The following is a 144,179-nucleotide window of genomic DNA, read 5'->3' as shown; positions in this document are numbered from 1 at the left end:
CAGTTCACCTATCAGGCTACAAATAAATACCAGAGACTGAATATGCACCAGGTGAAATGTAACATTCTGTAAAAAGTATGTGTGAATCTCATTTTGTTTAGTGCAAAAAATTAATATCTGTGAACCAAATAGATTATTTCAATTGCAAGATACAAAACATGTAGAAAGAGAACTTTACTAAACCCTTTGTGAAATTGCATGGAATTTATGAATATTCTTTTTAAAGTATATCTTTAGTAATTATATTACCTATTATCATATCTGTGAGGAGTGTAACATGAACTACTATCTGTTAACAGGTGTTTTTTCAATCGCAGACATTTTGACATGTGACAGTAGAAAAAGTGTAAATAATAAAATGAATAATCACTAAATTACACTTGCTTGCTTCAGTTCCAGGGTCCTGGTATTGGGCATGCTGGCTCATTGACAAACTCATGCTTTACTGCAATGCTTAGAACAGAGCCATTGAAAAAGGCCTATTTCTATTTATATATATATATATATATATATATATATAGGGTTCACCAATGAAGGCAGAACAGGTCACTGGACCATATTTTTCTGTAATAACAATTGATTGTGCTGACATTGGTAGAAATACAATAAAATAAAATAAAGTGTGTCTGTGACAAAAAGTAAAAAGCCACTGACAAAAATCGGAAAAGCTCTCAGTTTACATGCACTCTCGAGACAGTCCCTAACCTCAGTTAGAGCAAGGTTTTCAGTCTTAATAAAAATAAATCAGAAATGTTAAAAATAACATCTGAACAAAATCATTCAAGCTTTATCCTGCACTATGCAACTAATCTGTTGAAAATAATAAAAAGTATTTGAAAATGAAAATTCTGAATTAGCAGCTCCTCTTTGTTATAGGGCCAGCTCAGGTGTCATCACATGGCCTAACCATCAAATGTTAGTTATATCCGGTCTTCTGTCTTTTATACTTTAGTCATGTGATGACACATGAGCCACTGTATCATCTGAACATGAGATGTGGTTAAAAGCTCTGGAAAAAGCTATTAAGTGTACATGAACCATTATTTTTGTCAAATCAACCGGATTTGCTTTTGATACTAAAGAAAATGTCTGAATCTGCTGATTATGAGGCAAGATCTGGCGCCTATACCACAATGCAAGATTAGTGGGTTATCCAGAAATCGTTAGCTTATGCTGCACAGTTAACCTGCTTCAGAGCAGCTTAACTTCAGAGAATCAGATCAATCAGCCTATCTACTGAGCAATCAGATCACTGGAAACATTCCTGTAAACATTCCTAGTCTTTGTTTCTACAGTATCCTGACATAGACATGCTGTAATTGCTATGTTTAGGGAAAAGTGACAAGTAATAAAGAGCAACAGATATTTTTCTAGATCAGTGGAATCACTTTGCTTTTCCAGACTTTTCATGTGTACAATGGTTTTAAAACAGAACTTCTTACAAATGCAGGGAGAGTTTATGATGCTAAATACATGACAATTGTAGCTCCATTTTAATTGCAGTATTTTTTTTTTATTATTCCCTATGATTAGTTACACACTAAAATTAAAAATAACACACAGCTTCTTTACCATTTCAAGGCACTGCCTTTCACAATACCACACCTACGAACAAATTCATCAGACACGGCCATCAGGTGTGCAGACACTTAGGTGCTTAATTGTAAACTCACCTATTAAGCGTAAGAACTATGAAAAGGTAACGGATGAGTTTACCTGTCTTCAACAAAATGGAAGGCAACAGTTCAGTACAAGGAAAATGGAGTGTGAGAATGATGATGAAAGGGGGATCCCACGGAGGAAAAGGGGTAGGGAGAGGAAGAGGAAGAAGAAGAGGAAGTAAGTAGACCTGGAGGAGGACCTGGACAAAGAAGATGAGGACCACATTTATCAGATGAGATTCGAGCACCTCTGGTTGACAATGGTGTAAACCGTGGGTTGACATTGAGACCAGCTGGACAGAGAGTTCAGGCCAGCCTCAACAAATTTACTGTTGCAACATTACATCAGACATTTTGGTGAGAGCACAGGTGAAAAACAACTTTCTCTGCTCTCTACAGTAAAATCATTACAATGTAGCCTACTATATGCACATCAGTACTTTCTGGTACCCATTCCCTGCATTCCATATTGAAACAATGCCTTGTAAGCTGTCCTGTGACATTTTACATCAATTTTGATTGGTCCACTTAGGATTGATGGTTGAGAATGTCAAAAAGGAAGTGCCCCATATTTTTAGAGGAACAAGAGAGAGCGATCGTTAACATGGTTTTGGCCAGTAATGTGATACGCCTCATAGAAATTCAATCAAACATTCTCAATGACTACACAGTTTTCAGTAATGTCCATCAGGTTTCTCTATCAACACTGGGGCGACTCCTTAAAAAACATCAAATACATATGTAATAATTCAGCTGAGTGCCATTTGAAAGAATTTCTAAGAGAGTAAAAGACCTGCGGCATGAATATGTGGAGGTAAGTTATGTACACTTCGTACTGTGCACTCCATGCAGACCCTTTTTACATGTAAATTTAAAAAAGGCCTATGTTGAACTACATAATGTTGTCTTTTTTTCAAAGAGTTTTGCAAATGGATGCTGATGCACACCAGCATGAATTCATCTTCATAGATGAGGCTGGGTTTAACCTCACAAAAGTAAGAAGAGGGAGAAACACCATTGGCCACAGAGCTATTTTGAATGTCAAGGGCTAATGTGGTGGTAACATAACAATGTGCACTGCAAATATGCAGAATGGGCTCTTCCATCACCATGCCATCTTAGAACACAGCCCACATACTCACATTTTTAGACAGATTATACAGCATGATCACAGCAGAAGACCAAATGCATGCAGAGCAGATAAGATCCATTTTCATCTGGGACTATGTATCTTTCCACCAATCTGGTTTCATCAGCATCCCCAATTTTAACCCCAATACCTCCCACAATTATCTCCCTTCCTGAACGCCGTTGAGGAGTTTTTTCTGCATGGCGGTGGAAGATTTACAATCTTCAGCCCTTTGTCAGGACACCCCTATTTCAAGCCATGAAAAAGGGCCTGTGACCAAATTGATGCAGGGGCTGAGATTCTGTCCTAGCTGTCTTGCAAGAGAGGACAGCATATGATGTGGACAAAGTGTTAGGGTCAGCTTGGCGAAGAGATGGCGCTTAAGTTTTTTTTTTTTCTTTAAGCCATGCTTTCTTTTGTGTCTCCACAAATGTTTTTGTGTTTGTGTACTAAATGTGCTGTTCTGATTTTCAGTGCAGAATGCAACTTTTGGAAATGCACGGATGTATTGACTAATTTTACAATCTGGAGAGAAATAAAAATTTTCATCAGTGTGCAGTACTGAATTTGTGTGTTGTGTTTGGTCAATATATTCATGTACTTTACATCATTAGAAAAGTAGAAATGTTAAAAGTGTTTTAGATTGAGCACAGCTGTGTGTAACAGGTTCTGATGGAATCAGATTGTATGGACCATGTGCGGCCATGCGGTGACAAAATTGGGGTTTTATAAATTATTGCATAGTTTCAAATTAAATGTTTCATTTTGCTAAATCTCTAAGGTGGTTTTGTGAATTGTGTAAAGTGTTTTAATAAAATTAGCCCTGTTTTCAAAATTGTGCATGAGCGAATTTTTTCACTGTTGTGATGATGTCACCTGTATTTGACAACTCCTCCTTTTTCACAAGAGGAGTTAGAGGTGAATTGGAAACTGCATAGGTAACAGAGCCAATTGATAACCAGCTTTGTGATACCAGATATTCAGGATCACCATTGTGATAGCCAGATAACCCAAAGAGAAATTAAGACTAAGTTGAACTTGCTTCAAAGTACAGGCCCCAGAAGGAGAAGGAGTGTTTTTGTTTTCTCTATACATATCTATATACAGACATGGCCAAAAGTGATAGTACCCTTACACCTTATTGAAACAATGCTCCATTCTTCCTGTGACAAGTGTCTGAAATGAAAAGCTTTTTTGTCATACATACCTGCATTCCTTTGGGCTGCTATAGAATAAAACAAAGAAGCTGTGAAATGAGCTGAATTCTTGCTTATTCTACAAAGATCTTCTAAAATGGCCTGGGCAAAATGATTGGTACCCTTTAGAAAGGCTGATAAATAAGTGGATTGTAGTGATATTTCAAATATACTATTGTGTTTAATTAGTATCACAGGAGTCATCAATCTGACATTCAGCCTATTTAAATTGAGAAAAGTGCTCATTGTGCTGTTTGGTATCATTGTGTGAACCAAACTGAACAAGGACAAGAGGAAGAAAAGGAGAAAGTTGTCTGTGGAGATAAAGAAGGAAATAATTGCCAAGCATGGTCAAGGTAAAGGCTGCAAGACCATCTCCAAGCAACTTATTAAGAAGTGTAAGTTCCATGGGACCGTAACCAACCTCCCTGGATGTGGCCACTAGAGGAAAACTGATCCCAGATTCAACAGAAGTACAGTTCAAATGGTGGAAAAAGAACCAAGGAAAACTTCAAAACAGATACAAGCTGACCCCCAAGTTCAAGGTACAACAGTGTCCAGTGGCACCACATTTCATTTCTCAACGAAAGTGGGCTACATGGAAGACAACCAAAGAAGACCCACTTTTGAAAGAGGAACATAAAAAACTGACTGCTTCTGGTGAGTCACATCAGCTCTATGTTCAGAGAATAAAAAATTATGTTTTCAGAGAAAAGACGACAATCCCCACTGAGAAACATGGAGCAGGCTCAGTTATTTAATGGGGCTGCTTTGCTGTGTCTGGCACGGGATGACTTGAATCTGCGCAGGACACAATGAAATCAGAAGATTATCAAGGCGTTCTGGAGCGAAACATACTGCTCAGAGCTCTGTCTCGCACACGGGGTCATGGCTCCTCCAACAGGATAATGACCCAAAATATGCATCTAGAAGCACCCATGAATGGATGAAAAGAAAATATTGTTCTGAAGTGGCCTGATATGAGTCCTGATCTTAATCCAACTGAACATCTATGGAAAGAGCTGAAACACGCAGCTGGGAACAGGCATCCATCAAACCTGAGAGAACTGGAGCAGTTTGTTCAAGAAGAATTGGCCAAACTGTCAGCTGAGAAGTATAGAAGTCTCATTAAGCTACAAAAGCACTTGATTGCAGTGACTGCCTCGAAAGGGTGTGCCACCAAATCATGGTTAAGGGTCCCAATATTTTTGTCAATGACATTTTTATTTATTGTATTGTTAAAAATAATATGTTACATCAAAAATCAAAAGCTACATTTCTGTTCTATTAAATACGGATTAGAGAATAGTGGATGCCAGTTACTTCTGTAAGTTTTAACTTTTCAGTGTGATGTATGTATCCAAGTTGATGTGTGTAAGATAGGGAAAAAAAAAACTGGAAAATAATAGAACTACCATCAACACCAACAGTATTAACAATAACAACATTACAGATAATATAATGACCATAATAACCATATATATGATTATTTGATTTGAAAAATTAAAAGAATATACAAGTAAATTATAAGTGCACATAATAATAATAATAATGGTAGTTTGCAGGATCAATTCAGAAGGAAAGAGAGAGAGAAAAGAGAAGACGAGAGACCACACAGGTGGGAGGGTTAGATTAATAGATCAGATGGTTAATGATAGTTTGTGGGATCATTTCAGAGGGAAAGAGAGAGAGAAAAGAGAAGAAAAAAGAGCTTTTAATGGATGAGGTGTTGAGGGATGAAATGTAAGGCAGTCAGTTTGATAGTGAACTACTGAGTGTATGATGTGTATATCACCGCATATGTATGTATGGGTAAATCTGAGTAAATCTGGAGATGTGGCTGGTTTAGTGATTAGTTTGAGATTAGTGATAAATGAAAGTAAGTGTGACATATTCTTACTTAGAGTGGCAGTTATTATTTTCCATTAATTCCATATGATCTGTGAAAAGATTTAACCACTAATTGATGTTTATTATTTGTTTGATGTTCCACTTTCTAAGGATTACGTTCGTGGCGATAGCAAGGGCAACCATTGTAGGTTTTGTGTGTTTTGGTAGAAGTTCAGCTGAGGAAAAATTGCTAAGTATGCATAATAAGGGGGGGAGGGGAATGGTGCAGCCCAAGATTGTGGAGAGCTTCTGGGTTACCTTAACAAATAGAGCTGTAAAGGGGGACATAGCCAAAAAGTAAGGGAGATAGTTGGCATCCCTGTCTGGTACCGTCTGTGATGTGATCCCGTTAGTGGTGACAGTGGCCATGGGTGTATTTATATAGCACTTCTTACAGTGAATGAACGGCTCTCCAAACACTAGCTTTTGTAAAACAGTGAAAAGGGAAATCATAGGTATAGTCTGTGTTGCTATAGTTTTAACAGATGTCTGTGCTTGGGATTGGTGGGTTCTAATCGAGCTAGTTTAGCAGGATTTTTTGCCATTGAAGGAGGATTAATTGAATAGTCTTATTTTATACCGCTTTAAGTAGCCATGCTGTTGTTGTAGGGTTGCAACAACACCATATATGTATACCTGTATGTATATAAGTATACATATATATAAAAATTAGGGTCCAAAGGTCTGAGACCATTTTCCAGGAATGTTGTCTCAGACTTTTGGACCTCACTGTATATACACAGACATATAATTTGAATGACTCTCAGAAGAAGGGGTGCGACTTGAGACAAATTGCGTCAAAAGAGTGACAGGTCAGCTTGAGGAAAAAAAAAAAAAAAACTACTGAAGAATGGATGCAACTGACAACCAGTTTCATATGCAAATAATGCGTTCATAATGCATTCTCTGTCTTTGTTGATATCTATATATCTGTTCACTCTGCCCCCCCCCCCCGGCAGAGCTTGCAAGGTTACCAATTTTGTGCAAGACCTACCATTACATGTATGTATGTGTGTATATATGTCTGTGTGTGTGTGTGTGTTTGTGTGTGGTGGTATAAATAGACTCTCTTACCAAGCTGAATTGATTAATTGCATGTTGAGGCCCAAAGAATGGCGTTTTGAGAGGCCACTGCTGGAAGAGAAAAGAGCCATCACTTTCATGTTCATCGACTCACTAACACATACCCACGCACACACCTACACACATACACACACACACACACACAAACACACACACACACAACTTGCATGAAGACTCTTTCCACAACAGCAGATTCAGATTCAATATAAAAGGAGAATCACCGATAAAAGTGCACATTCACACACACACACACACACACACACACACACACACACACACACACACACACACACACACCATGTAATCGAGATGCCTGGCAACTGTAGCACTGAGAGGTTTGGAGAGAGAGAATGAAAGAAGCCACCTGCCTCAATTAGTTTGTGGAAGGAGGGGTATACAGAGAGAGGCCATGAGTGTGTAAGGAAGAGATGAAAAGAGAGAGAGTGGGTGGAGAGAGGCTGGAGGGAGACAGAGATTGTGGGAGAGTGCTCCAGCGGAACAGGGAGAGACAGGAGTGGAGGTAAAGAGAGATTTTTACGGGTGGGAGAGAACGCACACAGGGAGCAGCTGATTGGGGCTTTTGAAGGCCGATACTGATGCCTCCGATTTTGGAGCAAAGCTGCTGATTTCCAATAGTATGGTACTCAGACAGATGCAATATTGTTTCTTCTCTGTTATTCAGTCTGACAGAGAGGTATATTCAGACCGTAAAACAACATTCAAAATCACGTTGACATTTGTAACAACTAACTAAAACTGCCACTACAGCTATTTTTCTATCGTTTAATCGCCTGGCGAGTATTTTACTGATTAGTCGAGTAATCCAAACGATTGATTTTCTTCCGAAAAAAACTTTTTCTGGTGGTCCATCATGCAGATGGCACCTGTGTATTTTCTCTTCAGGGGCTCGTGCACAGTGCTTGTGCTGCTGTGGTATGCCGTCGAAACTTTGCACAGTGTAAAAAACACCTTTTTCTTTTTAGATAATAGTACTCCCATACTTTTGAAGCCGTCGGACTCTGCTGAAGTTGCCATTTACTAAAACTATAGCTTTAGGTTTTTTTTGGACGCTAATATTTAAAAAATATCACCAAGGGTTCAGATTCTAGTAGCATATGCTATAGTAGACACTAACTTATCTTGGGGGAGTGTTGGGGAGTATTTTTTTTTCCTTAATATAATTTTCAGTTAAGACTAAAGGTGCATCGCCCAGCATAGTGTTATTGTTTTTAAGGTATCAAAAACTTTAAGGTGTAATGGGAAGAAAAGTTCATGCAAAGACACTTTTCTTTTCTAAAATGCTGTATGTGATAAAGCACAATGAGGTGTCTTGTCACAAACTTTAGGCTGGGATTGGGGACTGTCGTCACCACAAGAACCACAGTACTGGCCAATTATTCAAATCCATAAAAACAGCCTATGTTTCCATTTTCCTGACAAGACAGAAGCAAAGGAAAAATTAGAACAATGTTGTTAGAGTGCTACCACCTGCGGCTCATGTGAATGCCAAACTGGACTGGAATAACGCATAAGTTACTCCCATCTTGTAGATAAGGTATGCTTATTACCATGCATAAAACCATTAAAACCAGAGTCTGCTGTGGGGAGATTAGGGTAACCTGTTTAACATTTATTTGATAAAGTTACAGGTTATTTACTGTTGAGGGTTACATTCCTTTTGATAAGGGGAAAATGGGTCAGACTTTGTTTTAATTGTTAAATATGTTTAACACATTTAGTCTGATATAATGTACAGTATGTTCTCCAATAAAGCCTGGAAGTTGAGCAGCATTGTTTGATGAATTTAATAATTTGGATTTTGTCTGGCCAATCACTGAATAGTAATTTACTCTGATTTTAGGTCATGTCAGTGGTTAACAGTTAGTGGTGTTATTATGTAAAAAGACCACTGTATTTCATAAATTGTTCACGATTAACCGACTACTGATTGTTGCCGTTGCCAACTATCAATTATGGAAGTTGCTTAAAAGTTGCATCTTTACTCGTCACACAGTTCTTTTTACATGATACTTGGCACAATAGTTAATCACACACCCAAAAGACAAGTGTGAGATTAAGCTCACTAATAGTGAGCCTTGAGTCCTGTCTTTTAAAAGACAAGGCTCACCAATAGTTGGGAGGTTACTGGTGAGCTAAACCCTTTCCAATCTCACTTCATCTCAGCTTTTCGTCAAGGCAGAGATTTGTGAATTCCACGTTCGGATGGGGTTGTTGCTGGGGTTCATTGTTACAGCTGGCAGTATCCAGATGGACCTCACTAAGGTCAGTGCAGTCACCGCGTGGCCTCAACCCACTACTGGAAGACAGATGAATAAAGAATTGAGAAATGATTTGGGTGGTGATTCAGAGGTTTATAACTAACTTATAACCAAGACGTTCAGTTGCCTAAACTTAAACAAACATACCATAGCACTGGGAGATCAGAAAACGCTCATGTGAATCATTGTTCTACCTCGTGTATGAGAAATTTGGAAGGGAATTTGTCAAAGAACTTGCCTGATTGGTCTGGCTTGATTCCCAAAGATGGGAAGAGGCCCAGAGTAGTTATTTACCAATTTGTTTATTGTTTATATACATTTATAAATCTATATAGATATATGTGTATGTATGTATGTATATGTGTGTATATATGTATATGTATATGCATATGCCGATGTCTCGTCAGGCTGTAAATGCCTGTTACTGTAGGCCACACGACACTCAATTTCTACAGCGAAATCAGACAAATGAAAACCTCAAGGTTAAAAGCTCTTTCAGGCAGGGTGATCTGCCAGACAAATTCAATGACAGATAAAATCCAGGTACATTAGGCCTTCAAAGGGCAAATCTGACCTTTAACACTCGATAAATTAACAGTTAATTTAAAAAATTGAAGGAAAATAAAATGTGGCGATGTGGCCAATTTTTTCATCAGTAGCTGCAGTTTCAGTATATGTTAAAGCTTAATTTAGGGAAACAGGGGAATCATAGATATTGTGTTGCTTTAGCCTCAGTAACATCTGTATTCCCCGCTGAATGTGAGACCTGACATTGTTTTCTTTTTTGTGCTGTCCCGCTTCTGACTTTGGACTTTTGGATTTTTGATTCAAAGAATTCAGCACCCATCTATCCGTACTGGACTTGAACATGTTGATTATTAGTGCCTTATTTTTTTTTTTTTCTATTACCGATTTCAAAGTTTTTTTATAACAGTTTTTTCTTTTTTATTATACATTTTGTAGACCTGTGAGTTTCAATACAACTCCATCAAAATTTCATGTACCGCAAAGAATATAATTTTTCTGTTAACAAGTCAATTAAAAAGGAAAATATTTTTCAAAAATCCATCAAAAAACAGCAAAACTAGATCCGAAACCTTTTTTAGAGTTCAATGTATTACATCTGCTTTCTGAAACCACTGGAACTGTTTGAGAATAACACAGATTTCTGTAAAAGGATGGATGTGTTAAAATCAACAGTAGATTTCTTGAGAAATTAATTAGGGCTCTCCGTAGGTGTTATGCTATTTGAAAAATATTTATGAAACTACTAAAGACTATAAATTAGGAATTTTTTGCTGAAAAACCGAGATTTGACCTTTTCATGAAATTACAAGTCAAGACAAAAAGAGTGTTGTAATATATGTATACTGTATCTTGTTATTATAGTTTCATAAAATATTGTGGCTCGAATTCCCATTAAACATGCTCGATGGATAGAACCCGGAAACAACTGTTGATACCACTCCGATGAATACAATATAACCAAACTGTTGTGGACTAAAGCACGGTATACTATATAAGTTTTAGACTATTATTTAACCATAACCAGAATCTTTCCCCTTGCCCTATCCAAATGCTTTTAGTTACCTCACTTTCACTAAGTAACTGTCAAAGCTCTATTTTTCAACATTTTTATATATTAAATGATTTATATAATAATGTTTTATTATACCTTGGGCTTAATTTTTTTTCTCAAAAGCAATTGGACAATTGACCGACAATCAGTTTCATGGCCAGATGTGGCCTGTTCCCTTGTTATTTCATGACAAATTAAGCAGATAAAAGGTCTGGAGCTGATTCCAAGTGTTGAATTTGACTTCAATAGTCTTTCATGGGAACTCTCAATATGTGGTCCAAAGAGGTGTCAATGCAAATGAAGGAGGCCATAATTGAAAAAAACAAAAAAAACTTATCAGACATATGGCTTAAACTTAAGGATAGGCCAAATCAGTTTGGTACATTCTTAAAAAGAAGAAATGCAGTGGTGAGCTCAACAACACAAAAAGGCCTGGAAGACCACAGAAGACAACTAAAGTGGATGATGACAGAATTATTTCATTGGTGAAGAGAAACCCTTCAAAACATCTGTCCAGGTCAAGAACACTCTTGAAGATTCAGGCGTATCATTGTCAAAGTCAACAGTCAAGAGATGCCTTCATTAATGTAAATACAGAGGGTTTTACCATACCGTGCAAACCACTGGTAACACTCAACACCAGAAAGGCCGTATTAGACTTTACCAGAAAACATCTAAAAAAGCCTGCACAATTCTGGAACAAAATTCTTTGGACAAATTAAACCAAGATAAACTTGTACCAGAATGATGGGAAGAGAAGAATATGGAGAAGGAAAGGAACAGCTATTGATCCAAAGCCACCACATCATCTGTCAAACATGATGGAAGCAGTGTTATGGCATGGGCATGTATGGCTGCCAATGGAACTGGGTCAGTGGGTTTTATTGATGATGTGACTGATGATAGAAGTAGTAGGATGAACTCTGAAGTGTATAGTTCTGTGCTATCTGCTCAGATTCAGCCAAATGCTGCCAAACTCTTAGGACAGTGCTTCACAGTACAGATGTTTAATGACCCAAAACATATTGTGAAAGCAACCCAAGAGCTCCTCAAGGCAAAGAAATGGAAATTTTCTTCAATGGACAAGTCAGTCATCTGACCTCAAGCCAATTGAGCATGTTTTTCACTAACTGGAGACAAAACTGAGGGCAAGAAGGCCCAGAGACAAGCAGCAACTGAAGGCGGCAGCAGTAAAGGCCTGGCAAAGCATCTCAAGGAGGGAAACTCGGCATTCGGTAATGTCCATGGGTTCCAGACGTAAGGCTGTCATTGAATGCAGATTATTTTCATCCAAGTATTATGAGTAATCCTTATATTTGTAATTATGTTGGTTTGTTTAATTGATTTTGAGCCCCTGAAAATGACTATGTATAAAAGTGTCTGTAATTCCTAAACGGTTAATGCAATTTTTTTTTTTTTCTTACCTGAGGAGTTGGCCCTCCTGGTTTTAGTCATGAATTTGTAAAATGGTTGTTTAGTTTCACTAATATATGAGTCAATGCATTCCTCACTGCATTGGACTGCATACACTAGATTGCTTTTCTTGTGTTTGGGTGTGCGGTCTTTTGGAAGGACCAGTTTCTGTCTGTTTTTGCTGGGTTTGAAAAACACAGGGATGCAGTACTTGTTGAAGATCCTCCTGAATTTCTCAGATACTCCAAACACTTATGGGATGATGATGTTTTCGCATTTATTCTTCTTTTCTTCACCACCGTCAGTGTTGGTGTTCTTCCTGGATCGTGTGGCTTTTTTCACAAAAGTCCAAAGTTGGCTTTTCTTTATGTGTTTGTTCCTGAGCATCTCTCAATTTGACCTGGAGACTATGACAATGAGGGAATTTTGTCAGTTCTCATATGTGGGAGAGTTGTAGAAAGGAGACCTTATCTTTTCCACCTTACAAGAAGCCATTTGCTGTCATTCTTTCTTGTACAGTGGGAAAACAGCTTCCACAGTGGTAGAATCCATTGCAGTAAACAAGCAGCTGGTGGTTCTTTTGTCAAGCTTTCTGTTTAATTCTGTCTTCATTGTGTCAGAGTTGAGTTTTCCATATCAGCGCAGACATTCAGGGACTTTTTTTATCAGACCACAGAACTGTTCAGGCTCTTTGATGAGTGAAGCCAGAAGGACTGCAATTTACAATGTAACTATTTAAAAATTCAATGTGCAACTTTGTATGCTCCAAAATGTTTTGGGAAATGTAAACTATATAGACATAACTTTACCTCTTACTTTAAGAAATAAACTTGCAGTGGCATGTATGTCCATTTGATTACAATTTATCACCAACTGACACCATACAATATTAACTCAACCTATATCTCTACAATCAGCCTGACAGTGACCAACCTATATCTCTACAATCAGCCTGACAGTGACCAACCCAACACATGCTGGTGTCCATAATGAAAATGAGCATTGTGTTCTATGGTGATCCCAACCACAAGTTTCCTAATAAAACATTTGGAATTACAGGAACGAAATTGTGGTGATCCCAACTGTAAGATGCATATTAATCATCCATATACACACGCTGCTTGCCCTTGTGTAGTTTTTTGGTGTTTTGGCACCCACCAGATTGCTTTAATGTGGCAGATTCAAGAGGTGTGCGTAAACTGCTGTAATGCGTGTAAGATAATGCAGTTTAACCCTTTGGTCAACTCAGTCAAACTCAGAAAGAAACTAAAAAGGATTGTGGAAACTCTGGAGTGGATAATTTCCTTGAGAGCTGGCTGTTTCTGCTGGATATAGTGGTGCTGACTGACTGACTGTGTGTATGTGCCTGATGCTCTCCACAGGCTGACTCCAATATAGTGACTAATAAACAGGTGGGTTAAATTAAATTATTTTGGTTTTATACTTCGCCTTAGAACATGAAATGAACTGAACTTGAAACATTTTCTCCTGCGGGATTGATTTTTTTTTTTTTTGTAGTAAGTAAACTGACTTGTTTGTGTTCTACATGGAGTGAGATATGGACTCTTAATCACACAGACATACAAAGACCCATGCAAGCACATTCCTTTGTTTTAAGTTTCTGTACATGGAACAAAGTGGATCATGTGTTGATAATGTTATATATTGCCTGCCTACAAAAGCAGTTTGTGTTGGTGTTTTGAAAAAGAAAAGACTTGAGAGTAATGTTGAGAATTCTATTTAGAGGGAATATGAACAATATAATACTTACACTCACTGAGCACCTTATTAAGAACACCATACTGATACAGGGTAGGGCCTCCCTTTGCCCTTGAAACATCCTCAATTCTTCATTGCATGCATTCCAAGATGTTGGAAACAATCCTTTGAGATTCTGGTCCATGTTGACATGATTGCATTACATCCTTTCTGCAGATTTGTCAGCTGCACATTCATTCTGCCAGTCTCCTGTTCTACCACTTCCCAAATGTGTTCTAATGAATTCAGATCTGGTGACTGAGGAGGTCACTAAAGTCAACTGAACTCATTGTCACGTTCATGAAAACAGTTTGAGATGACTTTTGCTTTGCTACATGGTGCGTTATCCTGCTAGGAGTACCCATTAGAAGATGTTAAAGTGTGGTCACAAAGGAATGCAAAATAATTTTATTAATCCTGGTTACAGTAACATTATCAACAATAACAGCCTTTTAATTACAATAATGAAAACACTACATCCCCTGAACTGCCAGTCACAAGTTGAAAATGTGATGGAATAAACACACTTCTGCTCCTCACAATTTTTCATCTGCCCTGCACTGCACTTTAACTCTGTCCGCTGCGTGCTGAGAGTGGGTGATGATGGGTACCGTTTGATGCACAATTGTGCATCACACAGCCCAATTCTGGGATGTAACACTGATGGACTGATGGCAAATTCTAGGAGAGATCAGCCTAAGGGACTCTTCCATTATTATTAGCTCAAATTATTTTATAATGAAAAGGTCCAATCATCCAGGTGCGCAAGGACGAAGCTAGCTAAGTAGCAATAAAGCTAATGCTAGATAATGATATTAAGATAGCTGCTTGACTCAGATACAGATTGAAAGATATGAATCTGAATGGCAAGCCAGCAGTGGTGGAAGAAGTATTTGGATCCTTTATATAAGTAAAAGTACCAATACAGCAATGTCAAAATACTCCATTACAAGTAAAAGTCCTGCATGAAAAATCCTACTTAAGTAAAAGAACATAAGCATTAGCAGCAAAATGTAGTTAAAGCATTAAAGTAAAAAGTGCTGGTTTGGTCTCTCTGACTGACATGTTATTATATATGGTGTCATTGGATGATTAATACTGAAGCATCAGAGTGTAGCAGCATGTTATTGTTGTAGATGCTGGAGGTGGAGCTAGTTTTAACTACTCTTATATAGTTATATAACCAGGGACACCAGACAAATCTGAGGGGACATCAGATGATTAATGGGAGAGAAAAGAAGAAAAAACTAAGTTCTGATACATTTATTTGATTTCATTATTTGGAGTTTTTCTCTAAACCCAATTTTTTTGTGAGATATTGGATAACTTGAACATTTATTGAAATGAACCCATGTGAGAAGTTTAGAGGGATAAATCACTTTATAGTGTGACTGTAAGACTCAGATATCTGAAATGTGACACCAACTACACACTTTTCGATGCTCTTTGTAAGTCGTCAGAAGCCAAAAAGGCTGGAAACCACTGGTTTAATATTTAACAATGTTTTGTATTTTAAAAGCTTCATCTTAAAAGTAATTAGTAACTAAAGCTGTCAAATAAATGTAGTGGAGTAGAAAGTACAATATTTCCCACTGAAATGTAGAGGACTAGAAGTATAAAGTGGCATACAATGGAAATACTCAAGTAGAGTACAAATACCTCAAATTTGTACTTAAGTACAGTACTTAATAAATAAATTTACTTAGTTATTGTCCACCACTGCAAGCCAGTAACTAGTTATCTGGATAACCACTCCTTCCTCGAGCGAAAGGCAGTGTGCTGAAATTTTACTGACCGACATCAGTGATAATGATAATGATAATGTTCAAATGATTGTAGGGTATTAAGGGGGTCAAAACATTCCCCACACCATTACACCACCACCACCCTGAACTGTTAACACAAAGCAGGTTTGGTCCATGGATTCGTGCTGTTGATGCCAAATTCTGAGCCTACCATGTGCTGCCTCGGCAGAAATCCAAATTCATCAGACCAGGCTATGTTTTTCCAGTCCTCAACTGTCCAGTTTGAGGTTGTGCCTATTGCAGCCTCAGTTTTCTGTTCTTGGCTGACAGGAGTGGAGCCCAACGTGGTCTTTTGCTGTTGTAGCCCATCTGCTTCAAGGTTGGACATGTTGTTCGTTCTGAGATGCTTTTCTGCTCACCACAGTTGTAAACAGTGGTTATCTGAGTTACTGTAGCCTTTCTGTCAACTCCAACCAGTCTGGCCATTCTCCTCTGACCTCTCGCGTCTCCAAGGTGTTTGCAGAACTGCTGCTCACTGGATTTTTTTGTTTTTGGCACCATTCTAGAACTCTAGAAACTGTTGTGCATGAAAATCCCAGGAGATCAGCAGCTTCAGACATATTCAAACCAGCCTGTCTGGTACAGTCACGCAACAGGGGGGGCAGGGGGTTGGCACTGTATGCATTCCTCACACTGGCATACAGAGGGTCAATTGTCTTTTTTTTTTCTGGTGGTGCAGTCTACATACTGGTAAAACACAGTAAGCATGGAATCGAGGGTAATATGATTAAAATCACCAGACATAGCAACAAAGGCCTCTTGGTGTTGCGTTCGCAGCAATGGCTTTGGAGAACTCCCTGGGCATGTGCTAGAGTTGAAGACTCACCACCAGCAGCTGATATCCCGACTGCAGATCATCTCCTTAACTGTCACATGCCCTGGATTACACCATCTGATGTTGAAAAAACCGTGTGAGTCCCCCACCTTTGCTTTTGCCGCTTAGTTTAGCGTCCCTGTCAGCTCTCAGGGTCATGAATCTGGGGATGACCGAGGAGTGTCACCAATAAGCTACGTTTCAGTGAGACATTGTACTGTGCACTCCCGATATGTCCTCTGATTTCTAACCAGAGTAGCTAGCTTGTTGTTTGTTGGCCAGCGAGTTCACATTCCCAGTCCCCAGCAAGAGAATAGACGGGCTATATCTCCTGCGTTTCTCCATTCACTTAGCCTTTAGCTTAGCGCCAGCTCTGCAGTTCTTCTGTATTGGGGTGCATTGTGCCGATGTGACCTTTTGTTTGAAGTGCGATTGGTAACAAAGTTTCTGCCACTCACTTGCAAAAAAGAAAACTCCATATCCATAAGATACACAAAATACACAATAAACATGCAGTTGAGTAGCCAGAAAAGTAAAAAGAATTTTAAAAAGAGTAGAAAAAAACAGCAACACAGATAGAGCTACTATGTACACCGCCACTCGCGTCAGTGCCGCCTTAAAGACTGTGTGATTTGTTTTGTGGAAGGCAACCGATACAACCCTTAACAGGTGCCTATCATGTGTCTGCAATGCTTCTCTGTCATGTCCTGGCAAAAAATATTGCTCTATGATTACCTAAAATACTATTACTACACAGCAAAAATACTGTGTAGTCTGATTTCAGCATTATTAACACTTTTTGTAACTGTTTCCTGGTGCTGTCAAGGTCTTTCAAGAAAACAAAAAGAAAATGATTTATTTTCTAATTTTTGTAGTAGTTAGTAATAGAAGCAAAAGCCACACTGACTTGACAAGAGGCCTTTCACAATGTGATCTGTACTGTGATTTTGTGGTCTTGTGAAGCATCATCAGTCCACATTGAAGTAAATATAGTTAAAATCCAAGGTGTTCTTGTTCCACCCATTTAATTGAGAATGCTTTGGGAGCTGACTTGTGTGAACTTATCCCAGCTTGGGGTAGGGAGGGTTGGGGTGCCATCCTCCCCTTTCTCAGTTTGGACATCTGAAGTCAACTCCCTCAGCAATAAACATGATTTAAAACATGGCATACTCTTTCTGAGTGAGGCCTAACAAAGGAGCACCACCTATAAAACCTGTGGGTGGGAAGGGTGAAAGACTGGAATATCAAGTTGATATAATGAAAGGTGAAGGACAGCAAACCATCTCAAATTACTGCTTTTACATGCTTTTTTTTTTTTTCTCTCTTAGGGAATGTGAAAGCTTCTGTCAGTCAGAAACCTCACTTAAGACTCTTCTTCAGTGGTGCTATTGTATTAGTCATCAGATGAATTTTAAAGCAATCACCTATTATAAACCACTGCAGGGCCACAGCTCAGAAACACAAGAATCTCACAAATGAAGTGGAATAAATGTTATCAACAGAAGGTCCCCACAAAAACGGTAAGAACAAAATTGTGTGTGTACATAAGTATTTGGCTCTGTTTTGACCTCTTTACACCACCACAATGGATTTGAAACAAAGCCATCAATAAGTGATTGAAGTGTAGACTTTAATTCAACGGGTTTAACAAAAATATCGCTTTAGCCGTTTAGGAATTAAAGCCATCTTTATAAATTGTCCCTCATTTTCAGAGGATCGAAAACTAACTGGACAATTAACTGACAACCAGTTTCATAGCCAGGTGTGGCTTGTTCCCTTATTATTTCATGACAAATGAAGCTGATAAAAGGTCTTGAGTTGATTCCAAGTGATGAATTTGCATTTGATAGTTGTTCATGGGAACTCTCAATATATGGTCCAAAGGGGTGTCTATGCAAATGCAGGAGCCATCATTAGGCTGAAATAACAAAACAAACTTGTCAGACAGATGGCAGAAACATTCGGAGTGGCCACATCACTTTGATACAGTCTTAAATAGAAGGAATGCACTGGTTAGCTCAGCAACACCAAAAGGCCTGGAAGACCACCGGAGACAACTGAAGTGGATGATGGCAGAATTATTTCATTCGAGAAGAAAAATCCCTCACAACATCTAGGCAGATCAAGAACTCTTTAAAGAAGGTTAGCATATCATTCTTAAAGTCAAAAATCAAGAGACGCCTTCATTAATGTAAATACAGAGGGTTTACCAAAACGTGCAAACCACTGCTAACACTCAAGAACAGAAAGGCTGGATTAGACTATGCCAGAAAACATCTAAAAAACCCCGCCAAGTTCTGGAACAAGATTCTTTGGACAGATGAAACCGGTGTTATGGCATGGGCATGTATGGCTGCCAATGGAACTGGGTCACTGGTGTTTATTAATGTGACTACTGTTAGAAGTAGTAGGATGAATTCTGAAGTGTAAAGGGCTATATTATCTGCTGCAAAACTGATGGATAATGACCCAAAACATACTGTGAAAGCAATACAGGAGCTTCTCAAGGCAAAGTAATGGAACATTCTTCAATGGCCAGAAATAAATATGCTACATTCTTCTTCTTCTGCTTCTTCTTCTACCGCTTCTTCTTCTTCTCATTATTATTATTATTATTATTATTATTATTAAACATTTGGATTCAGCCAAAACGAATGGGAACTGCACGTTTCCTGTCTTTATGGTCTTGATGTCATCAGTGATGTCCTGATATACCATGTATGGGGGGATTGTATTGGGTTGAGTATGTTGCTGATTTGAATTTGTTTCATTGGTTTAATATTTAAGTCTTGTTTTTAATGATGGTTTTTACTGATAGGAGTAGGTAATTTACCTGCTTCAGGTGTGAGACTGAGGCCACCTTGATATAAATATGGTTTTGCCTAAGATGATTCTTCAGGAGATTGAAGGGTCTATTTAAGGAAGTTGTGCTTTGTCAGTTGAAGAGGAAGGATGTCTGTGTAGCAGTGTGCACGTGATCTTACGTTAAATTGATGAGTTCGGTTTCCGACATTTAAGCCAGTTTAGCTGTTGAATTGTTTTGTTTTTTTTTTCATTTTTATTACACGTGTGATTTGGTTGCACTGTGTAAATAAAAATATTTTTAGAGACTGACAAAGTCTGCCTTCTACCACCTTGTTAGACACTCTGGCCAGGCTTTCTCCCCAATGCCCAAAATGAAGGCTTTCTGCAAAAATGTGACAAAGTCCCTGCGCAAGGTTATAGGTCATAATATCCCTGTAATACACTGACATGACAAGTCAAAAACTGAATTTGGCTCTGTACATTATTAGAGACTATTGTGATGGCGGACATCTCCAGGTTATTCAGAATTAGAATACACGGAAATATTTGCATATATGTCTTTAATGCTACTGCCTCATGACTCGACCAGACTTGGCATTGTCCTCATAGATTATCACACAAATGGCCTTTAGAAAGAGTAGCACTAGCCTGTATCATAGCTATTTAATGATTATTCCCTCCTTCTTTGTGTCCTATTTTAAAAGACTATGCTAGCTTTTTACTGACTTAAATTTCATACTGCATTTCATCATGAATTCTTTAAAACTTATTTTTAATTTCTGAACATCAGACATCGAACATCAAAATGTATTTCTTCTACAGTAGCTTAGCATGAGCCTTTTTTTGACAAGCAGCATGTAGGTCCAATAATGACTCATTCCTTGACAACATATTTTGAGAGCAGTAGGAGCAGACATTTTTTTCAATTTATAAAATCTTTTTGAAGCAGGAGTTGTTTAAACGCATTTGCTTCTTGAAGCAGTATGGCTGTCCAAACAGCTGTGTACATACAGTATATCTTCTGATGCCTGAAGAAGAGCTTCACCTCAGCACACAGCAGGGAGATGATGTAGAAGTGGTCTATCTGGTTGGAGTTTTCCTTGTTTGGGAACCACGACCCTTCAGCCACTATCCAATGTTCTGGGATCTTCCCTCTCTCCAGAAGACTCACAGGATCTTCCACAGATGCAGCAGGAGTTTTCTTGTACACTTTGTACAAGGTGCTTCTTGCAGGTGGGTCTACTAGGATGTTGCAACTCCTGCTCTTATTTCAGCATCACTGTATGTCTTGATGTTGGTCTATGTCTTCCTGCAAGCAGGCCTGTTTCTCACTGCGCTTCTGGCCCAGCGATTCCTTGGTGAACTTGTAGGGGTTGGTGATAAAGGCAGCATGTTTTCAGGCCTTACCAGAATGCCTCCTCCAATGCCAATCTCCCCAGCAGAGGACCGTGATCTTCTTTCGTAGGATGAGCATCAGCTGGGCCGAGCCAATGTGTTCCTCTTCTCCTGCCTCCTTCTACTGGGACTTCAGTGCTTTCATTTTCCTGTATGATGTTGTGGATTCTCAATGCTCTTTGGTTCTTCCAGTAAGATGTTCTGGATTCTTTCTTCTCTTCACCCCCTGCGTCTCACCAAGTTGGACACTTCTGCATTGTGCTGCTCCTGCTCCTGCCAGACACTTCATCCTAGATTGGTGAAGCTTCAAGCATAGAGGTGGATACTGGTGTATCTGTAGAGTCTTAACCACCTCCAGCTGTCTTGTTTTTTCATGCTGTGATTTCTTGGTTCTAGTCTGACTGTTTGTAGCAGGTAGGGTAAGCAGTGACAAAATCAGCAGCATGAGATATCAGTTTACCAAAGACTATGTTGGGTGCAAAAATTAACATAGCACAATTAGTGGAAGAGGGGACCATGTAAACAGACCATTTTGATAAGAGAATACAGGTTGATTGGCATGTGTTAATTTGTTAATTACCTAAACCCACAACTTACAACTTGCTGCAAATGACTTCTTACAGTGGGAAGAAAAACCCTTATGAACCCTTTGGAATTACCTATTTTTCTGTGTTAATTTGTTTGTTAACACAAACAATTTCAATCTTTCGTATCTTTACTGAACACATCCATTAAACATTCACAGTACTGGTTGAAAAAGGAAGTGAACAGTTGTAATTAATAACAGGTGAATTTCCTTTGTTAGCAATAACCTCAAACAAGTACGTCCGGTAGCTGTGGATCAGATCTGCACAATGTTTAAGCGGAATGTTGGACCATTCTTCCTTGCAGAACTGTTTCAGTTCAGCCTTATTCTTAGGATGTCTTCTGCAGCTCTCTCGAAGTCACTCCACAGCATATCTATTGGATTAACGTCTGGGCTCTGTCTGGTCACTCCAAAGGGTGGATTTTCTTAAGTTTGAAGTCATTCTGTAGTAGATTTACTTCAATCTTTAGGGTCATTGTCCTGCTGTATTACCCAAATTCTACTAGGCTTCAGTTGGTAGACAGCCACCCTGACATTATCCTGTAAGATACCTCAATAAACCTGAGAATCCCTTTTCTTCTTGAGTAATGGCGAGCGGTCTAGGCCCAGAGGTCCAGGTCCACTGTACTTCACTGTTGGGAAAATGTTTTCATGTTGATTTGCAGTGCCCTTTTTACACCGTACAAAGTGCTGCATGTTCTTCCCAAAATAATTTGACTTTAATTTCATCAGTCCACACACCATTTTCCAGTAGCATTGTGGAATGTCACGGTGCTCTTTGCCAAACTTTGGGCATGCTGTGATGGGTTTTTTTTGTAGAGCAGTGAATTCCTACATGATGTCCTGCCATGGACACCATACTCCTTGCAACCATGCACTGTGACTTGTGTATGGTAGAGTAAAGAACAGAGATGTTAAACAGCTCCAATGATTCCTTCAATTCCTTAGCTGTTGCTCTTGGCTTCTTTTTTTTTTTTTTTTTTTAGTTGCATTCTGTGTTGTGCCTTTGGATTCAGTTTAGTTGGGCACCCACTTCTAGGGAGAGTAACCACAGGACTAAATCATCTCCATTTATATACAGTTTGTCTGTCTATGGACTGATAAATATCTGAACTCTTTGAGATTAGTTTGTTACCCTTTCCAGCTTGATGCAAATCAGCAATCTGCAATTGTAAGCCTTCTGAGATCTCTTTTTTGTAAGGCGTAGTTCACAACAGCAGGTGCTTCCTGCGTATAGCAACCTCAAAATGGTTGAGTGTTTGTTATAAGTCAAAATAGCTCTAACCAACACCTCAAATCTTATATCATTGATTGGACTCCAGGTTTGATAATTCGTGATTCCAATTACCTTTTGTTGATGTCATTAACTGATGGGTTCACAAACCCAGATTTTTCTTTTCCAACCCACACAGTGACTGTTTGAATGATGTTTTCAATATGGACAAGAAAAATCATTCGTGTATTATTAGCCAAAATAGACTGTGATTGTTCACAAGTTTAACTTAGATGAAGATCTGACCTTATTGTAAGTCAAATTTATACATAAATTCAGATATTTCTAAAGGGTTCACCCTCTCATTTTTCTTGCCACTGCATATCAATGGGCTACAAAATAATTTCTGTCATTTATTAGCCCTTTGAAATTTGAGTTTCCCATTTAATGCAAGCGTGTCATTGAAGCTCAACTTCTTTTTTTGCCTTGATGATGGTATATCCTATTGGCTGCTGTTTCATTTGGTGTTACTATGTGTCTGTGGTGATTATGAAGCAGTCTTGGAGACTTGGAGTCAACTTGGAGGCCCCTTTCTGTGTGTTAATACTGTTTAATGAATGTTAACTATTGACAAAAATCAGTTAGTACTCAGAAGGAACTGGCACTTGACACCTAGCCCTACCCTTAAATGCCTTATTATGCTTCAAATGAACTATGTGTAGCCATGTCTGAAGACAAATGTGTTTATAGCTGTTCTGAACAGTCACATTTGAAAATGGTGCGAAAAGCCGATGGTTATCAGAAGGTAGTCAAGTAGTGGCACGGCCTTAGGGATAGTCTGTCAGTCAGTCCACCAGTTTGGTCTGTATTGAAATATCTTGATAACTACTGCATGGATTGCCATGGGATGTGTTTTAGACATCCATGGTCCCAAGAGGATGAATTCTAATAACTTTGTTGATCCCCTGATGTTTTCTCTAGCACCACCTGCAGGTTGACATATTTGGTTCAGAGTGAAAAGTCTGGACAAATATGGAATGTCTAAAATATATGATATTTATTTGCACATTCCTCATTTGAATCTTGAACTTGTCACCTTTGCATATTTTATCCATCTGGACTTTACATTGACCATTACTTTCCACCTCCACTGTTATACAATTTAATTATTGGTTGCTCAAGTCACATCTAACTTTTGCACTTGTCACTTTCACATATTCCATAAACCCCACTTCTTGCAGGAGGGACTCTGCAGCTCCAGAGGCAGGAAAACCTGCAGAAAGCGACAGGAGGAGAGAGGAGAGAGACGAGAAAGCACAACTACAAGAGAGAGAAAAAGCCAAGTTAGTGACAAGCATTAATGCGATATGAATGCGTACAGATGGAGAGGAAGAGGAGGAGAGAGGAGCTGGATGCGTCATAGGAAGTCCCCTACCATTCTAGGCCTATAGCAGCATAACTAGGGGATGGTTCAAGACAAGCCTGAATAGCCCTAACTGTAAGCTTTATCAAAAAGGAAGGTTTTAAGACTACTCTTAAATGTAGAGGGAGTGTTGGCCTCCCGGACCCAAACTGGGAGATGGTTCCACAGTAGAGGAGCCTGATTACTGAAGGCTCTGCCTCTCATTCTACTTTTCGAGACTATAGGAACCACAAGTAAGCCTACATTCTGGGAACACAGTGTTCTACTGGGGTAATAGACTAGTATGAGATCTTTGAGATAGTGCCTGATCATTAAGGCCTTTGTAGGTGAGGTGGAGGATTTTAAATTCTATTATGGATTTTACATTGAGCCAATGCATTTAAGCTAACACAGGAGAAATACGATCTCTTTTCCTACTTCCTGTCAGTACTCACGCTGCAGCATTCTGGATCAGCTGGAGAGTATTTAGGGATTTGTTGGGAGAGCATGATGATAAGGAGTTGCAGTATTACAGCCTAGAAGTAACAAAAGCATGGACAAGTTTTTCCACGTGTTTTTGAGACATGATGTGCCTGATTTTTACAATGTTACATAAGTGAAAAGGCAGTCCTTGAAGTTTGTTTTATGTGGGAGTTAAAAGATCCTGATCAAAGAGAAATCCAAGATTCGTAATGGTAGTGCTGGAGGCCACAGCAAAGCCATAATGTGTCTCTGAGGTGTTGCTGGCCAAGTACAATAGCTTCAGTTTTGTCTGAGTTTAACAGCAGAAAGTTGCTGGTCATCCAGGTCTTCATGTCCTTAAGGCAAGCTTGAAGTTTAGCTAACTGTTTCATTGGGCTTCATTGACAAGTACAACTGGGTATCATCTGCATAACAATGGAAGTTTATGGAGTGTTTCTTAACTTCGTGACTAACTTTTGATTATATGGAGGATTTAACATTAACATATAAAACTGAAATCGATCTGTTAAATAAGACATAAACAAGCTTAGAGTGGTTCCTTTAATGCCAATTAAATGTTCCAGTCTCTGTAATTGGATGTGATGGTCAATAGTGTCAAATGCAGCACTATGATCTAACAAGACAAGTATGGAGACAAGACCTTTGTCCAGTGCAATTAGAAGATAATTTGTAACTTTCACCAGTGCTGTCTCTGTGCTATGATGCACTCTAAATCCTGACTGAAAATCCTCATGTAAATGCTTATTATGTCGAAAATCACACAACTGGTTGGCAACAGCTTTCTCAAGGATCTTAGAGAGATACTAGGCTTTTTAAGAAGTTTAATTACAGCTGTTTTAAAGGACTGTGGTACATAGTCTGTTAATAAAGAAAGATTGATTATATCTTATAAAGAGGTGCTAACATAGGTTAAAACTTCCCTAAGCAGCCTAGTTGGGTTGGGGTCTAAGAGACAGCTTGATGTTTTAGATGAAGACATTGTTGAAGTTAGTTGATGAAAGTCGATGGGAGTAAAACTGTCTAAGTATATATCAAGTTTTACTGCTGTTTCTAAGGTTCCTGTGTTTAAAGATAAATCAGTGCCAGTTGATGGCAGGAGGTGATGAATTTTGTCTCTTATAGTTAAAATTTTATCAATAAAGAAGCTCATGAAATCGTCACTATCGCCTTCCTACTAGGAGGCATAGGAATACAAGGATCAATAGAGCTATGACTCTGTCAGCTTGGCTACATTGCTGAAAAGAAACCTAGGGTTGTTTTTATTTTCCTCTATTAAATATGAGTAATAAGCTGCTCTGGCATTGTAGAGGGCCTTCCTATATGTTTTAAGATTATCATGCCAGGCTAACCAGAATTCTTCCAGTTTGGTAGAACATCATATCCTTTCAAGTTTTCCCGTAGTTTACTTTAATATGCGAGTTTGCGAATTAAACTGTAGAGCTTTCCTCCTTTGTTTTATTATCTTCTTTTTTAGAGGCAGCTTTTGAGATCTCTGTTATATTGTGATATGGCAGTGAATTAAGTGCTGATGGAATCACTTCCTTAAATTTAGTCATAGCGCTATCAGAAAACGACAACTGGTATTGGTATTTTTGCCTAATGGTGTGTAGTCGCTAACAGGAATTCAAAAGTTACCAAACAATGGACTTAAACAATAGACTTGAGTTGAAAATGGCTACAACTCCACCTCCTTGGCCACTGCATCAGGGAATGTGAGTATTAATATGACTGGGGGGAGTGGATTCATTAAGGCTAACATACTCATCATGACACAGCCAGGTTTCAGTAAGACAATATATATCAATATGATGATCTTATATTAGACTGTTTACTAATACAGCTTTAAATGCGAGATCTAATGTTTAAGAGTCAACATTTAATTCTCCTATTCTGTTGTACTTCTGCAGTGGTTGTCTTAATTTTTATTAGTTTTGGGTGGGTGACTGCTGTAATGGAGTTTTGGGTGGGTGACTGCTGTAATGGACGCACAGAGAAGCATGTAAGAATGCAACTCTGCCTTCTGGTCTCAACTCTGGGTTGTCATGGTTTTGGTCTACTAATAAACTCAGTCAGATTTCTATATATAAGAGCTGCTCCATCCAAAGTGGGATGTATGCTGTATCTCCTAATTGCCAGTGTTCCCCAGAACACAGTGGCTCCAATAATTATTTGGAACCATCAGGACTCTACCTATAGTTGGCAATCTGGCCAAACTGAGTAACCAAGCAAGAAGGGCATTGGTCAGGGAGGTTACCAGGAATCCAACAGTTACTAACAGAGCTTCAGAAGTCCTCTGCAGAAATGGCAGAACCTGTTGGAAGGACGACCATCTCAGCAACACTCCATTAATCTGGCCTTTATGGTAGAGTGGCAAGACAGAAGCCACTTTTGAGTAAAAGGCATATGACAGCCCACTTGGAGTTTGCCAAATGACATTCAAAGGACTCTAGGACCATGAGGAAAAACATACTCATCACCTGGCTAATACTGGCTAATACCATCCCTATGGTGGAGCATGGTGGTGGCAGCATCATGCCATGCGACTGGTCAGAACTGAGAGAAGGATGAATGCAGTCAAATACAGGTCCTTGAAGAAAACCTGCTCCAGATTGCACTTGACTGGAGACTGGGTCATTAGTTCACCTTTCAGCATGACAATGACCCAAAGCACACAGCCAAGAGAACACTGGTGTAGCTTTGGGACAAGTCTCTGACTGTCCTTGAGTGGCCCAGCCAAAACCCAGACCTAAACCCCACAGAACGTCTGTGAAGTTACTAGAATGATGGCAGCTCACAGTTGCTTCCCATCCAATCTTACGGAGCTTGAGAGGATCTGCCAGGAAGAACGGGATAAACTGCCCAAATCCAGGTGTGCAAAGCTTGTAAAGACTTAAACAAGAAGACTCAAAGCTGTAATTGCTGCCAAAGGAGCTTCTACAAAGTACTGAATTAATGGTCTGGATACTTTTTTAAATGAGAGATTTCAGTTTTTGATTTATAATGAATTTGCAAAAATTTCTAAAAATATGTTTTCACTTTGTAATTATGGGTTTCAGAGTGTAGATGGATGGGCAAAAATTTCAATTTTATCCATTAAATCCATATTAAAATTAAATCTTCAACACAAAAAGTCGGCAAAAAGTGAAGGGGTATGAACACTTTCTGAAGCCACTCTGTTAGTAAACCTCACAAATCATGCATTCTGTTACAGTGTTTTTGATAACCCACATATCTCTATTCTCCATTTACTTTTTAACAACATTTTACACAGTTGTCTTTACTGACATGCATCTTGGGATAACAGTTGCATCAAAAATGCACTAATGCAACCAAAACAATTGCTACAAACTCTTGTACCAGAACACTTCTAATATTTGTCTTGCAGCAAGAAAACTATCAACAACACTAACAACAGGTAGCATTGCAATATGGATCACTATTGTCTTTGAAGTATCTTATTTTTTTTACATAAAACAAGATTCCAATAAAACAAACGGGCATTTGTTTACTGTGTGAATTGTGCTGCCTAACAGTAAATGTCAAGGAAAATATCCTGATACGCTGCAATTTGCTTCAATAAGATTGTTATGGCATTTTTGCATGGAGTAATGCCAAGTACACAAAATGAAACTAAAGTAATTCCAGTAACGCAATAAAAAAATATACATATTAACTTGACATACTTGAGTAGGACAGCTATAGCTATAGAAATACAGAGCTAGTTACCCTGTCTTGGGGAAAGGATCTTTTGTCATGTCTGATCCAGTCTTCTGCAGATACAGTATGTCCACACATCCAGCATTCATTGTGTCTAAGAGAGACATCTGATCATAAACTTTCCACCTCCACGAGGAAAAGAAACCACCATCCTGGGATGGGTTGTAAACTATTCTGCGGTTCTGAAGATAACGGTGATCATCACATACAATTTCGAAATCGTCTGGAATCAAAAGAGGAACTCAGTGTTGTGATATGTCAGGTTGAGAACTTCAATTTAACTGTTTTGATGTATGTAGACATGCCAAACACAGACTTTTTGGCGGTGGTTGAGTTTGAGTGAGAAAATGGTTCATGAATTTTGAAAGATGTGGTCACTAGCAATGCAAAGTTATCCATAGTTTAGTCCACACTGACAGCTGTTGTGCTGACTGTGTGAAGAGTTAAAAAGTGAACTCAGTATTGAGAAATGTTTTAGCAATTGTAAAAAGCTGTAAGTAGCAATACTTAAAACATACAAATAAACCAGCTTAAACTGCAAAAACCCCAAGCATAAAGGACAAACTATTAAGGTTATGAAAAATATTGTATTAAGCAAAAATGATTAGAATCTCCTCAAGTCACACAGTATTTTCCAGTCTAAGAAATCAAAATGTAATCTAAATTGAATCTAAAGTGTGACGCTGCTCAGTTCAGTTCACAAAAGAAAAAAAAATCCATACTGGATGTGATAGATAATTTAGGAAGTTTGTTAAACGCTCAAACGCTCAAACACAGTCCCTTTGGTCATCCTATCACTCTTCTTCTAGAACCATCATCAGTTCAAAATTTTAATTTGTCCAGTACTTGGTTAATGACCTCATACCTGCAAAACTAATCACATCCCCATATGCCCCATTTGTACTCTTTGTTTAGGGATAATTAGCAAATGTTAGAATACTAACTCACTAAATTAAGATGGTTAAAATGGTAAACATTATACATGTTAAATATCAACATGTGAGCATTGTCAGAGGGAGAATGTTAGCATATTGATACTATCATTTAGCTCAAAAACTGTTGTGCTTAAGTACAGCCTCACAGCGCAACTAGCATGGCTGTAGACGATATCGTTTATTCGTAAATAATAACACAGAGATACTAAACCTCTGTTGTGGAGCTTTGATCACCATTATTCTCACTTTACAGTGAAAATGTAATGACTGCATTTTTGCAGGGTTTCTACCATTGCAGTTGACCGTCTATTATCTCTGTCGGGAGCAGCAGGCTTTCATGTTGCTGTAAAAATGTTTATTCAGTAATTCTGAATTGTATTTGAATTCATCACATCTCTTTCATCAGCACTCTGATTTGGTTAACATGCTTTTTTGTCCATCTGCTAGACATTATTTTCATCAAATCTCGACACATCATTTCATGTGAGTGAGTATACATCACCTCCTCCACTGCACCAGCACTGCTATTACGGCATTTTCCTCCATCATATTCAATCATATTCCATTACATCCCATTGCTGACCCTGTGAAGCTGGGTGCCATGTTCCTCTTCGTGCCAGCTGAAATGTCACCCATGTTCCCCCATGGGTGCATTATCCCTCCAAGAATAAAACACAGTTTCTGGCACAGAAACTTCATTGTTTGAGTATATCTTTCAATCAGTCTTTCCCTTCTTTCCTTCTCACGTTCCTGTTTTTTCACTCTTATTTTGTTGACCTGCACTAGCAAGGTGCCAGCCACCATATTGTGCTGCTTTAAAACAATGACAGATACAGTATGTTACCTTGTTATCAGATTTGGTTCGTTCCTGAGAGATGAGACTGACGGGAAACGGGGAGGAAACACACACACATATAAACACAGCCACACACAGCCTCCACATAAAGATTCTGCTGCTGGACTTTGTGTGTGTCATGAAAAAAAGGCATTAATGTAGGCAATGCAGTATTCAGGAAACTGTAGCTCTAGCTCTTTGACGTTCTTCATAACATCATAATGTGCCCTCACTCGTGGCACCTTCAGAGCAAACATAATCAAGGACAACTTTGCATTGATTGGAGAAATGTGTATAACCCAACATATAAGGGGGATAGAGGAAAAAAGGAATAAAAGTCAACAGCAGAGTGAATGGCATTATATTATATAATTCTGTCAAACAGTTTAATAAAAAAAAAAAAAAAAGATAATTGGAGATCATTGTATCTGAAGTTCAGGAGCAGGACCACACCTTAAACACTCCTCTTCCTGTCTTACATTGATAAATGCCTCGCTGCCCTGCATCCCAATTAGTTGTGGTTTCCTTTCTCGTTTAATCTCAGAACATTTGATTCACTCTCAGTTTGGTTCTGCAACAAATTACACTACCCATAATAATTAGTTTGAAGACTAACTCACTTCTGTTAAGACGACCATCCCCCCTGACCTGCTAACAACCAGCCCAGGACATCAGCCCGACTCAAAAAGATCCACACTTCACCAAGTCTCTACAGCCTCTGCGATCAACAGGGAAAACATCCAGGATGCTCCTGGGAACAACCAGTGAGCCAAATCTGCTGCAGTTCAGCTACAGTCTCAGAAGACACACTCAAGGAAGAATGACCATCTCCTGTTTCCTCCTGAATTACTACCACACCCCTGTTTACAGGGACGAGTTCACAAAGCAGGTGATTTCTCAAGAGCCGAGCTCTACAACATTACACACTGCAATCACAGCCGTCATCTCAAGTCGCATGCTCCAATCACAACCAGTTACCCAAACAAAACAGCAATCGTCCACCTATGTGTGACATCATTGCATGCTCTCCAATGCTTTCATCCAGCAAAATGTTGCCAAAATTATCCAGTAAAGCCTTGAGCTCAGCAATCTACACAAATTTCCCCCTAAATACAACTGGCACTGGGTTGCCAAGTTTGCATTGTTCCCCATTCATCTAAATTTACCTTCCTATTTCTGGTAATCTTACATTACTTGCACTGGAATTCTAGGTTTGGAACATCCCTTATTCACCTTAACCTCTTCTTTTTTGGTACGGGATGCCAGGTTTGCACTATAGTTTAGTATGTGGTGATGATGATGTGAAGAGGATGAAGGAGACACCGCTGACACCGTCTTGATTGCATATAAAGGTTTATTACAAAGTACAGTGTCAAGTCAAGCATCTGCAGATGTGCTTTTGAGAAGGTGTGAAGCCAATGAACCACTCTGAAAATCAGCCTTGACCACCGAGTCTTAAATAAGGCAGTTGTTTTCCTGAAAAACGTCACTAACATTTGGTTTTAATCATAAAATGTTACCTCAGTTTTCAGACTGTGACGCATCCTCTGAGGCCCCCCGATCTAGGGCCTCTATGATAACACATAAATGTATCTCTGCATATTTAACCATACACCTCAGCACAATCCCTCACTCTCTCAAACAACCTGTCCTATCTCTTGTAAATCTAATAACATTAATGGCACTGAGATGGGAGGTTCTTAGTGCTTTTATTCATGTCTTGCTCATTTCACTCAGTGCAACATTCTGTTTTCAGTCAAGGCACAGGGTTGTCAGCTATTCATTAGGGTTGCTTCCCTAATTTACTTATTCTGCTATTTTTAACCCATTCAGCAGCAAGTGGCACTCAAAAACTTTCTGCTGATTCCATTATAGAGTATATCAGGTTGCCAGTTAAACAGTACGTCAGACTGATTGCCTTATTCCAGAAACCCTGGCTTTTACCATTACCACCACAGGGTTGCCAGTTATTCCAGTTATTCATTCAGCTACCTCCTACTGTTACTGGTACTACGTTGCCAGTTACTAATTCTACATTTTTAATCAGGTTATTCATTCATCTGGTCTCGCCTCTGTTTGGTAAATCCTCAACAGCTCAGTTACGTGCACTGGGTTCCCTGTGAGTCATTCAGCTATTTTTGCCTCACTTCAGAAAGTGTTTCTATACCGGCAAGAGGCTGCCAGTTACTCACTCTATTATACTTGTCCTAGTCCTGTAACTTCACATCCTTGCTTTTCTATTAGTGAAACTGGGTTGCCAGACAACATATTCCATTATTTTCCCCTTATTTCAGCAATACGGGTTAACAATTGACCTACTGAAATCACAGTATCTTCAAAACCCCTTCAGCCATCTTCGGCCATAACTTAAAGCTTCCCCTTCATCATCCTTGCCCCCATGAGTGAAATAACAGTCAAAGTTCAGTTGTCATTGACTCCAAAATCTCACCATCATGAATATTCTTAACTTAGACCCAAGCATACTGGAATCAATTTCCCTGCCATCTTATTTGGTTCCCTCCAGCATTCTGAGTTTACCTCTACATCCACCAAATTATCTATCTTGCCATCATTGCATTTGACAGATTTAACTTATTTCACATCCTTTCCTGCTAAATAAGCAGTTCAGCCAGATCATTAATTTATTTCAGGGTTCTGTTGCAAACTAAAGCCACATATTACAAGCCCTTACAAGCTTTCAGCATTCTGCATACAATCTGAATTCCGAAGGCTGATTCCCACTGATTGGGACAGGGCCTGTCTGCACAATTTTCATGTGCCTCTCACTGCGGCCTGATCTAACCGGGTCCAGAATCTTTTCAAAAATCTTTCTCCGGTCACTCATTCCTCATCGAAGCCACCAGGTCAGGTGCCAGCCAAGAAGCCCCAGCTATCTTAATTAAAATCATGGCCTACCGGCCATCCCAAGCCTACCAACTATATATCTGCCATAGGTGGCAGGACCTGTAAAATGGTCAGTTGTCTCTTTATCCTCAAAAAAAAAACAATGTTAGATCCATCCCGAACCATTCATCATTCCCATCCACCACACGCTACTCAAAACAATTCATTTGCATTTCATTATATGGTGTGGGCGTTGCTAGTGAGTCTGAGATAATTTTATCCGAATTTCAGGGGCGGGACCAATCTATAAATGCATTGCTGTCCTGAACATCCGCTTGTTCGTATTTTCCATGCCCCAACCACTGTACCTCGTCACTCTCTCTCCTTTATCTCTCTCCTCTATCATCTTCCATAAGGTAACCTGTGGGTCTAAGGAGCTCAGAAGCAGTGGTAGATCCATCCTTCCCAACACCACAGCCATCATCCAGCTCTACCATCCCATTCGTCATACCCATCTGCCAGACACTACTTGTACATTTTTTTTTTCATAAAATTTTATTTGCATTTCACATGATGAACTGAAATGTTGGAAAAGTGGAAATTTTGACCCTGCATGGAGTTAGATGAAAAGTCAGAGGATCACCATTGTCATCAGGATTAATCCTCTGCTGTCCATGAATGTCTGAACCAATTTTTTAGGCAGTCCATCCACTGGATGCTGAGACATTTCAGTCTGGACTAAAGTGAGAGACTGACAGACATCACTGTAGATGGAGTCATACTGCCATCATGGCTAAAAGGTAATAAAATGAGATGGCATGGAGAGAAAAAGCAGAGGACAAAGGGGAAGCTAGGAGAGCAAAAAGGGAGAGTGTCAGTTACAAATTCATGCTGACCCCCAGCCATTCTGAGAGACAAATTACATTGGTGAACATTTTCCCCACTCTTCCCCTCAATCATTACTGCTCTCGGCAGGAAAACAACAACTGAATGTCTGCTGTAGGAAAACTATGTTCCTCTAAGTGTGTCAACATGGGCCCCCACTACTCAATGGCCAATCCCTCTCTCTATAGCCGTGCACAGAGCCAAAATACACCATAATCCACAACATTTCACCCAGTGTAATCCTCATTAGTAATCATTAAATACTACAGCCAAATGAATCTTTCGCAATGATCAATTTATGAGGCAGATATTTCTCAAGCGCAAACACATGGTTGATCCACAATATTAGTCTGCTGATATATGTAGCCAATGGTGGTCTTTTATGGCTTTTATTAGAATCCAGATGTACTCCAGTTAGTACATCCTCTCTTCATTATGGAGGTTTCTCACTGAGTGCAGCTAATCAATATGATTTTATTATTATTCTTTTTCAATCAGATGTCAGAACACAGAAATCACTACAGTGTGGAGGATTTATTTTGTCAGCCAGAGACTATCCGTTGCCATTCTACCCACTGTGTGTGTGTCAACGGGCTCCATGAGCCATGCATCTCATGCCTAGTCTTTCTCTCCACCCTGCTCTCTTTACATGCTGAGTCTATTTTTGCTGGACCAGCTTGTGTCTCTGAAGTATGAAATTCACTTGTGAATGTGTATAAATTTTTGATGGTCGATTTTTCTTGTTTGTAATTAGTGAGAGATAGAGAAAGATAGAAAGGAGAAAAAAACAAGAGAAGCAGAAAGGGAGATGTTATAGTTGGCTGGCCCATCTTGCTCTCTGTGATCACCTGTACTGTGTTGTAATGCAGCTGAATTAACAATATGATTTCTTTTTGTTGTTAGATGTTGGACCTAGTGTGGAATATGATCACAGCTCATAAATAAAGCCAAAACTCATTACCAATGTGGTGTGCTGCAGATAAAATCATTATTTTAATATCACTATATCGTTTGACAAAATGAACAAAAATAGAGCTTCATGGCAGCAGCTGTGCTGTGAGATCGGCTATATTGACATCTCAAATGAGTAAGTGAGAAAGTCAGAGGCACAAAGCATGTATTCTGTATGCTGTTAAACACGAAATTGCCACAAAACAGCTCCGCACTATATTAGAAATACGTCTGCATAGCGACAGAGCCACAAGTTAGCCACAGCGAAGCCAGAACACTACACAGCCGGATCCCGCAAACAGAAGGGTTAAAGCTGGATTACATGCTGCGTCCTTTCCTGTCAATCCCTAGTACAATTGAAGGCAATCTGAATCCAAGAATAAAGGTGAGGTAATTACTGAATGTAAACAGATTGAATTGCTGTTGCTGAAAAAATGCTTACCATAAATACAATTAAAAATAGGGTTCGATTTCATGAAAATGAAAGATGGCTTCAATAAAGTAGTTATTCTTTTAGCCATGACAAGTTTTTTTAACCTTAGCAAACTACTTATTTTTTCAATAACAACAATCTTTCCCTAAACCTCACCAAGTCCAAAATCTTAATTGAACATTGATCTTACAAAGGAAAAATTCAATTTCAGAAAATAATTTTTTTAGAAGAAGTCAATTTTGTACTGTTCATTTTTAATATGGAAAATTGAAGTGATAAGTGTTACCTGGACCATTAAATGGACCATTAAACTTCTCAAGTACACATAAACATGCATTACTTTTATTCCACTCACATGTTGGATATATTCATGAGATACAGCACCATCCAGCAGGCAGGATGGATGGGGTTGCATGGGGCCATATGGGAGAGGAAAGTGGAAGAAGAGAAAGAGAGAAAGAAAGGGGACTAGCAGAGTTAAAAAAAAAAAAAATGTGCGAGAGGGAGAGAGTCAGATAGTGAAAGTGGTTTTAAAATGGATGCATCAAGCTGCTCCATGCCACAGAGAAAGAAAGGTCACCACAATCCTTTTAAATTACACTTTGTCTAGTGAGCAGCGCTCACTTTATGTGACTGCACAGTTCAGCCGAGTGGGCAGAAGGTTCACATTTGGGTTGGAGAGTGTTCAATCTCCCTGTTTTCTCTGTTGTGAGGTATGCTCGTTCTCTGATGTGATTACAGTGGAATAATGCATTGATAATGCCTCACATGCCATCTGCACTGCCCTAAATTCACATTATTTTACAAACAATTAATTTCAAATATGCTACACTGGTATGACAGGGGAGATGTTTATGCTGCCAAGGCATTATTACATAATATTACAGCCATCAAAGGATGACAAGTAATTAAAAGAAAAGTCAACAAATGCCAGTTGTTATCAGTAAATAGAGTGTGATTAGATGATGCTGCATGCTTAGTAAAGCAAGCCACACCACAAGCCATGGGCATTATATATATTAGAGATGGACATGGCCCTTTCGTCAAGAACGTTGTTTGCACAGATGTTCTGCTTAATATATTCATAAATTAAGAGTAACAACTAAAAGGGGGAAAAGTGTGCTATCCCTCGTGTATATATATCTTACCTTACGTACAGTTTTGTGTTTATTATGTATGGGGCCTAATTCATTCTTGGCCTCTCATTGACATTGTCCTTACACATACATCTATTTTCCCTCTAACATACACTTATTCTCCTTCACTTTCACATATCATACATGCATGTATTCTCACTCTGACAAACATACCTTCTCCTTTCACATACATATACTGTATTGTCACGCTCATGTATGTAGCCTATATACTTAACAATCATATACATTTTTTTTTCTCATCTTTTTGGTATACTACACTTTGATTTGAACAGGAAGTTCCTCCCAAACCAGGACATACCTATGGATATTGAAAAATATTTTATCATGCCCTAAAAGAGTCATAAATTGACAGGCCAAAGACACTGGGCAGTAAGATGACAGATCTTTTTAGACCTGATAACTCCATAGACCATACAGAAAGATGGAGTTAGCAAGGTCTGATGTCAAACATTACTTTGCATTGGAGGTGGTTTGAAGCCCAAGGCCACAACTGTTTCATCTGGAATGATCAGTACATGACCAAAAATAATATAAATCTTTAATATTATTATGTAACCAATTTTCATAAAAATATTCATGTTAAACAGCTTGTGAATAAAGTTGGCCTTCTGATGACATATTTAGAATTTTTGAATACCTTTGGAGGAACTTGCAGATGTTAGATATGCAGGTCCCTCTGGGCTCACCACTTCTTAAAAGTGCAGAGAATGCAACAGTGTGTCCGATAGTTGGTCCTACACAAATCCAGTAGGGAAAATATGTTATAGTCTTTGAAAAATAATACCTTCCCTTTTTCAGAAAGATATCACGTACGTCCTAAATGTTCTTGTTTACTGGAATCATTTTTTTTTCAGTCACTGTAAACTAATCCATATTGAATTTACCCTGTAAATATTTTATGATCAACAAAATAGAAGGAAGTTTCTCTCAGAATTATACACTGGTTTTATCTTGCCAAACATTTTCTTCTTATGTATAAGAATGACATCTGTGCTGACTTCAACTTTTGTAAAAGCCACACTGAAACTCTTTTATACTTATTTTGGCATTGTACTCATACTCATACTCAATCTTTATGGACAGATATTATAAGCTTCATTACTGAAGCCTAGCTGACATTGGGCAAGAAGCGGATTACACCCCGGAGAGATCACCAGTCTATCTCAGTTAAATGTAAATATACAAATTAAAAACCTTTATTCTTGTCATGCATTGATGAAATCAAACAATAAATTGACAGTATCCTCTTCAAATAATTAGGCTGTTGAAATGATTAATGTGTTATCTTTTGAATGTTTTTTATTTATTTATTTAAATAATTTGTTTCTTTGACTTAAGTTGAATAAAAGAAAAGCCTTTAAAGCTTACAGCAATCCAGTTTTCTAAAAGGAAGAACAATTCAGACTAATATTTCATAGAAAACACAGAGATCTTAGTGAGAATAATGAATTTCTTCTTTCCTTAGACATTTTTAAATATTTTCATTCACTGGAATATGCCTTAATTTTCAAAGTAATATATTGGGTTGGACAGTTGGGTTTTTTAGTTAAGGGACTCAGCAACAACTTTATTATTACCCTCTGACACACCACAGTTTACAGTTCAAACTTGTATTTCTCAGAGTTGTCCAATTATTGCCATTTTTGTTTATCTGAGCTGCTAAAATGTTGGCAATTTACTTAAAGAAATGTAAAGACATTAAAAACCATTTTTTTAGGAACAAACATAACTGTCAGTTAGCTGGCCGACTACACATATTGTTTTTATAAAATAGATACCAAAAACCAATTGCAATTCAAAAAAATGAAAGATTTTCCAAAGCATCAGGCTTGCTTTTGAACCTTAATTAACATGAGCTGTTCCTATACATGACTCCTCCCGAGAAGATATGTCTGGTACCCCCCTTAAAACCAAAAGTTATTTATCAAGGACTCTTTTAACAAAGGACCCAAAGGTATGCCAAACACTAAATGTACAAAGTAAACTGAAGGCATATGAATCCAAACTTAATGCCAACCTCATGGCTCCAAAGAGATCTGTCAATATTAGGATGAATCTGTCTGACCAAGATGGAAACCTTATCACTGTGTACTTATTATCTAACTGGAGATGGCATGAGAGTGAGATCTATTAATCAACTTAATTCCAGTTAAATTTGAAAAATAAAACACATAATGTTATAAAAGGAAACATGGTCAAATAGTTCAAGGATGGTGGTTTGAAAGTAATTGACTGAATTGATTGAATTAATTGATTGATTAATGGGACATTTAAAGGAAAATGGCTAAAATCCTGGATTAAACATAGTAACTCCCTCTGGTACAGTATTCCAAAAAAATATTAGTTGTTACTTTTTGATTTCAATACTGAGATGCTCTACATCACATTACCAGAAGAAAATACGGAAATTCTGTTATATACGAAAGTATTATACACACGACTTCTTACCAAATAATCTCTCAAATTAGAAGAACTAATACAATACTCCTCATTTTATGCTGATTTGTTGGAGAGAAATGTATGATCTGTCCCAGACTTAATGAATGATAGGGATGTTGATTAATGGAGTGCTCTTCCAGAAGCTCCGCCCACCAAATTCATGGACGCGCATTGCCAAGGCAACGACACTAATAACTTGGCTAGCTGACCAAAAGAGAAATATGGTGGAATGCAGAGCATTTGGTGCCTGAGGGCAAGTTAGTATCAATAAGGGGAAGCAGTTTTTATCGCTATGAAAATACAGGTGGTATGTGTTTATTGTAGTACTGTAGAAAGTGTGACAATTAACCTGTCAATATTTGAATTTTAACGATTTTATTTTAAAACATTAAAAAATAAACTTAGATCATCAAGATAATGTGAAGACATAAAAGGTTTTACGTAATGTCATACATGCAGGGGTAAAGTATGTACGTCAAAGGAGAATGTAAGCTTGCGAGAGTGAAAAGGAGAATGTATATACGTCCTTTATGTCTCCTCCATTGACGTTGGATTGACGTTTGTACGTGCGCTTTTCTGCCTTACACGATACCAGGTATATGTTAACCCTAACATACTATGAAAATGAAATTATTCATAGTACTGTGGCATGACCTGTTCTCCCCTGGATCTTAAATAACATCAAAGTGCTGCACACCCAGCAGACATCAGGTTACAAACTTTGGGAGATGCACAGGTGTGAAGGTATTCACAAGCATTAACAAGGCTTATGTTTGGCTAACCTGGGTTTCTTTCCAACCAGTCTGATTGTCTGACTACTTGTGTTTCTTGTGTCACACTTATTTTAGCAATGTTGCTGCATTATGACATCCCAGTAATTAACTTAATGTTATAAGTATTGATAGTATATAGGTAACATTGATTACGTACACCGTTGACACTAACTGGAATCCAAGAAAAATATATAAATATATAAATAACAGCGAAATACAACAACAAATAAAGCAATGCCCTGCTACATAAAATGTTGCTTTGTACATCTTCTGTCATGTTAAATGATAGACAGTTTTCTGTCATCTATCATGACAGATAGATGATGTAGGACCTTCACACTCTGTGCTGTATCATGGTCACCAGATAAAGTGGCTCAGTAAAAGAAGGTTTGGACCCAGTTAAATTAAAAGCAAAGCTTACTTAGTCACTGAGGAAGGCAAAGGCTGGCAACAGCTAAGCAGTCCAAACAGGCATAAACAAGCAAAAAACAGGGTAGGCTGTAAACTGGAAATATTCTTTGGTGAAGATGGCTCAATAGACATTCTGGACAGGAGTAGGTTGAAATGGGTAGTTGAAAATTTCCTACTTCTTGGAATGCGTAGCAGGTGTACGAACATTTTGGGATTAGTGATTGGAACTGGTATGAAAGCACTGAGGGCAACTGCTGGTTGTGTTTGGAATGAAAAGACCTGGAATGATGAAAAAAAATTAAGAGCAGGTTGACGCTATAACACTACTTAGATCATGCTCAAAGTTCTGGCATTTAGAGTTCACAATTCCGTATCAAATACTTAATATTGAAAATACAAATCCATGACATAATATATAGGTAGTGCCGTCTGTCTCTCTTTTAGTCCACACCCAGGACCATCCAGGCCAGTGATTTGCAATATATAATGGACACCTCTATGGCCAAGTGACGGATGGCTGTTCCATATTATCCTTTTAATTATGCACATTGATTCCCCCCGGTGGCTGCTGCCTTGTTTACTTCCCGGCTGTAATTCATTTGTGTTCTCTGCTGCATTGATGAATGTATCCTAATCTTAATCTGCACACGGTAACATCCATCTGCCTAATACAGGACTCTGGGATAAATCACAAGGGTCCTGCTCTGAGCGCTGCCAGCTGACTACCGTCTCTCTCTCTCTAAGTCTGCCAAATACTTGCTCTCTCTCTATTGATCCTTTCTTCCTTATCCCTCTCTGTCTCAGCTACTCCTTCTGTCTCTGCAAAACTTCACCAGCTCTCCTTAAAACTTTGATTCTCCTCATTTGATTTCTCATGCACTTGCTTTTGCCCTGTATCATCTCATTTTTCAATTAATTTCAATTGAACTTTAAAGTGATGGAGTCAGTCTAATAGCAGAACAACACCCAAATCTCTGATGCATGCCTGCTGCTCCAAACTACATGTTTGCACAAAGAAAACAAGCATTCAAGCACAAAGACACTTATTACAGGTATCTGCCTACCTTGGCAATGCTGATTGTTGACTGGCTACTGGCCAAAAATGTATTCAACTGAGCAGAAATCAAATTTGAACATTCTCAAGGTCCTTCGTTTCTTAATTCAGTGCCACCATTAAAAGACACCATAGTGTCTATTGGTGTAATAGTTTGTGTATGGCTTAGAAGCTCAGCAGACTAGTCAGCATGCTTCTGTCAGACTTAATGCATCATTTAGTCCTCAGATAACTAATCATAGGGTCCAAAGAGCCCGTAGATCATTTGGCCAAGGGGAGAGAGAGAGCTCCGTTTTAGGAGACACAAACTCAAAGTCTTCTTTAATTCTGAGTATGGAGCAAGACAAAATCAATAAGCCCTGGATCAGAAGACCTCAGAGACCCACTGGTAATTTAGCAATGCAGTAGCTCTTTAATATAGACAGGTGCCTGACCATGCAGAGCTCTAAAACTGATTGCAAAAAATTTTGAAATGGATTCTGAACTTAATGGAAAGTCAGTTTAAAAAATTGATTTGTGTCAAATGAGATATTTTAGACAACCTGGACCTGGGTTTGCAGCAGCATGCTGGACCACATAGAAACACTACAGAAGGGTCTTGCTAAGGAACACCAAGATGGAGTTACAGTAGTCTGGAGAAGATTACACAGAATGGTGACACTGAATAGATGGTAATGTAATGACTATTTTGTTACATTTTAGGCATCCATGTATGTCTCTTGCCCTTGGAGAATCCTTTAGAGGGCCAACAATAGAACCCAGGATGGTACCTTGGGGTACAACACGAGAAATAGTTGAAAATGAGGAGGCAATACCATGCATGAACATCATCATCATGACATCATATATGACAGCTGTGTGTGCTTGAGTTCATGTTACTCTGGCAGAATACTATTTCCAAGGTTGAGATTGAATGTTCTTGCTCATTTAGCAGACTCTCAAAACCCACAAACTCTTTTCAACTATTCACCTTTTTTCCCATATATATTTTTCTTCCTCCCATTCCAGTTATCAAACCACAAAACTGCATATTACACCAATCTGTAAGCAGGTCGTATGCACAAAATGGGGCTTGTAACACGTTAAATTATGTCCATTAATCGTCATTGCATTTTCAAAGCGATATCCCAGTATGGTGGGGCTGGGTACTCTACCACAAATTAACACAACCCAATGAATTTTGACAAAGTGTGAATCAATCATTTTAACATTTGGCTGTAGCAATCATGCATAATATTGCATGATGGATGCACTGATACTGGCGCTGGCTACGCTGATGGGGGCTGTATACGGAACAAGTGGTGAGGGACACAGGGAAGATTTTCTGTTCAGGGAAGATTTTATAGCAATTATTATTGACTAATAAACAAATCTGGATTCCCCAGAACAATTCTTTTGGATTTTTGTGCTGAACTGGGCCCAGCCTTAGAAGGAAGGCCCGAGTAAACTGGGCCATCTTGGTACAACACAGGTACTGACCACTCTTGGATTTCTGGCAACCAGCTGTTTTCCAAAAGTATTAGCTGACAGATATAATATAACTGTAATGTTTACTTTTCTGCTTAAAACCTCTCTTGTGACTAATATGATTATTATGTTAGATTCTGTTCTAGGTCTTGGATATTGCAGCCCTCCCTGAGTTCAATTATGCCTGCCATTATGGACGGCGTTATTAAAATGAATAGTCAGCGCATTACGTTTCCTTACACTGACGGACTAAAGGCCATCATCACAATTTGCAGCAATGGCCAGTTTGCCAAATGTAATCGGCACAGTTGACTGCACTCATATTGCAAAAGGGAACCATCTGAACATAAGTTAATTTACTTAATCAAAAGCATTATCATTTGATTAATGTCAAAGTTACATGTGATGCTAACGTGATCCTAACAAATGTAGTGGTATGATTGCCTAGCTCAACACATGACTCTTATTCTGACACATAGCAGAATAGGGAACAGACTACATGCAGGCGCTGCACATGATGGATGTCTCCTTGGTAAACTAATAGTCAGCTCATATTGACTTTATTTTTCCCAGACAAAACATGTATATACATCATAAACATATACACATTCAAAACTTAGTAGATCAGTCCGACATTTTAAACACAATAAAACTAAAAAAAAGCATAGGAAAACAGAAGGTATTCAGTTTGCCTTTAAATACTGTTGATGTTGGAGAACATCTCATACAATCTGACAAGGTTTTCCAGCAGCCGGGACCACAAAAACCAAAAGCCCATATTGGAGGAGGTCAGAGAGCTACTATGGAGCAAGGCCATTTAGGACTTTATAGACAAGGCGCAAAATTTTGTAGTCAGTTCTGGAAGTAAGTGGTACCCAATGTAGAGATTTGTGAACAGGTGTGATGCAATGTAATTTGTTCTTTCTTTTGGATTAACCATAGTCTGACCACAGTCTTTTTGGCTAGACCAGTGACGAAGGCATCGCAATATACCAACTGACATGCATTAAACACATGTATAAGTTTTTTCTGCATCTGCCTGAGACAAGAAAACCTCTAAAACCTCTAGATGTATTCTTAAAATGATAAAAAACAGTTTTGTGATGTTGGCGACATGGCTCTGTAATGTTAGGTCCAAATCAATGATGACACCCTGTGTCTGATCTGTGTAGCACTTGGTCAGTGATAAGCCTCTTTAGCAGGAATTATATTCTCTTCCTGCTTAGCCCCAACTAGCAAGGCTTAGCACCAACTACAACGATTTCTTACTTGTCATTATTAAGCTGCAGGAAAATATGTGACATTCAAATGTTTATGTGTTTGATGCATTCAACCAATGATTTGATAGGGCTGAAAACTCCAGGGGACACAGGCAGGAATAATTGTGTGTCATCAGCATAATGATGGTAGCATATCTTGTAAAGACTGAAGAGAATTGGAACCAGTATTGACCCCTGAGTGACTCCACATATAGTGTCAGCATTTTCAAAGATTAAATTCCCAAGAGACACAGAAAATTGTCCTCCCTTTTGACAGGATGCCAACCAGTAAAATGCTGAGCCAAAAAGTCCTACCTACTTCAGAGTCCTTTCAATCAAACTGTTATGGTGAATCAAATCAAATGTTACTCTCATATCTAACAATACGGGGACAGAAACTTTACAGTTGTAAAGTAAGTCATTAATTACCTTGAGAAGGGCTGTTTCAGTCCTGTGCTTAGCTTAGAAACCTGACTGGAACGTATAATGGCGGTTGAGAGTCAGGTTGTCTAGCAGTTGCTTGCAAACAGCTTTTTCAAAGATTTTATTAAGAAATAGAATAATGAAGATTTAGACATCATTTGAATTAGAAATCACGGAATGGTGTACAATGGGCTTCTTTAATAATGATTTGACTATTGCATGTTTAAGAGGGCTCGAAAACAGATTGGTTTTGCTATGGAGTTTTGTATTTACCAGACACCACTTAAGTTTTCATTTGACTCAGGTGTTGTTCCCAAAACTTGGTTAAAATTTGTTACCATGTCACCACAGGAAGACGTAACTGGCATGACAAATGTATTGTAGATGGCAGTAATAGTATCCACGTAGTTTACAGGGAGAAAGCATCTCTTAACAGTAACAAAGCTGGTTAAAGGGATAAGCTACTGCATCAAAGAAAATACAGAAGCGATCGGAAAAGGCAACATCAAAGACAGAAATTACTGAAGTGTGACAGAGGTTTTAGTGGTGGGCCTGTTACGTGTTGTGAAAAACCAAAAAGCCTCCAGCAAGTTATTGAATTCTGTTATATAATAGTCTTAATTATTATTTATGTGTATGTTGAAATTTCCCTCACTCACTAGTCTAGTAGCCAGATTTGTATTGTTCCTTTCTGTCATTAATAATACCATTAGGTTTACATATTGATTATGTTTAATGTTGTAATTAGTCATGGTAGAAGGCGGATGTGTGATTTTTGCGAGTAAACTCCAGACTAAACAATTCAAAATTACTTAGAAAATGACTCGATTCTCCAGCTGAAACATAGTGAGAAGATGAGTATCGCCCCTAAGACGCACGCCCGGCCCTCAGGAATAAACTCAGCCTTGCACCTTGCTTTTTTACCCTTTGTTCTTTTGCTGCTTTTGGCTTCTTGCCATTTTTGCCAAATCTGCCCAAAGTTAAATAAAATAATTATAATCATCACTTTTATTCTGCCATCAGCCCCAAGCAAGAGAACATTGGATCAGAGATCCATTGAATCGGGAAGTCACAGCTTCTGATATTAGAGTGATGAATTTGATTAATTAAATTAATTAATTAGATGAATTAATTTGCTGCAAAAGCAGGTGGTGCCCTCTATGTGCTTAATGGATAATCCTGACCAAAACGCTACAACTACAATACAATAAAGTGTGCAAAACATGAAGGTGTCTGAATATTTTCTGACACTGATGTAGATTCCCCTTAAATTTTAACAGTGTTTAACCAGGCAGTTTGTATTCTCAAACTTAACTACTGTTGCTGATACAACTTAAAGCTTTAGTTCACGGACAATTACATATTTCCTTAAAAATATGAACATGAGATTGTGTTGGCTCGGTGGAAGATAATACAAGTTGGCTGACAGGGAACAATTTTGTGATTTCACATTACTTTATTTTATGAGTAATTACACTTCTCCTTAAGAAAAAGTGAACTTGCGATGGCTTCTTGTAGGAGTTCTGATGCTAAAGCTGTTTATGGGCAATTGCACTTCTCAAAAATGTGACCTTGAGATTGTTTCATCTAGTAAGCAGCAGGTTTGGATATCAATCCCCGGTTAAGGCAAATACATTTTCCTTGAGCCTCTGTTCAGATAATATAATTTAGTTGACTGGGCACTGCTTTCAAATTACTTTAGTTTGTCTTTCTTCAACTTGTAGAAGCCCCTTTAATTTTACCACAGAGTAACCAAACAGTATACTCTCATCCTCAACTAATCCTGCTTACCAAGCTTAAAGCTTTATTTTATGGGCAATTAAACTTTTCTTTAAAAAAAAAAAAAAGAGTATGAACTTCAGAAGGTTTTCTATGGTTGTGTTGTCTCAGAGGTTAACACTGCAGTCTCACAATCAGAAGCTGTAGAGTTCAGTCCCAGATGAGGGCAAACTGCAGCTGTACCAACAGAGGCAGAAGCAGCAGGTCCCAGCACTCGCAGTTTCTTCAGAAAACGCATCCTCTAGTTGTGTAATTGCTGCCAATGCACCACACTATAATTACCTTCGCTCATTGTTCTTTCTTCTTAACTATTTTTTTCCATTCCGCTCAAATGTTAAGTGTGTTTAGGAGATAGGCACTACTACTTTTGCTGCAGATATCTGTAACGGCTGATTTTATATGAATATTTTTATGAATTTATTATGGGGGATAAGCGAAACATGATGAATACCACAAAAACTAAAAAATACAGCTTCACATTTCCAAAAATGGTAGCAATAGCACCGCCATGTGTTGAAAAATGAGCAAACAAGTATTGTAAAATGTTTTTAAGAAAAATTAGTTTTTTGCTAGACATACTCTAGACTCTCTATCCTACATTTCTCATCCAACCTTCACCAAAACTTGGTATATACCATGTTAGGAGAACCCTGAACCCTGCCCAAATGTTTTATTTGAGATATCATGTGTTATTTTTTCCTGATTGGTTAACATCACTTTTATTATCACTTTTAAACAGCTTTTCTTATCTCTTATATAGTTAACGAGTTATCAATTTTTTATCAAATTTTTTTTCTTCTATTTGCAAGTAAGGTCAGCACTTAAATCATATGATGTGCCGTTGGCGTTGGGGCAAAATTTCCCATTCACCCTTTGATGGACTGGATAAACTCTCTCTCCACCAGGGGATTTGTATCAGTAATGTATTCCAAACTATCTGGACAATAGAAAGACCTGTCTATGCTCAGAATATGGAAGAGAAACTTTGACCAAAAGGATGAAGACATATCTTGGGACACTGCGAATAAGAATACCTTCTGAACTTCTGAGAACAGAAACCATCAACTAATTAATTGTGATGTGTGTCAGATTTTATTATACGCCTGTCACCAGGTTTCGCATGAGACAAGTACAAAGTCAAGTAACGGGGAATGGTGGGAACACAGGGGTTACTGAAGGGCAGGTGGGAGTGGGTGGATCTGAAATAACAGGAGAGTTAGTGCATGGCAGGTAAAACAACAGAAGAGGCAAATGTGAGGGTAATGTGATCCGAACCCTAATCCTTTTTGGCTGATAATTTATGAACTGTAAAGTTCTGACAAAAGATGATTGGTATTAAGGTTCCCCCCCGAGCATATGCTTGACCTATTGCTGCCTGGTACCAATAGCGCTATTGTGTGGTCAGTTAGAGTACTGTAAGACCAACACCTGGGCCACACTGCCTGCTTCACCCATGCGTGACGGTCGCGGAACATCTTGGTTTTCATTATGGCGCTCATGTTAACAGGTTAGAGCAGCTAGGCTTTATCTGAATATGTCATAGACATGAAAAAATATAAATATTTAACCATTTTAGCAGTTGCATGTTATTAAAGGAGAAAGTGGAGGCTACATGTGTACTATATAGTCATAGCACAAACCCATTGTAAGCTATTATTGTATTATGTCAATAAGTTAACTGAACATTAGGTGAAGGGCAATCATTTTCCCTTGCCCTCTCCCTCTCTCTCTCTCTCTCTCTCTGAACGAGGGTAAATAAAAAAATCACGTGACTGCTTTCGGGTTATAACTTCACTTGATGATTATTATTATTATTAAAGGCCATTATCAAAGGCTAACTCAATATAGAATGATAGGGCTGGCATGAGCACCACCACAGCAGCAACGCTGTTGGTGTGGGCACACAAACGCGTGCGAATTGCTCAAGTTCAGCGAGGTAGCTGTCACGTACAGGTGAGGTAGCTGGTACGGCCCAGGCATAGGACTTGTTGGCTAACAACTCATGAACCATGAGGCACAGATAAAAAATTCTAGAATCAGCAGCGGCGTTGGCGGCAGCAGCAGTCATACATTTCCTTAGGGAAATGCAAATCAGTCTAGTTGGTTGTGTGGTTTGCTGCTCAGCTGTTGGGATCCTCTATCAAACGCATGAGGAACACTGCCTAGTGGGTAAATTGTTGTATCCATCACTGGGGCTGATGGCTGATTCCAGCTAATTAGTCTATGTGGTACTTGTGTTAACAAAACAATAGAACACTTTGACATAGGCAGTGACAAAACAGCTACTGTACAAATACATAATTTGTACACATAACTAGCTTTGCTGTTAATAGAGTAAAAACAAGAATAGAGATTTACTAACCAAAGTTAGAGCAGATCCATATATATAAAAAATAAAATTTCCAATGATGAATGAATGATGAATAAATATTTACTTGGGTTCAAATGGTGCATTCCTTTAAAGAATATTCCTTTGGGAATTAATATTTGCTTTTCAAATTAACCATAGTAAGTAAACTAACAAAAATTTCTGATCTCTCTCTTTTTTCCCTATAATTGCTAACAAATTACATCGTTCTATCCAGGAAACGTTTGCAAATTTATTAGGAAAAGCCAGCTGCTGTTCCACAAGCTCAGTGCAGTCTCTTTTTTTGTCCTGGGGTTTACGAACCATATTATGTGCAAATATGTACGCATAACTATTTCTCATTCATGATATCCCCAGCTCTCTTCTAATGTCATCTTTTCAGCTTTTTAGTTTCAGTCTCTGATGTCTAAAAATTGTTTATACCAATTTAATTCATTTAACCTGCAGTGGTCTTGGGAAATGGTGTTTGTTAATGCTCTTTAAAAGACTTTAACTCTGTAATGTTAGTTTCACTACAGTATCTATCTACAATTTGTTAATGTTAGCCACCTTAAGCTACTGGCTTAAGGTGGCTAAGGTGGCAACTGATATCAGGCTACAGTAAGACTGTAACAGCAAAACCTCTGAGTGTATTGAACTAAGCAAGGGTGATGTATTGCTTAATCCAACTGTCCATTTGCAAAAGGAAGTGTGTCTATGCTCCACGAAATAGCCTTACTGCTGGCTAGGTTTATGTTGTCTAGCTGGATTTTTAGTTATTATTGCTATTACAAATGTCAGTGAAGAAGAATCTGAGGATTCATGTCCAAGCAGGACTTAGAGAAACTAATTCACACTTTCTTTCCCGGCAGGTTAGATCACTGTAATGGTCTTTTCTCAGGTCTCCCCAAAACTATTCTCAGACAAGTTCAGCTCATTCAGAATGCTGTTGTTAGAGTCCTAATAAAGACAGAGAAAAGTGAACACATTACAGCAGTTCTCAAGCCTCTTCACTGACTTCCACTGTTTACAGATAATAAAGTTTAACGCACTTCTTGTCTATAAACGTCTCAGTGGCCTCTGACCAAAATACATCTCTGACAGTCTTTTACCATGTGAAGCCCGTCAGCCTCTCCAGTAATCAGGTAGAGGGCTGCTAACTGTTCCCAGAGTGCAAACTAAACACGGGGTAGCAGCATTTTGTTATTGTGCAATTACTGAGCTGAACAAAGACATTAGTCTCGCTCCAACTTTGACCACCTTTAAATCTAGATTAAAACCTTTCTGTTCTGCACTGCCTTTGACTAAACCTTTAACACTCATCATGAACCATCACTGTTCTTAACTTTTTAAAATTTTGTCAAAAAGGTTTCTATTCTTTCAATTTGCATTTCATTGTTGCTGTTTCTGTTTTTATGCTGTCCCTTTTTTTTACGTTTTTAATGCATAATATAAACAACTCTGAATTGCCCTTGTGTATGAAATATGCCATACAAATAAACCTTGCCTTGCCAGTGTTTTTTTGAAAGAGTACTTTGAAATTTGGAGACTCTCCATTTCTGAGTCCTTAATCTGGCAAGATCTTATATGACTCACAGCCAGAGCTAGAAGGCAGAGAAGAGAGCTTAACACACATGTCATCTGCCTGTCACCATGCCTAATGGGGGGGGGGTACCAAAATAATAGGGATCCATCTTAGGATGGGTAAGTGTATTTATTTTGCAAAAAAATGTGTTTTGCAACATCAAAGTAATAGTACACTTTGTGCGTCAATATGACCATCTTGGCTAAATGCTGCTTCCGTGCGAAATGTGTAAAATTGATTAGTGTATCAATAGTCATGAACTTTGTTTGACCAAATCGACTGTCCATTAGTAAAAGTTTACTCCTTGTGAAAGTTATTTCCTTGTGTAAAACTGAGCTTCTCTTACAAATAGTATAGATGAATGGATATGTTTTGGCCACTGACTATTTTATCATACTGCTCTGTGCAGATGAAACTTTGTCTTTCGTAGATTTTATTTATTTATGTGAGTGTGTGTGACTTTTTACTGAATGTGAAATTACTGGGAATCAAGTGTAGAGAGTAAAGTAAAAATATTTATAGATATCTCTCTCTCTCTATTAAATATTTGGTTTTAAAAAACTGTTGTAATGCTTGTTTTTTTTTTTTTATTTGCACACATCCCATGAAGCTTGATATGAATGATGTCATTCTTCATTATACATAGAAAATCTGTTGATACTGAATGTATCAGATAAATATTCACACAGTATATTTGTTTTCCACCAAAATAGCTGATCTTGCAGCACAATATCCACTTGTACTGTCATTATACTTTACACAGCATTATTAAACCTTTATGGTTCTGTTTAGACAGTCAAAGCACTTTGATAAAGTCAGGGAAAGATCCTGGTCTGGTTTATACAGAAAAAAGTTCACAGTGACTTCAGACACAACATGTTTATTTATACTTAACCAAAACTACAGTCTTTCCTGAAACTCAACCAAAACACTTTTGCTGCCTAAACCACAGACAGGATTCTGATGCAAACCCCGGTCTCTGGTATGACGGTAATGCGCTTTGTTCACCCGCATTCAACCCAAACCACCTCCTGGTGACTCCACTATTGTTAGTATCGTTATCGCTTCATTCATGCTGTACCCTGCACATTGAAAAATGATGCTGAAGTGGTACCCAGTGCCTAAAAAGTGATGCCATGTGGTCCTGACCAAGGGTCTTAATTGATGACTTGGGAGTGAGAATTTTGTTGTACTGTGTTAATAAAGCAGGTCATTGTCTGCAGAATTCACAGCCAGAGAGTGGGTGCATTGATAATGTTTCTCTCCTGCCTCCTGCACGCTCTCCCCAAGTGTCACCCCTCACCTAAACCAAGTGTGAAAGGTCAACTCCGGACAATGTCCAGACCTGATTCTCTGGAAACTGTCAGGAGTTTTCAGAAAACAGCCTATGATTGGATTTTGACTCTCCCTGTTTCTTTCACTAATCAAATTGGTTTCATTAAAATGACAGGACAAATGCTTATGTTACCAAAGCAAAGCAGTAACAATTGGGATTCATATTACATTAATTATAGACATTTGCAGGTAACTAGTAGTGATTCCGCATATCTTTAATAATATCAGTGCTATCAGCATTTTAGCAATATTGTAGTCATTCGCTAATCTCTCTGCCTTTGGTCTGAACCCCTTGGTTATTCTTTTCATTTTCTCTTATTAAATGGCCAATGCTCACCAGTATTCATTTAACTTCAGTTTAATTCATCACACCAGAACCATTGGCTTCCAAAGCAGTAAGATAAAACATCACCAATTTTAATTTGAATAAATGTGCATGTGGATCTCACAAAGCTACCTTTAGTGTTAACACCGTCTCATTGGCATTTTTGTGATTGTCCTAGCTGTAGTTAAACCGTACAATTGCTGTTTTCAAATAGCTCTGCGCTCGGTTTGGAAGAGGCAGTTGGACTCATCATCCCAAAAGAAGAATACACCTGACAGTAACTCCAAACTTGTCTAATTTAGATTTTATATCTTTGAAGCCTGTCACTTCTGCATCCAGGAATCACCCATCATTTGGGAGTTTCTGTGTTCCCAAGACTGCTGCTTGCAGTCTAAGATAAGTGCTGATGATCACTAAATTGCTCCAATTTGTTTTGGCTAGCTGGTCAACTTTCTCCCATTTTGTTTCAATGGTCAATTGCAGTACGGAATCAAAACAGTTCTCTGCAGAGCAAAAAGCATTTTCCCTTAAATTGTTGCAGTAGTCAGTTTAAAACTACTTTGAGCTCTTTGAGATATGATGGTGCCTGACCATTAAGGGTTTTTCAGGTTAGGAGGAGGATTTTGAATTCTATTCTGTATTTTAAAGGGAGCCAATGCAGAGAAGCTAACACAGGAGAAATATGATCGCTTTTCCTATTCATCTGCATATCAATAAAAGGTTATGGAGTTTTTCCTATAGTATTGCCTAAAGGAAGCATATACAAGGTGAATAGAACTGGTCCAAACACAGAACTTTGTGGAACTCCATGACTAACTTTTGAGTATATGCAGGATTTATCGTTAATGTGCACAAACTGAAATCGATCTGATAAATAGGACTTAAACCAGCTTAGAGCGGTTCCTTTAATGCCAGTTAAATGTTCCAGTCTCTTTAATAGGATATGATGGTCAATGGTATCAAATGCAGCACTAAGAAGACAAGTACTGAGACGAGTCTTTTGTCTGATGTCATTAGAAGGTCATTTGTAACTTTCACCAGTGCTGTCTCTGTGCTATGATGCACTCTAAATCCTGACTGAAAATCATCAAGTCACACAACAGCTTTCTCAAGGACCTTAGAGAGACAGCAAAGGTTAGATATGGGTTTATAGTTGGCTAAAACATCTGGATCAAGAGTAGGCTTTTTAAGAGGAGGTTTAATTACAGCTTTTAAAGGACTTTGGTACATACCCAGTTAACAAAGACATATTGATTATATCTAGCAAAGAGGTGCTAACTAAGGGTAGAAATTCCTTGAGCAGCCTAGTTGGGATTGGGTCTAAGACACAAGTTGATGGTTTAGATGAAGAAATAGAAAGGTTATAGTCTAAATATACATCAGCTTTTACAGTTGTTTCCTCTCCATCTGTACGCATTCATATGGCATCAATTCTCGTTACTAACTTGACTTCTTCTCTCTCCTGTAGTTTTGTGCTTTCTCGTCTCTCTCCTCTCTCCTCCTGTCGCTTTCTGCAAGTACTTCTGCCCCTGGAGCTGCAGAGTCTGGATCTGTAACTGCAAACTACCTACTGCCCCCATGATCCTGCTCAACACGCATTGCTTCAAATATTATGACTATCAATCATTATTATATTTAGTTTTATTAGTATTATTATTCATCCTTATTATTATAATCATTAGTTTTATTATAAGTCTCATTATTGTTACACATCTTATGTTATACATCTACTGTGCTGCCCCCCCCAGCCGGTCGGCAGACGGCCGCCCACCATGAGCCGGGTTCTGTTCAAGGTTTCTACCTGTTAGAAGGGAGTTTTTCCTTGCTGCTGTCACTAAGTGCTTGCTCATGGGGGAATGATGTTGGGTCTCTGTAAAAATAACTATAACTATACACTACGGTCTAGACCTGTTCTACATGAAAAGTAACCTGAGATAACCACTGTTATGATTTGGCGCTTTTAATAAAATTGAATTGAATTGAATTGAATTGAAGATAAAGTGGTGAAGAGATTTTGAGGGCAGGAGGTGATTTATTTTGTCTCTAATAGCTAGAATTTTATCATTAAAGAAGCTCATGAAGTCATCACTACTGACAGATATAGGAATACAAGGATCAATGGAGCTATGACTCTGTCAGTCCGGCTACAGTGCTGAAATGAAACCTTGGAGTTGTTTTTATTTTCCTCTATTAATGATGAGTAATAAGCTGCTCTGCCATTACAGAGGGGCTTATAATATGTTTTAAGCCTATGTTGCCAGGCTAAGCAAGATAGCAAGACATTGTGATTTTATTTTTCGCATATGACTGTATTACAAGGAATGACACTACATAATCATTATATGCAGGGGATTTTTTCTATAAAGTTGATTGCTTCTCTGAGTTATTGGAAATTTTATTTAGGAGAGCAGGGTAAAGCTAAACACAACTTAAAAGTAATGGGCAATAATATCAGTGTGTGATGATCATAACAGTGCCACAACTAGAGTCTGATTGTGCATTTGAGTTTACATTTGATTGGTTTTTAAAATAAAAGTAACCCTGGTAGATTTTTATAGCCGATGACAGTTTTAAGGAGGTAATCTTTAACCTGCATCAGATTGCATTTTAAAATAACCTTTCCTACACTGTCACCATGCAATTGTTCTCCTGTCTGTGTTGTAGAGATAATAAAGAGCAAATCAGAGACTGGCAGACAGATAGAGATCAACCAACAGAGATAAGAGGGCAAGAGGAGGAGAGAGCCTCAGGGTAGGAGGAGGTTGGGGGGCCAATATCTGTCTTGATATGGCATCATCACAAAAAAAAAAAAAATGAAATAATTGTATTTCACCATTAAATACAAATTGAAATAAAAACAAGACACGACTAAAATGAAACATATACATCATGAATACTTGAGTATTTCAAAGCAGAACGAGATGTGTCAGGTGAGTACAGATGCAGGGGCCCACTGGGTCAGCCTATGGGCAGAACACCAGATCAACACAGGCTGAATATCTATCAGGAGTGTGTGTGGCGTGTCGGTGGGGAGATGTTTCTATCTTAATCTTCAGTTTGTTCTGATGTACTCTTCATGTCCGCAGCTCTTTGTCCTTGTAGTTGCTGAGACAAATCTCCCTGCAGTAAAGTTCATCTAGTCTCACTTTGTTTATCTTTGCATGCAAATGATGTGACCTCCTCTGATAGTGTTCTAGTGCAAGCACAGATAAATCAGATGCACCTCATATAATTCAAATGTACTAGAGTATTTTATCCCCTCAGATCTGCCCAGAAACTGGCAAAAACAAGCTCACTGTATACTTCTTGTTAAAAATAATTTTTTGGTAGGTTTGTAGAGAGGAAGAAAAAATAATTTTAGTTATGCAGTATCCTTGGGTGATTGTGTTAATCTTTAATCAGTGTTAAATGTGTTAAATGTTCCTTTCACATTTGGAAAAAAAATTGTGGAGAACATATTCAATTAAATCCAGCTCAATCCAATTTTATTTATAACGCACCAAATCATAACAGAGGTTATCTCAGGGAACTTTTCATATAGAGCAGGTCTAGACCGTACTGTATAGTTATATTCTATTGTTAGATTCAGATCCTTTATTCAATTAAAAGTACTAATACCATGCTGTAAAAATACTCCATTAAAGCCAAAGTCCTGCATGAAAAATGTTACTTACAGTAAGTAAAAGTATTAAGTATGAAGAGCAAAAATGTACCTATAGTATCAAAAGTAATTATTACTCATTATCATTACTTTGTATACAAGGTTTACTAGTAATGATTGTCATGTCAAAACGCTCTGAATTCTACTTCCATCGCCCCCTTTCTTAACCTGGGACAAGTCTTTCGTAGAAGTCATCAAAGAATGAAAAGAGGCACTCAGTGTTGTGTGTCCCAATTAGGAGTTATGCATTTTTATTTATTTATTTATATTGTTTTTCAAATGAAATCAATTTTTAGTTCTTTCAAAATGGAGTGTAAATACACAGAGTTTTGGTACTACTTGAGTTTGACTGATTTCAGTTATGAAATCTAAAAGATGTGTATATGATGCCTTCGGTGGTATTATTGTTATTTTTATTTTGATATAATAATGGGCCATATGATATAGGCATCCTTATGCACTTCTTTCTGCAAATTTGCAATAATTTGCAAAAACAGCTTTTTCACCATTATCTGTGGATTTTTGACTCAGGGTGACAAAATGGTGTCAAAAGATTCTGTGGAACCTCCTTGTCAATAATTATTTCCGACATTTCTGATTTTTGACTTTGCAAGCTACATGACTTCGATCACTGATGACACAGTGTCATTATTGGAAGTTCACTGCATCTTACCCAAACAATGTCCAAATTACATTAGATTTTCCTAGAACATCAGTGATGAGTCCACCACTAGGAGGTGCACCAATTAATTTTCTTTAAAATAACTCATTAAGACAGTTTTCAAATTTCACCATACTTGCTATGCACATTCAGCATACATGAATATTAAAGCAAGTAAGTAAATGTTTATATGAATTGGTTGAAAAATCTTTGCAATAATGAATTCATGTTTACAGTTGACCCACCAACTTGATGGCCAATAGATGCTATCTGCTGAAACAGCAACAAATTAGTTTCTGGTTTGAGAGTTTGGCTGTTTGCTTTTGGTTGGGAATTTTTTTTTTTTAGCTCAGACGGACCTCCTGTAAATTGTTAGCATTATGTAGCTAGCTAACTATAACCAACTAACTAACTATATACTGAGTATCTTTGATAACTTTACAGGTAATGTTACTATGGTGAATTCCAGATCGTAACACTGTTATCAGTATGTCAAATGCAGTTAAATTAAGCCTGAAGGAAGACTAAAAAAACATATTTTTGAGGACGTGTACTGTATTGGCCAGAATACAAAACAAAATTTTTTCTGTAGATTATGACTTACATTTTATATTCGAGGACTAACTAATTATGTGTATGTATATTATGACCACAGTTATTGTGTATGCAACATCCCCTTCCTCTGTGCCATAGTCAGACTGGCCATCGGGTATACAGGGACAAATACCAGTGGGCCACCGCATCGGTGGGCCATCAAAAAATCCATAAAGTCTTTAGCGGCCCTCCATGTGTGCCTGTCACTCAGGGTGCACATAAGAGCATGCTGCATGTGTGTTCCAGGACTGGGCTCACTGACCAATCACAAGCAAGTTCCAACCCTCACCCTCATGTCGAGCTAACATTAGCTTGTATAATAACTGATCTATCTAACCTCAGCATAGGGCAGTTGTTGACATGATGTCAAACCTGCATGGATTGGAGAATAATGTATTCCACGCGGGTTTACCTTGCAGTCTGATTATGTAACTGGTAAGTTGTTTCCTTCGGTTATTGTTAGACTGACAATGGCAATTTCAACTCCAGTCAACCCAGTCAGAGAGAGAGATGTAGTGGTGGCAGGATTGGAGGATGAACCACAAGAGGTGGAGGAACGCGAGGGAGAAGGTGAGAAGCTGGAGCAGCAGCATCGGTAGATGAGCTTGAGAAAAGAACAGAGGGATGTTGCAGAGAAGAGACGACTGCAACACAGGTTTATAGCCTACTCACAGTTACTACTTCTTCACTCTCATGTTGGACCGAAGGCAGACTGGACGCTACAGTGACTCACTATTGCCTCTTGAGGTACATGGTGATATAATGAGACGGGACAGGCTGGGACTAGCTGGTTAGCATGCTAACTTCAGTATATATCTCTGCAACACGATACAGAGACATCTGACATAATGTCAAAACAATTATTTCTTCTTCTGTTGTTGATGAAATCAACAAGATTATAGCAAGACATTGTAACACTTGATAAGTTATATTTCATTTTTGAATGTTTTAAACTAAAATATTTACATATTACCCCTTTAAATAGAAAGAGCCAATAGTGCACCTTTGAGCTGGTTTGTCAACTTTCAGTAAACTCAAGAAAAGAAGTTTGAACCCTTAATGTTACTAGGCTAGCAAGTGTTTTCAAGTCAGTTCAAGGTGATTTTTTTAGAGTTAATCAGCCCAAAAAGTATTTGTAAGCTCAGTTTAACTTGCACGAGTAACTTAAGGCAGGTATAACATCTTTTGCTGCCATGGAGGACATAATTTCATGACGAGTGAAAATGAGTTTGTAACATCTAACAAATGGCTTTACTGAAGATATGAAGCAGGGAGAAAAATCTGTCAAACAGCCAAAAATTACAGCTGTCACAGCTGATGAACTGAAAAGTCAGTTTGAAAAATGCTATCTGTCAGAGAAAAGGATTTTGAGACCTTGACGTTTGACAGGAGAGAGTGTGAGTCGGTGACAAGATACACTGATGTGGGTTTTATGCATTACCATATTTCACGTTTCACTTAAGGCTAAAGGGCTTCAATGATGATGACTCTCTTCACCTTGGATTAATGATATCTCGGGGAATCTTTCTCAAAAAGACCAGTATAAAAGTGTTTCCTATTCTCAAAAATTTTTCTTCTCAAAAAAGAGCTTGTGGAAAAGGTGGATTGTATTATACCCAGGTGGATTGTATTATACCCAGGATCGTCTAATAGTCAGGCCAATACGTAATTAGTCAGTCGCTTGCCTTGTTGCATCATATTGTAAATATTGGTAATTAGTATTGCAATTAAACAAGCTGTCTCAGGTTACTGGCCTCATTTGTATAAGATGAAATGTAACATTAGCAGTGCAGGGATGAGATAGTTGTATTTCCTTCCAGTGTAGAAATGTCAGATTCTTTTAGGAGTTATGTACCTTAGTGAAAGTGCAATATGAGGAGGCAAGGGAGCTAATGAAGAGGATAAAAACAAATGAGACTAAAGCAGGCTAGACGAAAAAGCTGAGTTAGAGTTATGATAACAAACCTCTAGCGAGGGAGTAGATATGTAAATAAATTAGATGAAAAACAACTCATCCACATAGCATACCATGAAGCATAGAACTTAATGTTCAGTATTACAGTCCTTTCTTCATAATTCAGCTATGCTACATCCACACACACTACACAACACACAAGCGCACACACACAAGTCACTTGTAATACTGAAACCTGTAGTCCTGAGCACTAATGAGTGTGTAGGGCAGTGTGTCACATGTCTGAAATATGCCAACAGTCAGTACATTTACCCCACAGTGGATCAATACTTCTAATACTGCTCTGAAGTGGCATTCAGAGTCAAGTGTTTCCTGCGATTCAGTATAGCCTGACACCTCACGCTAGTCCAGTTGTTGGAGGCAATGTGTGTATAAGCTGGGTTTACTAATGGCACAATGTTTAGAAACAGATCAGAAGAAGCTGAAGTTTGTGACCTGCTCGATTCAGCATGAATATTGTTACTCGTGTCCAAACATGCACTTAAGGCAGAACCTCTACAGATGGTTAACACTCGATATCAATAATCTGTTCTTCTTAATGAGATTGATAAGAATGAATCTGAGATGGTCAATATAAATATATTTTTATTATCAATTCCTCTGATCAACAATATTGATACAGTCCTCTCATAAAAATTTTATCAGACCGACAAAATAATGTTTTTTGTCTCTCTTATCAATAATATGCCTACATGCTCGATCCTATATATTTATAAATGAAACAACCAAAATCTCTCTGGACTCTCTTTTTGCTAGGAACCGTGATAATGTATTCCTTCAGCATGACTTCAACACCAAGCACAAATACATAATGCTCTATTCTTAACTCGTGTGTCATTATAAAATTCAGTGTTTCTGGTGTTGCATACGTTCAATCAGTCACAACATGGTGCTGACTCAGTTTTTGGCACTGTAGCATCTGTGGCCTCATGTTACGATATGTAAAAATGATCCAAATGAATTCTATATATTTAGTTAAAATTATGGAACAGTGGAGAACTGTCTGTCCACAGTATGTAAGGTTAGCTTTTTTTTCATTATGGACAGTTATTTGCAGTTGAGATGCTAGTCTAATTATAAAAATGGATAACTGGAACTCGTATTGCTAATTGTACCGGGAATGAGCTGCCTAATTGTGGTTGAGTGCATTATTTTGCCGTAAGAGTTTTGTCTATTAGGCTTATGCCCCAGGAGAACCAGAAAGTAGAAAGTATGAAATACTTCAATACATTTATTTAGTGAAAACAGTTATGTAATGTATTTTCATCAGAAATCAGCTATCTTCTTTAAACAGAATATTGACTCATAAGTTCAGTAAGATGTTAATTTTTTTATGTCATTATTTAATAACAACAGATTTCAATGAGTTATTAAAATTAATTTATTTCTTAATATACAATTCCACATACTGTACATGTCTAATTTCAGTTTAAAATAGTGTAAGGTTTCCATTGTACTGATATACCTTTATATAACTGATGATTTTCATAATATCATTTCTAATTAACTGATACACTTTGAACCAATACAGAGAGTGATAAATATCAGGGTACTAATGGTTACAAACTACTGCACAGTTCAAAAGGAACTGACTGCAGAATTCAGAGACAGGATTGTGTCGAGGCACAGATCTGGGGAAGGCTACTAAAATATTTCTGCTGTATTGAAGGTCACCAAAAGCACAGTCACCTCCGTAATTCTTCAATGGAAGAAGTTTGGAACAACCAGGACTCCTCCTAGAGGCGGCCATCCAGCCAAGCTGAGGAATCCGGGCAGAAGGCCATTGGTTAGAGAGGTAACCAAAAACCCAATGGTCACTCAATACATCTTCAAGTGTTATGTCTGAATGAAACCAGGCACCACTCATCACCTGCCGAATACCATACCAACGCTGAAGCAAGATGGTAGAGCATCATGCTATAGGGACGTTTTTCAGCGACAGGGACTTGGAGACTGGACAGGGTTGAGGGAAAGCTGAACAGAGCAAAGTACAGATTAATGAAATCCTGGTCTAGAGCTCTGAGGACCTCAGACTGGGTTAAAGGTTTACTTGCCAACAGGACAATAACCCACAGCCAAGACAACGCAGGAGTGGCTTAAGGACAACTCTGTGAATATCCTTGAGTGGCCCAGCCAGAGCCCTGACTTGAACCCAATCGAACATTTGTGGAGGGATCTGAAAATGGCTGTCCACTGACAGTCCCATCCAACTTGACAGACTTTGAGAGGATCTGCAGAGAAGAATGGCAGAAAATCCCCAAATCCAGGTGTGCAAATGTTGTCGCTTCATCCCCAACAAGACTCGAGGCTGTAATCACAGCCAAAGGTGCTTCAAATGAGTACTGAGTAAAAGGCTGAATACTTATGTCAATGCAATATTCACTTTTTCCTTTTTAATAAATTTTCACTTTGTCATTATGGTATATTGAGTGTAGATTGATGAAAAAAAATTGATTTAAACAATTTTAGCACGGCTGCAACATAACAAAATGTGAAAGTAGTGAAGGGGTTTGAATACTTTCTGAATGCAGTGCATACAGCATTTTACATGCCGGTAATCAGCAAATAATGGCAGGAAGGAGAATAACGATATGGTAGGACATGTCCCTTCCCTCGACAGACCAGCAACTCATTATTCTTGTTCAGTGAGGTGGAGAAAAACCCCTTTCTAGGGAATACCCACACCACACACACTGACAGAGTGCACTCACACAGATCATGCAGTGTTCCTGTGAGACATTCCAAGTTGATTGTTGTGTGAGAGGTAGTTTTAAGCGGAAATAAAGCAGCTAACACCATAATGCAGCAGCTCTCCTGGGGAAGATGCAGTGTACCAGACAAATAGATGTTACACTCACTGCCGGGGTGTGACCAAGGTCTCTGAAATCTGGCGGGGGTGATGTGGATTTGTTTTAAAGTCATTGAAATCTAAAGGTTTGATCACATAGGGAAACATAAATATGCTTAGAAAATTTCATGGCAATCTGCTTCATACGTTACCCATCCATCCATCCATTAGTTATACCACTTATCTTGTTGAGTATCACGTTAGGGATCCTTGCCCAATGTCAGTCCCAGCCTACATTGGGTAAGAGGTAGGGTACACCCAGGTACACTCAGGTCTCCAGACTATCACAGCCTGATACATTTTTGGCCTAATGTAACAAATTTGCAATTTGTCCAGAGGCTGTGGCACTAGAGGGTCCAAAAGAATTTTGATTTGAAAATTTGAATTTTTTATTCAAAAAATTATTATATACAGAAGATTATGTTAAGGTCAGGAGTTAAAAAAAATTATGCACAAAGTGTTGAATAGATGACCTGAAATCTCCTTCTCCACCTTAGTCCTTGTTGGAGGCGAAAAGGTGGAAAAAAAAATACAAAAAACACAAGAAAAGGAAATAAACTGAAACAATTTCCAACAAGGCAGCACAAAATTAGATATTTTTATGATGGCACTGAGGATCAAAAGAACGATTCAGAAAAAACTACATTTCAGAAAACAATATGTCACAAAACAGAACATGTCAGAAAACAGGTTTCAGATTACAGAAAGGGTGGGAAAACACTTGTTTGTGATTGGACAGAACCCAAGTAATAGTTTGTTTGTGTATGACGTAACACACTTAATATGGGAGGGCATGAACTGATTTTCTACATACAGTGCTTTCAGAAAGTTTTCAGACCCCGTCACTTTTTTCACATTTATGTTGCAGCACTTAAATTAATTTTTTAATTTAATTTTTTTCTACACTCAATACCCCATAACGACAAAGCAAAAAACAGATTTTTAGAAATTTTTTGCAAAGTTATTAAAAAGTAAAAACTGAAATATCACATGTTAGTATTGAGACCCTTTACTCAGTGCTTAGTTAAACCACCTTTGGCAGTAATTACAGCCTTGAATCTTCTTGGATATAACGCAACAAGCTTTGCACTCCTAGATTTGGGGTTTTTCTGGCATTTTTCTCTGCAGATCCTCTCAAGCTCAGTCAGGTTGGACGGCCATTTTCAGATCCCTCCACAAATGTTCGATTGGGTTCAAGTCAGGGCTCTAGATTGGCTAATCAAAGATTCACAGAGTTGTCCTTAAGCCACTCCTGCTTTATCTTGGCTGTGGGTCATTGTCCTGTTGGAAGGTGAACCTTTAACCCAGTCTGAGGTCCTGAGAGCTCTAGACCAGGATTTTATTAATCTGTACCTTGCTCTGTTCAGCTTTCCCCTCAACCCTGATCAGTCTCCTAGTCCCTACCGCTGAAAAACGTCCAACAGCATTGTTGGGTATGGTGTATGACAGGTGATGAGCAGAGCCTAGTTCCTTCCAGACATGATGCTTAGAATTGAGACAAAACATTTAAATCTTGTAGCATCAGACCAAAGAATCTTGTTTTCTCACAGTCTGAGATTCATTTAGGTGCTTTTTTGCAAACTTTCACTGAGGAGAGGCTTCCATCTGGCCATGAAGCCCAGATCGTCGGACTGCTGCAGTGATGGTTATCCTTTTGGAAGTTTCTCCCATATCCACGCAGGATCTCTGGAGCTTAGCCAGAGTGACCATCGGGTTCTTGGTCACCTCTCTTACCAAGGCCCTTCTCTCCTGATTGCTCAGTTTGGCCAGACGGCCAGCTCTAGTAAGACTCCTTGTTGTTCCAAACTTCTTCCATTGAAGAATTATGGAGACCACTGTGCCCTAGGGAACCTTCAGTGCAGCAGAAATATTTCTGTAGCCTTCCCCAGAGCTGTGCCTCGACACAATCTTGTCTCTGAGCTCTACAGTCAGTTACTTTGACCTAATGGCTCAGTTTATACTCCGATACGCATTGTCAGCTGTGAGACCTTATATAGACAGGTGTGTGTCTTTCCAAATCATGTCCAATCAATTGAATTTATCACCGGTGGACTCCAATCAAGGTGTAGAAACATCTCAAAGATAATCAAGAAAAATGGGAGGCACCTGAGCTAAATTCAAGTGTCATAGCACAGGGTCTTACTACTTACGTCAATATGATATTTCAGTATATTTTCACTTTGTCATTATGTGGTATTGAGTACAGATTGAAGAGGCGAAAAAAATAAATTTAAACAATTTTAGAACAAGTCTGCAACATAACAAAATGTGAAAAAAGTGAAGGGGTCTGAATACTTTCTTAATGCACTGTACATACCCACTACCAGCAACCACACCCATAACAGCTCTGTAATTTACTTATTCTTTGCTTTTGCTGCTTGTTGTGGCAATCCAAGAGTTGTTCCTTGAATTATGTTTTGTAAAAAGGCATTAGCAGGAGTGCTGAAGGGAGGATTTCCATTGCAGTTGGGATTGGCTCCACTGTCAAGGTAACTTTGGCATCTTTTTGAGAGGTTTGCATTGGGAAATATCTGCTGGCACTGTCATGATTTTTCAAAGAGTATATTCTGCTTTCTGCCAACATAGATAAATAAAATGGAAATTCTAATTAAACTTTGATCCAGTGATATATTGTATTATTCTTGTGGTAAGGGATCCAGACCATTTGCACCATAATGAACCCTGAAGCTTTCTCCTATTCTTCCATAGTGGACTTCCAAGTCCACTGATATATGACCTGAACGAAAGCCTCGTTCTTCAGAGCATATGTCAGAAACCTCTCTAACACCTTCAGTGAACTGTCTAGATTTATGTGTGTGTGAGTGCTTAATAACCAATGTTGCTTTTCTTCTATTGTGTGTGCGTACAGATTTCCTTAATACAACGCACCCAAATGCATGCAGAAACACTGATAATGGAGTAAATTGACTGTATATATGACCTGTTTCACTTTATTTAGGACCCCTTATATTAAACATGATCAAAAATAGATTGTTTTAGAAATTTTCATCCTGCCTTTATGTATCATATGAGTATTTTGACCCGTGAGATTGTTGATTAATTCAGTTACAATTTTTATGGAGATGGACAGACTGACATTAGATTGACCTCTGCTTCAGCACATAATCATGTTATGGAATAATAGTGGATGGTAAGCGTTGGTTTGGGGCTTTCTAAAGATACTGAGAACTAGTAAAGTGTAAGCATACCACATCCACTACTATTTTACCATAAAATGCATTCAGAAAGTATTCAGACCCCCTCACTTTTTTTATGTTGCAGCCTTTTATGTTGCCAGGACAAGGGACACTCATTTGAGGATAGAAATGTACATATTTTGGCCAAAGAAGACTAGTGGTTCGAAAGAGGAGTGAAAGAAGACCTCTACACCATACTGGAAATACCATCACTAAATAGAATACAACACCACATATCAGCCACTTACACTTGCAGTCTTGATATCCCTCCCATCCCTCCCCAGGCTGCTTAACACCAGTTCACACCATGAATCATGTTACCTTAACGACTCACAGGTGACCTCAATGACTCCAAGGTGTTAACGACACCACAAGAGGTTAAACGCCTGGTACTCCCCACCTGTCAATCAGAACTGAAGAAGCCTTTCGGTTGAGAGGTGATATGCCTTCAAGCATTATGTCTGGAGGAAACCAGGCTCCACTCATCACCTGTCCAATACCATCCCAACGCTGAAGCAAGATGGTGCCAGCATTATGCTGTGGGGGTGTTTTTCACAACAGGGACTAGGAGACTGGTCGGGTTGAGGAAAAGCTGAACAGAGCAAATTATAGAAATATCTCTGAAAAGAAATTAATAGAAATATATATGAAAATATGGTCCAAAGCACTCAGGACCTCTGGGTTGAAGGTTCACCTTCCAACAGGACAATGACCCACAGCCAAGACAACGCAGGAGTGGCTTAAGGACAACACTGTGAATATCCTTGAGCGGCCCAGCCAGAGCCCTGACTTGAACCCAATTGAACATCTCTGGAGAGGAGGGAAAATGGCTGTCCACTGACAGTCCCCATCCAACTTGACAGAGTTTGAGAGGATCTGCAGAGAAGAATGGCAAAAAAAATCCCCAAATCCAGGTGTGCAAAGGATGTCACATCATACCCAACAAGTCTCGAGGCTGTAATCACTGCCAAAGGTGCTTAAATTAAAAATAAAAAAATACAGACATAAATTGTACACTTGACACAATTATTTGCAAACTTTTGATTAATTCAAATGTTCATCAAAAAAAAAAAAATCAAATAAAACTCACTTTTACATAATTTTCAGTGTTCACATAACCTGTTGATCCTTTTTTATGATCTTTATGTAGTCAGGCAATCCGGCTGATTTTGTTCTTGTTTTTGCATTTCTTTCACCATGTCACTTCCCCTCTATGTGTAAGTCTTGTCATGTGGAGAAACACTGGCTTGTCATTTGCTGATGTATTAGAAGTGATTGGTTTGTTGCAACAGACAGCCTTACTAATGAAAATACAGGCGAATGGTTATCGTGAAAATGAGATTGAAATTGTGATTTTAATGGGATTCATCTTGAGAAGACTGGTGAAGCTGCTTCTAATCTCATCACAAAAGATGAGTTGTACACCTTTGCCACAATAGCACAGCAGCTGTGATATTGGACTCATTTGTCTCTCCTCCTGCTTTATGAAGCATTAATTTCTGAGGTAAACAGGGCCAGAGCTGATGCTACCTGGTGTTATTGAACTCAAGTGATAATCTAAAAATCAAACTGTCTTTGATGTGTTGCTTCATTTACATCATGTGAGAAAAAGGCCACCTATACCACTGGTTAAAAGCAATGGTTGTGAAGAATTCAAGCTTTCACATTCATTTAAAGTTGTCAATACAGCCTGATTGATTTTCTTTATGCTGACTTTGGTTTCTCCTGAGCAGCTGTTTCACAATCCGTGAGTGCTTTGTGTGTGTTGTAGAACATGCAAAAGAACAAATTGCAAAAGAACAAATTACAAAAGAAAAAAAAGTCAGGGATGATGAAAAATAAGGATGAGGTAAGGATGGAACCCCTGACCATAGCAGTGAGGAGCATATTAGAGCATTTCTTGGAGGTCCAGTACAGGGCAGCTTCCAGAGCCACAGGAGAGTGTGCTAACACAGTCCAGGAAGAAATCCTCTCTGTGCATTTGTACAGCTGCAGTTCAGCCACAGAGGCCCAGACCAATCATGCTACTTGAAGACCATTCACAAAGGCTACACCCACGTATGCCTTAGAATAATGAAGGTTCTAGGTAGATAGGGGCTGGTGAAGGAGGGGAAATATGCAGTAGAAATCTTCTGAGAGAGTAAAGGGGATGGAAGACAAGTGGGAAAATAGTGTGGGATTGTGTCAATTCCAACTTTTGGACATTATAATAAAAATTAAAGCTGTCAAACCGACAATAATTAATGGCATTTTAACTGTAAGTAGCAATAAAGTGATTTGGCTCCACTGTGGAAATTAAGTCATGAATGGGGAAAAAGGTGAGGTGATCCCCAGCCTTCTCAGAAATAAATATACAAGACATCACAAACCAAAATTTTTTTTTGTTCAACATAAGCTTATTTATGTGCAAGGTAATGTATACTGTACAACAATAGCACCTGAGTTGTCTTACTTTCTTACTATATATATATGACCATATCTGATACAATATACCACTATAGTAATTTCATGCATTACATTAGACCAAGGGTTTTCAAAGTCTGACAGTGTGAGCCCCCACTCAAACAAAATCGAGACAACTGTGACCCTCAACTCTACCCGTTATCACCCCTTTTCTGTCCATACAAGTGGAAACAGGAGAATGTATAAGTGTTCCAGGAATATTAAAAGCATATCACTAGGACATTCTGAGCCTCGGTAATGTCAAATAACATTGATATTGCGACATGAAAATAGTTATTAATGGATTTTGTCCTGTTAGTGTTCTTTATCGTACTTTTGTTTGGGGGGGTAACTATGATAATCAAGTTTTGGAACCATAGCTCCAATAATTTGGAGCTTTGGGGAATGTAAACAGGAAGTATGACATTACCATACAGTTAGTTAGCTGTGGGTTATAGCTGGATTTCCATTGTTTTAGTGTATGTTTGCTTCATTTTGGCAAATTGGCACCATTAAAAATAGGCTGAAATGGCTATTAGCAGTTCCTGTTTGCAATGTACCTATTAATGCACAAAAATAATCTATCACTGGATTACTTTGATATTGAAGATAGCATAAAAATGTTATGATTCTCAGGTATATTCTGACATGACAGGGAGCATCTTCTTTATATGATTTCGAATCAAATTTATATATTTTTCAATGATGGATATCGGCAATATGACTTCCTGAGGATGAGGAAGTGTATGTCATACAAAATCTAAAAATTTGTATGTCATGTATGTGTGTTCAGATTTGACTTATAAATGACTCCAAGAAAGAATGATTTTTGACATAAACTGCGGCAATTGGATGCTAAGGGTTTTGAATTACCTTAATATCCAAATCTGTCTCCTAGAAATTACGTTCATATACCACTAATATTTTTCCATTGTGGCGGGAACATAATCGCTGGATGGATTATGTTCATAGGCAAGAGAAATGACCTACGTTCAAAAACAACTCTCAGCATGGGTTAAAAGCCCAGAGGCCTACTCACACAATTAACGTTAGCATAAAAAAAATTGATGATAGCATGCTGCACAAGATTACTGGAGCCCTCATTATGTTATTTGTAACATTAGCATGTATGAAAATCCTGCGCTTTCCTGATGTTAGAGGTGAGTACAAAATCATTCACAACCTTCATAAAATCTTTGGCTCTGACCAGACTGCTGGAGCTAATAACTAATTCTGCACCATGAGCTATCAGGCAGGTATCTTTCTTGGGATAATGAACATTTTCCATACATTACTTTTGTGATTTGTGCAGTTCTAAACACACACACACACACACACACACACACACACACACACACACACACACACACACAAACTTTTCTTTTTGATCTCCTCATAAGCTCCCAGTCAATTTGGGTTGTTTTCTGCCCTCTGCCTATGTAAGTGACTCACTCTTATGATTGCTAGGAAACCCATCTACAGATTTAGGTGCATATTGATGAGATGACGGCAGCCTGAAAAATAACAATTGCTAATCTCAAAGCTAATTTGTCAGTTAATCTTAATTTTCAAGTGTCACAGCAAAGGATCTGAATGCTTATGCCAATGTGAATTTAAAAGTTTTTCCTACACAAATGAGCTGCTTCTCACAAATACTCCTGCTTTCTCCAAGGTAAGGCTAATAGGTGGATATTGGGACAACTCAGTGAGATAGAGACTTTTTTCGAATGGAAATTAAATATGGCTTTTGTATGACATTACCTACAAGTTTCATAAGTAATGGATATTATTGAACATATTTTTGCAGGAATTATGGTGTAATTTTGAGGCAGCAAGTTACAAACGAATAAAGGAACTTCCTCCTAAAAAGGAGGATATTCGACTGAGGCCTCAGACTTTGAGATGAGTGTTTGTTTAGACTAGAAAAGTTTCTCTATTCTCACCTCAGTTATTAAGGAGAAGAAATCTACCTGACTATTTGCTGCACTGTTTTTAAAGTTCATCTCACGAAGTGAATGAGTACAAGCCACTTTAGAAAACTGCAGGAAGCAAATTTGGGGAATAGGAAGGGTCAAAGTTCACTGAAGAACAACTTCAAGGAGAAAAGTAATGAACAAAATATTGAGAAAAAAATAGTTAAGGGCTACTGTAGTGATTTAACATTGCACTCCCTTATTCATATAGTAGTTGGGGGATACACAAAAGAAGAAAAAAAAAAATTATATAGTCAGAATTGGTGCAGCACATCCTACGATTCCCATAATGCAACTGGCTAGTATCTTTAGACACCCCCTTCCCTCCCAAATGGTCACTTCCTTTAAACCTTACACATTTAGTTTGTGATATAGTCGCTGTTAAAAGTTTTAAGTCTCAATCCCGAGCCAAGATAACCTTGATGACATCGTGACTTAACATCATTTTTTTTTCAGACTTAGAAAAGCTCTTTCAACAACCTCAGAGGACATATAACTGTTTTCACAGGCTGAGTAGTGTTCCTCATGATGAGTTATATGAACATCATGTGTAAAATTATTGGAGTCGCCTTTTAATATGGTGATGCATGTATAATGTTAACCATGGTCACCATCTTGGTTTAACATGTTAGCATGCTAACATTTGCTCATTAGCACTAATCACAAAGTATAGCTGAGGTTGATGGGAATGCTATTACTTTTGCAGGTATTATGTAGAAAACCAACGTAGACATGAATGTCGGTACCCCTTTGCTTTTCTTCCCCATTAAGACATTTCACTACACACACACACAAAAAAAATTCAGGGGATCACCAAAGACCAGCCAATATTTGTCATCATTTGAGAAAATCCCTTTGTAAAAAGGAATAGATCAGTTTAATCCAATTTTTCCCCTCAGTTGATTTAACCCCTTGCATCAAAAAAATGTTTTGCTTCCTCCTCAAGGGAAGGGCTATACAGCTCAGTTTGTTTTTTTTTATTCTCAAAATTTCACAAAAAGAATCTGCAGCTTTAATACTTATTGCCTGCAGGTGGCGCAAGTGTTACAATACTGTCAGGTGGTCCATCTTTGGTGATGAGGTATTCATTTCTACATCTACAGGTCTAATCTGCTGTCACTTTTCTGGGCTGTAAAACTGCAGGACTGAAACTACCAGTTTTGTACTGCTTCACAACACCATTAAATTTCTGCATTTTCTTCATTAAAAAAAAAAAAAAAAAAAGGACCCTACAAATGAACATAATGTAATTAATGCATAATGCTGCTGTTGTGCAACTAATCTGACTGAACCTTTGACTATAGTGGAGGAAACAGACGAGTCAGTGTCTTATTGAGGATCAATCATCGTTATCAATAACTGCGCTTGTTTTTAACATGAGTTTGTATTTGAATATCTCCACTATTATTTAAAACTGATATCCTTTTTGTATGTATGATTTATGTATTTTTCATCCTTAAAAACTCAGTACTACTAATCTCAATGAAATACACACACACACACACACACACACACACACACACACACACACACACACACACACACACACACACACACCTCCACATGAGTCGTGAACTCATTTGAAATCCCTCTCTCATGTTAACAAACCCTCTGCATCCCACTGACAGTCTTAACATGATTTTGAAATGGGTTTGCTCTTGGTAATGAAATGCACATAGCAGCAGCTTGTGTTGCCTTGGGCATCTTTAAACATGTCAACAAGAATGTTTTGGAGTAGATTCTCTCTCTAAGTAGGTTAGGTACGCTGTTCCCACACCATTACCGTGAGTGTGCAGGATGCGGAGGAAAGGCATTGCAAATGTGCTGCCTGCTCCAAATGGTTTAATTCTTTAGTCATTAAAAAGTATACAGGTGTAAAGGAAAAAATAAGTCCAAATTTCAATAATGTGAAATTAAGTTTCTTTATACCAAACTCGAATATTTTGCCAACAACACAAGGAAACAGTATTAGATGGAAAGCGAAAAAAAAAAAAAAATCTGAGACTGTTGTCTTTTGTGTTTAATTTTGTAATTGATCTTTGGCTTATCCACTTTGTTACACTGAGATAGTAAATGTACATTGCATATTTACATTTATCAGAATGCATTTTGTCAACACCAGAGAAGTGTCATGAAGTAGAGCAGAAACTTAAGAAACAGTGAAGACAAGAAAACTGCAGTTGCTGTTTTACGCCTGTACTTGCACCTATTTTACACACCTCTAACGCGTAATGACTTCTCAACATCACAGAACCATGGTTAGTGATTTACATTGAAGACACTTGTACCATTGTGTAAGCATAAATTAATTTATTTGTCTCCATGAAAATATAAGACATTAAATAAACCATTTAAAAAAAATATATATATATATATATCTTTCAGCTGGGCCAGCTCTATAACGCAAATGTCCGTAACTGACTGATGAAGTTACACCGTTGGTCAGCTGAGTGCCACGTAACTAAGTGCTGAAGTTACACCATTGACTTTTGCTCTTTGAAAATGAATTTTCAAATGGTTTCTAATGCTTTATCAGGGGGATGTTTACAGGCAATCTTGCCAGCTTAGCACCTTTTCTGATAGATTTACTGACTTTTCATAACCCTTTAGCGACTTTTTTTCACAAAAGAACCTAGTGACAAATCTAGCGACTTTCTGGACAAACCTTGGCTACTTTCCGTAGAAGAGAGTCGCAAGTATTGCCCTGCGAGTGTGAGGTTTCCCTCTGCGGGTACACCTCTCTATGCGTCTCATTTGACTGACCCCACAGCTGCTGACACTGACATGACTGAGCTTCTAACTTTCTCTCTGACTGAACATTTTACACGCAAATGTAGCTGAAGTCACAACACAGCCATTTTCTTTAATTTATGTGTCTGGTGATTGTGTCAGACGATGTCAGTTATAAAATCAGGATTTTTGCAGTGCAGAGCAGCAGCTTGGAAGTGACTGCTGGATAACATGTAGTCTTAATGGACCTAACAGAAACAGAAAAACATGTAAATGAGAACAGCTCTATTTTGAATTCCGCTGTGTATAATATATATATGTATGTATATATGAGCAAAGAGAGATTAGAAAGAAACAGATAAAGGCCTGTCCAAACAGATACTAGATTTTGACCTAGTTCTGTGTTTAAGGAACCTACTAAAATATGAATTATAAAATTCCTGGCTCTCTAGGTCAAACTTTCAAGAAATCAGTTTTTTCTTTTTTTTTTTTTTTTTTTAAACAATCATTTGGAGCCAATCACAAACATTTTTACATTTACTAAAACCACAGAGTGAGGAATTTTATATTTGGTACAGAAAATGGAGTAGATATGTACATGTCCCAAAACCCTATCCAAAATGTCTCTAGACCTCTCAAAACAACATGAAACATGACTTTGTTTAGGTGACTTTACAACTACTGTACTTTAATAATTTATATCATCTGCCTGGCATAGTTGAACTTCAGTTCATCATCCTCTGTCCCTCTGCAGGTCATGCCACTCCTGCACCTGAGCGTAGCAGAGAAGACAGTACTTCCTGCCTGTTGCCTTGTCCCAACAATCTGGGGTGCTCAGGTAAACATCCATAAGGACTCTTTTCAGAAGCTTCAACCTGAACAACAAAATTCAAAGACAGTGTCAGTATTAAGAAATAAAATCTGTCCTTTTAAATACAATCAATCCCATATTTGCACTGTGAGGCACCTTATTGTATGGCTTTTGCTATATGAGAATAACCATGCCTCAGCTTGGGACTATGCAGTGAAAAAGTGCTAAAAATGCTATCAGGCAGCTTACAACTACAGGCCGCTTACACACAATGACTCACTACACACACGATGAAAATGATGAAAAGACGAGTGCTAATAGTGCACATAAGGGGCTAGGGCTGGCCGCCAAACCCTGTTACAGATATAGAGAGTATAATTAGTGTTGTCCCGAGCTAATACTACAGAGCTGAATTAGGGCCAAGCCGAGTTTATTCTAATGAATTGTGTAGACTAGATTAAGCCAGATCAAATCCGATCCCCTCCTGTTGTTTTGTCCACCTCAGCCTGCTAGTGTTGCAGATCTGTTCTCTTTGACAGCCTCCAGTGTGAGCGTTTTACCATAGTGTGTGAGAAAATCAAGTTCAAAACACACAATGCCAAAATACATGGAGTCGCTAAACTCCAACAAATCTGTTCTCTGCTTTTACTGTCTTATTAGCAAATAGCAACAATGTGCTAAACGTTCAGATTGCAGCTTAGCCAGCACTCACCACAGTTAAAAATATTGGCAGTGGCAGGTCATGTCAGCTAATTAACATTAATTCCATGTGTGACTTGATGTTAGGCCAAAATTGAAACTTGGCTCTTGTCTAGTTATGGTGCTCTCTTAAACCAGTGCCTGTACTCAGCCAAGGATTGTTTGCACGTAAAGAACCCCCACTCTTTAGCACCATTGTACAACTAGTGCACGCGTTTCTGTATTTCCAGAGAGCCAAAGAGTGAAATGTCTTCTCTCTAGCTGATAGTGTCACATCAGTTTTAGCTGCAGACTCGTACCGTGTATTCGCCCAGGGTATAAACACCTAAGTCTCAGGTAATAGAGATAAATGGGGATGAGGCTACTGGCAGACAAGTTCAGAGGGAAGAATTGTGGTTGGCAAGGCAAGGCAGAGTGGGTAATTAAGGACAGGCAATGAGTGGTCTTAGATGACTGACTGACAAACAGGGGAATGAGCAGGGAAGAGGGAAGTGGGCTGACATGGCAGAGGGTTGAGGATAGCTGGATACTGGTGGCTATGAGCTGCTTTGGATGGTGGGTCGTGTGGTGAGGCGTGGCAGGCAGAGAGTTGAGCAGGAAGGCAGGCAAATATAAAGTGGAGCACAAGGAGACACAGGCTGGCTCAGAAAAAAAAATGACACAAGGAGACCTTAGAATTACAATTCTACACAGCAGAGAGTGCTTGGTATCAAATTGGCTGAGGCAACAATATGGGGAAAAGTGGATGAAGAACCACATATAAATATACTGCTAGGCTGATGAGTTGATAGATGGCAGGTGTGCAGACAGATTGGCAATCAGACAGCTGGGAGGTAGAGAGGAGCGCCATGCCTACAGCATAGACATACATGCACAGAGAGAGACAGACAGGGGAGGACAGGAGACATGGGGAAAGGGAAAAAAACCATCAGAAACCCTTAGGGATAAACTGAAGTCACAGCCATGAACATGACACAAACCTGAACAAATAAAACCAAAACTTCTGTGACTATGAGATACATGTTTTTTTGAAATATGAATGAACTGATCCTTTAAAAGTAGCAGGAAAATGGAGGGAAGGAAATCTATGAGGAATGTACTGTGTATTATTGTATTTTTTACAATTCTTAGTTGTGTAGGTCAGCCTCAATCTCCCTTTAAAAAACACCATATCAATAAAGCTGTGCATAGCAACAGTACTATGAATTCAGTCATGCATCCAGATACATTCATCTGAATCGAGGAATTCAAATGATAATGCAACAGTCAAATGAAAGAATGAGAGATGTTTTATGAATCCTGAGTGAAGACTTAAAGGAAATAGTGTATGGTTCAGGGACAGTGTGTGACAGCTGAGAAAGATTTCACTTCTGCCAAAACTTTATTTGTTGCCATTGAATAAGAACAATGTTATATGTTGGATATGAAAATGAGTGTAGGAAGAATACCGCCCCCGACCAGATGAATCTGGTCCCTGCTGGCCTGTCATGTGACCTGGTCCTGTGGATTCATAGAGGAAGATTAACTCAAGGAAATTAAATAAAACTGATTATGGAGTTGGAGAACGAGGGGCTTCCTGTGCTGATTGAAAGCACAATGTGCTTTAATTTGTCTCCACTTCCTCTACAAAGTCAGGGGCCAGGGGTCAAAGGTGACAGAGAAGTTAATATTGCTGGTAATAAGGAAGAAGCAGACAGAAGCACAGAGAAGACGTTGTTCTTTCACACAGACCACATGAATGTCAGTCACTGGGAGATGGAGCAGAAATAGCTCTGTGTCTTCACTGACAGGGTGGGCAGTCATCTGTCTTCAGCTCAACACTACAACACGGGTGTTTTCGCAAGCACTCTTGTAAGATCCTGTAAGATCTAAAGATCTGTCCCTAAAAATAACCAAAAATGTCAGTATTTTCATTATTCACTAATCTTCCAGATTTCCCCTTACTTTGTGTTTCGATGATGTGGAAGAGAGCACTGTTTAAAATGTCTCTAAAAAATCTCCCTCGAACCCAAATCTGTGGCAATAATGCCATAATTCAGTCTTTCAAACCCGAAATTGATTTCTCCCTGTCTTCATGAAAACATCCAGTATTTTTCAATGCAGGTTTTATTCTCATGTTTGTGTCCATCCAGGCTATGTTAACTTTGCACTCACCACCTAAGTTTTTCAAATTCAGGAAAGACTGACTCTGACAAAACAATATACAGAATATCTGGCCTTGCAGCGAAACATACAGTAAATTACCCTATGAGCTAGCTCAGGAAGTCACCTGCTACACTTACGTGACGTACCCTTCTCATGACAACATACACTGAGTTGCCAATTTATTGGGTACCCCCAGCTAAAACTAATGCAGTATAATACAACATAATCCTCTCTTCATGAGGGTTATAATGTTCAGTTTTTGTTCAAACTGTGTTAAAGAGGTGTTGATTCAACTGTTTGAACATTTTGGAGGCTGATGGCAGTGGATATTGTTGATGGTGAAGAGAAAATCAAGCAAGTTGAACAAAGACTTAGTAGTTTTGTCCTTGTCTCTCTCATAGTGAATGAAAGACGTAAACATGTTAACTGTACGTCAGCAGGGTCACATTCAGCAATGAGACAAGGAGAAAGAGAAATAACCTGGAGGTAACACCAGTAGCCCACAATTGCTCTTTAACCCATGAGATGCTGCCAAAAACTATTAGAATGAGGACCCCTCACTGAAAGCTAGTAAAAAGCTTGGGATGACGATGAAGGGTTAACGCTGAACCCAGACAATGACGTGTCTTCACATGTATGGTGCAACAAATGTGTGTTTGTAGCAATGGATTGCTGGGGGGTTGAGGTCTTGAGGCTATCCTGAAATTTGAATCACATCTGGTTCCCCTTGTCCCTTCCTCTGAGGCTGTTTGATGTCTGACAAGGATCTCTTCATGCATCTGATGAGTTAAAAAGAGGAAAGAACCGTGCCTGGGGGTTAAATAGAATCAAAAGCATTCCATGAAGAAACAGAGCGTCAGTGTCACTCAGCTTCCACTCATTATCTACCAGATTTCATCTGCGACAAAACACAATCCCCTCCAACCTGCCTCCCTTTCATTGGTAGGAAACTTTCTAGTAAACAGGTGTCGGAAATCACAGAAGTAATGTTTGGCTGTGCGCTAATTCCCCACAGGCAAAGCGACATAGGCAGACAGAAGGGGGAAGAAAGCAAGAGAGGCAGCAGAGCATTCAGTTTTCTTGTCTCTTCTCAGTGTGTTTGCCTGCCAGTGAACAAAACGGAAGTCAGAACCCAATCACAATCCCCTGCTCTGGGGAAAAAGGGTTGTCAGAAACAAAGCGTGGAGGTGTGAGGGCTGGGACTGGCATGGTGGGGCACTGATTAGAAAGAGTAGGGGGCAAAGGCTGAGGGTGTGAGGTGTGTGTGTGTGTGTGTGTGTGTGTGTGTGTGTGTGTGTGTGTGTGTGTGTGTAGTGGGGGGTTGAGTGGGTGGTTGGTTGGGTATGTCGTGGGTTAGCTTGTTAAGACAAGGCTGTAAATTGAGAGTGGCGAAGCAGGCGACGTGACTTAAGAGTTACAAATCACTACAACACGCTCCAGTCAACCTGACAGACTGCTCCCTGATGGATGCGCACACACAAACTGAGACAGCTAATTAGACTTGCATATACGAGATGTGTGTTTCATGACATCTGCAGAAGATTTTTCTACACCTTACAATGTAAAGTGTGTGTACATGTGTGTGTTTGTGAAGTGATGAGCACATCCCATCCCGTCACTGTCACTTTTCTGCTTCAGAGTGTGTTTGTGTGTTGATGTCGCGACTTTTCCCCTGTGAAAGGGTTTCTAAGTTTGCCATTTCCCTGGCTGTGGCAGTGGGTGTATGCTTGTGTACTTGTACTTCTATCTTTGTGAGGACCAGTTTGATATTTAAACCTTGGGAATGAGGACATTTTGGGAAAGGGAGAACATTTTGGCCGGTCCTCACAACTTCCAAAACTAGGTTTTAGGGTTCAGGTTAGAATCAGGTTTAGGTTAGTGTTAGGGTAAGGGTTGGGGTTAGGCATTTAGTTGTGATGGTTGAAGTTAGGGTAAGGGGCTTAGGAATGCAATATGTCCTTACAAAGATAGAAGTACAAGTGTGTGTGTGTGTGTTTGTGTGTGTGTTTGTGTGTGTGTGTGTGTGTGTGTGTTCGTGTATAACAGGAAGCCAAGTGAGCAGGAAAGCCACCTCAGAGGAGGTGGCTTTCCTGCTAATGCAGCTGGTGTTAAGTGTTGTTGGCTGCCTTAGTGGCTCTGCCTGCCTTCTATGCTTGGTACAGCTGAGTGCTTTGCTTCTGCTTCAAGCTCCTCTGTCTTGTTTAATCTTTTGTCTTCTCTAACCTCCCATGTCATTCTCACCCAGGACAGAAATCCATTCCCGCCTCAACTCTGAGCAATGGCACTATTGGCAGTGGAAGTCTAGTGGGGAGCATGACTTTATTGGGCGTTATCTGATGCAGTAGTCTGGCCCTTCCTAAGTGCACACTCCATGGATGTATAAAGAAGACAGGATACCGTCCTACAAGATGCCCCCGTTACTAACCAGGGACATACTGAAAATGGACTGCATTTATATATTGTCTTTCTACCTTAGATCCCCAGTGTCTAAGAGCCAAAGACACTTACCATTAACTGCCATATTGTTGGCTTGAATCCGGCCGGTCACTTTTGTTGCATCGGTTAAACATGACTGGCCATAGCAAATGAATGGCTTAGACTAGTAAAGTGTATAAAAATGAGCGTTTTTGGTACATGTCCATTCATAAAATTGACAAGTGCACACACACACGCGCACACACACACACATGCGCGAAGACAAACACACACGCACACACACACACACACACACACACGCACACAAACACACACACACACACACACACACACACACACACACACACACACACACACACACACACGAAGACAAACACACACATACACAAAGACCTTACCCCCTTTCCTGCATTTTCTGGAGAAAACAATCAGCAGCCATGGGCTCCTCTAAGCAGCTGCCTAGCACTCTGAATATTAAAATAATTGATGCCCACAAAGCAGGAGAGGGCTATAAGAAGATAGCAAAGTGTTTTCAGGTTGCCGTTTCCTCAGTTCCCAATGTATTTAAGAAATGGCAATTAACATAAATGGTGGAGGTCAAGTTGAGGTCTGGAAGACCAAGAAAACTTTCAGAGAGAACTGTTCATAGGATTGTTAGAAAGGCAAGTCAAAATCTCTGTTTAACTGCAAAAGACCTTCAGGCAGATTTAGCAGACTCTGGAGTGGTGGTGCACTGTTCTACTGTGCAGCGAAAATATTACCTTCATGGAAGAGTCAACAAAAGAAAACTTCCCCTGCATCCTCACCGCAAAACTCAGCATCGGAAGTTTGCAAAGGAACATCTGGACAAGCCTGATGCATTTTGTAAACAAGTCCTGTGGACTGATTAAGATAAAATCAAACTTTTTGGCCAAAATGAGCAAAGGTATTTGAAAAGAACAAATCTCCAACTGTTAAACACGGGGGCGGATCGATGATGCTCTGGGCTTGTGTTGCAGCCAGTGGCAAGGACGACATTTCAGAAATAGAGGGAAAAATGGATTTAATGGAATACCAGCAAATTCTGGGAGCAAACATCACACCGTCTGTAAAAAAGCTAGATATGAAAAGAGGATAGCTTCTCCAAAGGAATAATGATCCTAAACACACCTCAAAATCCACAATGGACTACCTCAAGAGGCCCAAGCTGAAGGTTTTGCCATGGCACTCACAGTCCCCCGACCTAAACATCATCAAAAATCAGTGGAGAGACCTCAAAAGAAATTTGCATGCAAGACGGCCCAAGAATCTCACAGAATTAGAAGACTTTTGCAAGGAAGAATCGGTGACAATCTTCCAAACAAGAACTGAAAGACTCTTAGCGACTACAAAAAGTGTTTACAAGCTGTGATACTTGGCAAAGGGGGTGTTACTAAGTACTGACTACACAGGGTGCCCAAAACCTTTGTTTCAGGCCCTTTTCCTTTTTTGTTATTTTGAAACTGTAAAGCATTTATATTAAAAAAAGTAAAATTTAAAATATGTGAAGTAAAAAAAGTAAAATATTAATAAAATTTGTCATCTTTAACTTCCTGCCTTGTTGGAAATCAGGTCATCTTATACTTGTTTAGCTGTTCACAGTAAATATATTTTGATGTAGAGTACATTTCTCAACCCTTTAGTATAAAAAGCTTCCCTGGAGCGTTGCCCACATTTCATTCTGTGTCACCACAGTGACCAAAGAATTGACTCTGCGTGAGGCTCGTGATCAGACCTTTGATTATGACACTGGTGAGGAGGTTAGAGGACAGGAGGAAACTGACAGTGAAGATGCACTACAAGAGGGAGTTTCAGAACTGGAGGACAACACAGAATACGGTCTAGACCATGAGACAATTGATGAGGAACAATCAAGTGATGAGAAAGACGGCCCTGGTGAGCCTGTAACCATCCAGTAAAAAATGGGGAATTGTCCTTAGTAGGACTGGTATCAGCACAACCCCAGGTCCGACAAGGTATGCTATATTTCGGATTAATGATCTCAAATCCTGTTTTTAACTGGTCCTGACAGGTTCTTATTGGTTTTCAAAGAGAATTGGAAAGAGGTAGACCGGACAGACATCCAAGCATACAGGGGTCTGTTTATTCTGTCTGGTGTATACACATCCAGAAATTAATCCACCTCCTATTTATGGCATGCAGAGTTGTCATTTTGACAACAGAGACACCCGACTTGGCTGTCATAAACATGACAAGCTTTCTGCAGTCTGAAAGGTTTGGGACAAGTGGGTGGAACGCCTGCCACTTATCTACAATCTCAGTCCAGACTTTACGGTGGATGAACGTCTGGTCCCTTTCAATGGCTGCAGGCCATTCAAGCAGTATAACCACAGATGTTATTTTGTAACACTGTTTAAAAATTTGAGGGGTTTCAAATTAAATGTTCTATCAACACTAAGTGGTTTGTGATAAAAAACACAATATGTTTTCTCTGATATTTAGTTTAGTCAAAATGATCCATAAATAATAATTAGTTTACTCAAAAATAATTTGTACGGTATATTTTCAGGTCAATGAGGCCTAAACCACAAGTTCCAAAAAGAAGTGCAGAACTTGTTATAATTATTAGAAATAAAGGTAATAAAAAAAGTACTATCATAACATGAGGTGGTAGTTAGGTAACAGTTATAATGGGTGAGTCAATTTTGACTGGGAGCACAAAAGTTGTTAACATGAAACGAAGATAACTCAAGGGCTACTGACCTGAGCAGTGTCAGCGCTGTGTTTGTCTGCAGCCTGGTGTCCTACAGCTCAGCTTTAAGCTGTGTTTGCGGTGTATGCAGTGTATACACATTTGATTCTCTTTATATTGTTTTAGAGATGAATTGTACAGATGCGGGTAGTGACGGACCTCTTCACACAGCCTCTCCTCAAATTCAGTGTCGATTTTGGTTTTCCAGTGGATGCGCAGTTGGTGCCCTTGTAGCATAGTCACAACAAATTGGAGGGTACAGAGATGTCTGCACAGAGCCTCGCATACACCCTCTGATGACGTCATTTATGTCACTTGGGCCACACGGACCCTCGCATACTTGTGGATGCAGATAGTATAACACTAGGCTGAGGAGGAGCAGCACGAAATGTAATCTATTTTTTTGTTTACATGGACACAAATTTTCTTTTTTTTTCTTGACACTCAGTGAGACTTTCAAACTAATGTATTTCAATTTGCAACCCAGTGCAGTTCATGAAATATTCACGAAATATAATGTATTAATTAGTGTACATGGACAGGAATTTTCCATTTTTTTTCCATAACAGTAAAATATCAAGTTGTAATAACTACAGTATTATTACATTTATTTATGCTTATGTTTAGACTTGGTTAAGGTTACTGAAAGATTGTGGTCTGGTTTAATACAGAAAAAGTTCACAGTGATTTCAGATGCAATGTGTTTATCTAAATTTAACCAAAACCACAATCTTTAACTGTGCTTAACCAAAGTACTTTAGTTTGCCTAAACCTAACAACAGACAGGACTCTGGATGCGAAATCTGGTCTGTAGTGTGACAGTTGTGCGGTTTGGATGCCTGCCATCCACCCAAACCACCTCTTTGCACCTCTGCTGCCTATAATGAATGCAGCGCTTCATTACTTCAAAAAATATTTTTTCCAACTGAAACTGGACTGATGTGTAAGACAGGACTTTCCATCACCATCTCCATCATCATTACAATGGTGTTCGATCCCTCCATTAGAGTTCCAAAGACTTGTAGAATTGCTACCAAGGTGCACTGAAGCTGTTCTGGCGGCTTGTGGTGGCCCAACAACTTACTCAGACACTCTATGTTGGTTGTTCCTTTAATTTTTTATCCGTCTGTATATACAGTATATTGTATACACCATTCAGCCACGAAAGTAATACTGGTAACTGGTTTTAATGTTGTGGCTGATTATTGTATGTTTACAAGGTTCAGAGTTCGAAGGTCTTGGCCAGAAATGTTTATGATGTGTTTTTTTTTGTTTTTTTGTTTTTCTTTACGATATCTCAGCACCTGTGGAAATAGGTTTTTGAAAACTGTATGTTTACAGTTGATTTAAACAGAAAATAGATGCTGCTCTCAGATTATTGGTGCTGAGTTTTTGCTGAATATAAGCATATGTAGCAATTTGGGATCAATGTCGCTGACAGGCATCAGACTCCAGAGGGTTAATACCAATCAATCACTGTTTGAATGCCAAAGCCTATTTGAGTATTGTTGCTGACCACATGCGTTCCTTTACGGCCACAATTTACTCATCTTGTAAAAGCTACTTCCAGCATGATAAAGCTGGACTCCCCCAGTCACCATCATCTGAATCCAATAGTACACCTTTGGGATGTGGTAGAAGGCAGCACAAATCTGCAGTTGATAAATCTGCAGAAATGATGTGAAGCAATCATGTCAACATGAAGCAGCATCTCAAAGGAATGTTTCCAACATCTTGTGGAATCCAGGCCACAAAGAAGCGAGGCTGTTTAGAGAGCAAAGGGTGTCCCTACCCAGTATTAGTATGGTGCTCCTAATAAAGGGCTCAGTGAGCGTATGTTTCATTCATGTCCATCTGATTACATCTAAATGTCACATGAAATAAAATTTGTATCAAACTGAACAGAAGAACAGAAGTCTGAACAAAAAAACTGCACTACTGTATCTGTACCTTATCTTACAAGCTACAAGTCAGATAATAACCACAGTGAGTGTCCTCATCCAGAGGCACAGCACTACATGGCAGAGGTGATACATTTGCAGCCTTTACCTCATCATTACACTCATTGCCGCACAGTAGAACCCTGATGGTCAGAGATAGGAGATAATGGCCCTCATGTATACTGTATATTGAAAATACCATGTCAAGTTAAAATATGAAGCTGATAGTGAAGATCTTGCCACATTTCTGTCAGTGCCCAGTGAATACACAAGTAGCACACAGACCTCCCAGTCACTGCAGCACAGCCATAAAGGCTGGTTTGCATATCAAGTTGAAAGAAAATGTCTCCCTGCTCTCCCAGTGCACGTCTTCTCTCATGCTGATGCTGCCAGTAGCTTGTTTACCACACTGCATCTGATTCTGATAATATATCCCCAGACTCCAAAAATGCACTAATTGAAAGGAAATTATGGCAGCATGATAGTATATGATTTGAGGAATTAACTGGTCTGAATTTAATTACTGTTGGCTATGATGTATCACAAAGTGTGATTAAAAAATGTCAAACAAGCTCTACTGGGAGATTTAAAAAAATGAAGTCCATCAGCTTATTTTACCATTCTGTTTGTCTGTAAGATGTAGCTAGCTGCTTTGAAGACCCATGCTCAGAGAGGATTATCTATCCATTACAATTAATAGTGAACCAATGGATTACATCTGCCCCAGGAGAGGCAACATAATAGTTCATCCATTCTTTTAACTACATGGTATTTATTTTTAATTCAGAGTTTATGTTCATGTCTACCTTTTTGTTCATCTTTTAAGATCTACTTGACCTGTAGAATGAAGCTACATAGTAGTCCAGTCAGTCACAAATTCTTTAGTTGTATGCTTTTTTTAAATATCAAACTCTGTCTCTGGCAGTTATTCCATCAAACAAACCGTGCTTGTTGGGCCTGTAAACATCAAAATGTTACTTGATATGTGGAACAAGTTATTTCCAAGAAAAGCGTGGAATCTCACAAACATTTGATGAACTGGCTTCAGTTCATTTACAACATCTGGGACTGTTCAGACTTCATGGTTAACACAACATTATGAGATCAAGTGAAGGTAGACACTGACAGCAATCAAATCTCACTAGTGATTAACATATTACCTTAAATGCAACAGGGTTGAGTGCTTGACTAACAAGCAATAACTAATTTTTAGGACATACTGCAACTGAAATGGTATTGTAATGGTATTTATTTTTCTTCTTTTTCTTTTTTTATTCTTTCTACTTTTAGGGGAAAATAGTGGTCATATCAGGACTGAAAAAGTAACTTGGATCAAGACATGGTTAAAATGCCTTGAATACTTGAATTAGGCACTTGGTCACGATTAGGGAAAAATTGAGCTATACACCAGTCAAGTGGTCCATGTCTGAAATAGTAGAAAGCACTGAAGCACCAGACCACTAGAGAGAGCATAATCAAAGAGTGTGTTAAGTAACAGTGTAAGGCTGATTCAAACCGGTCAAGTAACTTAATTCAGCTGTTTAACACAGATCATCTAAAGTGAGAAAAAAAGAACAAAAGAAAGGAAACAACTAGGAAAATAATATATCCTCTTCAAAAAATGTACATATAGAGAACCAACTCCTACAGACAACTGCAACAGCAAAATTTTTGTAGGAATTATAATTGCTGGCTGGATTATGTTCAGATGAAACTCAATTTTTTTATGAATGAAGCTCTAAAAATGTGGTCGCGGAGGATGGCGGGCATACACATCACACCAGAGACCTGGGATCATATCCAGAGAAAGACGTGTTTTTTTGTTGAACGTAAATAAAAACAATGTGTCTAAAGTTACCAGACCAGGATCTTTCCCTAATCTTAACCAAGTGCTGTGAGAGTCTAAACATGACCATAAAAAAATTACTAATACTATAGGTGGAAAACAAACACACTGTCTGTGAACATTTTACTGTTGCTCAGTATCAATGTATTTGCAATTTGCCAAATATGTAAATTAACAAGATGTCCTCATTATGCTAATAGAAAATGTAATCCGGTCGCAATTACGTTTCCTACAAAACACGCAGTTTAGTTGTACAGAAAAATAATTTCTAGGAGACAGCGTTTGATACAAAGGTTAGGCACAGTTAATAACTGGTCAGTAAAAGTATTTTTTGATGTGAATCCTGTTTAGACTCTCACAGCACTTGGTTAAGTTGAAATAAGTTTAAGTCTTGGCTTTGGCTGGGCCACTCAACAACGGTCAGAGACTTGTCCCGAAGCAACTCCAGCATTGTCTCTGCTGTGTGCTTCAGGTCATTGTTGTGCTGAAAGGTGAACCGTCACCCCAGTCTCTGGTCACACGCACTCTGGAGCAGGTTACTTCAAGGACCTCTCCGCATTTGGCTGCATTCATCCTTACCTCAATTCTGATAAATCTCCGTGTCCCTGCTGCTGAGAAGCACCCATAGCATGATGCTGCCTCTACCATGCGTCAACCATGGGATGGTATTCACCAGACATAGTGCCTGGAGTTTTGCCCTCAGGTGTCATTGTGTATAAATGTATAAACAGAATCCTAGATAGTAAGAGGCTTTCACTCTTGTCAATGTAACTCCCAGGGTTGTCCCAATTAAATCCATACATGTAAATAATACGTGATTTTACATAATACAACACCTTCATTAAAAGTCAGGTGTTCATCTATTTGGCATATGACCAGAAACAAACAACAAAAACCTTTTTTTTCCTTTGTTTTTGTAACCAAGACCTGACAAAGCATGATATTTGATGTTTTTCAATACTCAGTGCTGAGAACACATTTCAGTCAGTCACTAAGTATTGAGGTTTACTTATAGCCCTCAACATGGTGATGTACTATAGTGTTAGGATTGCTTAGCAAAGCTGCTATTAGGAGGATAGTTCTATAAAAATAAAAGTCCGAAAACCCAAGTGCAACAACCTTTTTCTCTTTCCATTTGACAAATGGAGAAATGTACCCTAATGAAACCCTTGTAAATAAAAATGATCTAATAATAATAAAAATAGTCAATATTGCATGTGGGCAGGCAAAGTATGCAGGGTTCACTACTCTGTAAAACCTAGTTATATTGAATTTTTTCATTGCGTAAAAACCATGTAAACTACACCTAGAGTTATGCCCATGTGTCTTAAATACAAATAAATCAGTGACAATGACCTTGGACACTCTGAATACTCTGAACCTCAGACCTCTGAACTTTCAACTTAACACATGCCAAGCCTGAGGATGCTCTTGACTATAACGGTACTGGTCTTTTTGATAAGATAAAAAAACTCTTTGATTTATGCACCAACCCAGGTGAAACAGGCAAGCTTAAAAAAACCCTGTGAAAACCCCAGAGGCGCTGTTGGAAGGGGGGTCTTAGACAATGCTGCACACAGCTTGAGCACCCACCTTTAAACTGTGGCTCATCTCTCCATGGAGCGCAAAAAGGTTTTGAAATAATCCTAATACCTGACTTCAAAATGTTTTGTGCTACAAAAGCCCCAGGATGCTCTACACGTGAACTATATGAATTTATTTCTGTAGACATTACTGGACATGATCAGGTACATTAAGGGGGTATACAGGTGTCTCAACAGTCGGATGAGGAAGAGACGAAAATTGACGTGGACATTATGAGTAAAAAGTGATATTAAGTAATACAAAAAAAATATCAAATACGAAAGTGAAAAAAAAAAAAAGTGCAATGAAATAAATAAATCCAGGAACAGAGAAACGCAAAAACAACAGCAGGCAATATACTATATAACCTTGGACAATTAAGAGAACTGGGATATCACACATATTTGTTGCTTCAGTCATTATATATAAATGAGTAAATGAATTGCATATGCATATTTTCTGTATATTTTTGCACAACCAACCAAATATTTTTGCTGATCATTCCAGCAACTTCCTCTGTTCTTATCTGTGTGGTGGAAAATCTGCATCCATCCCTGTAGCAATGCCATACCTCCTGGTAGATATTGACCTGTTAGAAGACATAATCACACCGTACACCTTCCTTTTTGCATTGTCTTAGTATGATTTTACATTTATAAGTAGTATATAATCATAAAGTAATTGGTTTATAACAGTCCATAATCTAGTTATATGCAGATGTAAGTGTTTTTTAATGTATTTTTTAACAACTGTAACTCAACAACTAAGATGCTGTATAAACAGATAATGGATGACAGAATAAAAAAACACAGTTGTAATAATATAAAATACAGTTAAGTACGTAAGTATTTGGAAAGTGACACAATTTTTATTATTTTGTCTCTGTTCACCACCATGATGGATTTGAAATGAAGCCATCAAGATGCGATAGAAGTGTAGACTTTCAGCTTTTATTCAAAGGGTTTAATAAAAATATCACATTAACCGTAATTACAGCCATTTTTATACATAGTGCCCCATTTTCAGAGGCTCAAAAGTAATTGGACAATTGACTAACAGTCAGTGTAAGACCAGGTGTGGCTTGTTCCCTCATTATTTCATGACAAATGAAGCAGATAAAAGGTCTGGGGTTGATCTCAAGTGTTGAATTTGCATTTGGTAGCTGTTCATGGGAACTCTCAACATGAGGTCCAAAGGGGTGTCTATGCAAATGAAGGAATTAGGCTGAATTAGGCTGAAAAAATCAAAACAAACCCATCAGACATATAGCAGAAACTTTAGGAGTGGCCGAATCAACAATTTGGTACTTTCTTAAAAAGGAGGAATGCACTGGCAAGTTCAGCAACACCAAAAGGCCTGGAATGATTGCAGAATTCTTCCCTTGATGTTTTGAAAGGTGAAGGAAAAACCCTTCCCAACATCTAGCCAGGTCAAGAACACTCTGAAGGAGGTGGGCGTATCATTGTCAAAGTCTACAATCAAGAGAAGCCTTCATTAATGTAAATGCAGAAGGTTTACCACAAGGTGCAAACCACTGGTTACACTCAAGAACAGAAAGGCCGGATTAGACTTTGCCAGAAAACATCTAAAAAAAACCTGCCCAGTTCTGGAATGAGATTATTTGGACAGATTAACCAAGATTAACTTGTACCAGAATGATGGGATGAGAAGAGTATGGAGAAGGAAAGCAGCGGCTCATGATCCAAAGCCACCACATCATCTGTCAAGTATGGTGGAGGCAGTGTTATGGCATGTATGTATGGCTGCCAATGGAACTGGGTTACTGATGTTTATTGATGATGTGACTGCTGATAGAAGTAGCAGGATGAATTCTGAAGTGTACAGGGCTATACTATCTGCTGAGATTCAGCCAAATGCTGCAAAACTGATAGTAGAGTGGATCACAATATATGGATAATGACCCAAAACATACAACCATTGATTCTGGAGAAAGACTGTTAATATTTGAACTCAACAGCAACAAAAATACACCCCTCCCTTCAGTGATCCCTCAAAAGCACCCCCCCTCCCAAATTCATAGAAGCAAATTTCCAAGGAAACAACCCAATGGAGAGCATCTTACTCGGCGTGGAAGTGGATACTCTTTCTCATAGCTAAAGCAAAAGAAACATTATAATATATAACATCACCAAACAAATGACATGCACACAAACACAGCATCCAAAACACAACGGAGTAAAAACTAGCGATAGGTAGTTTTTTAGGTTGTTTTTACAAAACTACAGCAACAAAAAAGAAGACTGTAAGTTTGTAACTAAGCTAACAAGGAAGGTACTGTATTGTTACCTGGCCTGGCATTTCGAATTATGCATCAATCCAAATAATTCCGTTGTGCTAGTAGACTTCTGTTTTTAGGTTTTCATGGCTATAACCCTTTGCATGTTTACAGACTAATACCATGATATAGAGCAAACAACAAGACAGCAAACTGTGGCTACAGTTGCTGCTGGAAAGCTAACATACAGCGAGGACGAGATGGTTTCCCATAGCCAGCACACCAGCTCCCGAGAGCGATACTCACAACTCTCCTGCTACTATAGCTAACATCACACCAGTAGCAAAATAAAATGTAAACTGAATGTCCGTGGGCAAGTAATTTAACGTTACCGGACACACAAATGTGACACAGGTACCTGCTTGCTAACTAACCAGTTGGGATTAGCTATCAAACACATTAGCAAATGGGAAAGTAACAGTGACCTATTGAAACATAGTGAAACTGATTTTTTTACAAACGTGTCAAGCAGAAACAGAGAAACCTCCACATTCATCTTCAACTCTATGAGGGCTCTCCAACATAGTTGGACTGGTCTATGGGACTACTGGGGGAAATCCCAGTGGGCTGTCAGGTGGGCCACCACAGTGGTAGGCTGATGAACTTTTAAAAAATCCATAAAGGTTTTAAAGTTATTACCGGCCCAGACAATATCTTTACCGACCATATGTTTGTGACTGGCATTGAAGTGCGGGCTGGTCCCAGTGGATAAGTCTTGGGCTGAATTTCTTTCCCAGTCTGACCATGCAGTCTTCGCTGTTGGAAAGCCTCACTGATGATAACGCGGGTCTTCCTCCCCTTCGCCTGATCATAGCCCTTCTTTGGTTCCTCTGACTTTCTTAGGCTGTTAATCAGCCATCTGTCCTTCTCTGTTGTGTAGCACATTAGCATGCACAGGAATTACCATCTCTCTCCCTCCCACTAACCCCTTTTATCCCCTTCCCCCTCCTGTATATGAGCACGATTGCCCCCAGGTGCTGATTGGCTGGAATGGTCCGAGCCATTTTGTTTATATCCCATTTACAGAATCAGGGCTGTGTAGGAACACTGGACCTTGAGGAGATATTTGCTAAATTTGACAAAAGTGTATTGGATTAGAATTGCTGACCATACCTTTTAACTGACTAAATTGAAGAAAACTCACCTCATCAAACTTAAGGCATTATCTCATGCATTATCTCCCCTGACAAAATAAAGTTCTGATATTGTTTTAGATACAAGAAATAAATTACTTATTCAGCCAATAATGATAATAATAATAATAATAGTAATAGTCTTTATTTCTAGAGCACTTTTCTAGACCCATTTTACAAAGTACTTCACACACACCAGTAAATTAAAACAAGCCTGTCATACAAGGCAACAGAGTTAAAACGGCAGATCAAAGAGACAATTACAGTAATAAAGAATACAGTGTAACCAGCAAAAGGGCAATCACCAAACAAACAATAAATTCCATTAAAAATCTGTAAGAATAAATTAATCTAGGCAGTCAATAAAATTAAGTAAAATCAGGAAAAGCTCTTTCATAAAAGTATGTTTTAAAAAGAAGTTTAAAAGCAGTCACTGATTTTGCTGTCCTGATTTCATCAGACAGCTCGTTCAAGTTTCAGGGCTCTGACTGCAAATGCTCTGTCACTTCTAGTTTTCAGCCGTCTTCAGGAACAACTAAATGACCTCTGCCCGAGGATCTCTATGAATTTATTCGTATGCAACTAGCTAAAACAAGGCTAAAACAAGTGTCATATGGTCACTTCTCTTGGATCTTGTTAAAACAGCAACATTCTGTAAAGTCTCAATCTTATTAATAGATTTTTGGTTGAGCAAGTTGAAGAGGCTATTGCAGTAATCCAGGTGTGAGGAGATAAAAACAAAATAAAAGTAAATATTCTTTTTGTCTTTAAAAGATAAAATAGATCGTATTTTGGAGATATTTCTTAGATGATAAAAACAAGACTGTACAAGTTTTGTGTTGTGTACTGCTCAAAACTCATGTTGCTGTCAAACCATCGACAAGATTTGGCGATTGTTTTGCTCGAAAATTTTGTATTATCCAGCTTTTGACATCATAAAGGCAATCTTGAAACAAACTCAGCCCTCCAGGATCAATGGCTCTAATGGGCAATCAAAGGAAATTCTATGTAGTTTAATAATTTGTCCAAGGGGAAGCATGTACAAAGAAAACAAATTTGTCCCAAAACTGACCCCTGTGGGACACCGTTGACGTGTAGCCATTAATGGAGACACAGAACCTCCCATTTGACAGGTACGAAGAGGACAATTTCAAGGCTGTGCCAGATATTCCTGCCCAGTGACTCAGCCTGTGTAACAGAATGCTCTGAATGATGGTATCAAAGGCAGTTGGAACGTCCAGAAGAATGAGATGTGAGCACATCTTGTCATCGGCGGCCATTATAAGGTCATTAGTCACCCTGAGAAGGGCGGTCTCAGTGCTATGATGGTTGAAAAGCCAGATTGATATTTCTCAAAAATATAATTGTTTTTGGTCTTTAGTTCTGGGGGAGGGTAGGATCCAGTCCAGGTTTTTTTTTTTAAAAAGAAGTTGTGCTCAAGCAGTTTTTAAATAATCTGGAAAACAACCATTAGATAAGAAACTGGTAAAAACTTAAAGCAGACACAACCAAATATATTCGATGATCCTGAGAAAACATTTTGTGGGTATTACATTAAGTGGACTGGAAGACACTTTAATTGGAGATACTATTTCTAAAAACTCAGACATGGAAATGGGAGAGAAGTATTTTAAAGTGTTCCAGGGTAGTTGATAAACATTGCAATGTGTGCAATAAGGTGTAATAGAAGCTCTATTGGACTCTACCTTGTCTGTGTAGTTGGCTAAAAACTTTTCAAAGTCAGCCTCGCTTTCATCAGGGGCACAAGAAGGAGACGGATTTGCCAATGGTCAACACTTTTGGATAAAAAAAAAATATTATGATGAGAGAAGTATTTAGCTCAGGCATTTTTAACCATATTATTGTAGCGGAGTAGTAACTCCTTCATATTTTCATAATGTACTTGGAATCCTGACTTCTTCCCTATCTGCTCCGCTCATGGACTTTGACCTGATTTTTAAGCAGGTCAAAGTCTATGACCTGATCCATGTACATCCATGTACAATATGGATGTACAGGCATTGGTATTACAGAGTTCAGACTAGAGTGGGCCACGTTGATTAAAAAGTGTACAGATATATAATATATTATGTGATAAAATGCAATGGTCTGTGGAGCAGGAATGGACAGTGGTAATGCTATTTTTTTCACAGTTAAAAAATATGCATTTATGGTCAGAGACACTCATGTCTACAGTATCAGTGGTGGGGACCCTAAGACCCAGGGTAAAATCAAGGTCCAAAGTATAGCCACGGTTATGTTTTTTCCGACAAGAATACTGTTTAAGGTCTAAAGCTGACATAATGTTTGGAAATCAGCAGTGTGAACATTTGAAGAGTTACCAACATGAATATTAATTTATTAATGAATATTAACTTATCACCACAAAGAATAATTCTGTCGTACTTTAAAACAAGTGTACATAAAAAATCAGGAAATTCTGATAAAATCTGCTGATCAATTTTGGAGGGTGATGAATTAAAACAAATAAGATCGGATGGAGACCACTGAGTTTAAAGAGGAGGACTTCAAAGGAGGAAAAGTCGTTGCATGGTATCTGATGGCATTTGAAATGGCTCCTAAAAATGCTTACTAGGCCACCACCATGACGACTGTCTCTAGGTTTGCTAAAAATAATTATAATGTGGAGGACACAGTTAAATAAGCTGGTAGTGCTTCTGAGTTTTCACAAAAGCTGCAGGGAATATGGAGGAGAAGCTGGTTATCTTCACTAATGTAAAGAGACAGGGAAAAGAAAAGGCACTGGTAGAAAAACATCTGAAAAAAATGAAGTTCCTGGTAAGTTTTCAAAGTGTTTGATGATCATCAATCTGAGTATGAGTATGAGCTGCCACACACATTTACAGGCACACTTCACTCCCACACAGTCAGATTATGTTGTTGCAGCAACAGTGCTGTCAGTCTGGGAACACAACCATTCGCTGTTTGTGGCCAATAAACACAGACTGCAAAAACAATTCAGCAGTCACATTTGCCTGAATAAAATGAGAACAAACTTTTACTTTCTGTTATACCTGTCTGTTCCATTCAAGTTTGAAGGGGGGGTTCAACCTTCAACACACTCAACTGATAGCAAGTGAGAGCTCTTGTTAGATGTAATGGTGCATTAGCAAAGCTTTGCCTCAATAAGGCCTCAGAGTATTGTGAGAAGGCACAGACTTAGTATGGTGCAAACTTTTGCACATGCCACAATTGTAATATTTGTATACTGTTTGATTTTTTTTTCAGTTTTAAAGTTCATGAAATTTAAGTTCATGAAAAAAATGAACTTCAAAAAATATTCACTTCAAAAAATATTTAATAAAAACAAAATATGTAATTTGACCGGAACTGCCCAAACTTTCGAATCAACTGTACATATGTGCACTCCATATACACATACGCACTGTTGTAGTTCAGTCCAGGATGGTTGTGTGTGTACTACCAGAGTGTGAGGGTAACCTGAGAGCATTTGCGAGCCAGAGCTCTCCCAGTCCCCAGATGTGCTGCATGGGAGTAACAGTGGGGCAAATCCGGGGTCCACAGGGAGACAGCTAGCGAGCATGCTGGCTGGCCGGGCTGCTGAGGGACTATAGGGCCAAGGGGCCAAGCTCATGAAAGATGTATTAATGTCGCTTTCTTTCTCTCACATTGGACTTGTAATATGGTCTCTGCTCCCTTGGGGTTTGTATCTGTAATATGACTCACATCCTTTCTCTTCCTGTGTGTGCAGTGGAAGGATTTGGACACATGTGTGTGTATGCGCAGGTGAACTTGTAAGTGACTGCATTATTCATTTCCTCCGTCTTCCCCTTGTTGTGATGACATTGGTTCCTTTGAAGTATTTTATGTTTTGATGTAGGTGCATCACGGGCACGCCACCATGTTTTTGTCATTCTAATTAACGTTGAGCTCTCGTTACAATTCAGTTGGGCAGCTGCAAACAGCACAGCAGACAATGCGTGGTCACAATTTGTAATTGCAACAGGTTATTTAGATAAATTAGTGGGTTATCGAAAATCATCAAAATTGATAATAAATAATAATTTTAATTAATGTTAGATTTCGTCAGGGCATCACCCTTTTTACAAAGAGAAATTGATAGCAGATTAACTGATCTAGTTGCTCTAATGGTTTACCAAGAGCTTTTGTTTTTTTATTAAGAAGTAAATAATCAAAGTAAAGGGGAAACTGGTTTAAATATAGTATAAAAATCCAATAGCAATCTGATTACAGTTAGGTTTATGACGCTGATGAAGTAACAGCATGTTGAAGTTAATTTGGGAAGTTCTTTGTGTGGTGAGGCTGGTTTCAACACAACATTTAGGGAAAAACGACCAGGAGCCCTTCTTGTTACACTATAACAAGGTTTATTCTAGTTCAGCAGCAATAACCGTAAAAACAGTATTACTAGAATATTACAATAAAACACAACAGGAAATCCTAATTAGTGGTTGAACTATATACAAGTATGCGCAGGAGTGTGTGTGTGTGGGTGCATGAGTGCGTGTGCCAAAAACAAAAATTATGTAGTGTGAAAAGAAAGATTGCAGAGTCAATGACCCAGTGGATCGCGTGGTGTATTTGTATAACATTGATAACAAAGGAAGAGAAGAAAAAATGTTGGGTAGCTGTGGTGAACACCGGCCTGAGTAAGACATGAACTGTGGCATCGCTCACTTGGTAGGTATGTGTATATCAGTTAGAGGGAGAAAGAGACAGCGAAAAATAGGGAGAGATGCATGCAAAATCTAAAATGGCTGAATTGACTACAAAAAAATCAGTCAAACAAAACAGAGCTCCACCGAAGGAAGTTCTCCCCTAGAACATTTAGCACCAAAACAGGTGGGATGCACTCAAACCTCAGCATTTCCAACACCGTGAGTCCAATAACACAAGATTTAGTTTCATAGAACACGATTCTTAACTGAATCTACCTTACTTGGGGGGAATCACTCCCGGTTGTTATTCACAGTAGGCGTTGTCCGTTGGAATTCCTAACTGCGTTGAGCAGGTCAAGATGGGCAAGGGCTGGGCCTTTGTCACTTGTCAGCGAAAGGACATGTTTCTGCTTCTACTCCTTGGGCAAAGCGGTAAAGGGGAAAGCAGGAGGTTGTCAGTGTTGAAGAAAATAAAGACGAAAAGGGAAACTGGTTGCATTCTGTCCTTCAAAAGAAAGATCCACTGTTGTATTGAAGTGAAAAATCAGCGAGTTGTTATTATTGCTTACTCTAGTCCTGGGACAAAGCTAAATAAATCTCACTCTACCATGGCCATATGTTCGGATTAGAATGTTGTCCAAAAGGAGGGGAAATCCCTTCAGTGTATGAGCAGTATCAGAGGTCTCTTAACAGCAAGCCGGGGCATCACACAGACAGGACATTTGAATCTGGTTTTACTGACAAGATGACATCATTGGTCATAGGCCACACTGACAGGTGGTAGTTGCAAACTGCCTCCATGGGTAGGGTTTCACACACAAGTGTGTAAATGTGAAGGGTCCAGGGAAAGAGTTCAATGGCTCTCCTTTGTCTACAGCACACACGAGCATGTAGTCTCAGCTACCATTTTGAATGGGCTGGAGCCCTACAATGTATAAGAGAGAAGATCATGTCTTCCATGTAGTAAGAGCAATGTTTTTACAGTGTGAATCCCCTGGACAGTGCAGCAGGTGACAGCTTGTGAAAGAAACAAATCAACACTGCTTATTTCAATTAGATGAGCATATGCATATGGCTCTGTCCATAATTAGCACAGCACAGCAGGAGTCAAAGACAAAGGGATTTGAAACTCTAATGCCCTTAGTAACTTTCATTAAAAGTGAGGATGATGGATAATGTTGTTACAAGAACTTTACATTACATTAGATTGCTGGTGAATGCTGCTATCTGCTGGAAATTACGATGGCGTCGCCAGATGTACTCAGTCCCGCTATGTCTGGATTAGTGCTATACATTCTTTTTGACTCCTCAAATTGGCTTTGGATTTATGGTTACCTTATACTGTAAGACAAGGATTACATCAAATCCTATGTATGAATTCTTAAAATGTCAAGTCATATCAAATTTTATTTGTATAACCCAATATCACAAATCATAAATCTGCCTCAACAGGTTTCACAAACTGTACATCATTATGACACCCTCTGTCCTTAGACCCTCGAATCAGACAAGGAAAAACTACCCAAAAAACCTATTGAGAGGAAAAAATTGGAAGAAACCTCAGGAAGAGCAACAGAGGAAAGAACAAACATGAAATAGATGTTGTGTTTACAGAATAGAGCAATCAGGACAATCGGGATGCGAAAATTCTGGATTGTAAATATCAATGAGGAATATGATCTGGAAGGATACTTCCAGGTTCCATCCACAGATAGGACCTGAACCACACAACCTCCTCTCCACCATGACGACCTGGAAGGAGGACAGACTACACAAAGATACAAGAGGCAAAAGCAAGCACATCATTCACATGTCTAGGAGAAGGAAAAAAGCACACAGTGGGAGAGAGAGACAAGGACAATATGAACACAAGGGAGAGAGAAAGTGACAAGGAAGAGGCTGGGACTCCTGGAGGACGGAAAGCCAGTCAGGGGAGAGAGGTCCCAGGATGGCTGATGGTCAAGTGCAGAGAAAAGAGATGTGAAAAGAGAGGACAGGGAGGAGAAAATTGAGGGATAAAGAAAGAAAGAGAGAGAGATAGGCCCACAGCCTGGACACGTATGTGCTTGAGAGAATAAACACGGGTTAGAGAGATGCAGTGGTTTCAGGAAGTTTACAGTAATTTCGTTGACAGGACCACATGGACCTTACATTATCCTTTAATGGATTCATTGAGATTGAGACCGACCTGCCGGCGGAAGAATGGTAACGGTACCAGGCCTGAAGTAATAAAAGAATAAGCCACTAACTGAAAGTTAAGGTATAAACTTGAGTTTTAAATTTGGATTTAAATGCCTCAATGGAGTCAGACAGTCTGATGTCAGCAGGGAGGTTGTTTCAGAGGAAGGACGCCAGATAGGAAAAGGGTCAACAGCCTGCTGACTTCTTTTTAACTCTGCGGACAGACAGGAGCCCTGTATTTTGAGAACGAAGAGCACAGCATGGAATATAAGGTTTAAAGAGTTCAGACTTGTATTAGGAGGCCTGCCCATTTAGGAGCTTGTATGTCATTAGAAGCACCTCAAAGTCTGAGCTGACATGCATAGGGAGACAATGAAGGGAAGCTAAAATTGATATTATATGGTCAAATTTTCTGGATTAGTAAAAATAGCTGCAGAATTCTGAACCATTTGAAGAATTTTAGTACAATCACATGGCAGGCCTGAAAACCAGACATTACAATCATCAAGTCTTGATGAAATTAGGGCGTGAATTAGGGTCTCGGCATCTGTCACGGACAGAAAAAACCCTCAAAAAGGCAGTCTTGGTGATGTCTTTAATGTGCTGCTGAAAAGAGAGATTAAGATCAAACACCAAGATTCTCTGCTGTCAGACTATGAGAAATCACACAGTTGTCGAGAGTTACTTGATCCAACTGGTATCTATGTCGGGTCAGGCCGACGACCAGACTTTCAGTTTTATCTGAATTTGGGAACAGGAAATTTTGAGACATCCAGCTTTACACAACAAACTAACAGACCTTTAATTTCATTATTTGAGAAGAGTCATTAACCTTTATATGCACATAAAGCTGAGTATCATCAGTGTAACAGGGAAAATTAATTCCATGACTGCGTATAATTTGGCCATATAACTATAAAATATAAATATAAGTGCAATAGACCAGAATTTCCCTTTAATTCTATATAACCCATTCATTTTCCATTTCTTTATCCAGGCTCAGTTTGTGGTGACATTAAAATAAGCATAGTAGCCTATATGTCATTTTGTCCTCCATTTCCCCATGGCTCAATATAATACAGTATATAGTCCCTCCAGCATGTTTGAGGTCTCCTCCACAGGCAGGCTGCCAGAGGGTGCCCACATCAGATGCCTCACCAACCTCATCCGATTCCTTTAGATGTGAAGGAGCAGTGTTTATACTGCAAGCTCAGCACCCGGCACCTCGGGGGGAGCCCAGATGTCCTGTGTTGGAAACTCGTTTTGGCCTCGTATTTTTGATGTCATCCTTTTAGCAACTATTCAAAACTCAAACCTTTATTTTGGTTTTGGATTGTAAATCTGAGTACCTGTCGATTATCATGCTCCATGAACAAAAAAACGCAGCTAAATATGAGTAGCATATTTCAGCAAAGTGCAATGACCTAAGACCTGGAAGTGCTGACCCTCATCCTGACTGCTTCACACTCAGCAGCATACTAGCCTAGGGTGTGCTGCAGGTCACCGCTTAGCAAGACCACCAGGATTAAATCTTGAATGAAAATCAGAAATACAATCCTGGGCTGTACATTGCGATTCTGTGGAAGTGGAAGTGGTGACAAAGTGCAGACTTGCCACTGTGCATGACTTACATAAAGACAAGCAATGGAAGCCATCTAAATGAATCCTCAGACCAGCGGTGAAATCTAAACAGGGAACTCTTATGGGTTCAGTATGCTTCAAACAAAGAATAATTCATACAAAGGATAATCCAACCCTGTCCAATGACAAAAGTGTTTCCTACCTGTTGCAAATTGATGTGCTGGGAAGCAGGGCAAAAGGTTGCCATGGTAAAGAGGGGTGACACACAATGAATTGTACAAACGAGTGTAACATTTTCAGACATTGTCTCCTCTGAAGCATCTATGGTGTTTCCCTGTGTTGTTACACACAACAACTGAAGGAAGTAGTTATGTGAAGAATTAAAAAAAACATGCCTGGCCAGTTGCTGTATGAAGTTGGCATGGTTGTCAGATTCTTATTATGAGAACAATAAGAAACTAGTCAGACCCAGTCTCCAAATTCCCACATTGGAAGGGTGTGGGGGGAATGGGCTCAGATACTGAAGCACTGCAATTGAAGCATACTTATGCTTATGAGCCCTTCTTATAAGGCACTTAATCCTAAAGAATGTGAAGGGACAGGAAGACTGTGGAATAACCACAACGTTCATATGAATCAGCATGAAGCAGAGGGTTTCTTGGAAAGAGCATGAGTCAAATGTGTTTTGTTTGTTTTTTTTATTTCCATTTCTCTTCCTCCTTTCACCAGGCAGCTATGTTCTCTGGATGTTAGTTGTGTCGGCTGATAGAGGGTGTTCTCTGTCACTGGTGTGTATTTTCTTGTCAGCATTGTGACATGGGTCAAGCAGCAATTGCGAAGGGTCAGTTCAGCCAGGCAAGAGAAAACAGTTTGCTTTACTGGCAAAGAGTCTGTCTGATTGGTCCTTGGAGAGAGAAGCTGTTACTCTGGCAATCAAGATATCATGGTTCGACAAGCGCCGTATTGTCAAGTCTCCCAGGACCAGGCGACGCAGAGAATACTTGAGTGGTTCTAAGAGAACTGAGAGTTTGTAAATGTGCATTCAGTGCACTCGTGTCATCCCTGTCACTTAGGTTGCATGATGCAAAGTGCAGTCACTGGAGCACAGTAGGAGTGCACACAGTCAACATGAAACAGCAGTATACAGCTCAACTGAAACACTGTGAAAAAAACAAAACTGTTATCATGGGGAATACGTATTTAGTGGGGTTGGCAGAGATTGGTTTCATTTGTGATCCATTCTTTTTACAGTGTTTTCATAGCAAAGAAAAATAGCCGAACTCAAACAGAGTGCACACATGAGTCTGCAGCAATGAAAGGGGCTGGTTATCTGGCTGAGAAGGTGGAGGTGTGCAGCCTGTCGCCTGCAGCTCTTCATCTAACAGCTCACTGTGGCTGCTCCTTGTTCTTCCATTAGTCCCTGCAATATTTCAAATGGATCCACTCTCCAGAAATGCTGAGAATGACTGTTGTCTTGTTTTGTAGACATATTTTTAATGAACAATAGCAGTAAGTGCTAAGCTCAAACAAAAACATTGCATTTCCTTTGAGTACTTCAAAGATAAAAGTCAACTTGTGTTTCGCCAGTTAAATGCTTTTAATGTGAAGCTGCAGCAGTCAGAAAGGTTTGGTTTGTTATTAGCAGTAACTTCATAGAGCATTTATTTCTGGGAATGTCGCCACAGACAACCTGTTCGTAAAACTACAAATATATAAATATTGCAAAACTTTCATCAGTGGGCCACAGGCTCAATCACCATTGTGTTACCTCATTTGGTGGTAGATAGTGACTAAACAGATATTTACTCAAATGAAAATCTTCTAGATTGACACCTTAAACTGCATAATATCAGAGGAAGAACTGACTAACTAAAGCAGCTTTTTCATTAAGGGCCAATCTCAGAACTCCAGTATTGGTTTGCCTAACTCTGCTATCAATCCTTCCTCTGTCTCTTCTTTAATTATCTGACTCTTTAATTTTATCTCTTTGAGAGCGTACTGACTGTTGTGTTGTACTCTGTAAATTTGTCAGAGTCACAAAGCTGATATTACTGGAGAATCAGCACTGTAAAACTATAGCCACAGCACCGCTGTCAGCCCAGTAATGGACATCAGCCATCACTCTACAACAGTGCCTCATAACACAAGTTGGTTTTGTCACTGATAGACCCATTACATCTCAATACATCTATCATTTCACAGTCTCCTTGCCTGCTAACACAATTGCAGCATGGAACAAAGCAGGGCTTTCTGGTTAAGCATTAGCCTGTCAAAAAATAGCCACTTTACCCCTGTCATGTCTTTTTTTTTTCTCTCTAAATAACAGTCACTGTGTTCATGTTTTTTTCACTGATGCCATGTTCTGGTTAGAGGTGATAAGAAAATGACTCAGTGGGAGTTCTTACTCACAATGGAGAGCTAGGAAACGAAAAGACTGAGGAGTTGATTTTCTGAGAGTTAGCAAACCTTTTAGAGAGACTAACATGTCAGATAATGTTTGTCCAACAGTGTGTTGCTGCCACTGAAGCTCTGACAGAATAGTAGCACTGCTAAGAAAAACATGGCATATCTGGACTAAAGCAAAACTTCATTTACTTGTCACAGGGAGCGCCACTCACCCCTTACAAAACAGTTGTGTAACATTTTCTGTGGCTCTGGAGGGGCTTTGTCAAGACTACGAAAATAACCCTGATGATGCCATAGAGATGTCATAATGATGTCAGGGTGGGCATGGAGATCATAGATTTTTAACAAAAAAGCCACACCAACTGTGTTATTTAAAAAGGCGGAGTGGAGTTTCAAAGACAAGGGTATTTGCCACACCAGCGGGTCTAACAAAAAGAAGCTGCTGAGTTGCATTATCAGAAGTGTAGGATCCAGTGTGTGAGTCCCCCAGCTTTATGGAAGTTCAATACTATTGTAATAGCCACAAGACTTTTCCATGTGTATTCTCACGAGAGATGTTACGTAGCTGCCCTGCTGCCCCATGTCAGATCATTTGACCAACTTTATGCAAGTGCAATTCTAATATGCTGGAATACTCTTTTAACACAAGCTGTGTTTGATGGCATTCCTATGTATGATCAAAACATATGGGAGCAGGGAAAGCAAATTCATTCAAATAGCCACCTAAATTGATTTCTTATTGCTGACTAAGCACTGTGTAAGCAGCCAAGTGCATCAATTAGATGCATTTTGATGTCTACATTCATGTATAGGCTGCTCTTTTGGAGCTGTCTGTTCAGCACCACAAAACAATCACTAGCCAAAAAAAATATAAACATGCAAAAAAGGGGAAAACACGTTAATTACCGTATTAACAATGACAGTTTTTAGCAGCTCACAGGAAGTTCCATTCCTTGTATTGTGATGGAAGCAGCCAGCCATATATTAAAGCATACTACAACATTGATTGAATTTAATTGAGCCATCAAAAATATTTCAAACTGACTTCTAACTGGGATGCTTTTATAATCTGCTTGCATGACAATGCACTTCAAATAAAACTCTCATTTCTTTCCTGGTGATTCATCATCAGTGACTCTTCATGTGTGTGATTGAGGATTTATATTTGTCTAAGTGGCCGACTGAGGGTCGAGAGGGAAATACTGGAGCTGGAGGGGGATATTTTTTCTCTCAGAGCCAGTGTCAACAGAGAGAATGCTGGCGACGCCACACCCTGACACCTCAGGGAGACAGAGTCGGACAAAGCGGGAGGGATAGAGACACCCACCAACTCTCCATACAAGGGTGACATTCACAGAAACACTTGATGTCACCTGGCAACAAACCCCCAGAAGCTTTATACTAACTTTATAAAATCACAAAAACATTCTTTCCTGCAGTCAAAAATCATGTCAAAGTAATTTTCAAATTTGTGGTCATTTTTTTTCATTCCCTGAATGAAAAAAAAGTCTTTAGAGATAAATAATATTAATAAAATATTAATTTGCCTCCAAGCCTCTGAGTTGGTGGGATGGTGTTCATGTTTGACTGACAGCTGAGCTAGCAGGGTCATTAATACAAAATCTCTCAGCTGGTAAGTGCAGCGTACAAGCCAAGGACAATCAGTATGCTGTTGGCAGCAATGTTGAAGATTAAGGAACAGGCCATTTAGCATCTAAACTGAGTGGTCATGACATTTGCAGCCTTATTTAATTCACTACAGCTAACTACCTACTTAGCTCTCTAGCATTCAAACTGATGGTAACGGTGTTTTTTTTTTTGTTTTTTTTCTCATGAGATATTTACTTACGTATTCAACAAGCCAAAAGTTCACAAGACAACACAAGACTTGTATCTGTGTTGGCAGAGAAGAAGGGGACATTCACTAGAGATCTAATGTGGATTGTTGTTTAAAGTCTGTGGCTCTTGTTGTGTGCTGGGCTGCTGTCTGGATGTCGATGTCACTGTCCAAATAGTGACAGTTACTGTTTTATGCAGACACACTTTAAAAAAATAATTTCATTGACTATCTGAAAAGAATTCATCCACACAGACAGAGAAGCAATTGCATTCTGACTGTTTAATGCGCAAAGAGGGGGCACTGTCATGAAACCAACGAGTGTAAAATACATATTTTTAGGGGTACCGAGTTTTCCAGTGAGCTACACTGAGCAGATATAAAACACATAACAGGTAAGCTTAATAAGTGCTTAATTGAATTTGTTTTTTTATTACAATTCTAATTACTATTATTCAAAATTGCTGCACATTTTTTCCAAATATTTAGTTTACCCTTTTTAATAGAATCACTGAGTGACACTGCCCTGGAAGTGGACCTGTCTCTGAGACATCTATGCGTGTAACACTACTTACCTACCTACCCAGTCTTGTTTCCCTGTCTGTTACGCTTAAGTGGGTTTAATCTGTCTGTTTTCTTGTTTCATATGTGATTTAAATACTGCAACAGAAAAAAATAAACAAAGATTTCACAAAAGATATATAAATAACAATGAATAAGTAATAAATTACAGTGGCATCAGATGATGACAGACAGACTGATCTAATATTTAATAAACCAACAACATCACTGCTAGTAAGTGGACTTACATCAGAGTTACTCCATTCGCTACTATTACTAAGCTACTTACTAAACTACTGTCTCCAAGGTTAAAAATGAACCTAAACGCTAATCTAAGTCTATCAAATTTTGTAATTGGATTACTGCTCATCTGTGCGTATTGCTGATGTGGATTGAAAAGCTCATCAGTCAATGGTGTAATAACTGTGGTCAAATGGTGTTTTTTTTCCTACGGTAAATCATTTTGATGGCAGGTTGGGTTATGCAAAATTCATTGGAAAATACTGAAGAATTGTCAACTTGAGTTGAGAAATGATTTGCAAAATCAAATAAAAGGAACACTTTTGATGACACTCATCTTAAATGATTGATCATGAAAAAAATAGACACAGCACTTAGAGTTGACAGAGAAAAGAAGAAAACAGTTTGATCAACTGATGGATGATGATTATTAGCCTGAGTCAGACTAATAAAAATAACAGTGCATAACACTGTCATGTTATTACAAATGTTCTGATTCAAAGTTAATATGTATTATTGATGGCTTTTTTAATGTAGCTTTTTAAACACACACTCTCACACACACACACACACACACACACACACACACACACACACACATGCAGGCAAACACACTCAGAGCTTCTCCAAGCTGTTGTGGCTTGCCATTCAGCTAGGCTGGCTTTGTGATGTGGCTTGGCTTGGGACATTAATCATTGAAGACTCCAGACCGTATGGCTCCCATTGTGTGTGTGTGTGTGTGTGTGTGTGTGTGTGTGTGTGTGTGTGTGTGTGTGTGTGTGTGTGTGTGTGTGTGTGTGTTTCAGAGAGAGATCAGTAGCAGCAGCAGAGGCTGTGTCCTGTACTGTCTCAGGGGAAATATGAAAATTCATGTTAGCACTACCTTCCTTCTAAGATGGTAGCCCATCAAACACACACACACACACACACACACACACACACACACCCAGGTTTTGTGATAGTGATATCCATCTGTGCTGTGGATATCAGGTTTATGGTCTACCATTTGTATTGATTATCCTCATCATGTTGTGCTCATGATCAGCTTGTGAAAACAGTATTTCAAATAAAATTTTAGCCTAAAAGGAACATTACAAAATGTTTGGAAATATAAAGCTGTTGGAATTTAAGTATGGAGTGGAAGCCAGCCCAAAATACCAGCTTCTTTAGTACAAAAGAGGGGAGTGACAGAGTGAGTGTCAAGCTCCATGTCTGATGGGTTGGAGGTCAAAGAGAAAGGGTGGTGAGGTCAGAGAAGTGTAATTCAGACAGTTTACCCCAAGCTGAAACACTCAATTAACCCAAAAGGTTCAGCCACATGGTCAAACAGTGATATCCATCTGCTTAGTAGAGCGAACACATTTTCATTTGACAAAACCAACACAAGCACCCACGCATACAGGAAACAGATGCAGTTTGCTGTGTTGGACTGTTACACATTCTACTTCTGATTTTGATAGTGTTGTGTTGAAGAGTTGTAAATTGTTGTAGTTCATATACAGTATACAGAAGCTACAGTATTTCCCTTGTTCGTGTTTTTAATTCATTCTTTTTCAGACAGTCTTCCAGTTGTTTATAGCTACATGCGTTCAAACGTAGCATTCTGCCAGCAACAATTAAGATACAATACCACAGCAAAATGAAAGGATGAGAAGGTAACGCTAGTTTCTCTCTTGATGAAGAAGGACAAATATCACAGACAGGATTTCTTGTAAATGAATCAATAATTGGTAATCGTGTCAGAATTTTGAGCTATATCAGTCAAGTTATGAGTAAGTAAAGTAAAACTTTATTGAAATAGCATTTTGGTCACTTATTAAAAAAAAGCAGGTACACATGAAAGGAAAAAAAAACAAACATCAAACATAACCAAGATTCTTAAAACCATTCAAACAAACAAATTTGAATTGAACTTAATACTAAATTTATTACGAAGCCAGTACCAGGGTAATATAGGAAGGATCGAACTAGAGAAGCATTTCCTTAAGAAATGTGGGTTGCATGCGATGTGGGTTCTAATGCTGATTGGCGAAATTTTTGGATGACTTTAAAATCACATGAAAGTCAATGATCTTACTGTAGTAGCTGAGATATAGATGGATGGAGTCTTTAAATGCATTATGATATAAAACTCATGAACAAACTTATCAAAAGCAGCACTTGATCAGTCCATTATTCCAAGCAACTTCTTTCATATTGAACAGTTCCATACCTCACAATTTATGCCAGTAACCATAACCTTTCCCTTACCTGAAACAAGTTTAGTTGACTAACTCTTCTGTACCTTATCCATACAGTAGTTATATGCGCAGATATTATAGAAAGCAAGATTTTTCCAATATGTACTGCAGGTTTTTGCTGAAATCGCCTAATTGCAACAGGGTTGGCTTATATCAAGAAAAATTAACATGCAACTTTCAGTATGATTCGATGGCAAAAGGATGATTTTAATGAAGTGCCTCTGACAGCGATGTCAGACTTTGAAACTGTATGACTCAAGGAAGCTCTGATTTGGTAAATTTCAATAAAATGCATAACCTGTGTGGTTCTTAAAAAGAAGAAGAGAAATAAGTTAATTATATAACCAAAATGGATGCTGCATTCATTTTCTGACAGAACTCTTTTTTTTTTGTTCAGTGGATGCACAACAATTAGTCCTTTGAATTTATTCCTCCTGCTTTATATCCTGGCAGCGGTAGCAGCTCACAGACCCCTCAGCAGGGGAATGGCTCTCTGATGCAAGTGGAAGTATTTTTTACCACGGAAACATCATTATTCTTGTATCGATCTCTACAGTGGCCCCTTCAAATTGTGAAAGCCACCTGTGTGGTTCAGAAAATGTATAAATCATGCCACTAAAAGTGAGGGCTTCACCCACAAGGAAGCTATTTCCCTTGCCTAAAGACCCATAACACCTCTCAGCTCTTAGGTTGCCAGAATAAATACCTCAGTGCTTCTTTAACTAAGTACTTTCTTTTTACTCACCAAAGGCCTGAAATGAGATGTTAAAAATGACACTGATTAATAGTTTAGTAAAATAACATGGAGATGTCACAGTTGAATGGAATTTAAAATTGAAGATTTCTAAACCATGAAGTGACCTCCAAAGCTAAATTTAAATTGACTTTCTAAATGAATTGTGAAGACAGAAATATTAACTATATTATATGTAGAAATCGTTACCCAGGTGAAAAGTTAATATCATTTAGAGTTTCAGTTAGTATATAGAGTTACTGAATTTCTTATAGTGCCCAGTAGACTCTCTAAATTCTTCAATAGTCACAAGAGATATTAGAAGTTCAACACTTTAACAGGGTTTCAATCCATCAACAATGAGCTGGGAGGATGTGTACACACGTTTTGGCAGTACCAAAAGTCAGCAGTATATTAAGGAGCAGTTCATTATAGTTGGAAATATAATGAGATGAGAGTGAGAGTGAGATGAGAAACTGGAAATTAATCTAATGTTTGTCATAACTATGGAGCTGAAGTCAGGACGTGCATAGCCTAGCTAAGCATAAAGACTGGAATCAAGAGGAAACAGGTAGCTGGGCTCTGCCCGGTCTTTATGTTAAGCTAGGCTGAACACATCCTGACTCCATCTCATTACTTCTTATGAAGTGATATCAATGCTCTCATCTCACTCTCAGAAAGGAAGCACATAAATGTATAACACAAAATGTTGAACTATCCCCCTATTGGCCCTATTTTAATGCATGAAGGTGCAGATGCAGAGAGCCGAGCACCGCCTGCTGTAGTGAACTGTCAGTCGTGTTGTAATGGAGTGTGCTCAGAGCAGCCTCTCCCAAAAAGGAAGGGATTTTCTTGCCTGGAAGCTGCAGAGATATGAAGAGGTGAATTATAGCCAGACTATTCTGCTTTCCTGCATTATTTTTGATGCAGCCATATGCATATCCCTACAGAAATTTCCTTAAGAGAAATCAACTGAAGGAACACGGTGTAGCTGTTTGCGATTGCTGGTTTAGTATTGGAGGAATGCTGGCTGGAATGGCCACTCCTAAGAGAGTTCTGTGATATTGAAAGTAGACGGAACTTCAGGATAGAGTTTTGTGTCCTCCAGGAATTCATAACTTTGATCTACTCATAATGTATTTCCTTCTTAGTGTAGCCAAAAGCAGAGTCTCTGTAATTGCAGGAAGAGCTGTGAAGACAGTGAATAACATCACAGTTTTACAGCTGCCAGAACATTAAAATAAAAATGTTGTGTTGTCTTGTAGTTTCCCTCAGTAGTGCCCTCTGTACTAACCTTTGAACACCCCCCGAAAAAGAAAAAAAAGTCAAATTTGTAGGTGAATCAATATGTTATGGCTTTCTGTATATATATAAACAAATAAATAAAGAGAAGCCTAGATGCCTGCGAGCTGTTTCAGGCAGTCACCTTGAGTCCGACACTACACTCTTTCCTCTCACTGTAATATATAGGTATCTAAAGCACCCTTTTAATTGTGGCAGTGTACTCATGCCGTCTGCACTATGCTCACTATATTGCTGCCACACCACTTTTCCTGAATGCTATGTATTTACTGCTGACACTACCACCACTGTTCCAATAGTATCGCAGAAGGACCACCTCCACCATGGCATCATCATGTAGGCTCTGAGTTTGAGAATCAGTGTCAATCCCCAATGCCTGCTGTGCTGAAATTAGTGTTCCTGTGTGGGGAGTGACGAGGTCAGAGACTAGATGCCAAAAATTAATGCTGCACCTAGTCTACTTTCCATTCACATTATTATGCATTCCGCATGAGGTGGTTGACTGAATCCTCCAGTATCAATGTTCTGCCTTTCCATCTTAATTTGTGTTAGAAATACAGATTTCGTTCATTAAAATTAAGTGGCTTCATTTCTCTTCAACAGTTTGGACTACTGATTAGTACCATGAGGTAAACTAAGATCACACTTGCTGGGATTTAAGTGATCTTCATATTCATATTGTTATAGCCACAGTAAAATTCTGAAACAATGCAGGACTTGGCCTTTGGGCCCTATTTACCAACCTCTGTTGGCAAATGTTATATTTGACACAGTGTGATTTTAGTTTCACTCCTCTCTCCCTAAATCACAGCCAGCTAAAGATCCACTGGGGAGCCATTTTGTTGTGGACAACTCATGGGGTCCATTCTGTTTTTAAACCAAATGACTTCATACAGAGTAATCCTTAATTAGGCCTGTGGCATTTTACAGCACACTCTCACTGCACACGCCTCGCACTCCTGCCAGTACACAGCAACACTTTTAACAGTATTGATCTATGGCACTGCAGGGGGGCTGCTGGCTGCACCCATTAATACACATTAACATGTGTATGTATGTGACATGTGTATGTGTATATACGCACACGTCACTGAGTTGGAAATAAAGGGTAGTTATAATCTAGTCACGTTGATGACCCATCATCCATGCACACAAATAAGGGGTAGCCCTGAATAACGATTTGGCAAATACTTTGAACTGCTTACACAGATTTAGAGGCAGAACATTGGAGTGGACAGGACTGAAAGTTAACTAAACTAAATGGATTTTGAATTGGATAGTGAGACAGATGGGTGTGCTTGTTTTCTAGTGTTTGCAGTGGGGAGGTTAGTGGGTGGACTGCCACCTCTGCCAACTCATACAAATACACTCACACACACTTCTCCACAGCATCACCTAATGGAGCATGCAGTATGAAACAGACATGCTGCAAACATTGGTGGTCGAAACTGACAATCCCATAATCATAGCGATGCAGCCATGTCATTTCAAGTCATTTTGAGTCTCTTTTTGGTTGTTTTGCATCTTTGTGGTGGTTTTGAGTGTCAGGGTTGTCATTTGGAGTCTCAGTTGGTGTCAGTTTTGCGACTCTGTGGTTGGTTTGAGTCTGTAGTTACTTTACATCTCTGTGTTCGTCTTGCATCTCTTTAGAAGTTTTGCATCTCTTTGTGGTCTTTTTGTGTCTCTGTGGGGGTTTTGCAGCTCTTTAGTTGTTTTGCACCTGGGATCATTTTACATTTCTCTTGTGTAATTGTGGTCATTTTGCGTCTCTCGTAGTCCTTTTGTGTTTTCTGTCAGCGACATTGATCAGATCAATAGTATGGATAGTATATCTGACATTAGTCAGGCTAATTAAGACATTGTTGTTGTGTTTACACTGATGGTACATTGATCAGCCATAAACGTAGTAGCAGTCTGAGCTGTCTGCCTGTATTACAGATGTTTCCTCAGACTCTGTGGAAAACTATCCCCCACCTTATTAAACTCCAGGGCTCTCATAAGATTGTTAAATTCTAATAATTTTTCACTCTGAGCTGAAAGGGAGGTTTGCCTCTCGATATTGAACCTTTTCCACCCATTACTCCAGCAGTTCATCATGTTTATGTCACAATAACGGTTTCTCATGTTTATCTCCTGACAAGTTTAGTCATTCTCCACATCTCATAATGACATCACTCGTTTATAGATGAGAAGCTGGCGAGACAGCAGGTGGTGAGAACATAACGACTGAATGCAGGTTAGAGTCTTTGTGGATTGAATGGAGGGATGCTTCAGTGACACGTACAGTGTGTGACACTGATAAATATTACAAATTAGGGGCAAGAGTCTACTAGCATGCCATGCAATACCTAGACACTGCTATGCTATGAGCTTAATGAGTGTGCTAACATGCTCACACACAGCTGAGGGTGACGGGAATGTCATTAGTTTTGCAGGTGTATAAAAGATAAAGGATGTTTTTATTGTCATTCCAGAACATGTTGTACATAAACGGGAATGAATTGAGTATAAGTATAAAGAAAGCAGAGTGCAATGATAGGAGTCTAAAAGATATACAGGATGGCCAAGTGGGCCCAAGTTGCAGCAGTGCCCTGATATGAAACAATAGTAATCATAGCAGCAAACATTTCAGTGAGAAAGTGAGACTGCAGAATTTATCAGTTTCAAATTGCACCAATGTCCTGATATATAGTAATAGTAATAATAGCACCAATTGTTCAGAGAGATGCAGAATTTGTCAGTCTCCCAGCATCCAGAAGGAGCTGCTCCTCAGCCTGGTGATAATGCCAGGTGAACCACAGATGAGATGGCATCTGCAGTGGAGCAGATTCTGTCTGTGAGTAAACCCTGGTGAGGGTTTACTGTAATGATCTGTAATAACAGTGGGGGGGTCTACTGTGTATATGGTCATAAATCAGAGTATTGGACAAATTCATATTTTGACCTAATGGTGGCGCTAGGTGAAGAGGATCACCACATTTGCTGCAATTCAACCTGATGAGAACATGACTGTCATGGCAATCCATCGAATAGTTGTTAAGACATTTCCCACAAAACCACAAACATATAAGCTGGGGCTATTGAAACACATTAATCGTCTGGCGACCATCATTGTCTGAACCAAATTTATATCAAAAATAGTTGGATATCTTTTAATGTGTGTAGGTGTCCAGAACTGTTAGCTGCATCATGCTGAGTAACTGGTGTATAAATATCTTCTGAGATATTTTAAGATAGTTTAAGTGGATATGTTTAAAAACAGTTTTCAAAAGCTTTAGTGTTAGTGCTAGCTTTTAACATTATCTTCTGAAAATGATGTTCTTGGTTGGTTTGATTAACTTGGCAACATCCTGATCAGAGTCTATGAAATATTTGCAGGGTGAGATCCTCTTGGATCTACACACACACACACACACACACACACACACACACACACACACACACACACACACACACATATATATATATATATATATATATATATATATATACTCAAGTCCACTAACATATACATACACGCATACGCATGCCCTAACAGCAGGATGGTCTTCTGCTGCTTTAATCCTGTATCCATGGAGACAAATCTGTCCATTGCCCTAGGGACAAAAAAAGATCAGCAAGCATCTGTTTTGCTGTACTTCTGTCTATCTGTTTGTCCATCTATCCATGAGACCGTCTGTCTGTCGGCCTGTTTGTGCATGTTGCAGTCTGTCAGGAGCTGTTCCCATCAACTGCCAACTGAATTTGAAAATAACAACGCATGACATTTTTATATCAACAGCTGTCTGTTTTGCTCGTCTTTGCTGTTTAACTGATACAATACAATCATAGGTCGGCTCTGACCAGACTAACAGCAGGTGATGTGTTTAACAGTGGAATGATGAGAAAATGGGCAGTTAATGCAAGCAATGATGGCTGCCACGGCTGAAAAGCACTGAGCGAAAGATATCACAGGCTAAACTCATATTATCTTTGGGAATTGAGTGCACAGACACCACAGCCAGGACCTTTTAACACAGAACATGAAGAAAAAAAGAATAACCACATTACGACATTACCACCTTATGTGAATGTTTTAAGTATTATAACATTAAATGCTTCCAACAGTAGGGTTTAAATTCATATCAGTCCTCTTCATTTAAAATAGGACTAGAGCAGGCTACAAATCAACAGTAGGCTTTTGGGGAAAGATGAGAGAGCAATTTCCTATATTTCTTACAGCATCTCTACACAGAAAGTGTTTCAGCCACACTATATTCAGTCATCCATCTCACATTCATCTTATGGAACAGATACGCTCCTACTATAATCAATCCAGCTGTCTACGCAGGCAGCATGACAGCTCATATTCTACTCGCGCTACATGCTCTTAAATGCTCCATGTCTATTTTCCTGCGTTTTATGTGCGTAATTACAGTGTCCGTATCGGGCTCTGACCGCAGTGCCCAAATGCTGCTGCTGCTGCTGCTCAGTTAATGGACTGCTCCCTCCACGTCTTCTGTGTAGACATGGAGTTAGATATCAGTTAACGTTGTATTCAATGCTGAAAATATTAACAACAAATCATGTGCACTTTACATGACCATTTTGCTAATCATGCTACTGTGTTTTAGAAATTTGGATGTTATCTGTCTACTCTTCCATACATTCATTGCTTTCCATTCCTTATTGTTGTGGCTGAATGATATATACATATATACGGCAACATGATATTACAAATGAATCTATTTTCTGTGTTATTTGCAATACATAAACATGTCCAGCCTGCTCTTTGAGTTACTGTAATGTATTACCACATTTCCACATCAAATTACTGTAACCTACCCACGTACAATCCATCCCTCTCTCACAAGATGTTTGCTCAAAAGTCAGAGAAAGAATGAAAGAGATGAAGAATGAAGGCAGAATGTTGTGGAATAAAGATGCTAGAGCACCATGCAATCCTTAATGAACTTGTATGGGATGTATGGGTGACTGTGCTCCACACTGGGGCCATTTGATGTAGAGTTATTTCTGTGTGAGCAAAAAAGAGCAGAGTGAAATATGGAAAAGCAGCCAGAGATGGGCTGAGAGAGGGACAAATGGAAATCAGACAGACAAACTGAGAAGCTGTCTGTGTGATTCTGTCTCTCTGTCTTCATCAGTCTTTATTTATCCATCTCTCCATCTGTCTAACTAGATCACATCCCTCCATTAGTCTGTCCCTTCCATTCCTCACTCACTTTAACACACACATACTCCGACACTAACACATACACAGAAACACAAACATATAAGAGATTTAGTGTGTGTAGAAAACTGCTATATTTATCAAATACGAGCATAATATAGTTCTATTTATCATATTTGTTCATAGAAGTTAAGTCTAATTAATTTAAACGTTAATTTAAATTCTCCTTCACTCTACATCGCAACTGAGTATCTGAAAGTTACGTCAGAGATCTAGTAGTTTTTATTAATAATATCATTATAATCATTAATAAATAGTTTTAAACCAACCTGTGAATGAGTTGTATATACAGTTAATAAATGTTTTATAACATACAGTAAGGATTAGTTGCGTGTTTGTAATTATATAACAGTCATTCATTAACAGTTTTTATAAGAGTTATGGATGCTCTATTATATAATATTAAAAATAAAGTTTACAACTTCTACTCCAATCAATATTCAACAATTAACCCTTGCAGCAATTCACTTACCAGATTATTTTCCAGGATCACAGTAAAGCAGCAACATCACTAAAAACAGGAAAGATAGCACGTATTTTTAAAAATGTTTAAAAAAATATTTTCTTTCAGTCTCATCTTATTCAAATGTTGTCTAATCTTTAATGTAATGTGAAGCCAATGAAGGCCAAAAGCCGAAACACATTGGTCTCAAAATAAATGTGTTATTCAAACTATATATGGACATACAAGAGGGCCATACATGTATTCACTTCATACATCATGTGCATTTGCTTGCTTCAGCCATGTTGGCAAAGTTTAGCATGTGCTTTCCCATGTAGCATTTGTATGCCAGAAGCAGGCGACCAAAGTGAGCAAACATGCAGTACGCTGTCCTGCTCTACTTTCAAGGGGCTCTGGCATGCGTCTGCACACTTCTTCTCAACACAAACAGTATCACACTTACTTCAGTATTCAGTGAAGCAAACATGGTTCATTATTTGCCGTCTAGTATCATAATTTATTTGTTTTGTTATATATTTGCTGGAAATGCATTTTGTAAGTGAATTCATCAGAAAACTCATCAGAAAATCTGACAAAAAGCAATGGCATGGTGATTATTGCAGCCAAATTTTTATCTCTGCCTATAACAACCTTACAATCTCCCAGGAAATCCCAAATCATTATTTTATTCCATCTCAATTAAGTCACAATCAAAGGAATAGGTTTGCACAGTGTGTCACAGCCTAGTGAAATGCACACAGTGTAACGCACACAATGACAGCCCACGTATGTAGAAATGTTTCTGCAGTCCCGACATTGAACTGTTAGTTGCGGGACTATGTCCATACTACATACCCAGGGAGGTCTCACACTCCATATAGGTCGTTGTTTACAACCCTCCTCTGCTAACCCCGCAATCGCATGTGACGCCATCCACTCTGTTACGCTCCAGACTCTACAACCCAGTGCTTATTCAGGAACTCTGGGGACTTAAGCCAAGTGACACTGGACACATTTTTTTGCACATTTACATTTGTACATTTTTCATTTCAATTACAGTGATTTTATAGTCGTTTTTACGTTTTTGGCTGGACCGCAACGGAAGGGCCAACCCTATAAATGTGAATATCTGTGACCGCCTGAATGACTGATAAAGTTACACCATCGGTCAGCTGAATGCCGCATGACTGAGTGTTGAGGTTTCCCCACTGGTCCTTAGCGGCTTTTCTTCACGAATGCACCCAGCGACAAATCTAGCAAATTTTTGGACAAACCTTAGCTATTTTCCATAGAAGAGAGTCGCCAGTATTGCCCCACATGGGCAAAGTAAGACTTTCCCTCTGCAGGCACACCTCTCTATGCGTTTTATTGAACTGACTGCACGGCAGATGACATAGACGTGAATGAGCTTCTAACTTTTTCTCTGACTGATCATTTTACAGGTAAATATAGCTGAAGTCACGACACAGCCATTTTTTTTAACTTATGTGTCTGGTGATTATGTCAGATGACATCACGGTTTTAAAATCAGGGTTTTACTAGTGCAGAGCAGCAACTTGGAAATGGCCTGGAAGTGACTGCTGGTTAACATGTAGTCTTAATGGGCCGCGTTTCAGTCACTATTTCACACTTATTCCGTTGTCTGACAACAGAAACAGAAAAACATGAAAATGAGAACAGCTTTGTTGTAAATTCAGCTGTAGATAAAGGGCTGCCCAGCCACGCACTGTGTTTTAACATAGTCTTGCCTACTTATGTACTTTCTCTTTCCTAACAGTGCAATTTCCCTTTTGGGATCAATAAAATGTTCCTGATGCTGATTCTGAATCTGATATAATTGAGTTGGCTTGGATTTAGAGCTGCAATGATTAGTTGAGTAATTGATTAATTGATTGAGAGAAAATTAATCAACAATGTGTTTATTCATCAATTAATATTTAATGAGTCCTTTTTGAAGAAAAGTGCCAAATTTTCTGGTTCCGTCTTCTCGAATGTATGCAGTATATTTTGGGTTTCCTTACTCTTTTTTGATACAATAGTAAACTGAATATATCTTTGGGTTTTAGACTGGTGGTCAGACAAAGCAAGACATTTGAAGTTGTCACCTTCAGCTTTGGGGAATTGTGAAGGGTATTTTTATATAATGGACCTAAAAATCAGTTGATTGATTTAAAAAAATAATTTGGTTATTAATGAATCAATAATGAAAATAATCGAGGCTGTAAGACAACAATAAAAAAAGAATCTGAAACAATACAAGTGAGGGGGAAAAAAACAGGATTTTGAAAAGGGATGGTGATGGTCCCCATTCCCCAGTGGAAATTATGCCCCATAATCATGAGTTGCAGCCCTACATGATTTGATTGTGTTGGCTGTAGATAATTTCACAGAAGCTTAGATTTGTTTTTTGTTTGTTTTTTTAAGACTGCTGCACCACATTGCACTCCTAAATTACTGTCACACTCACAGGAAAAAAAGAAAAAGAAAAAAAGATCAAAATCAATGCAGCAGAACCAGAGGTATGATCTTTTTTATTCCAGACATTCTTTTTCCTTGTCAAAACCTGGTGCTTACACTACCCACAATGAAACTTGGCCACCAACAGAAATTCAGGTATGTTACACTGGCAAGGAAAAGTAGGTGACCCTTTTGGAATTACATGGTTTTCTGCATTAACTGACAATAAAATGTGATCCTATCTTCATCTAAGTCACAAGTATAGAAACACAAACACAATGTGCTTAAGCTAGGAACACACATGTTTAGGGACGTGCTTCATCTCCCAGCTTGATTTGAGCTTCAGCTGGCAGACAGCCACCCTGACATTACCCTGTGGGATGCCTTGATTTTCCCAGTAGGAGTGTCAAGATGCTCTTTGACCAACTTCAGGCATATGGTGATATTTTTTTTTGGAGAGCAGCAGCTTCCTCCATGGTGTTCTGCCATGGATACCGTGCTCCGTGCAACCCTGCACCATGAATTGCATATGTTAGACGAGGTAAACAGAGATGTTAACCAGCTCCAATGATTCATTCAAGCCTTTAGGTGTTGCTCTGCGCTTCTTCTTTACATCATTGAGTATTCTGCGTTGTCATTTTAGCTTGGCGCTTATTTTCATTGATTGGACTCCAGGTTTGATAACTCCTGACTCCAGTTAGCTTTTGTTGACATCATTAGCCTCAGGGTTCACGTACTTTTTCCAACTTACACTGTGAACGTTTGAATGATGTAATGTGTCCAATATGGACAAGAACAATGCAATAATTTTTTTTTTTTGCTGTATTTGCGAAAAAAGATTGCGTTTGGTATTGTGTTTTCTAATCATAGATTAGATGATGACCTGATTATATTTTAAGACAAATTTATACATTAATGCCGATAATTCCAAAGGGTTCACTTGTCTTGCCACTGTATGTTTCAAGTCGTTAATACAGCCTGGAGCCTTGAGCCTCAAGCGCTTAGGAGCTTAGCACCGGGATACAGAGATCTAGTAAGCTCACTTCCTCCTAACGCCACACCACCAGGTTTTTTTCATTTACAAACTTGTAGTCTTCAGTCCCAACTTCAATCCCAAACAAGAAAAAATTGAAGCACAAGTCTCACCCTAAGACAACATGCCAATTAGGCCTATTTTTGAAGCCAGACTATTTACCCTGCTTCCTTTTCATGCTTAGTTAGATTCATTCGGATGAACCAAACCTTTCAAAACTAACTAAATTATGCTCTGTTGGGCTGTACAACAAACTCAGGGAATGCATCTTTAAACAGGTCAGTCAGTGATCTATGAGAGAGCACATTTATAATCTGCTCCCAAACACTGCGAGACAGTATTTGACAATGTGTAGCAGGATGATAATAGGCGGAGCTGCCCTTCCTCTTCCTCCTGCATGTGAATATGATTGTACTGTAATATTCCTGCCGAGTTATCCGCCACACTGCTGCTTTTCATTGCACCTAAACTACTGTTGCGTGTGTTAAATCCAAGACCCTGATTGTAATGGCTGCCTCCCACTGTTTATTGGTGTGCCGTCCACACACATGCTACTATCTCTTTATTTTTCTTACCTCTCATACACACACAACATATTGCTGAATTTGTGCAAATGCAGACACACTGCAGAAGCGCATTAGCAGAGACAGTCAATTATTATTTAAATGTGTATCTGTGTGAGTGTACTGTGTGGTGATTGTGTGTGGAGAATGTGGGTAAACTTGAGGAGGCTTAATATACTGTACGTGTCTGGCAGATTGGGAGACGATAGTGTTCTCTGTAAATGTTGGGCCAGCTGAAGATCGAACAGTGAGATAGCACGCCAGCTCTCTCTCTATATATATATATCTGTCTGCCTTGCTTGTTTTTTTTTATTATTTTTGGGGGCATTTTGTGCCTTTATTTTTGATAGGGACAGTGAAGACAGCCAGGAAATGTCAGGAAAGAGAGTAGGGGAATGACATGCAGCAAGTGGTTTAGTTGGCCTGGAGTCGAACCAGGGACTCGCTCCTCCGGGCATTCCTGCCCATGTGGTATGCGCCGTAACCAGACGGGTCACCCCTGTTTGACTCACTGTACCCCCTCTCTGTCTCTGTTTTTGACAGAAATTAGTATGAAAGGGGAGTATGACAGATGGAAATTTGTCTCCCCCAATATTTGCAATAATCACTGTCATTACAAATCTCACCAACTGCCTCCAAAAGCTAAAAAAAAGCCAATTTTCTCCCTTCAATATTCAGCATTTAACCGACACACTTGTCATTTAACACCGCCTGCTTCATCTTGATTTACATGTCAACAAGCAACAGTGAACAAAACAGCTGTGCCTTCAGCTCGAGAGTGCACGCCAAAGTTTTTGGCCATTCTGTACCCTCCACCAACCATCCATAATTGATCGAACACAGGTCTGCGACACAGGTAAAACAGTCTGTTTAAATTGCAGCATCACTGGTGCTAAACTGTCACTATAAACTGACCAGGTTATCATTTGTTGTTGGTGACAACGCACACACCCTCGCAGTTGGCAACTCTGTGCACTAGAACGCAAATTCTATGTGGTTTCATATACCAGGGTCCTTGTTTAAAAAATAGGTAGGATTGAGTTTCTTTTTAAAATGTGATTTTCAGGCAAGAGAGATTTCTATTAAGTTATCAAGTTTTCCACAGACAGATTTTTCATTTTTGGAAAATGATATGAAGCTACTCACAATTTTTCTCCTCGTGGATCAACTTTATGGAACAATAGAATGATTGCAATTAATAGTAATTATCAAAGAGTGATTGGTATTGAGGAATGCATAACCTGCAATGATAACCTATATGGCCTTTTTAGATAAATAGAATTTAAATTGCAGTCATAGACAGTATAGTAAGATTTGTAAAGTGATCCCTTTATTGCTGATTCAGTTAATCCAAAACAACCTAATGTATTCAAGTGTTAAAACAGTGATGCCAAATTTTGTGATTACTGATTGCAATTTAAATGATCACTAATGCAATAAGAAGTTTATTAGTGCTGTTTTGAAATCCAATGTGTTTCACAATTATAATAGATGTTTGTATGCACAAGTTCCTGATATGGAAACTTTGTCTAATATAAATAAAGAACATTCTAAATGTATTGAATGGCCTATTTCTCCAAAGGTCAAAGAGGTTTATTTCAAAAAAAGTCATAAGGATGCAACATTTCTTAAAAAAAAAAGTACAATTCAAAGCGGACCCCTGTACCTTGTATAATGTGATATACAGTATGACACTTTAGTACATATGTTTTTCTCATGCCCTGTGTCCAAAAGATTTTGGTTACATATTAAAAAAAAAATGGATATATCTTAAGGTAAATGACATACTGTCTATTGACATTTCTCATATTTTTCTTAATATGGATAATATAAAGTTATCTATTTCTGACATGAGTAATATAATCATTGTAGTAAACTGAAAAATAGTAAGGCCTCCTGTGTTTGGTTTATAAATGACTTCAAATTATTTTTCTAATCACTTAAAAAATGTACTCCACCAAAATAGCAAGAAAGATTTGACACAGCAGTCTGCAACGCTATACAAGGCCTGTTCCAAAACAAAGTAGACAGTCTAAAACGCCACATGCAGGGACACAGACAGGTGCCAGGATGTTATGGACATGGAGTTAAACGAAAAAATAATCTAACATTCTGACTGATTTCTTCATACCCAAAATTTAATTTAATAAAGACCAATTGTGGATGTTTCACTCTGCAATTGTTGTCCCTGCCCAACCTGCTGTAGATTAGTGTCGTCCGTTTGTGTATCCCACAATCCTCCATAGGACAAAATAATCCAAACAGGTTGACAAACTTTGAACTTTGTACTTTGAACAAATCATGGTCCCTTTTTTTTTCATCCTCCTCGCCTTCATGCTTGCCTCATCACTAGCCACTGTCAGGCTAGTAGTACCAGCATTATCACAGTTGTGCAGAAAAGACAACAAGTAAGATCCTAGAGGAACACAGGATTTAATTAAACTTTTCTTACTCTCTCGCTCCTTGCATTTTAATGCACTCTATTTGTACTTTCTCTCCATTAGATTAAGGTTTCTCTCCAGCTAGATTTAAAAAAAAAACACATCAGTTAACCTTACATATACACTGTAACATCATCACTCAATCACATGGCATTCGGCCTACCAATGGTGTAACTCCATCACTCAGTCAGTTTCAGTCACTCAGTCAGTCAGGGACAGACATCCACTGTTCCAGCCAAAAAGTAGTTCAGTAGGGGCCCCTAGTGAGCATGAGCTGGGATAAAACAACACAAATCGAAGGTAATGACAACTGCTCTACGGTGTTTTTTTTGTTTATTTTTTTTTCAGTTTAAATAACATTTAATTGCTCACATTATACACATACAGAGACAACCATGGCGGTACAGATGAGAGGATAACAGTTACAATCAAACCCATCAAAATGAATGATGATCAAACAGTACAGCTGCATCTCTTGGTCCGTACACAACATGAGCAGTCTGCTGTGAAGCCACTCTTGGTCACATCAGCTTTCAAACATACAGGCAAACGAAAACACAAGGAGCGTCAAATTCATTCAACACGCCAGACCAGGGGCTGGTATAATTAAAGAAAACAAAAGTTATGGACTCAGGAAAATGATCAAGCTTTAACTATTTACAAAGCAGATAACAAGGAAATGATAAATGTAGATGGAAGCCAACACAGGGCAGTATATCCCCAGACAGACTCAACTCCGACAATTACTGGAAAACTTTAAAATGTGGCTGTGTCCATCATTCCAGCTGCCATGTATTCGTCTAGAAAAGCTAATTCAATTGAGATTCAGGCCTCTCGCTGAGGTACCTGTATTCGCTATGTGCTGAAAGCTTGAGAGATGGCACACAGCCGATGTTCACTCTCACACCCACCCAACTCAACCATGGAGCTGTATGGACTTTAAGACCTTCAACATTTAACTTAGCAAACATCAAACACAAAAGCCAAAACACTAAGTAAATATTTTAAATTATACACACACTGAAAAAGTTCTCTTTTGAGGGGAGAATAATGTCATTTTAGTCGGGAAAGAGACTGACCTCAGGAGGTGAGGCCAAAGGGATACAAGTAGAAGGACATGCAGATAAACACACCCATGCAATTTGATGTATCATGGTGGACATCAAGTATGGAGTGCATACAGCAGTTGTCCCATACACACCAATGCATATGTCACACACACACACACACACACACACACACACACACACACACACACACACACACACACACACACACACACACACACACACACACACAGACACACATACTGTAAGTGTTCCCCAGCACATGACAGTTGGCCGGAGTGACAGGATGAACCAAAGGTCAAGTTAGAGAACACACAGCAGCCTGTGTGGAGCTTCATCTGTCCATCTGTGTCAGTGAGACTAGAGACATGAACAGAACTGACCTATGGGAGTGAAAGACAAAAAAAAAGATAATTAAAAAAAACAAAGAAACACTAGAGTGGAATGCATGCTTTGGTCCAACTGCATGCATTGGGCTGGGAAAAGAGTAGTATTGTTTACAAAGGTAGGCATCACTGAGTCATCTTGTGATGACAAGATTCAAATCAACAATTCTTTATGAAATATGACAAAGCAGGGCTCCAACATATTTCTCAATTTTCTCATTATAAAAACTAAATCTTCAGGTTAAACAAGACAAAAACATACAAACAGAATGAGATAGACCTATCCAAATATAAGGAGAAAAATCTGACTTTAAGGAAAAATATGTATATTATATTTTAAACAAATTTTAACTAAGATACTAAGAAAAAAAATATCTACTTGCATCATGAAAAGGTTATCTTCTGGAGTGTATTTGTTATTTTGATTAGAATAAGAGAACTGTGTAGGGGTTTGTTTACTGTGTGAATTTATAGTTTGTCCATCAGATCCTCTTCCAGTTTGAATTATGGAAGCCTGTTGTGGGCAGCCTGTTGTAAAAGCAGATTGTGCATCTTGTTAACAACAAAAGCATCTTTTTAACAAAAATGATTCTGATGACTTACCCTGTACTTTCCGGTTATCATAGGAGAGCTTTCAAATAACAGTCATCATCCCTATGAACTGATTAGTAGTCGAGAGCAAATTTAACTCATTTCCAAATTGTCAATATTCTGCAAAGTACTGTACTCGAAAACTCATATAATCATGCCGTCACCTTATTATATAACTCAAATCCTAGTAAATGTGCCTATAAACAGAGGGATAAAATAGTGAACTGAAAATGATTTTTTAAAATTATAATCCAGATATACTTTTGGAAATACTGTTGGGCCAAAAGCACAGTACTTCTTTTCTGGCTCTCTTTTTCTTGGTTCGGACTCAATCTCTTAGTTATAATGAAAGGAAATCTTAAAGCTGCAGAATATAATGATATTTTAGAAAGTGACCTTCCAACTTTGTGCTAACAGTTTGTATTTGTCCCTTTCTTGTTTCAACATGACGATGCCCCCATGCACAAAACCAGCTAGATAAAGAAACGCCTTTCCCAGTTTCCCAGACGACCTTGTAAGGCCTGCACAGAGCCCTCACCTCAACCCCATTCAAGGCCTCTGGAATGAACTGGAATGACGACTGCGAGTCAGGCCTTATCGCCCAGCATCACCAGCTGTCGGGTTCAACATCATATGGATTTTTCCTGAAACCAGCCATTTGGCGGCTTTCTTAGCTGCACATTAATGCCCATGCTGTCACAAACACGTTATGCCGTCACATATGGCTCCAACGATCAGGTGTTTGCATATTTTTGGCCATGCAGTGATTGCCCATAATAGTCTACAGGTAGCCAGCTGGCTTGTTACCGCGCAGGAGTCTGATTTGTGCAATGATCAAAACAGGCCAAACAGCTGCATCAACACTGATTGAAAGTAAACACATTATATTATTACATTCTACAAGGTTTGAGGAAGCATTCATTGCTTGGCCTTGTCAAGGTAAAAGTCATGAGCTTCCTGCCCTTCAAAGTCCTCTGTAAGTACTTTTATGCAAAATCTAAAAAAATAAATAAATAAATAAAAAGAAGACATGTTTTTAGTAAGGATTTTGACGAGGTAGAAGAATAAACAAGACTTTTACTTTGATGAGGGAAAGTTGTGAATGCTGCTGCATTAAATGGTGTTTTCTGAGCTTTATGTGTTTATTTATTTTTTGATTGTCAAAATCATCATAATTTAAGATCCATGTACTAGCACATTTTTCTAGCTCTTTTTCTTCTTCGTACTGTCTTCATCAGCAAATGTAGATGTTGGCCTGGTTGTCATGGTGTCGAACTCTCCCCAGTTGATGCTGTGAGTGGTTTTGTGTTGGGCAGATTGTACAATCTTTCACTGCTATTTTTTATTAGAGGCAAGTCTTTAGCAGCTCAAACAGGTCATTTTTTTAAAATCATTTTTCATTTTGCCATTCTTTAAAATGAGGCTGGTGGCTTATTATTCCTTAAAATAGTGCAAGCAAAGGGAACCAGAGTGAAAATCCTGGAGAATCACATTTTGGTGTCTGTGTTCTCCTTTTTTAAATGGGGAAGTTGACAACAACTTGCCGTTTCCACCTTTCGCATTTCTATTTTTCACATAAACAAAAGAACATAAAACACATAAAACACAATCCTGATTCCCATTTCTTACTTTCTCAGTTGCTGGAGTATGGAAGTCCTATTATTACCATGGCACAGTAAGGCAGACAAAAACACAACCTTATAATGTAGATATAATGTAGACAAGCCAAACATAATGTCAGAATAATAAAAAAGTGCCTTATCTCTCTCATCCCTCTTCAAGGCAGCACTGGCACTATCTGCTGTATGAATTTGTCTGACATGCCGCACCCTGAGAAAAGCGCATCGCATGATAATAATGCCAAATTCAAAAGATTGCCTCTACCTGATTAGTTCAAAGCTGCGTCATATAATTCAGCAGGTGATGGGGTTTTTTTCTACTTTTTCTCTGTCTGTGGAATGGAGCGATGGGCTTGGATGAATAAGACAGTGAATCAGACACTTTTTGTCTTTTGTTGAAATGAAAGGTTCACAGAACAAGGGTTCTCTACTTTATTATTTCTACAATGGAGAGACAGAGTGTCTTCATGTAGTGGTGGAACAATGGAGGCTTTTTATGTGATGTGTGGCAGAGGCGCTGCTTTTCATGCTTCCCCGTGTAATGAGGCTGCATTTACCTTGCAAATAGGTTATGGTGACTTTCTTTTCCTTTGGGTCTTCTGCTTGCAATTCACCAACACATCCAAAGACTTTCCCTGTGTGTGTGTGTGTGTGTGTGTGTGTGTGTGTGTGTGTGTGTGTGTGTGTGTGTGTGTGTGTGTGTGTGCCCCTCGGTGCATGTATTCTATCTGCTTTAGTGGGTGCATATGGGAATGTGTGTGCGTATGTATGTGTAGAGCCTTTTTCTAGTTGCCAGAAGACTTGGCCTCATTCTCAAAGCAAACCACCATATGTTGATTGGTGTTGAGAAAGCAGTGAGAAGAAGACATCAGCTCAGAGGGATGAAAATAAAATTAATAAAAAACAACAGTGAAAATCAGGTGCTTGGCTGTTTGTGCATTAATTTTCCTTTCAATGACAATTTGGCACAGCTGAAACCCACACAAGTCATTTCACCAGTGTATTTAGGAAAATACTTTGTGTCTGACAGAGAGATGGATTCCCTCAGCTTTGTTTCACACAGTGATGGAGGAAATAGGAGGGGGTATTTAGTGGCCTCATATTATTATGTTCGGACATATCAGCACAGCACCACACAGTATGGCTATGAAGTAATGTGGCATGTTTGTGGGCCCTAGGAGAGGCTTCACCAGTGTGGGATATGTTGTGGTCCACAAAAGACCCTCACCAGGACGATCAGACAGGACACACTTGACTTTTTGTTTGCACTTCCTGAGTTGTTCTACTTACTCGATCTTTAGCCTTTACCCCTACCCTTAGTCTTTTTTTTTGCTATTTTGAAATGTGTTTCTTTGTGTTTACAGTGACCTCATAATGTTTTGGTGATTATTTCAAAGTGAATAATCCATCATTTGCACATGCTTTATTGGGGGTTTGAGATGTTTATATCTAAATAGAGTTAGCGTTTATATCCTTATTGTTTAGGTGCAAAGTTCATTCTTGACCTTGGAAACAGCATCATCATATCACATCATCTAATATGATCAAAAGCTCCACGGCAGCTAATAAATGGACCTTTGATTCAAAACTTTTTTCCTAAATTCTTATTATTATAACACATTTTTATAGTATGCAAGAAAGCATTTATTAAAGATAATAGATGTGTATGTATGTACAATATATGTTTATAATGTCCTGATATGGCAGTCTATATAGATAAATAACCAATTATAACATATTTAAAGTGTCTTATTAATTGTTGTATTGATTTATAGTGTGTAATAAAGCATTTATAAACATGTTGTATATGATTCCAACAACATTTTAATGTGAATGAATTGTTAACAAGCATTAGTTCATTCATTAAACCTTAAAAAACAGCTATGTATGCTTCATAGTTAAAGTTATACTTGTTGACATACAATACATTAATATACACTTTAAAAGCCCTAAAATGTGCTTAAACTACAATATATCATAGTGTCTTATAGTGTGTTATAAAGCACACATTAATTTCATATTGTGCTCCATGTGTTCAGATGTTGGACAAACAAGTGTATTCTTAAAACAACATTTGGAACATGGGGCTAAACAGTAGCCGTAAAGAGCAACTTAAAACTACAGTGGCTTCAGAAAGTATTCCGACCCCTTTGGGTTTTGCACTTTATTGTGTTGTAGATTTAATTTTAGATAGATAAAATTGCAAATTGCAATCAGTCCACACTCAGTAATCCATAATGACAAGTGAATACATGTTTTTAGAAATCTTTGCAAATTCATCAAAAATCAAAAATGGAAATCCCCCCACAGCATGATGATGTCACCACCATGCTGCACTGTTGGGATGGTACTACCCAGGTTATGAGCAGTACCTGTGTTCACCAGACATAGTGTTTTGGGCAAGTTCAATTTTTGTTACATCAGACCAGAGAATCTTTTTTCCTCATGCACTCAAAGTCCTTTAAATGCCATCTGGCAAACTCCAAGCAGGCTGTCATATGCCTTTTACTCAAAGTGGCTTCCATCTAGCCACTCTATCATAAAGGCCTGATTAATGGAGTGCTGCTGAGATGGTCGTCCTTCTGGCAGGTTCTCCCAAGGCCCTTCTTTCCCAGTTATTCATTTGGGCAGATGGCCAACTCTAGGAAGAGTCCTGGTGGTTTCAAACTTCTTCTCCAATAAAACACACCAATCAAGTAGTAGACACATCTCAAGGATAATTAAAGCAAACAGGAGGCACCCGACCAAAGTTTGCGGTGCCACAGCAAAGGGTCTGAATGCTTTTGTAAATGAGAGATTTAAGTTGTTTGATTTTTAGTAAATTTGCAAAACTTTCTAAAAAAAATGCTTTCACTTTGTCATTAGGAATTACTGTGTGTACATTGATTTGCAAAATGGCAATTTTAGGCATTTAAAATTAAATCTGCAACAAAATAATGTGTACAAAAAGTGAAGGGGTCTGAATACACTCTGAAACCACTGTAAATGTACTTTTTTGAGTTAGGGAATTGCATGTATGGTGACTTTATTATACTGTCTCCTAATCATGGTGCAATTCTGTCATTCTACACCTGCTATCCCTTCCTGAACCTCTCTTGCTGCTTTAGCTGCCACAGCACCACTGGTTGTAGCCTGGAAATAATCTAAACAAATGAAACGGATAGCTAGTCACACTGGTCTGACTGTCCAGCTTCCCCACATGTGTTTTCAAAACTTTCTAGGTACTCTGTTTTGCTACTACCTCTGGTTCAGACTGTCTTTTGAGCCTCCTTCGGATGAACCCTTTTCAGCGCTTTGAAGACATTTTTTCAATATTCATCTGGATTGAGGGAGTGAACATTCAAGCGTCAGAGTTAAAGAATTAACAATAACTCTCTCCTCTTACACAGTCGAAATTGACTAGCAGCTATGCTAGCTGTCTTCTCTGTGGCGAAAAGCCAACAACAATGCTTCCTCCCGTGCATGATCATGTTTTGATTCAGACTGTGCACAGACAGGAGGAACTATTCATAGAGGGGTCTGTTGTTAATGTGTTTGTGTGAGAGGGAGGGTGAGAGAGGAAGCGACATCTGACTGGCCAAGCGTTTCGACAGCATCATTTTCACAGTAACAGCAGGGGTGGGGTATCAGATGACAAGCTGAGATTCTTTTTCAACACATATATATGCAAATACATATAAATTGTATTGTCAGTGATACAAGGTAGTAAGTAAATTCTCATATTTGATCCCACTTAAAGGTCAACCATAGACCTTTGCATGGACCCCCCTGGACCTTGGGCGGGGGTCATCTGTACCCTCTGACCCCCCCTGATGGCGGGCCTGCTTCCAGGGACACGACTTACGAGGGTTTTCCACATTCACGGTGTGTCAGTGTTTGAATGGATTCTTTGAATTTGTAAAGGAAGTGTCTTCAAGCTAAAACAGGGTGTTAAGTTGGTCTTTAATTTAAAGTTCATGATGAGCAAAAAGCATTGTTTTTCAATGAGCAAAGGTGTTGGAGGCTGCAAAAAGTGAAACTGTCAACAGTAAACTCACATATTTGTTGGGAAGCTGAGATAAGTGTTTAATGGGCAATTCAACAGGATATGCAATATAGTGGGGTCATACAATAACACACAGACAGTACACTGTTGTACTGTACAGTATAAAACACTACATCCTGTATGACAGAAGCCTAGTATCAAAAAGAGTAGTAAACAGACCATAAGAATAGACAGAAGTGCAGACCTTGGAGCTCATTGGGTGAGTGCAGATTGGTATTAAATAGCAAATACTACGTTAACAATAAATACAATTTTAAGTGGTGCAATATGACAAAAACATTAACATACAGTATTATGGTAACATACCATATTTCCTCAAAATAAAAACCACTGGTCAATTAGAAGTCAGGGCCGGGGGCTCCCAGATGCAGACTGGGGAAAAAATAAAGTTGGACAAATTTTTGGTGCCTGTCATATAATGTGGATGCCAGTTAAAAATAATGTACATTTCTACCGTACATTTTCTTTTAATAAATTCAACAATATAATGATGCTATTTTCAGCACTTTGCTGCTCATTCTGATCTGCTTCGTTTGTCGTGCTTTAATCCTGTCCGGCTGTTGTTGCCTATGGTATAACCGCAAATGTTTCACAATATAAGCCATGTTAAAAAATAAAGGGTTTCTGCCCACTTAAACGCTATAGGGCTTTTAATTTGAATTAACAGTGTAATGCAGTAACTTTAACAGGGAAAACGGGAGCGAAAAAATTAAGTTTCGTACTAAAATATGACAGAGTTTACTCATCACACAGAGTGAATTAGAAATTAAGGCGTGTTTCCCCCTGCAGCTGAGGTAAATAAAGGCCTCCGTTGGGAGTAGTTGGGATACCTGCTGTGCAATATAGTTGCAATGCTCCAAGTTGGCTGTAGTATTAACTCTAATTCATTCTCATTCCTGAAAAGTTCATTCTATTCACAATAATCGTGTTGCTGCTGTCCACTAGGGTAGAGTTTGATTGTGACTTTGCTCTGGCAGGTATGGTATGTACTACAGTTATGTATTTGATGGTTTACTGAGCTGAAGGGATTTGTTGGAGGAGCAAAGGGTATTTCAGCTATGAATTCCATAAATACATTGAGCCATAGAAATTGAAAAAATACATAGTTCAATACAATAGTTAAACACATGGGCATGAAAACTGAGTGAAAAAAGTCAGCTCTGTATCCTGTTATAGTGTCAAAGCTTTGAAGAGCAGACAACAGGTAATGCAAGGTTTTCTCCAGTGGCCACAATAAAGGTCATGTTCAATTGTTTAATGTGGAAATAAAGGGTGGGATACACAGCTGCCTACTTCAGTCTGCACTATTTTGTTTTATTCTTCTGTGGTAGATTTGAGCGTCCTACTTAAAGAATTATAAGGACATAAATTATGTGACAGTTACACATGCTTCATTTGAGGTTTAAATTGTTCAAAAAATATCAAAATAAAAAATATCCTTATAATTGCTCAGTACCATTTTATTGTACGCAATAAATCATTTATTTAAGTGATTATTACAAGTCATTTTTAGATAGGCTTAAAATTTGTATCAAATGTTTTAATGATTGTTAAGTCATGGTCCACGTAGTAGCTCTCTCCAAAACTTTCAAATGCATCTCATATCCTTCACAAACAGATGGAGTTTCCTCAGCTGGAGGACATTCACATCTGGTGATAGAGACCTAAGTTCCACACTCAGGTCACACGATGACAACTTAATCATCATCAATTAAATTGAACAATTCAGTCTGAATAGAAAGATCCACAAAAAGTTCACTCCCTCACATACAGTGTGTTTAAAATTATTTATAATTTCCTGAGATGAAAGGTTTTTTTAATGTATTAATTACAATGTGTTATCAATCAATTAAAAGATATTTATAAGTTTGTAACAGTGTTAATATTTAACAGTGTATCGTAAAAACAATATTATCACACATTAATAGACATGTCCCAAACAAGGGAAAATTGAAAAGCTATTTCAAGTATTTAGAGCATTTCAGAGTCCAAATGAAAGTGAATAACAAAATTTATTGAGGTAAGCAAAAGAGAGTTTCGGTGATTAGACTCCATTAGTGTGAAGCGTCTTCAATAAACCTAGGCCCACATGAAGATAGGAGATAGGATGGAATCCCCCGGAGTCTAAACACTGATGGTGGATTAGAGCCAGCGGGTGATTGATGGAAACCTTGGGGGAAATGTCCTTGGAAATTATGCAGGTTATGGTGGCTAGGGGGGAGGTGGGTTGCGCAATACTAGGTCAAAAAGAAAGAAATGCCAGTGTTTCCAACACACAGCGTGAAAATGCAATTGCGCCTCCAAAACTGACCCCAGACATATCATGATGGGACAACAAGTTGTCCGGGACCAGGAAGGAGCCAGAGCAGGAAACTGAGATGGCTAACCACCTGTAAAAAACGTCCTTGCTAGTGTGACTTCATACTATACACACTAGATGTGTTCAGTATATATATGCACAAATCTTTATAAACTGATCTCCAAACTAAAACGACAAAAACTGATTCACCATAGTTACTGACTGAAAGACGCACTTGAGCTCTTCACTGGCGATCGAGTGCTATCGTCAGCTTAGCTGTGAATCTCAGTATGTTACCTCCTTCTTGAAAGAGTATTAAAAGACAGCAAAGCCACAGAATTAATCATAATCTGATAACACTGTTGTAAATAATAGGCTTCTGATCTATTAACCTTGTGTGCTGTGCTTATATGGCTGGTTTCAAACTGAACTGAAAGTAACAGCTCTGACTAGGAACAGACTGAAAGACGACAGAATCAGAGCAGAGCGAGGGACTGTATGAATGGAGATGCATTCCTTAATGTTGTCGCTACTGAACTGCATTTCAATGGGGATGCATTTCACTTACTGGCGTGTGAACTGCAGAGCCTTAAACACTAACTCGTTCACTTTGTGTTGCAGATGAAGTGCCTTGAACATTCACTTACTGTTGTAGAAACTAAGATGCCCTGAGCAATGCTCACTTAGCGTACTGTTATAGGCTACATAGTAAAGTGAAACTTACATCTTGTGACTATCAAGAGTAATATTCAGGGACTCAAGACTAGTAGTGGGAACAATAATTTTGTCATCTGAGCGAGGTATACCTAGTGGCTAACTGTGGCCTGTGGAGAGAGAGCTCACAGAGTCATCACGGGGAGGATCTATGTGAAGAAAATGGTTTTGGCAGGTAGAGGACCAGTGGAAGTTTGATCTGACGGCAAAGTAGAATTTAGAATCCCACTTAATGCCAAACAGATGGCTGAGTGCTCTGCGTTCATGCTGTCCGGCTTCGGCTGATGTTGCAAGATCTTGAACTCGAAACCAGGATCTGGATCTATGCTTAGAGCTGTTGAGGGGAAACGCGAAAGCTTCGACTCTGAGCGTGGATCTTCCTCAGTGGTCACTGCTTTATCAACGAAAAAAACTGCCAGAATTGGAAATAACTGAAAAATGAGTAGCAGAGCATGCAGTATTTTAAACACTGTAGAAGATTCCACAATAATAGGTCTGTAAGAAAGACAGCAAGAATTACAATGATATTTAAAAAAGGGCATCAAGTGAATTATTGGCTCGAAGAACATGGGCAGAAATATCATTGGTCAGACATGGTGACGTTGGGACTGTGCATGGAGGGATTTGAACACGTAAGAAAGTGGATGCGACAGAAAAAAATAGCTCAGGAGTACAGCGTATAGCCAAAGTTAACCCATGGAGGAACAATGCAGAACATGACGGAAGAGATCTTCCTTACTGAACTCTCACCAAAGCTACCTAATCTAACAACACTAATTTAGAAGAATGAATTCAATATTAAAAAGCACCTCAGCGGCAAAACACATCTGTTAGCCTGCCGCTAACAGCCTGTGTGCTTCTGACCGCAGTAGCCACAACAAGTTGGAACATCAGTTCAGGCTTTGTCAAGAAGACAAACTACAAATTTACGTGCACAAATTAGCTCATTTGAGAGCACAATTAACTTATTTGGGTTGACAAGTTATTAATTTTGTAGCATAGATTAACTGATCCATGCAAACAAAATTACCAAAAGCAATAGCACAAATTACTAATTTTAGGATTCAAATATTTATTTGTCACATAATCATATTTCTCAGTATGCCCAGTAAAATATGGGGGTTGGGCTACTCTAGAGGTTTTGCTAAAAGGTAAGTGTGCAATAATACTAACAATAACACTAAGATTTATAATAATAATACTAATAATGACAATACGTTAAAGTCTGCTGAGCAACTCTGATTGCATGTCCCAGCAATTACAACACTGGCTTGTTTTCTTCTACATCTCAGTGATTTTGTCAGAGCTGGAAACCCGACATCTGCCCGACATCACCGCAACGTTTTCCTGACAAAATTCCCTGGCACAGAACGCCATGCGACTCTGTCAGTGGAGCAACGCCATCTGCCTGTGATCGTATGCACGCAGCCAAGAAGTGCCTTGGGAATCCCTGGGGAAGGCAGAATGGACGGCATAAGGTCATCAGATGCTAAAGCAGGGGCATGAAAGAACATTATTGTGTCTGGGATTACACCAACTGTAGTTTGTCAAAATACAGACTCCACCATCCTCTGACCAACCTGACTCCTCTACTCCTTCCAAATGTAAAACAGAGAAGGACTTTGAAGGTTGGAAGGCTCACCTCGTGAGCCATGTCCCAGCTAGACAGAGGGTGTTACAGTGTCCCAAGTCTCGAAGTAATCCGATCCTCGCCCTAAAATAATCCATCCTGATTTCCAAGGGACTGGATGCCCACGAGTACGATACTGGGCAGCGGTGGATGGTAGGCTTGGGCTCTCAGCCTGTTTCTAACACCGTTCGTGCTCGTCCTCCCTTTTTTTTTAGTTTAAGATATTTATTTATTTTTTTAAATCAGCTTTGCAACAAGGATACATTGCTTACATCATTTTTCACATACTAGCAGTCTTCTTCCTCACTTTTTTCGTTGCAGAGTGCTGCATTTCTCTGTGCGTTACAACTGACTCAGAATAATCATTGGCAGGACTGTGTAGTGCACTGTCCACACTACATAGTGTGTGTGTCAAAACGGGGACCTTATCATTACAACATTGCTTCACAGTGCCACTAATAGTCAAAAACAGGGTGCTTTTAAATAAAAATACTCCTGACAGCTACCAAGCTCCAAAGTAATCTTCTTGGTATGTGTCTGATTCTTAGAGTATGTGAGTAATCTTATCCACCTCCCAGACAATGCCATGTCTTCACCACCAGGGTGCTGATTATCAGAACACTATCTGTGTCTAGCCAGTCCTGTTTTTTGTAATCCTTTCAACATGTTTCCAATCAGGGACCATGCAGTTGAAGACACTGATATGAGTCTGACTAAAAAAATACCTCCCAGCTGTACATTACCTGTTTCTGAAAGAGCTCTGCTCAGATTTGTGCTCTTCCCTCCCTTTTAAAGATAGAAGACATTATCTTGCAGTAGCAGCAGGGATAGTAGCTCAAAAATAGATGCAGCATTGATGCATTTATGGTTGGCCTCAGCAAACAAGCTAGAACAGCACCCTGATGTAAGTTACAGACAGAGCTCTGTGTGTGTCACAGTCCTGGTGCCTTGATACAGCTCAGCAAAAATAATTCACTAACACTGATGGAAAAGTCCCCCACTGCAGCAGCATTCATAATAAGAGGAATGTATGTGCAGCGCCTGTCCCTTCCATGCTGGGCTCTAGTATATAAATGACTGGCTCCTCTCATTCTGTAATGGGAGATTCAGAGCCCGAAAGCTGATGGTGGACCTGGTCATTTGTCACGCCTGCTCTCCACCGACTCTCTGACATGATTGATGCTGGGACCTCCCTCCGCTCTGATCCAGCACCCTGCCAGCTCTGGATTAAAAATCCATCCTTGCTGACGTTTACATATTAACGTTGGTAGTTAGGGCAGTTTTCGATGTGGAAACAAAAGGGGCCTGTGCTGACTGTTATCGATCAACCTGACAATTCATTGTTCTGAGTCTAAATGAGGACAAGAAGAGAATTTGTTGTATATGCCGATGATACTAGATAATCAGCCTGGATTCCTCCTCTTTTACTTCTCAAATGTATGCAACCTCATATTCTCTCTGAGGTCAGGCTGGATTGTGTCTGTAGCAGCCAGTAGCGCAAAGTTACACCCAGTACTCAATTTGAGTGGATACTTCTTTATTTATTGTAATTGGGAAATCTAAAGGAAAGAAAAGGTAAAGATGTACCTATTCAGCTGTTAAACATATGTAAATGCTTTCTAAAAATGTAGTATGAACCCAATGGAAGAACATAAACAAACATAGGATAAGAGTTAATATGTTAGGGAAAAAAAAAAAAAACAGGGTCAGGATCAAAGTTTTATACACTAGATATTGTACCTCAGTCAGAACTGACATAGAGCATCTTACATCTATCACCCCCAGGGCTCCCCGTTGTCCTGTTTCCCACAGGTGAGAATAACACTATGACATACCTGGCTAAAACACACGTAGTGACAATCCCATTACCCTGTAAATAAAGGAAACTGAAAACAGGTTGAAATGGTATTGATAAAGTACTTTGGAATTTAAGAAGTGTGGCAAAGTGTGAAAAAAAGCATTGGAAAGAGTATGTATTTACGCGCAAAAGACTCCTCCAAAGTTACCTGGGGCCTCATTTATAAATAAGTATGTTGGATTCAGCAAAAAAGTGTATGTGTCCAAAAAGCCGAAAATGGGGTACACAAAAATATATCAGACTCATAAAACTCTGTGCACACTCCACGCACTTTCCCTTTGTACAGGAAATCACAATCAACTTGAAAATGTGCCCACTTTGGCAAGCCTCATGCTCTGCCCAAAACACTCCCACAATAAACCACAAATGGTCAATGCAAATCCCTCACGAATATTTATATACATATTTCCTTTGGAGAATGGAGGCAGTGTTACAAACAAAACAAAGTCTGAGGGCTGAGGGCAGGGAAGCTGTTAATGCAATCAACACGACGATGTCTGAGATTAAACACAGTGATCCGACATGGAGGTGGGTGCCTTGAACGCTTTGCTGCACACCATCAGAGTATGGACTGACCAGCGGAGGCAGAGGGACACCGAAGCTCACCTCTTGGTATTTGTTGAGCATCTGTAGGCTATAGACATGTACATAGCTGATGAAGTCACACACTAATTATCTAAAAAACACAATAAACACTGTATTTAATTCCATAACCCTGCATATAGGTGTTTCTCTCATTGTCACAGTTGATTATAAATGCAGGTGGTGTCTGGCAACACCCTAGCATTTCAACAACTGTGATGCGCTCCGCAGCTGACCAGTGTCAGCAGCATACAGTCTGGCCCTCTCCTCTGCACTTCATGGGTGGGGAATGTGATGGTGATACAGCACTGATGGAATATTGAGCAGAATTTAATTTCAGATTTGAGTTGGCTTCTATCTTATACAATGGATTGGGTTTGGCACACTGCTGGTTTGAATGTTTATGATAAATGGATCTATAATTAACGTCTGATATGAAGTGAAATGAAATGTGTGAGAGGCATCAATAAATGTATAATGATGCCCCTCACATTTAATTTTTACAATCTAGCTTCAATGCACCACCTCACCATCTACGTCGCCAATTTCCCGTTTCAAAAATGTGTGGACGCATGGTTCAGAGCTTTCACACAGGGGTGCGCATTCTCCCATCAAGTTCGTTTTCATAGATCCCAAATTTTGTGTGGGAAGTGGCGTACATAAATGAGGCCCCAGAGTACTTGGCCTCATTTTCAAAGCAAGACAGCGTATTGTGATTGGCCATGAGAAATGAAGAGGGGGGAAAGAAATACTTTCCCTATGAAAAATTAAATCTTTGTTGGTTGAGAAAGTTATAGATGGGGTCATAATTGTTGGAATTGATTAGAGCTGGAGCAGCTGATGGTCGTTTAAACCACGAGAGCAGAAAGATATGAACTCTGTGGATTGTCTAAAAGCGCCGGAAGGTTGATGGGCTCAGAGATGATTGTAAATAAATCAATAACTTATCATATCTAAGGTGTTCGAAAACAACTCAAAAGGTTTATTCTGCTTTTTCAGTCAAACAGTGGCTTTCTGTCTACAAAGGCTGGTGAAAGTTTTCAAGACTGCGTCTGTGATTGGAGAGCAGGAAACCACAAAAAGCGTGGATAGGTAGAGGAAAGTTAGAGGATAGTTACCAGCCTCTGTCAGGCTGGTACTTAGCAGTAGTTGTGTGCAATAATTAGATATGCAGTGGAGTGTGTCAGACTAAAAAAAGTGATTCCACCAGCACCTCTGAATTTGAATGAAAGAGGGACAGAGAGAGTGTGACTTTATTAGGCTATTTTGACCTCGAAAACTAGATATTACAAAGTCATATAAAAAAATGTAACTCTCCACTCATTGACACTCACTGCATGGGAAAATAGCTATAGAAGGGTTTTTTTTTCCTACATCAATTGTAGTCTGAAATCTTGTTTTTGTGGCTGACATACAGTAAATGAAAAACCTGCTTCACCAAGGTGTGTCATCTGGCAGAGTATTAAAGTCTCCGTTGCATGCTGATGGACAGAGGGGATACTCAGCTTAGCAGAGTATCCCTGAAGAGCAGAAATGATGGGAGAGAGGACACTCCCTGCTTGGTAAACCCTCATGTCTTTCAGACTGCAGTAACAGTCTTTCTGTTAAAACTCTGTAGTCTCCAAGCCCAAGCTGAGACAAACCTGGTGACATCCCTTTTCCCAGACTTTGGAAGGCTCTGCCAGTAGTTTTGCACAGGCAAAGCAGTACCCCTAGTAAGCTGAACTTTATGTGTAAAATTGGTAGAGTTAAATAAAATTATAAAGATCATCTTGACAAAATGTTTAGGTCTTACTCAAAACTTTGTTCTAAGAGCCAAAATGTGAGACATTGGTTATAGATAGCAGTTCTATAAGTATAACTATTTGGTACTGGAATTAACTGTGGAGTCCCATGAGGTACTTCTGTAACGATGAATGCCTCGCAGATTACAAAAGTAACTTTTGGAAGTAAAGGACAGGGATTTATTGGTTTGGTAACCACCCGGTACAGCATTTATGCAGTATCAGATATCTGCCACTCAGTGACGTGTACCCCTGATAACCATTAGAAAACTTGCAGTATATTGTAGGATTATTCCTTTTAAGGCAGTAAGGTGTCCCAGACACATGTCCCTATAAATACATAGCTGGGGTTGGTTACGCTTCTTTTAAAGTCCAACTGAAATTAAATTGCATGTTTTGTCTCTGCGGCAACATGCTTTCAAAATCACAACCTCAGAATCTATTGTTTGGTTTTATAATGCTGCAGGAAATGTTTGCCACTTTTGCATAGAAGAAAGTTTGTCATAAAATATAAAATAGTGACCATAATAAACAATGCAGGACACACGTTTGTGCAACACATATTCTACATACTTGGGCCAGTATTTATCAAGGATCTCAGAATCATTGAAAGATAACCTGGGACTTAAGACACTCCAACCTGAGAGTACGATTTAAACTTTATTTATGAAGCCTCCTACACTTACATGTATTTTCAGCAAAGAGAAGTAGTCTTTGCTGAAAGTAAGACTACTTCTATGAAAGAGTGTGATTTTACCGTTTTACCACATTCTTTAGACACACATGGAAAATTTAAATGGCGAAATCAACGCAAATCAGGTGAAGGCTCTATGTGTATAAGCAGAAATCCTCGGTAAGAAGAGAACGCAATTAGAAGCCAGCATATGTAAAGTGGTTTAAATGTACTTCAGCTAAGATGATCATTGGATGATCAAACCCACGAACAGAACACAGTGAAATCATTGGATAATAGTGGAGAAATGGAGCCTCAGTGTGAAGACAAGATAAGACTGGCTGACAGTTGTCTTCCTGCTTGAACTTGCACTAAAAGCTTCATTAGTAGCCTAATAGGATATGTACCGATTTTCTAAGAGGGCAGTAAGTTTATGGGAAAGCCACTAAATGAGACTCAACCGCATGAAATTATCCTCACATTTTTTTCAAAATCCCTATAACAGAGCAGTGTAGCACTGTGGCGATACTGTTCAAAATGACAACAAAAGGGAAAGCAAACCGGAAAGGAGAGCCTTTTACTCGATGAGGAAGTCGTAAAACATAAAGAATCCCATAAAATGTAAATTCAGCCCTACTTTTAAATCTCAAGTTAAGAAGAACTTGTGGAAGGCAGTTTCTGACACCATCAATACAACCTCTCAGTTTGCAATTCATACCCCGGAGGACTGTGAAAAAGGGTGATACATTGTTCTACCAAAGTGCTGAAATAAAATTTCATACGTGTTCAAGTGGGTTTACTAACTTCAAATAATGTGCCTATTTCCAGCCACCCATTTTCTTAATTTACACTAACTAAATGTGTAGGTGGTGGCCCTCCTCACAAACCTTTTAACGTTCTGGCAGAATGCGTGCATCAATACTTGGGCCCAAAATAATGTTTCTATCACGGGGGTTCCCAGCCACGATACCACACTCCTACAAGTGATGGAGCTAGAGCTCTGGTGTAGGGTTCATTCACAAGACCCCACTCTTTCAGGGATGAACTCAAGAGCTTGATCAACCAAGAAGGGAGAACTTAAAAATGCTTTTTCACAAAAATACGAACAAAATGAAAAAAGATAACAAACAAAAAAAACTGTCACAAGCTTCTTCATTAAGGAAATGAATGTGAAAGAATATGGATATTGACTGCATGCATTTTATGATTTGAAACTAAGACCTCGGAGGGTTTTCACACCTAAAATAGGTTGGAAAAAAATGTTGGCGGAAAATGCAGCCTTCTCCAACTCTGCAATAGTTAACATCCACATCATTGTCGCTACTGTCACTTTCCAACTTGTCCTCTGCCAGAAGCAATATGATTTGCCACATCTTGCATATATTGTGCAATATGTGGCACACACATCAGTGATTTTTCAAACCTTCTGTAGGTAGTGGCACACCTCGCCATGGAGAACATGGAATCCTCTCTTCCACTGGCCAAATCCCCTTTCACCTACACCCCTTAACTTATGGGCCCTGTACATGTGGGAAAAAAAAGAGAACTATTTTATGCCACCAAGTCTTCATTGTGCACCATAGACCATAACAATATGACATCTTCCCCAGTAGTTAGGCTATATATTCAGGGGTTTAAGTAGGCTGGAACAATCCGGAATGGTGTTCCACCTTCGATTAATAAGTAAATAAATCTGATTGACAGTTGCCTACATAATATGCGGGCCAATGTTTTTAGAGGCCCTGTCTGTCTCTTTACCAGCCCTCTCTGTGTACCTGTGATTCGGGGTATGCATGAGAGCACGCTGCCTGCGTGTGCCGGGACTGCACTCACCGACATATGTAATCCAACCCACAGTCAGGATAGCCCAAGGCCTAGGACATTAAAAACACACATAAACTTAAAAACTAAAAGGATCAAACATAAAGAAAATCAAGAGAAATCCAGCAGGCCTGAGAGTTGAGGAGTGGCGTCTGTCACACTGCCCATTGAACCCAACCAAGCTTTTAAGGTGGACTGGTCTTTAAGGTGGACCTCCGAGTCCTGCTACATGATTCCAGTTAGACTTTAAAGAACCATTCCACGATTTTTAAGAATTTTACCCTTTTTTGAACTAAAAACACATTTACCTTACATAACTGTCAACCAGATTCCCATAGCATATAAATCAGCTTTCTGAAACATGAATCTTGCTTGATTTGGTAATCCATCATAGTGACATACAGGTGGGGCTGGAGTGGGGGGTGAGACCTATTGAAATCTGTCTGGACCCACTGTGCTGTGAAGATCATTACTGTTGATAAATGCTTACATGTAGTTTTTCAAGTTAACTTACTCTTCTGTGGTGATGCAGTTGATAACATCATCATCAGACATCATCATCACCCTTTAGTGTCTCAGGATGTCCTAAATGCTTTTCTAGAGGCCTTCACCCTCACAATAGCACATATTTGGGGGGAAATGCCTTTCATTTTTGGCCTGAAAAATGCCTTTTGAAGCCAAAATTCAAGTAATTGGTGACCTAAGTTTGAACACATCTGCTGATCCCTAACATCAACCCTGCTAACATTACTACTGTCTTACGGGAGACTAGACCTACAGAACATCATGCCTCCTACAATCCCCATCAGTGTCTGACAAAATAGGGATGACAGATGAACTGTACAGATTGTGTTTGTACCATGTGTAAATCAGTGGATTATTATTGGTCATCTGTGAGCTAGAATATAACATGGCTGGAACGCCCGACACATGGGATACTTGGCATTTAGTGCTTAGCAGTAGATGAAGGCAGATACTGGGCCCTGACAACAGACGACCAACATTCTGCCAACAATTATCTAACAGTTTTACAATATACAAATGACAAGAAAACATCAAATACAGTACACAAAGTCACAGTATAAAGGCGTGGGCCTGTATGTATCAAGTGTCTCAGAATCCAAGGAATCGAGCTGAATGTTTTTTAGGAGTAGGGTTGAGGTTCAGGTTGCTTTTAACACTCCTAAGTAACTAAACTTATAAATAACCAAAACTTAAAAAAATTAAATGTGGATCTATAATGACCATTTACTGTTCTAGAATGCAAGAACATTACAGTTTTAGTTTAGCTTTATCCAATGTTCAGATTTCTGTTCCCCAAAATAAATGCAAATTAGTGCATATTTAACTGGATAATTTTTCATTTGCATATTTAAACATAACGTTTCAGAAAACAGTAAATATTTGTCTTAATGTAAGTAATCAACTGGTGAAGTTTCAAAGTGATAGTGTCTTGCTTTAACAAATCAGCAGAAACCAAATTCACAATGGAAGCAATTCTTGAAACCCAATCCTAACTAGGATTAAAACCAGCTCTACCTCAGAGTAGGACTTAGAGTTGTTCATGAAGACTCCTAGACTGACTTTCTGTAAGGAGAAGGATGGTTTCCTAGGTAAGAGACACTTTCAACTACAAAGTAGAAATTATGTGTGTTATGGGAAGCTTTTACGTGTATATATTCATAGTCCTAAATAGCTTATTTATGTATCTAAATTAGTGGTTCCCAAACCTTTTGGCTTTTTCATCTTTATAACATAGTTAATTTGTGACTTCTTATCAAACATTGCATATTTTTATGATTTATGACCATTTAGAAGTAGAATATGAATTTGACTCATTAAATTATCTTAGTATTTTTATAGTATTTTGTGTCTCTGTTTTCTGTTCCTTTCTTTTATCTTTTACTTTGAAGTACTGGTCTCCTAAATATTGGTGGAGATAGAAAATGCAGGACGTAAAATGTATCCCTTTGGAAGTTTTGGCCAGTTAGAGCTCACTTCCTACTCTGAGAGGCTTGAAGAATACTACTTTTGGTACTTTAAATGTGTGTACGACACATAATTGATATGGAATCATACAAAGAACAATAAATTGAACATGAAGAGATGTAGTAAATTGAAACAGAGTAAACACTGTTGACACACTAGAGTCATGTCTATGTGTTTTTGCAAACAGTTCATTCATTCAGCTGCACACATCTTTATGTATAAGGTCCAACAATTCAGTAAAAGTGAAATGGGAGACACTGGAACCAACAGGACTCTCACTAGAGTTGGCCGTCCGGCCAAACCAATGAAACGAGCAAGAAGGGCCTTTGTCAGGGAGGTGACCCAGAACCAAGTGGTCACTCTACCCTTCAGAAGTCCTCTGAAAAGATCAGAGAACTTGCCATAAGGACGACCATCTCAGCAGCACTCCATCAATCAGGCCTTTATGGTAGAATGGCTAGATGGAAGCCACTTTGACTAAAAGGCATATGACAGCCTGCTTTGAGTTTGCCAGATGGCATTTAAAGGACTCTGAGAGCATGGTCTAATGAGACAAAAATAGAATTCTTTGAGCAGAACTCCAAACACTACGTTTGGTGAACACCAGGTACTGCTTATAACCTGGCTCATACCTCCCTTAAGGTATAGCATGATCTTGGCAGCTTCATGCTATGAGGCGAGAACAGGGAGCATCATGAACAGGGAGACATGGTCAGAATTGAGGGAGGGCTGAATGCAGTCAAATACAATACAAAGACAATTAGAAAGATACAGAATAAATCCAACTTCATTCTTTAAGTTTAAATGATCTTTGTTGATGCACTATTCATTTCTGGGCATTCTTTGTCTCTTTAGTAGCCAAAGGTAGACAAGCTATATGGCACAAGTGAGCTGGTGTTTTGACAAAGGACCATTATTCAAGTTGCAGAATTTATCTTTCTCTATTGAAAGTCAAAAGACCAGAATACATTTCAGAAAAATGCCATTGTTTGCATTGTTTTGACAGCAACAACTGAATTCCCATTGTCTTGGCGAAAGGCAGTCTGCGAAATTGAGAAAGTCACTAAATAAAGTATATGAGGTTAGTTAAAGAAAGATGGGTAACTACAAAAAGTAAATCACAACATCATGGAGTGAGTTTTGTGATGCCGTGACTTTGTGAGACCCATGAGATCTAACAGAATAATCATGTCTGAAGGGTATTTTCCCCACTCCTCTGCAGCAAATACAGCTGAAGAGAGAAAGCTGGTGGATGAATGAATCATCCAACTTACACTTAAACAAACTGCACTTTGAAGTGTGGTAACTTGTCAGGTGTAATGTTGACACAGTTCAAGATATTTCTGAACTGCTCCGACATTTCTATGAGGCCTTACATCATCTGTAACATAATTAGACCTGAGCTGCTAGAATCTCTGGGATTCTGAGCTTTTGGATAGAGATGAAGTAAGGCAATATTACCATGAGTTACTACAGCTGAAATTGATTAATTGAGGAATTGTTTCGTCCATACAATGTAAGAAAATAGTATGTTTGACCAATAGTCAAAGAATGACAAGAAGATCTTCAATGTTCATTGATACAAAACAGAGCAAAGCAGCACATCTTTACATTGGAAAACCTGAAAATAGAGGTGTTAAGCATTTTTGCTACATAAATGACTTAAGCACTTAACTGATGTTAAAAAATATTGATTAAAAAATATTGGTAATATTTTTTTTTTTTAAGTTTACACTAATGAAAGAGATTTGCACAAAAAGACCATTATTTATACCCCCACCTGTGCATAGTAAATGCCCATGGCTATGTCCAACATCACTTTAGACTTTGTACCTAGTGTTCTATATTTAAAGGTATAATATGTAACTTTTCTGCATTTAAATGTCTAAAAACGATTAGACCAATGCTATATATTTTGTTGAGTTGTGTACTTACATTATCCCAATGTTTCTAGAAGTTTCAAACCGAGATAAATCTGTGGTTTTAATCTAGGTAATGGTCCATTTCGTTTGGCCGCCTGTCGATGGTTACATATCTGACTTATCTCTGTACAGCCAGTGGTTTGCCTAACTCAGTAATCCAGTCCAACACACACTGTATGTGTGTTGAAGCCGCTCCAGCTTACCCTGACTGATACTGATCTCATTCTCACCTATAACACTTCATGCAAATAGCTCACTGCCTGCAAGCTTTGTCTAAATAGTCATTGGTTTTGGTGTTTAGTCACACTGAATAACATTATAGTGGAATATAAACTCTGAGAATGATGTGAATGAATTGGCATCTCAGGCTTTGAGGTTGAAAACAAGCTTTTCTCTGTTCCATGTTTAGCCAACAAAAATGAGCTGTTCTCACAATAGGAACCAGCGGTGAGATGTTTTGGGTTGTGGTGAATGTTATCTGGATATTAATTACATATTCCAAGTCCTTGAACCAGCTGAGTCTCCAGCGAAAAGACCTTGTGGGAGGGCTTCAGAGTCCGATTCCAGCCAAACAGACAAGTCTTACAGAGCCAGGCTCTTTCTATTTCTCATCCTTACCCCATTATTGTTCAGCTTCCTCTGTGGACTTATCAGCTCATTTCTGAATTGTTAACTGACACTTTTTTGAAATATTTTTCATTCATTTGGATATTTGTGCCATAAAGAGCTTAAGTAGTCTGGAATTAGTGAGGGATGGATGTTTGTTAAATGATCTCTATGCCTCCAGGGGAGTAGACGTAAATCTATTTGGACATGGGATGGGTTTATAGCTTGTAAGCCTATTATTCCCATCTGATTCAAAAACACCACATTGTGTGTACAATGGTTAAATTGATTACATTCAGTCCTCATTCTACCACTTAGGTACATGTCCCTGAAGCCCGGAGCACATAAATAAAAACACACACCGACTTCATATGCTGGTGTGTGTTTGTGGATATTACAGAGCTTTGCATTGTATTGCTGAGTGTTTTCACACACAAACACACAAAGAGCCAGTACCTGTGGCCTGCATTGTCTCACATTGTCACTCAGGGAACAGAGCCAAGCCTAAGTCGCAGATGAAAGAGCATCGTTTGCTACACCGTGATTGGCTCTCTTGCTGGAACAATGATGGCTCTGCATAGCTCTTCTTTTTTTGAAATGAAATCTGAATTGGAATGAAGTGAGGGGAAAGAGAAAAATGCCAGTGCGCGATAACACAAATGCCATGAAGCGGGAGAGACTGTGTTGTTGTTTCCTCAGTCCCACTGATGGACACACTGACAATTCAGATTCATGGAATTCAATAGGAAAGACTCTTGGAGACTCAGATGAGAAAGGCCTGGAAATCAAGAGAAACTGAATCTCTTGAAGTTAAGCTTGCTGAGTATAATGGAAGAAAAAGCTCAAAAGTTTGCCCACATAGGAGGACGGGAATACTCAGTTACTGGCTCTGTCATAATGTTCTATTCATTGTTAAAGTCAGTGATTTAGTATAGAACTTCCATGCAGTTGTTAGTTGCCGAAGAGAAAAATGTAAAAGGAATGGTTACAATCGAAGCAGCAGGGGCAGACTTATCCTGACTCAGGTCCCTTGTAGGGGTTAAGCACCAAAAACAATGAATTCGACATTTGCCAACTCAATGGCATCTTTCATGAGATAACGCTGCCTGATATATGCCCACTTCTTTCAAACTCAACCTCCAGTGTGTCAGGCTTTATTTTGTAAGTTTGTAGCCTCTAAACCAAAGCTGCGGTAGCCCTGATGTCACTATGACATCATCAAGGTTATTTTCTCAGACTTTGGAAAGCTCATTCAGCAGGTCTTAGCAGGCCAAGGAGTACTAGTAAACTGTGTAAAACTGGGAGAGTGCCCGTTTCATTTTTACTAATAACACTATGACAATAAATTTTTGTTTCTAACCTTCTTTCCACAAAAGAAACAAGGAAGTAACCTTTGAAAATTAAGACCGACAAACTGTATAATTTCAGGCAACACATGAAACAAAAAGATATCTGAAAGACCGACAAACAAACTTATTACTAATTAAATACAATTGTCTGTTCCTGATTACTAAAACAGTATCCTTCAATGCCCCAAG

This window comes from Xiphias gladius, chromosome 23 (assembly GCF_016859285.1).
Source record: "Xiphias gladius isolate SHS-SW01 ecotype Sanya breed wild chromosome 23, ASM1685928v1, whole genome shotgun sequence".
In the NCBI taxonomy this organism is placed as follows: Eukaryota; Metazoa; Chordata; class Actinopteri; order Istiophoriformes; family Xiphiidae; genus Xiphias; species Xiphias gladius.
Note: the sequence above shows the minus strand (reverse complement) of the source record.